This window comes from Camponotus floridanus, unplaced genomic scaffold (genome assembly GCF_003227725.1).
Source record: "Camponotus floridanus strain SB8 unplaced genomic scaffold, Cflo_v7.5 scaffold8, whole genome shotgun sequence".
Lineage (NCBI taxonomy): Eukaryota > Metazoa > Arthropoda > Insecta > Hymenoptera > Formicidae > Camponotus > Camponotus floridanus.
Window position 1 is genome coordinate 1055662 of NW_020229849.1, and position 144179 is coordinate 1199840.

The 144179-nt window shown below is 31.1% G+C and overlaps 12 protein-coding genes across 18 annotated transcripts; 3 read left to right on the forward strand and 9 right to left on the reverse strand.

Moving 5' to 3' along the window:
• Nucleotides 1–579: 579 nt before the first annotated feature.
• LOC105254010 (succinate dehydrogenase [ubiquinone] flavoprotein subunit, mitochondrial) lies at nucleotides 580–16538 on the forward strand. The gene is made up of 9 exons (XM_011262435.2): nucleotides 580–784; nucleotides 4590–5016; nucleotides 8575–8973; nucleotides 10254–10422; nucleotides 10500–10666; nucleotides 12635–12861; nucleotides 13635–13779; nucleotides 13876–14180; nucleotides 14995–16538. Exons 1-9 carry the CDS (start codon nucleotides 725–727, stop codon nucleotides 15079–15081), a joined length of 1986 nt encoding a protein of 661 aa, XP_011260737.1. The 5' UTR covers nucleotides 580–724; the 3' UTR covers nucleotides 15082–16538.
• Nucleotides 5610–7223, reverse strand: LOC112639630 (non-histone chromosomal protein 6-like). The gene is made up of 4 exons (XM_025414248.1): nucleotides 7067–7223; nucleotides 6658–6772; nucleotides 6343–6558; nucleotides 5610–5844 (listed from the first exon to the last, which is right to left on the reverse strand). Exons 1-4 carry the CDS (start codon nucleotides 7210–7212, stop codon nucleotides 5722–5724), a joined length of 600 nt encoding a protein of 199 aa, XP_025270033.1. The 5' UTR covers nucleotides 7213–7223; the 3' UTR covers nucleotides 5610–5721.
• Nucleotides 16539–20715: 4177 nt separating the features above from the next.
• Nucleotides 20716–77946, reverse strand: LOC105254009 (protein pinocchio). Its single transcript, XM_011262434.3, has 6 exons — nucleotides 77777–77946; nucleotides 77231–77412; nucleotides 27504–27576; nucleotides 24452–24583; nucleotides 22516–22645; nucleotides 20716–21312 (listed from the first exon to the last, which is right to left on the reverse strand). The coding sequence occupies exons 2-6, from the start codon at nucleotides 77370–77372 to the stop codon at nucleotides 21202–21204; spliced, it is 588 nt and encodes a 195-aa protein (XP_011260736.1). The 5' UTR covers nucleotides 77373–77412; nucleotides 77777–77946; the 3' UTR covers nucleotides 20716–21201.
• Nucleotides 77947–79349: 1403 nt separating this feature from the next.
• Nucleotides 79350–83284, reverse strand: LOC105254008 (uridine 5'-monophosphate synthase). The gene is made up of 5 exons (XM_025414298.1): nucleotides 83128–83284; nucleotides 82338–82691; nucleotides 81845–81989; nucleotides 81260–81743; nucleotides 79350–80270 (listed from the first exon to the last, which is right to left on the reverse strand). The coding sequence occupies exons 3-5, from the start codon at nucleotides 81983–81985 to the stop codon at nucleotides 79465–79467; spliced, it is 1431 nt and encodes a 476-aa protein (XP_025270083.1). The 5' UTR covers nucleotides 81986–81989; nucleotides 82338–82691; nucleotides 83128–83284; the 3' UTR covers nucleotides 79350–79464.
• A 5182-nt stretch (nucleotides 83285–88466) lies between these two features.
• On the reverse strand, nucleotides 88467–95534 carry LOC105254007. Of its 3 annotated transcripts, none has more exons than XM_011262431.3 (6): nucleotides 95075–95534; nucleotides 92282–92454; nucleotides 91501–91718; nucleotides 91057–91131; nucleotides 90527–90761; nucleotides 88467–89183 (listed from the first exon to the last, which is right to left on the reverse strand). In XM_011262431.3, exons 2-6 carry the CDS (start codon nucleotides 92439–92441, stop codon nucleotides 89068–89070), a joined length of 804 nt encoding a protein of 267 aa, XP_011260733.1. In that variant the 5' UTR covers nucleotides 92442–92454; nucleotides 95075–95534; the 3' UTR covers nucleotides 88467–89067. The 3 variants fall into 3 exon arrangements, with proteins under 3 accessions (XP_011260733.1, XP_011260734.1, XP_011260731.1); XM_011262432.3 differs by lacking the exon at nucleotides 95075–95534 and adding an exon at nucleotides 92927–93502; XM_011262429.3 differs by lacking the exon at nucleotides 95075–95534 and adding an exon at nucleotides 92947–93501.
• Nucleotides 95535–100324: 4790 nt separating this feature from the next.
• On the reverse strand, nucleotides 100325–116268 carry LOC105254006 (PWWP domain-containing protein 2A). The gene is made up of 7 exons (XM_011262428.3): nucleotides 115906–116268; nucleotides 107265–107586; nucleotides 106279–106519; nucleotides 104581–105271; nucleotides 102695–103244; nucleotides 101550–101684; nucleotides 100325–101247 (listed from the first exon to the last, which is right to left on the reverse strand). The coding sequence occupies exons 1-7, from the start codon at nucleotides 116064–116066 to the stop codon at nucleotides 101101–101103; spliced, it is 2247 nt and encodes a 748-aa protein (XP_011260730.2). The 5' UTR covers nucleotides 116067–116268; the 3' UTR covers nucleotides 100325–101100.
• An 86-nt stretch (nucleotides 116269–116354) lies between these two features.
• LOC105254005 (sideroflexin-2) lies at nucleotides 116355–122228 on the forward strand. Of its 4 annotated transcripts, none has more exons than XM_025414218.1 (11): nucleotides 116355–116575; nucleotides 116650–116864; nucleotides 116967–117187; nucleotides 119232–119420; nucleotides 119661–119831; nucleotides 120170–120368; nucleotides 120635–120760; nucleotides 120905–120971; nucleotides 121098–121197; nucleotides 121339–121386; nucleotides 121467–122228. In XM_025414218.1, exons 4-11 carry the CDS (start codon nucleotides 119266–119268, stop codon nucleotides 121579–121581), a joined length of 981 nt encoding a protein of 326 aa, XP_025270003.1. In that variant the 5' UTR covers nucleotides 116355–116575; nucleotides 116650–116864; nucleotides 116967–117187; nucleotides 119232–119265; the 3' UTR covers nucleotides 121582–122228. The 4 variants fall into 4 exon arrangements, with proteins under 4 accessions (XP_025270003.1, XP_011260727.1, XP_011260728.1 ...); XM_011262425.3 differs by having other exon boundaries at nucleotides 116356–116575; nucleotides 116967–117032; XM_011262426.3 differs by lacking the exon at nucleotides 116967–117187 and having other exon boundaries at nucleotides 116356–116575.
• A 209-nt stretch (nucleotides 122229–122437) lies between these two features.
• On the reverse strand, nucleotides 122438–126658 carry LOC105254014 (sideroflexin-2). Its single transcript, XM_025414306.1, has 6 exons — nucleotides 126573–126658; nucleotides 123883–124053; nucleotides 123590–123788; nucleotides 122985–123283; nucleotides 122679–122726; nucleotides 122438–122549 (listed from the first exon to the last, which is right to left on the reverse strand). The coding sequence occupies exons 1-6, from the start codon at nucleotides 126656–126658 to the stop codon at nucleotides 122438–122440; spliced, it is 915 nt and encodes a 304-aa protein (XP_025270091.1).
• Nucleotides 126659–127443: 785 nt separating this feature from the next.
• On the forward strand, nucleotides 127444–136432 carry LOC112639637 (anaphase-promoting complex subunit CDC26-like). The gene is made up of 2 exons (XM_025414287.1): nucleotides 127444–127487; nucleotides 136134–136432. Exons 1-2 carry the CDS (start codon nucleotides 127459–127461, stop codon nucleotides 136360–136362), a joined length of 258 nt encoding a protein of 85 aa, XP_025270072.1. The 5' UTR covers nucleotides 127444–127458; the 3' UTR covers nucleotides 136363–136432.
• Nucleotides 130166–133817, reverse strand: LOC105254004 (inhibitor of growth protein 3). Of its 2 annotated transcripts, none has more exons than XM_011262424.3 (6): nucleotides 133464–133817; nucleotides 132584–132655; nucleotides 132124–132483; nucleotides 131427–131850; nucleotides 130856–131054; nucleotides 130166–130789 (listed from the first exon to the last, which is right to left on the reverse strand). In XM_011262424.3, exons 1-6 carry the CDS (start codon nucleotides 133489–133491, stop codon nucleotides 130673–130675), a joined length of 1200 nt encoding a protein of 399 aa, XP_011260726.1. In that variant the 5' UTR covers nucleotides 133492–133817; the 3' UTR covers nucleotides 130166–130672. The 2 variants fall into 2 exon arrangements, with proteins under 2 accessions (XP_011260726.1, XP_019883895.1); XM_020028336.2 differs by lacking the exon at nucleotides 133464–133817 and adding an exon at nucleotides 133226–133390.
• A 169-nt stretch (nucleotides 136433–136601) lies between the features above and the next one.
• On the reverse strand, nucleotides 136602–138194 carry LOC105254003 (general transcription factor IIH subunit 3). The gene is made up of 6 exons (XM_011262423.2): nucleotides 138124–138194; nucleotides 137550–138046; nucleotides 137352–137474; nucleotides 137134–137269; nucleotides 136950–136986; nucleotides 136602–136744 (listed from the first exon to the last, which is right to left on the reverse strand). The coding sequence occupies exons 1-6, from the start codon at nucleotides 138131–138133 to the stop codon at nucleotides 136669–136671; spliced, it is 879 nt and encodes a 292-aa protein (XP_011260725.1). The 5' UTR covers nucleotides 138134–138194; the 3' UTR covers nucleotides 136602–136668.
• Nucleotides 138195–140615: 2421 nt separating this feature from the next.
• LOC105254002 lies at nucleotides 140616–143437 on the reverse strand. Its single transcript, XM_011262422.3, has 2 exons — nucleotides 143004–143437; nucleotides 140616–141779 (listed from the first exon to the last, which is right to left on the reverse strand). Exons 1-2 carry the CDS (start codon nucleotides 143207–143209, stop codon nucleotides 140663–140665), a joined length of 1323 nt encoding a protein of 440 aa, XP_011260724.1. The 5' UTR covers nucleotides 143210–143437; the 3' UTR covers nucleotides 140616–140662.
• Between the last annotated feature and the right edge of the window lie 742 nt (nucleotides 143438–144179).

Genomic DNA, 144179 nt, shown 5'->3' on the forward strand with positions numbered 1-144179 from the left:
CTTAATGGGACATTAGGAGAAATACATCAGCGCGGAAACATAACCGCATCTTTACATGCTTCTGCATGTATCTTTCGTACACAATATTAATTAATTATGAACGAAGTAAGTATATAAAATAAATAAAATGTTAATAATTTGATGTATAATAAATATTAAAATAAATATTAATGCATAAAGTATGAATATATTTGCAGAAAATAAAATGTAGTTACTGTGGCTGGATAATAAGTGGCTCATGTACCAATATTGAGCAGCATAAATGTTTTAGGAATTATAATGCTGCAAGAATTGCGGTTAGAATAAATTATCCGTTCATTCCGCAGATTTCAGCGGTAAAATTATAGCGAAATGGTTCAAAAAGAAACAGAATGGCTATGATTAATCGGGTTGGCTCCGCGCGTTCCGCTGAATATTTCCGCTCTATGGGACTCCGGCTTAACGGTGCCCTTTTTTATTAGCATAAGGTACTTCACTGACAGCATATTGCCGCACATGCGCGTAAAGGGAATCCCTAATCGGAGCACCGCCCGTTGGCAGCACTGCGCGCGCGCGGCTCCCGGCGTCAGTCGACGCCGAGCCGCCGAGCCGTGCGGATCGAAGTGTTAGTCAGGGGAGTCGCCGTTCGTCGCCGCCACTATACAGGGGGTTAGTCGCGTGCGTGCGGGTTTGTCAGCGGGGGCGTGCTCTTGACACACGGTAATCGCGACAGGAGCGACGCAGGATGAGCGGATTGCTGAAGCTGTCGGCGTCCTTGCTGCCGAGGGCTCTGCCGGGGACGTTGGTGAGAACCTCGCGTGCAACGATAGATCCGGACACCGTGGAACGTAGAGCTCAGAACCGAAGTAATCGTAGCTTCGTCTCGGGTCCCGAAAGTCCTTGTCACGCGATCCAAAGACCGCGAATCTCGCGAGCCAGAGGAAGGGAGGGTCCTGTCCTTCCTTCGCGCGACGAAACTCCACCAAGTTGGCTCGGTCACCTTGGTACACCTGGCCTAGAACTTCGCGTTGCCTTCTCCTAGCCTAGAAGCTAGAACCTTGGCGTTACCTCGCGCCATCTTAAAAAAAAATTCTCGTTTTCTATTATCACGGATCAGGCGGTTAAGTCCATCGTCGATGGGCTTGGCGAATTTTCTCGCTCGTTACATAATTTTTTATCCACCGTCCACGGTGGTGGATGCATCTCGCCGCGGATCAATTACGTAAGATGCGCGCGAATAAATACGCGCACCCGGAAATGCGCCGTCTTGCCGCGTGTTTCCCACCAAACACGCGGCATCCCTCGAGCCCTCCCTCTCTTCAAGAGAGAGAGAGAGAGAGAGAGAGAATGAGATTAACGATCCTGCGTGAATCTCCTGAAAGATAGAACAAATTTACCTATTTCCATATGCTCTGGCTTACAATATGTTACGTCAATGAGGGCTGCTCGCATCTAACGGTGCTCGTGACTCATTATAGTGTATTCGAGTCTAGGCATTCTTAGTGTTTTCGTCAACACTTTAACCTTGTACGCATCTGCTCGATAACTTGAAAGCAGTGGAGAGTGGTGAGGTTTTTCGACAAGTGATTATATGTAATTTGATGAGAAATTATTTACGTTGATATTAATTCTTTTTGTTCATTTGTAGCTCGAGAATTGTATATAATTTGGCGAGAAATTATTTACGTTGATATTAATTCTTTTTGTTCATTTATAGCTCGAGAATTATATATAATTTGGCGAGAAATTATTTACGTTGATATTTATTATTTTATATATATTATTTTTGTTCATTTATGGCTCAAGAATTATACAGGGTGGCCCCGAACGTTCCAGCAAGACTTTGAGATCTTATAGGAAATTTAATTCTGAAGAAAACATTTCCTATAAATATGGGTCGAAAAATTCTTCCTTAAGAAGTTATCGCTCAAAAACCTGATGAAGGAAGAGCAAAAGGTGAAAAGAAAATAAAATAAAATGAAAATGAAATTAAATAAATTTCTTGAAAAAACCGATAAAAATAAAAAATAAAAATCTTTTTCTTTTATGAAAATAAAATAATTTTTTTTTTAACTAACTTTTATTTTATTTTTATAAAAGAAAAAGATTTTTATTTTTTATTTGTATCGTTTTTTTTTTTTTTTTTTTTTTCAAAAATTTATTTAGTTTCATTTTCTTTTTATTTTATTTTCTTTTCACCTTTTGCTCTTCTTTCAGAGGTTTTTGAGCGATAACTTCTTAAGGAAGCATTTTTCCATGTTTATAGGAAATTTTTTGTTCAGAATTAAATTTCCTAAGATCTCAAAGTCTGGCTGGAACGTATGGAACCACCCTGTATATCTAAAATAAATATTTTTCATTACGGATTAAAGAAGATTAATTTTAATAATTAGAGATTTGGCTCAAGTAATCAAAAAATTAAAAAGGAAATGACATAAGAACCAACGCGCGGTAATTGGAGCGCAGAGAAGCAACAACATTTCTTTCTTTTTTCAATATTAGTTTATTAAAAAACTCATATTACAATAATAAAAAGCGAAAGATTAATTAAATTAAAAATAAAGATTAATGTGTGAAACTGATAATATAGATGTTCAGTGTTATACAAGTACAGAGATAAGCATTTCGCGAAATCTCGTGAGTGTCGCGCTTGAATTGATAACGGGATTCGTTTTTACGTTTCTCTCTATTGTTAAATATTTATAATTTTTTTATTTCTCTCGATGAAAAAACTTATGTATCAAAATGAGTATATAAAATTCACTGCGACATTTGTTTATCCAACAGTCTTGTGCGATTTTATCAGAATAGCCCATGTTATTTCGATATTTTTATCAAGATTGTGCTCGATAGCAGATCAGACACACAGTGTGAGAGCTTTATTAAAAAGATAAGAAAGTTTGCGTGTGCACATATTTAGAGTTACTTCTGTCTTACATTGGGACGTGCCTCCATCATATCGTAATTTTTAAAATAATTATTTACACGATAGATTACATGAATATTGAATTTTTCAATTTTCAAGCAATAAAACTCTTCTCTTTTAAATTCGCAATTGAATTAAAATTATGTTTAAATAAATTGGATGCAAGTTTTGTTTATATATGATTTTTTATATCCTCAAAATTTACCAAAACAAAATGTTTTCAATCGAGAAATTTATTTTTTATAATAAAATTAATATTTTTCTAATAAAATGTGTCGATTTGAATTACTTCTTTCCGAAAAAATATTTTGAAAAATATTGACATTGCTATTTTTAGATCGAACAGAATGTTCGTATCTTTGAATAAATATGTAATGTATATAATGTATATATAATGTAAATTGACCGATGATAAGAAAGGTGACAAGGAAATCTAATGTTCTTCCGTAAGTACGTTGCACGATCTAATGTTAATCCGCATTTCTATTCTATACGATACGGTTCAATATACTTATATTTTTTTTCTCAGTTGAATCAATTCTCAATTAGTCGGCAGACACTAATTCCATATTATTTATGAGAATAATCAATTGCTCGTTAAAGTGTTTCACAAGGATATTATTACAAAACTATATATTATAAACTTTCTGTGAAAAACTTGCATCTCAAATTTATTTTTCAACACATTATAAATTTCTAAAATTATTATTCCTTTATCTAATAAAATGTTTTGTTGTATCATGAGCTTTCTTATATCAAGACGTTTTATTTATTGCATTCCAAAAAGAGAAATTTCCAAGTTCTTGCACGGCAAGTTCTTTTTGCAATATTCTCATGGCATTTAAACGATATTTATGAAATAATGGCGCATAAAATGTTATCTGTAAATAATAGATCTCGTACTCGCGTTCAAGTCGCACAAATTGAATAGCATAACGATCAGTCATACATGTGTACACGCGATAGCAGCTGCGTGTGTTCGTGACTCATTATAAATAACTATCTTATATAATTTGTAAAGGAAACAATTAAAGCTTCTTCAGCAATGTTAAAGCAGGAAATCATAGAGAGTGTAAATTCCTGTATCATTTTTTTTTTATTCCATCAGAAATATTAAAACCCTAGATCTCTTGATTATTTCCTCTTCCTCACCGACATTTATGAATATTTTATTACGCATGTAAATGTATATCGAAGAAAAGGATTTTTATATTGTATAATTTTATAATGAATTAACCATAGATCTATAATTTAATAATAAATTAAATCACTATATAAGTTTATAACAAGTAAAATCACTATATATTTGAGTTTGACATAAAAGATAGGTGAATTAATTCATAAAAAAAATATTTTATCATTAGAATCCTAGATCTCTTGATTATTTCCTCTTCCTCGCCGACATTTATGAATATTTTATTAAGCATATAAATGTATATCGAAGAAAAGGATTTTTATATTATATTATTTCATAATGAATTATCCATCATATATCTAATTTAATAAATTAATCAATTAAATCCCTATACATATAATTTTATAACAAGTTAAATCACTATACAGTTTGATGTAAAAGATGAATTAATTCATAAAAAAAAATATTTTACCATCCTAAAAAAAATTTCACTCTTAGTCATAAAAATTTGTGTAAAAAATGATCTCTATCTCGACTTCCGGTTCGCAGAACAAGCTGGGATTGCCGCTACTCGGCAACCGGAAGCTGCATCACACACCGGACGGCCGAGCGGCCAAGATCTCCGACGCGATCTCTAAACAGTATCCGTTGGTGGATCACACGTATGATGCGGTGGTGGTAGGAGCCGGAGGTGCCGGTCTTCGGGCGGCCTACGGCCTGGTGGCCGAAGGCTTCAAAACCGCGGTGGTCACCAAACTGTTCCCGACAAGATCGCACACGGTAGCCGCCCAGGGCGGCATCAACGCCGCCCTGGGCAATATGGAAGCTGACAACTGGCAGTGGCACATGTACGACACTGTCAAGGGCTCGGACTGGCTGGGCGATCAGGACGCCATTCATTACATGACGCGTGAGGCCCCCAAAGCCGTCATCGAACTGGAGAACTGCGGCATGCCCTTCAGTCGAACTAACGATGGTAAGCGAAGGTGTGGATGATGATGTTCATGCGTATGTGTTTATACAGAGTGACCCCGAACGTTCCAGCCAGGCTTCGAGATCTTATAAGAAATTTAATTCTGAACAAAAAATTTCCTATAAACATGGGTCGAAAAATACTTCCTTAAGAAGTTATTGCTCAAAAACCTCTGATGAAGGAAGAGCAAAAGGTGAAAAAGAAAAAAAAAAATGAAACTAAATAAATTTCTTGAAAAAAAACGATAAAAATAAAAAATAAAAATCTTTTTCTTTTATGAAAATAAAATAAAAGTTAGTTAAAAAAAATTATTTTATTTTTATAAAAGAAAAAGATTTTTATTTTTTATTTTTCGTTTTTTTCAAGAAATTTATTTAATTTCATTTTCTTTTTATTTCATTTTCTTTTCAGAATTAAATTTCCTATAAGATCTCAAAGTCTGGCTGGAACGTTCGGGGCCATCTTGTATATGTGAAAAAGATGAATAATTTAAGGAAAGTTAAAAAGATTCTACGACACGTAATTGTAACAGAATTAATACAATAGCATAAAAAGGAATCAATTCAATATTAAAACTATCTTGATATGGTCTTAAACTTTATTCAAGTTTCGAATTAAGTACGATCAAATTTTAGGACACGTCAAACTAAACTGATTCGTGTACATATTTCTTGGCATTCTTGTTTTCTATCGTGATTTAATTTACATCTAAGAACTCAGATCTGAATTATCCTCGCTGGTCATAGTCGCGCCTGTTCCCGAGGTTGCAGTGTCTGATTCCGCGTCAGAATCGTATGTCTTGCTTCTGGAACGCTTCCTCTCATTTCTTTTCTGAAACGTAAATAACATCGAAATATTATAAGAATAGTCAAAATTTAATTTTGTATATCTCCCTTATGACGTATAAATATTAAATTTTTATTTTACATAATTTATATATTAATTTATTATTATATTTACTATTATATTTATTATATTTATTATTGTATTTATTATTATAAATATATATTAATTTATTGATGTTCGTTAAATATACTAATGTAATGATATAATTTTATATAAAAAAATGGTGATTTAATTAATTAAATTAATTAAATCAAATAAATTAATAAATACAATAATAAATATAATAAATATAATAATAAATATAATAAATATAATAGTAAATATAATAATAAATTAATATATAAATTATGTAAAGAGAATAAAAATTCAATATTTATACGTCATAAGGGAGATATACAAAATTAAACTTTACTTAATTATTTTAATTAATTAATTTAATTTAATTAATTTAATTTAACTTAATTAATTTAATTAATTGAAAACCTCTCGTTCTTTTTTTTTCTGCTCATTGTCCGACTTTTTGGAGACGTCACTGCCAGTGGGTTTATTGGTAGTTTGTTCACTCTTATTATTTTGCTGCGATTGTTTCTGCACCAGCTTAGCCGCCTCCATGTAAGGCATCTTCTCTGTGGATGACATTTGTCGCCACTTTTGTCCTCCGAGTCGAAAGAGATCTTTGCTTTTTATCTTATTATAATCCTGTAATTTGACGGTATAGTTCCTTATTGTATTATATAATTATATAATTATATAATTATCCTGCGTATTTTATTCTGTAATTTTTGCGATCATCGTTACCTGTCTAAAATCTTGCATAAAATTGAGAAAAGCGTTCGCGCTTCTCCTTTGCTTCTTCCGCAAAGGCTTGCTACGCGATCTCGATCGCGAGCGAGATGACTTTCTGTTATATTGTCTGGAAGTGGGATACAAATCGACATTTTCAAAAAAAAAAGCAATCGATTACCATGAAGGGAAAATAATAGTAATTATTTAATTATGTAGGAAAAAATAATATGAAAAGTTGGATTTTTTAAATTTAATAGCGTTGCATATTTTTTTAATATAATATAATAATGTAATATCTAAATGCAATTTTTCAGAACAGATTCTGGATATGTTTATCGTATACAATTTAAAATTTATTTTATATTTATTATTTATTTATTCTAATTTAATTATACAGATCATAGTTGTTTATGTAACTCACTCGTTTCGCGTGGATTTATAGTTGGGGGATTTTAATACCAGCTGATATTGATTATCAGAACCTCTTTCCTGCAGTTCTGCATTTTCGTCGTTTCCTATGTCTCCTGTTACTTCGTTATTTTCTTCTCTTCTATTGTCATTTTCCATGATTTCGAAAGGTGTACTTGCCCTATCGATATTTATTTATACAGTTATGCATTCTTACTTATTGGTAAGAATTTTAACAAGCAAGAATTTATCCCTGCCAACGAGAAAGTAAAACGCAAATTTTTCGAAACACTATGAAAATAACAAACTTCATCATTTGGTTGCCATGCAGTTGAAGGTTGCTGCTTCTCTTGATAATAAATAATTTTAAATTTGCATCGAACTTATCTCTATCAAAAAAATCATTTTTTTTTTAGTATATTCAGTATAATTCATATTTTTTTATTTCATGTTTTTTTTAATATCTAAAAAAATAAAGAGGGAATTTAAGGATGTTTTGTATGTACAATCCCAACAAAAAGTAGGTGAAAATCAATATTGACGAATATATCTACTTTTGGTGTAGAGACGTATTTTTTAATATTTATTGCGTTTTTACTAAAATATTCCGAATTTTGTTAATCGAAATGATTAACTTTTGGCAGAGAATTTCGCCTTGTGACAGATACATGCTAACTTCATTAAATTATATTTAATATCTTTTTAACAAGTTAATACTTGTATAATATTATTTGACCAAATATTTCCTCTGTATCTAAACTTTCGCAAATTTTTAACAAAATTCTGAATATTATTTCCATGTGTTTTTGTCATTTGAATCGACATGGTTATACATTTTTCATAAGAACACATGTTAATTCGGTGCAAATTAAAATCCTTATAACTTGTGAACGCTTTAGTGAATCGATTTAAAAATTATACTGAAGATCCTAAACATATGTAAGGACATTCTGTATAATTTTCATTAAATTCTCAATATTTTGAAAATAGGTACAAAATATCCTTAATAGCCTGCAATATTATTGTAATACGATAAAAAATTAATAAATGTGCAACGTACTATCATGTTGATAATATATATTGTATTATCATAAGAATCCTAATTCTTATTTAGTGTTGATTTTAAATATTTTAAAAATCAAGTTTCTCTGAATAAATATAAAATACGTTTATTTTCTTAGGGAGAATTTATGTATAATATTTCTACAATGTAAAATTGATTTCATGGCAAATATTATATCAAATTTACAAATTGCTTTTAGATACTTGGCTAATAATAATTATTGATTTCCTATTTAGTTTTGATATTTTATTTTTTTATATTTTTTAATGAAAATTATTTGTTGAGGTTTTGTTTTTTAGAAAAATGGTTTTGTGAGGGAAAATTATTGTAAATTATTTCTAAGGACATTTTTCATTAAATTCTCAATATTTTAAAAATAGGTAAAAAACATCCTTAAGAATTTTATCCATTGATATTAATAAAAAATAATTCTAATTTTGTCATTTTTTTTTTGTCAGGTAAGATCTATCAACGCGCGTTTGGCGGTCAATCGCTCAAGTTCGGCAAAGGTGGTCAAGCTCACCGATGTTGTTGTGTGGCCGACAGAACCGGTCATTCCTTGCTGCACACGCTCTACGGCCAGTCACTGAGCTACGACTGCAATTACTTCGTCGAATACTTTGCGCTTGACCTGCTGATGGAGGACGGCGAGTGTCGTGGAGTGATCGCGTTCAGTCTCGAGGACGGAACGTTGCATCGCTTCCGCGCCAAGAACACGGTGCTCGCCACCGGTGGCTACGGACGTGCTTATTTCTCCTGCACGTCTGCGCACACCTGCACCGGCGATGGCACTGCCATGGTCTCCAGGGCCAATCTACCCAATCAGGATCTTGAATTCGTACAATTTCACCCCACAGGTATATTAGTCATTGCATCAGAGGGTTGCACAAGATACCAAGATTAGTCTTGATATTGTCTTGTCTTGTCTTGAATTTCAAGACAAGATCAAGACAAGATTTTTAATTAATTATCAAGACTAAGACTGTCAAGATTATTAGTCTTGTCAAGATTATTGGTTCTCAAAAAAGCTAAAATATTTATATTTGTAAATGAAAAAAATATATCACTATATACGAATTTAAAAAAATTTTATTCAATAAAAACATTTATATTAATAAATTTAAAAACATTTAATATTAATACAATAACATTTTTATAAATTAGAAATCAAACTCGCAAATTTTAGACATTAAAGAGAATTTCTCCCAGGAATTGATGCATTAGTGCTTTTAAAGATTAATTTTGTAATCTGGTTTTCTATTTTTTGTCATAGTCAGAGTTCCTATTGAGAAAAGTCTTTCTATTGGCACGGACGAGGCAGTTGAACTTAAAATGTCTCGAGCCATTTTTGACAATGTGGGATAAATATGAACCTGATTTTTTTACCACTCCAAAATATTTATATATGCACATTTCCTTGGAGCCTATAAATAGTTATTAATTTCTGTTTTCCATGAAACAGTAAATGTTTTTTTATGTAAATAGACGGCATTTATATCGATTACATAGTATACAATAATTATACAATAATTATACAATAATTATACAATAATTATACAATAATTATACAATAATTATACAATAATTATACAATAATTATACAATAATTATACAATAATTATAATTAAAATATAATACAATAGTAATAATGATTTCAAATTATATTACAAAAATTATGTTAAATATTATTTAAATAATTTTTTAATATTAGATAAAAAATTGTTAATAAAATCGAGACAAGACAAGATGAGATTTTTGCTATCAATATTCACTCAAGACCAAGATAATATTTAAATATTTGAAAATTTTCAATACTAATACAATATTTTTACGAATATTGTCTTGTCTTGGGTCTTGTGCAACCCTAATCAGAATCATATTATGCTAACGTATTTTTTGAAATATTTTTATATAATGAGGCTTTGAGACAATTTGGCAGTCAAGAATAACAATAATAATGACAATAAAGAAAGAAAGAAAATATTGAAAATTTTAAAAAGTATATTGTTAATAATTTTTCACATTTTTTAAAGATCTTTAATATTCAGCGTTTTACGTACGATAAGATTGCGGATAAAATTAACCGTACTTCTTTCATCTTCAAATACGAATCAACAGAAATTATTTTTATCCTCAGGTATCTATGGCGCCGGATGTCTGATCACAGAAGGCAGCCGCGGCGAAGGCGGTTATCTAATAAATAGCGAAGGTGAAAGGTTCATGGAACGTTACGCGCCGGTAGCGAAAGATCTCGCATCGCGAGACGTAGTGTCTAGATCTATGACAATGGAAATCAGAGAGGGCAGGTGAGTCATCCGTGGTGAATTTCCATCGCATCTTCGGAAATATTCGTGATAAATGTAGTCCCTTTTTCTTCGCTTAGAGGCGTCGGACCGGAAAAGGATCATATTTACTTGCAGCTACATCACCTGCCGGCTGAACAGCTGGCCGCTCGGTTGCCGGGAATTTCGGAGACGGCGATGATATTCGCTGGTGTCGATGTGACTCGGGAACCCATCCCCGTTTTACCCACCGTTCATTACAATATGGGTATGTAAATTTTTTTTTTTTTTTTCCAGAATAAGTTTATTATGAAAAGCAAAGAGTAGTTTTAATAATTAGATCATTTTAATTATATTTTATTATTCTAATATTTTTAGAAAAAGAATTATCGGCATAGATTGCATAAATAAATATACAGGGTGGATCAATAACTCTGTCCACCTGGAATATCTCCGTTATTTTTAGAGATACAAAAATTTTGTACTTATAAAAGTTGTACGGTACCAAAAGGGCCGTAATATGCTACTAATAATTCTTTTGTAAGTGGAGGCGCTTCAGAGATTTCAAGGTCATCTCCATTTTTCTAAATGGAACCCACCTTTTTTTATTACCTATTCTTATAGCTTATCTCGAGAGCTTTCCAAAACACTATAATAATGTATTTCTTCATTGAGTACTTTTCGAGTTATGAGGCTTGAAATAATTTCTTAATTTTACATACACCATAAAATATCTAGTAAAATATTCATTTTTTTATTATCTTACCTTAATACTTTTATATACAAAGTAATGAGAGAAATCAATTGGTGTAAAGAAAAAATAGTTGTTTTTTAAAAAAAAATATGTAATTTGTAATCAACGATTTCATATTTTTTCTTAAAAACAACTTTACGTTTTCTTTTACACCAATTGATTCGTCTCATTATTTTGTACATAAAAGCATTAAAGTAAGATAATCGAAAAATGAATATTTTACTGGATATTTTATGGTTTATGTAAAATTAAGAAATGATTTCAAGCCTCATAACTCGAAAAGTACTCAATGAAGAAATACTTTATTAGAATGTTTTGGAAAGCTCTTGAGATAAGCTATAAGAATAGGTAATAAAAAAGGGGGGGTTCCATTTAGAAAAATGGAGATGACCTTGAAATCTCTGAATCTTGAAGCGCCTTCACCTATAAAAAAATTACTAGTAGCATATTACGGCTCTCTTGGTACCGTACCACTTTTATAAGTACAAAATTTTTGTATCTCTAAAAATAACGGAGATATTCCAGGTGGACAGAGTTATTGGTCCACCCTGTATATAAATGTTATATACAAGGTGTTTCATAAGTGATGGGCAATATTTCAGGAATGGATTCCTCATATTTAGAGAAGAAAAAAAAGTTAATCAACATAGGAAATGATTAGTTTTTGAGTTATTAAGATTTTTGTAATAAAAAATTTTGTCTCATTTCTCGTCTTAGAAGTCCTTTTACAGGCATTCAACAATGTTTTTCAATTGCTTGGCCCCACGCTCACCAGATTTAAACCCACTGGACTTCTTTCTATGGGGTTATGCAAAATCTTTAGTGTATTCATCTGCAGTGAAAAACGTAGACACTCTCCGCAACCGAATTGTGGCAGTTTTTCACGATACGCGCCCCGCCAGGAATTTGGGAGCGTGTTCGGGGCTCAATGACGAGCTGAGACTTGTATTGTGAGAGGAGGTGGACATATTGAACATTTTCTCTAATTATCCAAAATCTTAATAACTCAAAACTAATCATTTCCGGACCTATGTTGATTAACTTTTTTTTCTTCTCTAAGTATAAGGAATCTATTCCTGAAATTTTGCCCATCACTTATGAAACACCCTGCATATATCTGTGAAAATCAACGAATGACAAAAAAAGTTAATTTCTAACTGAACATAGAGCATGTATAATAAATCATAAATTTTCCTCTATGTTAATATACGATGACAATATACAATGACTCTAATGTTTGAAATTATCGAGAAATCTTAATATTATTTGCGATGACGCCAACATTGAAAATATCACAGTTGAGCTTCATCTTAGAAAGGAAATATTCTCAACTACAACTGTTAAATAAGAACATAAGAACATAAGAATGTTTTACAAGATTGATATAAATTATTTAATTATTTTACGTTATTTAGAACAACTTCCATAATCTCCTATAGAAAATATTAAGATTAATTTGTAACGTAATACTCAAAATTGCAGGAGGTGTACCGACAAACTACAAGGGTCAGGTGTTAACCAGGGAAAACAATGAGGATAAGGTAGTGCGCGGATTGTACGCATGTGGTGAGGCAGCTTGTGCATCTGTTCACGGCGCCAATCGACTAGGTGCTAATTCTCTGTTAGATTTAGTCGTATTCGGACGTGCTTGCGCTAAAACTATCGCCCAGGAAAATAAACCTGGCGAAACGATTGGATCTCTCAAACCTGTGAGTTGTATTATTATTTTGAATATTTTTGTTATAAGCGTTTTATATACGGGGTTTTCGAAAAGTCCGGAAACGGTCTAATATCTAAAAAATAAAGCATTTTAGAGAAAAATGTTTCAAATAAAAGTTGTTTGGTTTAAAAAGAGCTATAAAATGGTGGCAATGGTTTGACCATGAATAGTCGCTGGAAGGTCAACTTAAATTTTTTAAATGGAACACCCCGTATATTTTTGCACATTCTTATAACTTATCTCGAGAACTTTCCAAAACACTATAATTAAGTTAGTTTTCATTAAGTACTTTCCGAGTTATGAGACTTGAAATAATTTCTTAATTTTACATAAACCGTAAAATATCTTGTAAAATATTCATTTTTCGATTATCTTAACTTAATACTTTTATGCACAGAACAATGTGAGGAATCAATTGGTGTAAAAGAAAACATAAAGTTGTTTTTAAGAAAAAATATGAAATTGTTGATTACAAATTACATATTTTTTTTTAAAAACAACTATTTTTTCTTTACACCAATTGATTCCTCTCATTACTTTATACATAAAAGTGTTAAGGTAAGATAATCAAAAAATGAATATTTGACAAGATAATTTTATAACTCTCTTTAAACCAAACAACTTTTATTTGAAACATTTTTCTCTAAAATGCTTTATTTTTTAGATATTCGACCGTTTCCGAACTTTTCGAAAACCCTGTATAAGCTACATTCGATTTTTAATTGTAAGAATAGTGCATGACAAATTATATCTGGTTTTTAGAACGCGGGTGAAGAGACGGTAGCCAACTTAGATTGGGTCAGAAACGCCAACGGCTCTATATCTACTGCAGAATTGCGATTGACTATGCAGAAAACGATGCAGACGCACGCAGCGGTATTTAGAGAGGCCCAGACCTTGCAGGAAGGTAAAAAAAAACGATAATGTAATAGGCACTTGTGTTGCATATATAACTGCGTTTAATTTATCAACATTGCGTAACGTTGTTATGAAATTCTTTCAGGCTATCGAAAAATGATAGACCTCTATAAAAAACTCGACGAAGTGAAGGTCGCAGACAGGTCTCTAATATGGAATTCTGATCTGATAGAGACGTTAGAGTTGCAAAATCTCATGGTCAATGCTATGCAGACCATTGTAGGGGCAGAGAACAGAAAGGAGAGTCGCGGTGCGCATGCTCGCGAAGATTACAAGGATAGAATCGACGAATATGATTACAGTAAACCGCTCGAGAACCAACAACCGAGGCCGTTTGAACAGCATTGGAGGAAGCACACGTTATCGAAGATCAATCCGAAAACGGGAGAGGTATTTTTTTACATTTGTAGATTAAATACATAGCTATTGATATGTATTAGAAATTATTTTATAAATAATCAAACTTTTATTATTATTTTATATCGTGATACGTTCAGTTTTTTAACCAATGTTTGCTGTAGATAATTTCAAAATTATCTAGATAAAAATAAAGATAAAAATCCGTAAATTTATCTTAGATAAGATAAAGATGATTTTGCTTTTACTTAATCTAGATGAAAGATGAGATAATTATTGCGATAATCTAGATAATTATTTAGATATTTTTGTTTATTTTAGAAGACTATAAATATTTGTAAAAAAATATGACGCAGATTATAAATGGGATATTAAAATCATAAACACATTCTTTCTCTTTTCCTAAAGAATATTTAAATAATAGCAAAAAGGTATATAAATGATATGATAAATATTTATTTATTAATTTATATTTATAATATATTTATAATATATTAATAATATAATAATAATATATTTATAATATATTAATAATAATAATATAAAAAATATATTTTAGACATTTTAGATAGATTTTTAGAAGCTTGCTTTAGATTTCTGGAAAACTTTTTTGCATAATGAAAACGTCATCTTAGACAATTTTTAGATAAGATGACATATTTTTCATCTAAGATAAAGATAAAGATACTTTGTATTTTTCATCTAAGATAAAGATACTTTGTATTTCTTCATCTAGTTAAAGATAAAGATGATCCATTTCTTTATCTAGATGATTATCTAGATAATTTTATCTAGATACCAGCAAACACTGTTTATAACTTATTGTTTTATTTCATTCACATTTAAGGTGTCTCTGGACTACAGACCGGTAATTGACGTTACGCTCGATCAACAGGAATGTGCGACGGTTCCACCAGCGATTCGTTCCTATTAAACCAATTCTATAAATAGAATATTAAAATCCATCGCCTTAGAACTCTCATTGATCGCCATCAAATTTTGATTTGTGCACGATTCTCGTTGCTGTTTAAATAATAACATTTTAAAATCGAAGCAGTGCAACGAGAATCGTCAGGACGGTCTTTGTTCTACTACTACTGTGCGCAGCAAAGGTATTAATTTATTTCACACACATACACATATATACACATAAACTTTATAGTGCGCCAAAGTTGATTCTTGTCATCGCTTGCGCCGTGAGTCGCGAGCAGAATTAGTGGTCCTTGTAGGATACCGATATATTTTTTTCTTGTCTTGTATAAAAGAACTCGCTCGATCTCGCTCAGCGGAATCTGTAGCTTCAATTCAACATAAAATAATAATCGAAATCAGAGCAATTACGGTAATAGAAATCCGGATATACAAACATTTTGAGGAAATGCATTTTTTCCTCCTGTAATATAATACAACGTATCCGGTTACGCGATCTTTTTCTTCGCTTAAGTCACAGTACAATGTACTCTCGCGTGCAACATTAAGAAGAACTTCATACAGGTTGTCCCAAAAGTCCCGGACCGATCGAATATTTCATAAACTATGCACTTTAGAAAGAAATGTTTCAGACAAAAGTTGTATGGCTTGAAGGGGACCATCAGATAGTGGCAATGATTTGACCTTGGAGAGTCATTTGAAGATGACGTAAAGGTCACCTTCAATTTCTTAAATGGAACCCCCTATTTTTTATTACATATTCGTGTAGCTTATCTCGAGAGCTTTCATTGCTATCTGATGGCCCCCTTCAAGCCATACAACTTTTGTCTGAAACATTTCTTTCTAAAGTGCATAGTTTATCAAATATTCGACCGGTCCGGGGCTTTTGGGATACCCTGTATAATGTCGAAAAAAAAATTGGAAATGTCATTACAAATTGTTATATAATAAAACTTTTGTAAATTTTGATAAGGGCTTATTAAGAACGTTTAAACACTCTGTTGATAGGAGTTTCTTGAATTAATTATTCATCTTCTGTACAAATATTTATTATGTGATTATAATGAATTTTATTGATTTTCATTTATTAATAGAGTATTTTATAAATTATTGCACGCGATGGTATTTTATAATTATTATTATGTCATTTTCGATTTTAATTTTATGCTTATTGTAGCTATTTATACTTTTGGCATTACAGAGATATACAGAATTATTTGCAAGATTTATTTTTAAATGCTATTTTTTCGTATATGTATTTTTTTTTTTGCAAATTAGTGACAATTAATATTGTTGTCTGTTATGTTTTTCCATTTGGAAATTGTTTGAATCATTGAAACGTTTATAAAAGTTGTGTGCGAAAATGATTACGAGCACATATAATTCTTAAAATAATCATATGTTACCTTTTGTTGCGGCTGAATACTTAAATTACTTTAAGATAACGTCATAGAGAAGCAATATTAATGCTATATTTTTTTCTTTTTCCTTTTTTGAAATATCATGAAACCAAAAACTACAATATATTTTTCAATTATTATTCATATAAACTCAAATTCAATTATTATACATATATATTTTCAATTATTATCTTTTTTAGTATGATTATCTTTTTTTACAAAGAAATGTTGCATTTTTTCAAGATAATTGATATTTTTCTTGATTCAGATTAAAATTTATTATTTTGTTATATTAATTTGAGAATTAGATGAGGATAAGTGATAGGGAATAATAAATATTAAAATATATAATTGTGATATTTTAATTTTGCCGATTAAAGTTGTTTCTTCTATGTCGTTTTTTAACATTGTACTGATATTATTTCTAAAACCTGAGTTGTAATAGTTACATTACATAATATGTTAAAATATGCGGCATACAAATATATAAAATATTATAATCTGTATAATTATCTGTAAAAAGATAGTACGAGCATGCTGCTTGGTGGAAATGTACATAAATGCGAAAAATGTCAATAAACCGTTGATAGAATTTTTATTCAACGGAATTAAATAATATTCACTATGCAGTGAATTCAATATATATTATGAACGATTACAAGATAATACTGAACTGTGTAATAATCTTGAAAATTTGACATTTTAAGTAAAATTACCTTATCACGACATATATATATATATATATATATATATATATATATATATATATAACATATATAAAAAGCTATATTTATTATAAAAAATAAGAGGTAAAAAAAAAGAAGTTTGAAGACAACGAAACATCGATTCATTTTTAAATCTAGATTTATAAAAGGATAATTAGCAGTAAGACAGGTAAAGTGATAAGGTTTGCATTAACACAAGTCACAATAAATTTTTGTAAGTATTTATTAAACCCATACTTTTGCAGTATTCGTCATAAATAAGAAATTCACAGATTAAATAAAAACTACTACCGAAGACATTTTCTAAAGCATTTTTAAACTAAAGCTCGCTGCGGAGCTAATACTCTAGAAAAGTTTTACACATTACGGTTTAATTTAATAAATGAGGATGCATTTTGATGAGCATGTATTTGCACTCGCAATTTTATATAGGTAATAGTATATATACGCTGCTGAAGAAAGTCCGTAAATATCCTTTTGTTCTTAATCTCGCTAAAAAAAAGCGGGATTTTCGGCACGGAATTCTTATAAAACAATGATTAAAAATCCGAAAAAGTTATTGGCACAACGTAAATGCTTTCCAAAATGTAACTCGACACAAATAATCCTGCAAGTGTCAATAATGGCTTAATAGAGTAAGAATATTATAGTGGTAATTTGTAGATACAATTTTGCATATATAAACATTACTCATATTCAATAATCCTGTTTTCTTTTACAAAAGATATTTATATCTATATCGTGCTTTAAAGAATATCGCGATTAAAATATTATTGACGAAATTTTTTGATTTTGCTTCTTTCAAAAATTCTTGGCACTCGCAATATACTTTGTGTCTAGTCTACAATTAACACACATGTCCAAAAGACATCTTAAAAGACGACTTAAAGACGTCTTAAAGTCCTCTAGACGTTTTTAAGACATCTTTTGGCCTTTTTGTGCTGTCTTGGTTGAACTGTGTGAGACAATCATGCGCATTTGAGATTGAGCATCTCTACCAACGACTTGGCAAAGAGACTCTCGCCGGGAAAGCGGACGATTTAAAAGGCGAGCAAGACGTATCCTTGTCAAGAAAAAATGCATTATAAATACAATTAGCTCTTTTGAAACTTTCATAGACCCAAGGAGAGATTCGTGTCGTTTCCATCAGAATAGACAAATGAATAATAACCCAGACAGCACAAAAGGCCAAAAGATGTCTTAAAGATGTCTAAAGGATTTTAAAACATGTTTAAGTCGTCTTTTATATGTCTTTTGGACATGTGTGCTGTCTGGGAAGTTATTCGTGCATCTTTTCCTTTTAGCGTCATGTAACCAACATGCAAAAACGGTTCAAACGATGAATTCTCCTAATATGTGGAAATAATATTTCTCGAATTCTCGTAACACATCGATTCTGCCTATCGATCCTTAGGACTATGATGGTTAAATCGCGTTACATTTACACTACGTCCTCGCTAGAGAGACATAAAAAACTTTGACTAATTTTTATAATCGTATACATTCGCAAAGCTCGATTCGCCGATGATAATTGTGACAATTTATACAGGGTGGCCCCGAACGTTTCAGCCAGACTTTGAGATCTTATAGGAAATTTAATTCTGAATAAAAAATTTCCTATAAACATGGGTCGAAAAATGCTTCCTTAAGAAGTTATCGCTCAAAAATCTCTGATGAAGGAAGAGCAAAAGGTGAAAAGAAAATGAAATAAAAAGAAAATGAAACTAAATAAATTTCTTGAAAAACGTCTTTATTCATTTTCTACTATTACTAAAATATTAGTTAAAAAAAATTATTTTATTTTCATAAAAGAAAAAGATTTTTATTTTTTATTTTTATCGTTTTTTTCAGGAAATTTATTTAGTTTCATTTTCTTTTTATTTCATTTTCTTTTCTTCCTTTATAAGAAATTTTTTATTTAGAATTAAATTTCCTATAATTTCCTCATTTTCTTTTTATTTCATTTTCTTTTCTTTCTTTATAGGAAATTTTTTGTTTAGAATTAAATTTCCTAAGATCTCAAAGTCTGTGGCTGGAACGTTCGGGGTCACCCTGTATAAGCGAGAAATATCTAATAATTATTTACTTATAATATCGATACGTCGTGCTCTCGCACGAAAGGTTGTCAACAGAATCTTTCGTCGTCGGTTCGCTCGATCAATTAATTGTCGCCTAATAATTATCCTAGAATTCACGTAATGAAAACTCGCGCTCTTTCACGCGACTGAGAGAGGCCAAGTTGTAACTTTCGTTACATAAAAAAGTAAAGAAAAAGATCGATTCTCTAGATTGTCGCAGGAACGACCTAAGAAGATCTTCAAGCTATCATTAAAATCTCGTCATTAAAAATCGCAATTTTAGTCGATATAAAAAATTGGAAATGTACCTCTAATAATCAATTTACAGTGAGAAATTGGATTTTCTATAAGTATGTGAATCGATTGCTTTGTAAGTCCAGAAATTAGAGTTATTTCGGAAATAATAATAGCGAATAGAATGCAATCTGTAAGACAAAAATTGTCTTCAGATGATCATATTGCATAGAAGCTAAAATAGCACTATTGATTTCATATATATGTACTCGTACATAAATTTTCGTTTTCTAGCATATACATAAATTTAATTTATGAAAATTATGGACTCGTAGCTTCATTAAATTGATCGATTCACAATATGTTCTCTCGTTGATGCATGCGATATGAAAATTGAATTGAAAAATTCAATTTTAATAAGATTAATAAGAAATTCAATTATTTTCAGAAGCAATAATTAATTAATAGATTATGATGTAAAATCGATATTTCGAAACCAGAGATGGTTAAAACCAAGAAGTTCCGTTTGTGTAATGTCCATGTAAATTTAAAAGCTTACTCTCTTATTGTGAAGTTTGCATCTCGAACGTTATATACAAATCGTCAGATACATCGAGATTCACTCGAAAACGGAATTATTCGTGTTTCGCACAATTCATACTTAATCGTTCTCTGTCAATGCTACACGTCTCTATCAAACTGTCGCGATAAGATCTATAATTTGAAAGAATTCACAGGATCCGCTTCGTAGATGCGTCTTGTTTTCGAGCGAAAAAATTCAACACTTCTTCAACAAAATTGCAAATTAGCTGATCTTCAATTTTGCAAAAAAAGAATTTTTATTTAAAAAAATTAAATTAGTACACTGAGGAAAAAATTATCTTGAAATAAAAAAATTTTAGTTAATTCAAGAAAGCTATTTATTCGGTGGGTACTAATCACATATTTGCTTGTATTCAAAATGTCTGTTTGCTTAAGTATTTATTTACATGTAGTTAAAAAAATATAATTTTTAATTAAATATTTTTATATTTTAATTTTACAAAATTTTAAAATGCATTTTTTTATTCCCAAAAATTAAAAATTTTTTAATTTTAAAAAATAATATATTTAATTTAATAAATTATAGTATATATTTTACGAAAATAATATTTAAATATAAAAAATATATAAATGAAAACAATGTACTTAATATAATATGCATATTTCATTAAATGCTTTTGTTTAAATGAAATAAACAATTCCTTCCATTTAGAGCAAACATTTGCAGAAAACAAATTTATTTGATTCAAAAAAATTTTTCTCTCAGTGTATAAACGAACAGTTCTAATTTCTTGCAATATATCTTGCAAGTTATCTTCCGATACATTGTAGAAATCCCTCGTGGACGTGTAGCTTTGTACTCCCGACGATGATAATGACGACGTTGGTCCCCGATATCGAGGGGCTACCTGGATCCGACTTTGGATCTTCGGGGGAAGCTGCGAGAGTCCGAAATAGCTCTCCTCCTTTCTTTTCCCTTTGTCAGCAGCCCTCCACAGGAACATAACGCATATCATCCACATTCATACATTCTCTATTTCTCTTTCTCTTGAATCTCGCACACAATGATGATGGTAGGTGACGTTAGATGGATGGTGATGGATTAAGTCTTGTGCATGGTTGGCGGTACTCGGGCCGATACCGTTCACGAGGTGGCCCGTAGTTTCTCCAACGCGGGCACTAGCGACTCCTCCAAGGAAGGTCCGCAGCTCAATCCACATTCGCCGATCCATCTCGCCTTGCCACTCGCATGGGACTGTAAAATAGATACACATATCTTTGATGATTAATGCATATACAGGGTGTCCTAGACCACCCTTTTAAAATGAAAATAAATATAAATAATAGCTTTTCTCAAAAATCGCGAACAATTTTTAAATCGGGTATGCTCTATCAAATGGTGATATTTTCAACTTTTGATTCCGACCGGAAATACGCTATTCGGATCAAAAGTTGAATTTTTTTAAGAGAAATGATACTTTTTATTACAGATTCGAATTGTACGTGAAAAAATTAGAAACTTTTGTATCAAACGTTTTTTCTGAAAGTGCCTCTATCAATTGGCAAAAAAAATTACCACCGCGAGTAGAGGGACGCTCGTGTCGCATAACAAATATGGCTGTCGCAAAGAGCGATTTGACATTCAAGAAAACTATTTTAAAAATTGTTAAGAAAACGCAAATGTTGTCACTGCGTTTAGATACTTTGTACAGCTATACCAATGCTACACCTTCTTCAAGAAATATGATTGAAGGCCAGAATGTAATAAATTCTAGCTTAATTATCATGTGCGGTAAAAAGTCATAAAAAAATTTATTTATTTTCCTTGTGTCTTCACTTTTTGTTTATTCTAATACTTCTCAATGTATTATTCACTTTTATTTCATAGAAACCAGAGTTGGGTAATAAGTAGTTGATTAGTTAAAAGTTAAAAAAAAAAGTTAATAATGTTTAACTCAACTTAGTTATTTTAAAAAGAGTTAACTTTTAACTTTAACTAATTATTTTTAAAACATATAAACTTAAACTTATTAACTTTCCCCCCAAATTTATTTGATGATTCATATTATTATTTAGAGTAATCTAATTTTAAAATTACAATCTAATTTAATATAAAGTGAAATAATGCATTTCAAAATTTTAACTTTTATTTTAACTAACGTTAATTTAATCTTAACGTAACTTTTATTGAGTTAATTTTTTATTTGTATAACTTTTAACATAACTAAATTAATTTTTTAACTCATTAACTTTAACTTAATTTAGTTTAAAAAAAATATAAACTTATCCAACCCTGATAGAAACACACTGATTGCCGTATCTAAACAATATTAAATCGCCCTTTGCGACGGCCATATTTTTTAGTTTGCGTTTTGTCCACTAGTGTCGCATGGTAAATTTATATTCCCAATCTTAAAATTGACCTTGAAAGTAACTGTGATGAATCAAGGTCACTTACCATGGTGAGGTCGCGCTTCCACGCAGTATGACAACGTCCATCGCAGAGCGGGCATGGTCGTTGTAAAGAGTAACCACCGCACTCGCTGCAATCCAGGGAGACATGTTCCTCGCTCCACGACACTCCGCATCTGCGCAGAAAACAAGATAATCGTCGTGAATGCCTCGTCGAACTGCTAAATGCGAGACGCGAGACAAAAAACACGAGTCTTGCTCGCGCAAACTTGATGATTTGCATTGAAAAATTATGTCGTTGGAGGAAAATGTCCTACAAATTCTCAATAACGTTGAATTTTTATGAGATGAGAGATATGTAGATTAAGAATTTATCATAAAAAAGGATTTCCTAAAATCCAAGAGAGAGAAAGAGTATGAGAGAAAATTTCTGCTCTGAATAGAAATATCTTTTGGGAAATTAAATATTTTTCATTAATTGAATTTCGAATATTTCGTGAAAGTATTGCACGCCATCGTCATCTAGACTGCACATTCCGAATGCGGGGTATCGATTCACCGAATAACCATGTCAACCGTCACCAGATAAATTGGATACACCTATTAGCCTCGTTTTCGTGCATTCTAGACCGACAATCAAGTCTAGGAGAATTTAATGAAATTTTTCGTTCTCCAAATATTATCCATCTTTTAAACCAAAAGTTTAAAAAAATATTAAAGAGTATAACTAAGGTCCCACCGCTCATAATTAAATGGCTCCAGCTCCAAATGTAATGAAGTTAGGCATTTGTCAATAAAATCGAGTGAGCAAAGATTCATTTTTTGTGAAAGAGATTTTTTGAATCGATTTAAAATGAAACGTGATAAGTTGTTTTTTCAACATGTACTTCTTCACTACTTTGATTTAAATAAAACTGCAGCTGAAGCTCATCGATTGATTTCTGAAACAGTCACGGCTGACCGCTACCAACAACAATTATACCGATTGAATGATGAATTGATGCGAAAAAGCCCAGTAATCGACGTAAAGTCTTCTTTTGCATGATAACGTGCGACCTCATGTTGCAAGAATCGTAAAAGCAACACTATTGGAGCTCGAATGCGAAGTTCTTCCACATCAGCCTATTCTCCAGACTTGGCCCCATTGGATTATCATCTTTTCCGATTAAGTCCCGATCTACAATAGATAATTTAAGCCCCAAGCCTTAAGAAATTGACCAATCACAGTCGAATATTTTCTTCATACCTGACTGTGACTGATCAATTTTTTAAGGCTTAAGGCTTAAATTACCTATTGTAGACCTGGCCTAATGCAACACGTGCTCGCCGATACATACTTCTTCAATTACGAAGAAGTCCAAAAATGCATCGATCAATGGATCGCTTCAAAAAACAAATCGTTCTATCGTCGCCGAATCCGGACGGGATTCGATAGTCCCAATTGGTCAATTCAAAATAGGTCTCTCTGATTGGTTAATCGTTGCTGGTTACCCTAGGCATAGGTCGATATGATTGGCAGTGGGCAATCGGGACCCATCCGCAGAATCCAACTTTTGCAAAAAAGATGGGAAAAAGCCATAGAAAATGAATTATATCTTGATTAATATATTAATTCATTTTCTTATTGAAATAAATACATTTTTCAAGTAAAAAAACGGAGGGAACTTAATTATACACCTAATAGTAGATTTTAGCGCCTCTCCCTAATTTTTCGTGGAATCCACAAATACTAATTAAAATGTTTTTTTTATCTTGAGTCAAATAAAATCCAACAATATAATAGCGTCACTGCGACGAATTGAAATTATTGTACTCTGGATCGTACCGGATTCCATTGATTTGACAGTAACGTCACTCAATTACGTTACGTAATTCCTGATTAATTCTCCCACAGTCTATCGTAGGATTCCCTGCGGATGTAACTACGCTTGATTTATTTATCGCGAAGCGAACCAAGAGCAAAAATCAGCTGTGAGACTTACGTAAAGCAGGAGTTCAGCTGAGCGCGCAGTTCCTCGATCGTAAGGATCGTGTCCTGGTACTGGGGATGCGAACCTTGCAGACCGTCATCCACGCTGCCGCACAAGCTATGGCAGGATAACGAGATGTTGCTCCTGCAAATCGATAAGATCTACATGAGCAATATGTAATTAAAAATTCACATTTAATTCTAATTTAATCCTTCCAAAATTACAATTATAAATTTTTTTTATAATTTTTTAAGTCTCGCGGTTAAAATTATCGCATTATTAGTAAAAAAAATCAGTTTTCTCGTAAAATAAATCTTTTTCAATAGAAAATTTAATAATTTCCCCAGCAAACACCAACATTTATATAACTGTTAGTTGTAATTTCCCACTCAGAAATATAACTGTTACATGTTATGTAATAGTTATATAACTGTTATTTAATGTTTGCTGGATTATATTGTACAATAATTTTTGCGCAATTAACTATCCTTTTACTTCTATTTTTCTCAAGATTTATTTAACTCATAAACTCTATATTTCGATGGTAAAAAATTTCCGTTATAAAACATCGACAATCTTATCGAGGACTTTATATCTTTCGGGTAGACTATTATTTAAAAAAAAAAGTGACGCGGCATATGAGGAGCAAAGAGGAAAAGGCAAAAGTCCGACGAGTTTAGTTGTTTGCGAGACATATTTTTCAATTCCCAGAGCAATGATTTGTCAAAATAAAACGATGATATGAGAGTAAACTACCTTGAACTACGCCCGAAGAAAGAAGTTGCGCGCAGCGGATTAATTCAAACGAGCCTGCGCATATAATAATCAGGAAGGAAAACGTTTCTCTCACGTGACGACTACATGAACGCACGTGTAATAAGCCAGTATTCGACACAGTCACGTAGACACAAGAGAACAAAGGCCGAGAACGCAGCCTCATGAAAGATCGTAAATCGTAAAAGATTGTCAGCTGATGGCACTACGCCAGACAGGCCCGTAACCAGTCCATTATGTTAGAGGGGGCAAACAAAATAGGTGGGGCAATCTCAAAAACTCTTTTCCAATGCACAAAATACATTTTTTATTATTTAAATATCGATGCAATATTTCATAAGAAATACCAATAATATAAAATTACAATTAAGTAAATATTAAAATGTTAAAATAATTGTAATTTTCGAGTTGTCCCGTTATTGAAAATTCTTAGGAAACATAATAGTTTCTAAAAATGAAAGAAAAAAAATTCTTTTACTGCCTAGTGCCCTTAAATATGCAGAGTATTAGGAAACAAATAAGATAAAAATTTGCAAAAATAGGTGGGGCAATCTCAAAAACTCTTTTCCAATGCACAAAATACATTTTTTATTATTTAAATATCGATGCAATATTTCATAAGAAATACCAATAATATAAAATTACAATCAAGTAAATATTAAAATGTTAAAATAATTGTAATTTTCGAGTTGTCTCGTTATTGAAAATTCTTAGGAAACATAATAGTTTCTAAAAATGAAAGAAAAAAATTCTTTTACTGCCTAGTGCCCTTAAATATGCAGAGTATTAGGAAACAAATAAGATAAAAATTTGCAAAAATAGATGGGGCAGTCTTAAAAACTCTTTTTCAATGCACAAAATACATTTTTTATTATTTAAATATCGATGCAATATTTCATAAGAAATACCAATAATATAAAATTACAATCAAGTAAATATTAAAATGTTAAAATAATTGTAATTTTCGAGTTGTCTCGTTATTGAAAATTCTTAGGAAACATAATAGTTTCTAAAAATGAAAGAAAAAAATTCTTTTACTGCCTAGTGCCCTTAAATATGCAGAGTATTAGAAAACAAATAAGATAAAAATTTGCCAGGGGGGGGGGGAAATGAAGTCCCTAGGGGGGGGCAATGCCCCCATTTGCCCTCCCCCTGATTACGGATCTGACGCCAGATGAGCAATTATCAACTTTTGCATCACGATCATTTCTTCTTGCCAAATTAAACACAATGAGATACTGAATTAAAACAATAATAAAGAATAATATTATACCCAGCTGGGAATTGGCTGAATTTCGACTGATAATTAATTTTGTCCAATTTATTTTCATACAGATACTGATATAAAATGTGGAAATATTTAAATTATAAAATAATTAAGTAAGAAAAAAATAAATAGAATAAAATTTTCTTTACGACGTGAGAAGTTCAAATTTTATAAAAAAAGAAACGCTAGAAAAAAATTTATTTTTTTCTATTCGTGACGTTAAATATTCTCTCGAGACGACAGCATATAATGTCTTTAACGATTGATGTTTCCGTCTAGGAATGCAATGGATTACGTAGGAAGTCGAGTTATGCGTTGCGCATTTTGACGGAAACGTCGCAATCATTGACTCACACGTGCTAAACTTGTCTCTCTTTCTCTATATCTTTCTTCTCTATTGCGTTCCGCATTTAAGATTGCACCGTTTGCATTTAGCATTAATTAACCGTGGAAATTATCCATTGCAAAAACGATGATGCGATTATGTAATGTCGAAGCTTCTAGTTTTTAATCATAAGGATACGATGGCATATATTTGTCTTAATCATTGAACATCATTTTCATATTTATGTCCTCATTTCATGACAGGTAAATTTGACAAAATAATAAGTCGTTATCAATTTATTAAATCTAATTTAATTTCATTCGACTTTGATCGTATGTTTAATTTATTAAAATGTAGCTATTTTCATCTAAAATAGTTAATATTTATTTTATATGATTTTAATTCCTATACGAGATGCAAATAAAATAGCTACATTTTAAATTGAACATACGATTTAATGAAATTAAATTTAATAATTTAATAATTCAATTAAATTCAAAGAAAGAAAAAAGATCAGACAAGCAATGATCGGAATATCCCAACGCGATGATACGAGTTTCGTGTCAACATACTCGTGGTTTTCCTGCAACGGAAAAATTTCGAGGAAGGAGGAAAATCATTGAAGCGAGACAAACACGTCGGACAGATATTTGCAATTATAAGTGGCGGCTACCCGCGAAAGAATTAAATTTACTCACCCGTGGCGGGAGAGGCTCTCGGTTGTGGCTGGCTGCACGGAAGTGACCGACATGTTGCACTGATAAATGGGTACTGAAACATAAATGAGAAAAATATTTATAGTCACAGTCATTTCCAGTCGCCATTCCTGCGAAACTGGGAGCGGTAATGATTTTTTTAAATATTAAAAGAGATCTTTCCTTTGACGATAAAGAAACACACGAGATCGATATTTTCCAAGTTTCATTTAAAAATTTTTAGTAAATTAAGCGTTTTGTCCGAAAAAAAATTCCGAGCTTTTTCGTCATCTAAATGAAAATGACTGTCCTCTGGAAATTTTCAGAAGCTAATACTACTGATAACGAGTATTTCTATGTATGTGCCAGATACGATAACCAGATGTGATTACGCATGGAATTAGAAACTTTTTCAGAAAATTGTCTTAGAAAATTAGAATCGATATCATGATGACAAAGGTCAAGGTTAATATGTTCATATATACATATGATCCTTTCATATTTCAAGATACTATTCGATTTAGACTCTGAGAATATATCGTACATGTGGCTCTGTAAAAGTTTTTATCATGATTTTACATAATAGTTTTTTTCCACTCACAATAATCATTTCTTTCGACTCCACTTTATTGAGATTTAATCGCATTTAATAAAAATTTTTAGTATGTTGCGTTAGACAATTTTACGAGGGTGGTTTGAAAAGTTCGTGCAAAGGTAGAGAGATGGCGCCACTGGTGGTATCGAAGTTATTTTCAATTAGTAGCATCTCTTGGAAGAACACACATCAAGTTTCAGATCGGTCTCTCTGTATTTGGCGTTCGTTTGAATCGAGGAAGTCAAGTGGTTTCTAAAAAAAATGGATGACAGAGAATTTCGTGTGTTGATCAAACAAAATTGATGGAGTTAAGGTTCCAACTCGTTCCGCATCCCCCATATTCTTCAGATTTGGCTCCCTCGGACTACAACTTGTTCCCCAATATGAAGAAATAGCTGGCGAGAAGGAGATTTTACTTAAACGAGGAGATGATTGCGGAAACGAATGCCTATTTTGCAGAGTTGGATCAATTCTATTATTCGAAAGGGATCAACAAACTGGAGCAGCGTTGGACAAAGTGTATAAGCCTAAAAGAAGACTACGTTGAAAAATAAAAAAGGTTTAGCCCGAAAAATTAAGTAGTTTTCATTTTTGCACGGACTTTTCAAATCACCTTCGTATTTTTTATTTAATTTATTTAATTAATTATTTATTTAATTAATTTTATAGTAAAGCCGCATGTTTATATAAATATTATTGTATGCATATATGTGTGTGTGTGTGTGTTGTGTGTAACATTATAGATTGTATTACAGAGAATCAACGTGCTTATGTTTAATGATTTATTAGAATAGCCTCAACATGTGTACATCACATATGTACATATACATGTACATATACAGGGTGGCCTTTTCGTTTCATTCAATGAAAATGAAACTAAATAAATTTCTTGAAAAAAACGATAAAAATAAAAAATAAAAATCTTTTTCTTTTATGAAAATAAAATAATTTTTTTTTAACTAATATTTTAGTAATAGTACGTAATAGTAGAAAATGAATAAAGACGTTTTTCAAGAAATTTATTTAGTTTCATTTTCTTTTTATTTCATTTCCTTTTCACCTTTTGCTCTTCCCTTCATCAGAGGTTTTTGAGCGATAACTTCTTTGGTAGGGAAGCATTTTTCGACCCATGTTTATAGGAAATTTTTTGTTCAGAATTAAATTTCCTATAAGATCTCAAAGTCTGGCTGAAACGTTCGGGGCCACCCTGTGTATAACGATAACGAACGAAGGACACCGCGAGAGTGGATTTCACCGCGATCTCACCTTGGCACGAAACCCCGGCGTGCTTTTACTTTCTACGAGAAAGCATAGTCAACAAGACCAATATACATGGTCTGCATCGACGATATCGATAAAACACTCGGCTTCCGTCACAAGTTGCGCAATCGCGAGACGAAAGGACGATTTTGCATTTTTCACCTATTGTTCGTTTCATCAATTTTCCGCTTGATCGATATCTAGCAGGAAGCTTGCCTACAAAATCAACGCGCAACATACAAAAATATGTAATCCTCTCGTTTTCTCATTCTCTCCCCCTCTCTCTCACGATCCTTGTTACGTTTCTATGAAATAAGATTAATTTGCACGGTAAAGGATGGATATAAATAAATGCAAGAAACGTAGAAATAAAATGTCGATTGAAAAAACGATGAAATATAACGATGAAAAAACGATAAATATAATCAAGGAAATACTTTGATTTGAAATTAGAACCGAAGAACTGTTACAAAATCGGATCATTACAATATCGTTGATAGCCTTGCAATCGTATACAGGTAAAGAGAAAGTCAAGGATTTTCTGTGGCTGACACGTGTCAGATACGCGGATATCGCTACGAATGAAATGACTCGAACAGGAAACTAATAAACGGCGTTGATAAGGAATTCCTTCGACATTCTCCGTCTGATATACAGTAAATAAAAATAAATAACGTCGCACTGATGTGCTGGTCATAAATTATACAATTATAGAAACATCCATATAAACGTATTTCATACATTTCTACAGATGCCATCATTTCAATTAAATATGCGTAAGCAAAGAGGATCAAACATCAATGCAAGGTAAATCCATTTAAATCAATTTTTTCATCATCGAATTTTCTTATAATCCCTTATATTTTTGACTTTTTTTTAGTTAAATATGCACAATATGAAAAAAATATTCAAGAAATGAAAATTAGTAAATTTTTAAAATTTATATTTTTATAATTATTTAAATACTTATATATTAATATAAACTTATTATAAATCATTTAATAATATTAATATTATTAATATTAAAGTAAATTAATAAATCTAATATTTATTAAAAGTTAAAAGAATATTTAAAAGATTTATAATATATTAAACCTATAAATCGATATGATTAATTATTTAAAAAATTGAATAATTCAAAAATTTTATTACTTTTATTTATTTATATTTATGAAAGAGAAAATTGTCGAGTTTGTTTCACAGGAATGAATTAATCGCGTATGAAAAGGTTCGATTACTCGTGAATATTTTATACGCACTATCGATTCGCGTTTCGCAGGCCGTGTTTTAAAAGCGTACGCACAACCTAGGATCGATATCGCGCGTTGTCGCTGCCTTAGTATTACGTCGCATCGAACCGATCGATTTGCATCTGCATTTATAAACCTTCAGGGGACTATGGAATTGCGCATTGTCACATACATGTGTATGTATGCGGATTCTCGTTAACCGCGATAGCGTAGTCGCTGATAAAACCAGTCATCCCTCGCGAATTCCCGACATTCCTCGAGATGTAGTTATAGATATATCGGCTCGCAAGAATGCGAACTGAAGAGCCTCGAGATGTTTTAATAACAATGATCCAATGAAAGTGAATTGAGCGAATTGAAACCTGCCGATAACACACGGTCAGGATAATACTCCGAATTGCAAGTCGCACTGATAACGTTTATCGCGGCCACGCTCGTGCAATGTGGTACGAGAAATACACCTACGAGCGAGGTTCTCGAAATTGTACGTTATTTCGCGAAAGTGAATTTTTCTTCGGTCAATCTTGTGGATTTAACAATGCTAAGACAACATTTTCGAATGAAGCATTTGAATTTGTCATCTATCAAACACGTGTTCCATCGAAAATGGGTTTCGAATTTGATTTTAATACATTAATAATATAAATAATATACAGGGTGGCCCCGAACGTTCCAGCCAGACTTTGAGATCTTATAGGAAATTTAATTCTAAAGAAAAAATTTTCTATAAACATGGGTCGAAAAATGCTTCCTTAAGAAGTTATCGCTCAAAAACCTCTGATGAAGGAAGAGCGAAAAGAAAAGAAGAAAGAGTGAAAAGAAAATGAAATAAAAAGAAAATGAAACTAAATAAATTTCTTGAAAAACGTCTGTATTCATTTTCTACTATTACTAAAATATTAGTTAAAAAAAAAAGAAATTATTTTATTTTCATAAAAGAAAAAGATTTTTATTTTTTATTTTTATCGTTTTTTCAAGAAATTTATTTAGTTTCATTTTCTTTTTATTTCATTTTCTTTTGCTTTTCCTTCATCAGAGGTTTTTGAACGATAACTTCTTAAGGAAACATTTTTCGACCCATGTTTATAGGAAATTTTTTGTTCAGAATTAAATTTCCTATAAGATCTCAAAGTCTGGCTGGAACGTTCGGGGCCACCCTGTATAAAATACATCCCGTTTGACATTTATTCTGGCTTTAAAGTACAAGATTCCTAACTCTGATTAATCAATCAAGGCTTACTCGCATTTCATTGATCAATCTAATAATTCAAATATCCAAGACGGAGTTTATGACGTCATTAATCGTTCCCAAGAACGATCAAATTTGCTTCTCTCGAAAACGTTATTTGTTAACGTCGCATATAAAAAACATGTTGGAGATTTATCCTTACCGGAAGTGTTTTTATTTATTAACATATGTTACGTATGTTTCTTTCGAGTCACTTCGTTGCACAATTGTACATATTAACTTTTATGTGACCACGCTTTTTTTTTTATTTTACGCATCGATGATTACGCGGTAAGCAATTATTATCGTTTTCCTCGTTGAATAAAATTAACTCGCTTGATCGCAATGTCCTATAAAAAAAAAGTATAATTTCTTGGTATCTTATTTATATATCACGCACGAAGACACGAGAAAATTACACTTTGCAATTATAGAGGATTTTACGCTAATAATATATTTATTACCTGAGCACCCAAGATCTTATCTAATATACAGATGCAAAAATTATTATAATAAATATTGTATATTATGTTTGTAAATATTAACAAACATTTTTATTTCAAACTTGTTTACAACTTATTTTGAGAAATCAACCACATGATAAATTGGGAACAAAGTTCCGAAGAAAGAGGGAGAGACCAAGAACCGCTATCTTATTCCGGTATTTGATAATTTTGACAGATAATGCGTAGTCGTTGCGTATCTTGCGTATTTTTCACGAGATTATGGCACAACTATACTATACTATATGATACCGTTAAGCATGTTTGATGACAGTTAATAAATTAAATAAGCAATATGATTTCACGAGCGACATCGAGAATTTATTTGAAAATATATTAGACTTCTCAGAGTATTATTTTCGAAAATGTCAAGATTGCATAATTTATTATAATTAGAAAACAATATATTAATTACAAAAACACAAATACGATCAATTAATTTTTTCAAATTCCAAAGAGTTTGCAAATTATTTCAATGAAAGAGGAATTAAAATAAGAAAGCTATCTCCTCCTTTCTGCGAAAAAATAGTACAGTTTCTCGAATTTCCGTGAAAAGACGAGCAGATGATAAAAAAAAAACGCGAATGAAAACTGATATCGAATACGAAGAATAACAATAAACAATGAACCAAGCTCTCTTCATCATGAGAATAATGATACCCCTGTCGCAAAAATAGAATAGGCTGCAATTGTATACGCTGCAAACCAAAAATAACCAGATTATACTAACGCCACTCTCTCGATTCGTTTATACGTATCGTATACATGCAGTCTAATTCTTTTATTTGCACAAGCACTATTCTTGGAATAGATAATCCTATAACCGGATCGAGTGTTGGTACTGGATAAGATCGACAGCTTTTTTTCCTATCAACAAATAGAAATACTTCGCAAATGTTACTCGTGCGTCACAACGAATTCTGTTCTTCAAATTCGCATAATTATCGCAAATAAATTATTCAGTTAGTAGATTAGGTTAGGTTAGCTTTTTTTCCTATCAACAAATAGAAATACTTCGCAAATGTTACTCGTGCGTCACAACGAATTCTATTCTTCAAATTCGCATATTTATCGCAAATAAATTATTCAGTTAGTAGATTAGGTTAGGTTATTTAAGATGGATATCGACGATATTAGAAGGAAAGTATAAAACATTGGACAACTTGGTTGCTAAGATTTTTAACGTCGATATTTTCTAAAGATCACAACAAAAATTTACGTTTCTCTCCGCAAATTTTCTCGGGTAAATAAGCATGTAAGTCCAATATAGCGGTATGGATATAAATCATTCCGCCTATCTTCTTTACGACGACGTAGTTTGAATTATGAAGGAGATTTTTCGTGACGAAGGGTTATGCTCGCGAGATGAATGACGCCATAACTGCGACGACATGGATAACGTCAATTTCACGATGTCATGTGACGCCGTTAGTCTCGGAGATTATTTATAACACCCCTTCTTCTCGGAGAGAAGACCAGACCGTACTAGCGTATGTCGGTTTACGATAACATTTGCGAAGCTGTAATCGACGTCACTCTTTATATATATAGGATGTGCTAAAGCCATCACATACTATATTTGATAGAATTTTTTGATCGATTCGGATTTAATCACTTTAAAACAAAACAAATGTTTATTTTCAGAGAAGTGTTAGTCTCAAAATAATTAGAATTAAGAAAATAAATTATGCATATGTGTAAATATATTTCAGATTAAGAAATATATATATAATATATGTTATATAATAAATATATAAATGTTATATAAATATATAAATGTTATTTATAATATATATATATATATATATATATATATATATATATATGTTATGTAATAAATATATATATATATATATATATATATATATATACACAGGGTGTTTCATAAGTGGTGGGCAAAATTTGAAGAATGGATTCCTCATGCTTAGAGAAGAAAAAAAAATTAATCTACATAGGTCTGGAAATGATTAGTTTTTGAGTTATTAAGATTTTTAATACAAAATTTTGTCTCATTTCTCGTCTTATTGTTAGAAGTCTTTTTACAGGCATCAACAACGTTTTTCAAGTTCGGCGGCCTATGCTTACGTTAGCGCGGTGTATTATTCTTATTATTGTTTACAATTCCATACTTTTTTTATGTATACACGAACACTCTGCCGTACGTGTGTGAAAAGCGCTGAAACATTTTTCAAGTTTAGTATCATCTAATGCGTCTCACAACAACAATTGGATTAAATATCGAGATCTTTCTATGAATGATTTTCTCATCAAATTCCTCTAATTGTCCAAAATCTTAATAACTCAAAAACTAATCATTTCTGGGCCTATACTGATTAACTATTTTTTCTTCTCTAAGCATAAGGAATCCATTCCTGAAATTTTGCTCACCATTTATAAAACCCCCTGTATATATATTTATATAAATATATATATATATATATTTTTTTTTCGTTTATATAATAAATAAGAATAATAAATAAATATAATAAAAATAATAAATAAATAAATAAATGATTTTAAATCAGAAGAAAATTTCGTTGTAACGTAAGAATTAGGATAATTTTTATGAAAAATACAAGAGCTCTTAGCAATTTTAATTTGTTTCGATTAATTGCACTCGTCAAATAATTAAACATATTAATTATATTAGAAGACAGAAGTATTTTTCTGTAACCCTCAGAATAAATTACTTATTTTTAATTTTATTTTCTTTAACTCTTTCGAATAATTTGCTTCATTAAAAATATACCGCTACAGCAATATGATATGCTATTATAAGCCAACATCCGTGTTCATGTTACTTTACTAATGTCTACATTAATGACGTTGGAAGATGAGAGATCCTCCTTCAATTAACGTTAAGTGCTTCCGTGAAAAGTGCCTATTTTTCAATATTTAGTACACACGAATAATTACAAATGAATTAGCGGGAAAAAAATAGATTTCTATCTACGGATATTTCCATTTGATAAACATTTTTCAAAAAGACAACTAATTAATCGTATCTTTTCGTTAATGATTTTTAATTAAAATGTTGCAATATATATATATATATATATATATATATATATATATATTCTTAATGAAGCAAATTTTTCAAAAGAGATAAAAAAGAGATAAATGAAATTTAAAAAATAATCAATTTATTCTGAAGACTACAAAAATATTAATTAACGCGTTTAATTATTTCACGAATGCAATTGTTCGAATCGAAATTTATACACGATTACTTCGATTCTGGGTGCTAAAATTACCCAACGATAATTTTCTCCTCTTTTTAGCCTTTCGTCTTATTGTAGCTTTAAGTGATCTCGCAGTTTCATGTTGCACGATACGATTCCCTTAAAGGCGAGCTCTCTTAGCTCTAGGGTCTATTCTCTCTCGCGAACAATTAAATCCTAAGATTAGCTCGAGATACATTCGTTCTCTGACATGGCATGTGAAACCAGTCCGCGAACCGTTGGCAACCGGCCCAAGAAACTGCTACCCGTCCACACGATTTATTTTCATTCCATTTATTGTTAGATTAGACAGGAATAGAGACGAAGAAATGCAAGTGCTCGCTAACAAGTCCGATTTAAAGTAAAAAAGAAGAATTAGCGTGTTTTCTCGAAAAGATTAAATTGAAATTGAAATTTTTTTGCATGACAAATATTTTAGATTCTTTTGAATACGTCGACTATAAAGACCTTGAAATATCGGCCTTTACCCATACAGCACAAAAGCTTGCATCAACATTGCTGCAATGTTACAATATTGCTCACTGCAGTCTAATGTTGCAGAAATAATGCAGAGACATTATTTTGTAATATTATTTTGGCAATGTTGTAGCAACGTTTTAACATAGCGAAAATGTATAATACGTGTTTCTTTGCCACTAATTTAACTACATAATTCGTATTCGAATTCATCTAAAGTGGATATAAGGTCTACAAAGGACTAATGTAGTAATTATATTTCTTGTTTTGTCATCAGTTTCAATTTCTGATAAACTGACTTGATTTATTTAATATTTTGAATCCTAATGAAGGATCTAGATTATTAAACAAATAATTTGTTTAATAATCTGGATCCCTCATTGGGTTTCAGAATATTAAACAGATTTTTATCAATTGAATGGGTAAATAGGAAATAGTTCATTTATTGCACGTATTAAAATATTCTGGTGTCGAATGTATGTAAAATAATTGTATGTATATTATTGAGATAAATATTTAAGAAACATCTAATAAAAAACACTAATAGATAGTTTTTTTAAAGGCATTTTTTCCTATTTTTCTTAAACATTTTTTTTATATTTTCAAAGTGTATTTATAAAATTTAAAACGATGTCTGCATTTGTAGACATTTTAACGTTGCTGCAATCCCACGACAATGGTGCAGCAACATCTTGCAATGAATTTGCAACGTTGCAATATTGCGTTGAAATATTGCTGCAACGTGTATGCAATCTTTGTGTGCTGTATGGGATGTATATTATTGAGATAAATATTTAAGGAACATCTAATAAAAAACACTAATAGATAGTTTCTTTAAAGGCATTTTTACCTATCTTTCTCGAACATTTTTTTTATATTTTCAAAGTGTATTTATAAAATTTAAAACGGTGTCTGCATTTGTAGCAAAACGTGATTTAATATTACAAATACGTTGCACCGTAACATTGCTACAATCTTACATTGCAATATTCCTAAAAGCAAACATTTTAACGTTGCTGCAATCCCACAACACTGCAGCAACATCTTGCAATGAATTTGCAACGTTGCAATATTGCGGTGAAAGATTGCTGCAACGTGTATGCAATCTTTGTGTGCTGTATGGGATGTATATTATTGAGATAAATATTTAAGGAATATCTAATAAAAAACACTAATAGATAGTTTCTTTAAAGGCATTTTTTCCTATCTTTCTTAAACATTTTTTTTATATTTTCAAAGTGTATTTATAAAATTTAAAACGGTGTCTGCATTTGTAGCAAAACGCGATTTAATATTACAAATACATTGCACCGTAATATTGCTACAATCTTACATTGCAATATTCCTAAAAGCGAACATTTTAACGTTACTGCAATTCCATAACAATGGTACAACAACATCTTGCAACGTTGCAATATTGCGGTGAAAGATTGCTGCAACGTGTATGCAATCTTTGTGTGCTGTATGGGTAGGTGTCAAAAGATTGGGGAGAGAGAGGAAAATTTTAAAAAAATTTCTCTTTTTCCCACATGAATATCCGGATTTTCCCTCAATGTTTACAAATAAATGGCCGATGCTGGGGTTTCCATCGTCGGCAGCGAGAGGGCAGCGTGAATTGCAGTTTCCCATCGCCTTCCCGTATAGGGTGAAAATCAGGCCAACAACCCACGAGGAGTAACGCTGGAGCTTCACGAAGCGACGCGGGGGCGTATCGGGATATCGATCGACTGGGCTATTCTGGATAACACCCACATATATGTACACGTTACACGCAGACGGATGCGCGTTAGGCCGTGTCGGGGTGGAATCAGGTCGGCTGGAAGGAGTCTTCCATGCGAAAATACGAAACCAGCTTGCGGTTTTATTCGAGACCGATCGGCAAAAGGGAGGGTTCCCTCAGAGAAGCTTACAAAGTTGAAAATTAATTAATTAATGGCCAATAATAAATATTGATTGAATAGAAAATAATTAATCCGTGACATTAAAAAAAAAATCCACGTGTTGTTACGCGATGGATTGTTTTAACAAATAAAAAATTCGGTTTATAAAATCCAATAAACGTACCGTTTGCTATCTATGCATAGGTATTGCCTATCTATCGATAGGTAGAAAGCAGCCGTGCAATTACAGCAGTGCGTTGGAATGTCGCGAATCGTTAACAGGATTGAGAAATTAAAATTCCGCCTTGGGCAAGTGGCATAACGGGTTTCTCCGACGTCGCTTCTTACATCGCGACGAGAGAAGTCGACGACAAGAAGGACTGACCTCGTTGCATTCGTAGCCGATAACTGCGCCATTTGTGTTTTGAAAGTGGTATACCTACTTAAAGTTACGTTTGACGTTTGCCAGCGACGAGTCTCTTTCGATTGATCCTCGAATGAAATAGGGTCAATGCGAGCCTCTCGTGTGTGCGTTTAATGCGATAAATCCGGTTAATCCTCGTCTCGAGCATCTAGTTACACAAGATGCATCGATAACAATGTACCTCATCGCTTTAGCTCTCTTTCTCTCTCTACAGGTAATTTTTTTTTTTCGACTTAATCATCAAGATTATTCATCGTAACTTTCCAAGATTTCATTTTCATGATAGCAGTTGACGTTTGACAACACCTTTCGTTCACTTCCACTTATACGCTTTGATTTTAAAAGATTTAATCTCCCCTCTTTGTTATGCAAAAGATGTAATTTGTATTTTCGTTGTAATCGTCGAGCGGAAGTTTTCATGAGAATTTTCCACGATGCCGACAAAGCGTGCAAATGTGCTTCCGCGATGCAATCTTCCGGTCGATGGCCGCCAGTTGGGCGCCGAACGAAGAACCCGCTCGTCTCGCACGCAAGAGTATTGATTCTCTTCACAAGCTCGCGTTCGGTCGGTCGGTCGTTCGTTCGTTCGTCGCAACGACTACGAAAAGCGAAACGAAAAAAATCCCGCTCTTATCGCAACGATTAGACAAGAAATGCCACCTCTCCGGAGATTATTGTCCTTCGATTACTTAATTCTCTGCTTTGGCAAGCTTTCAATGACAAATTATATAATACAGAATTGTGTACTACAATTTCCACATGAAAGGTACATGCAATTTAATGATGCAAAATTGCGACACAGCATGAAGGAGACAACTGTTGATATTACGTTTTTAATTCGTAAAAATGTATTATTTTGTATTATCAAAAATTATTACTTTGTTGTAAATGACAACCGAGACCGTAAAAAAATAAATATTCGAAACTAAATATTATGTGCGAAAATAAAAAAATACATCTATCTTTCCTTCTTTTCCTTCCATTCGAAAATAAAAAAATACATTTACATACTATTTTTCCTTCTTTTCTTTCCATTCGTATTGAAGGATTAGCTTTCAAGCTATTAACGAAATCCCATTTCGACGACTAACAATAGAGACGTGAAAATCTTGAAATTTTTTCAAACTAAAATTGTATTATGTGCAAAAAAAATCTGTTTCTCATTCTTTTCTTTTCGTTTGTTGTTGTATCTATTGAAGGACTAACTTTTAAAGCTGATTGACACTAGACGTAAATTGCATTGCCATTTATAGGACTGGGCAAGATTTATGATGAACATTGTGTCACTCGAATTTATGTGTTATTTTAAACCCTTTTCCTGTCATGTCATTCTTTCTCGACTACAACTGACGTCTGCCACAGATGGATAAAAAGTATCGTTGTTCTTACTGCGTAATTCGATCTTGCGACACAAAAAGAGAGTTATCTTTCTCTCTCTCCCTTGTTAGCTTTCTCGGAACGAAATCGTGGTGAAAGCGTCTCTTCGAGAGTCACCACGGATGTACCGAAAGAACGAAATTACGCAGTTTCTGCTACGCAAAAATGAGACCCACACTTGTGAAAAGGAAATATTGCATATTAAAGAGAAGCTGAACAATACAAAAGGTGAATCTATTGACGACGCGCGTGTTTGTTTTAATGTTCCCGATACATATTTTTGCATACGAGATTAGCGTTTTACAACTTCTTTTTAGACACTAAAACGTTTGCAACAAAAATTTAAGAAGATTAGAATAAAAGTAAACAAATAGAGCTTACATCAGCATAATGACAAAATTAATATTCGAGGTAATAAAAATTGCAGAAACAGAAATCTAGTTCTTCTCGCGAGATCTTTGCGAAAAAATCGCTCGTAAGAGGCATTCTAATTTTGTACGGACTTTGCTCCGGGTATACATCAAAGAAAGGGACCGTGGCCAAAGGCAACGCGCGTCGGTGGTTGCCCCTAACTCAGGAATCTCGCACCCCAGGTCTCTCTCTCTCCTCCTTTTCGCTGTCGTTCCTTTTCACTCGCACTCTCACTCGCACTCACTCGACTGCAAAGAGAACTGCAATAAATAAATGTGCGACTTACTCGTCTATCTCTGTCTCTCGATCGGAGAAAAACGGAATCCCGCGCTAACAAACAGCTGTGACACTCAACGTTGTAGGCGTCGGATGTTTTGCAACTTCTCCTAATAACGGTCACAACGAACGGAAATCAGACTGGATGTATTCGTGAGTAAAACGTCGAAACAACTACACTTCGAAGCGTCACGGATCAAACTGAAGCCTCACGACCGGGCGGGGTCCTTATATCTGTGCGGTGTAGGTTGAGCCGTGGTGGGAGGTCGCCCCAGGAGTGGGGGAAACGCGACACGAATCTGCATCTGCCAATGCGGCGCAGTATGCGCTCGCTCGTGCGGCGAATTGGTCTTTGATGATGTGTAAAATTGATGCCAATTTTTGTTTATTTTCTTTTTACGAAGCATTGAAAAGAGTATTATCAAAGAATGAATTATATATCAGGATATTTTGCCATATATATTAGAAAATTCTAATTGAAGTTGAAAATTTTACATTTTCTAATGAAGCGAAAATTTTTTCAAGTTTATTTTGAAAAACATACCAAATAGATATTGGAAATTGTAGACATTCTATAAGTAAAAGAGAAAACAAACTAAGAAATTTATTAAAATATTCTTGTTGATTTCCTTTTTTCGAAGCATTTAAGAGTATTATCAAAGAATGAAGGAATTATATACCAGGATATTTTGCCATATATATTAGAAAATTCTAATTGAAGTTGAAAATTTTACATTTTCTAATGAAGCGAGAATTTCTTCAAGTTTATTTTGAAAAACATACCAAATAGATATTGGAAATTGTAGACATTCTATAAGTAAAAGAGAAAACAAATTAAGAAATTTATTAAAATATTCTTGTTTATTTCCTTTTTTCGAAGCATTTAAGAGTATTATCAAAAAAATAAAGGAATTATATACCAGGATATTTTGCCATATATATTAGAAAATTCTAATTGAAGTTGAAAATTTTACATTTTCTAATGAAGCGAGAATTTCTTCAAGTTTATTTTGAAAAACATACCAAATAGATATTGAAAATTGTAGACATTCTGTAAATAAAAGAGAAAACAAACTAAGAAATTTATTAAAAATTTCAATTTTTTTTAATGCTATAAATATTTTTAATATGACAATATGACATAACAATGAAATTGTAGTATTTCCTACATAAAAAAGGTCGGGAAAGGAAACAGATTGCGAGGAACGGGAATAGATCGCAAGAAATCCGAACGCCATTCATAGGAATGGAGCTATTGAGAGGAGAGTCGAACACGTATTATTTTTTATTCCCGCCGATGCGGATAGTGTTCTAGCTCGATGGTCTTCCACAAGTTCGTGGAACGGATATCGAGTTATCGATTTTCCGCCGAGAACGATTTTGCGTGATCGTTCTCACAGTGACTTTCTCAAAGGATGATCCAAGATCCTTCGTAGGATAAAAAAAAAAAGAAAATAAAATTGAAACACCCCCAAGCTTCTCGGAGAAATGCAAATATGTGAGAATAACGATAAGAATGGAAGGAGAAGCACTCCATCTCTTGCACCGACAACTCTCACCTTTGCAATATAGTTTGACATTTTCAAATGTTTAGAAAGCGTCGAGACGTGGCCGGGCAATAATATTGTGATAATAATATTCATGGTAAGAATATTAAATCGTCTGGTAAGCGAAAAATAGAAGGACAATTCACGAGACAGATTTATATCCATCGTTCAATATTCTTTGGCAATATTATTGCAATAATATACGCGATTACATATCATATTAAAAATTTAAAAAAGCTGCATTTATTATCAAACAAAGTAAGATTATTTGTGTTCTAAAAGCAACATAATTTAATTTTTAATATTGAATAACTTCCCTTAATTACTTTCGCTAAAATTCTTGTCAAAGAAAAATTGAAAATTAATTAACAAGCACAATATACATCAACTTCCATTTCTTTTGTAGATATATACGTAAGCCGCAAGACGAGTTTTGCGTAGTAAATTTCAACCAATTATTTACGATTATTGCGCTGACAAAAGCGCTTACAATCTTGCGAATGTCAATGCACATATCCGGGATGTTATTGGATCACAACCGAATGACGTAAAAAGCGCAGATATCAATGATCTATATCTCGCTATATGATTCGTCGGACTTTATCGAGCGTGTATTTGTTGACACAACTTACGATAATTGTCAATCTCGCAATTTGCCCCGCGTGTCAAGCACGTCAAGATGATGCACAGAAGAAAAGGACATTCTTATTTTGAAAATATATTTAGTTTTAACATGAAAATCTTGAAATGATATTATATCGCGTTAATTTAAGAAAAATATAATTGCTTGAATAATTGCTTACTTGAATGAAGCCATTTTATATAGTTCAATCGAGAAAAATATATTCTTATGATTTAAGATTTAATTTTCTCGAATGGAAAAGAAACAATGTTGGATAGAAAATAACATTTTTAAATCAAAGATTATAATTTTCTTAAAGTAGAATTAAATAATATATTCTTCAGATGGCAATTACAATATTAAAATAAGACGATAATATTGTTGAAATTTAAAAAATTTATTAAATTCTTCTACAAAGATTAGAAATTGTTGCGTATATACGAAACAATGAACGTTAGTTTAAATATATAAGTTTTGATTTGACACTTATTTTTTTTCTGTGTGCGTATACGACTGCGGCCTTAAAGCTCGAACATGCACAAAATTACTGGATGTACGTAGATATGCCTAATTACTAACGTTTTACTAAATACGAGGTCTCTTCTTCACAAATGGCACTGATATTCCCCTTCTAAAATCCAAAATATTCCATTCTAAGATAATTGCCCTCGCTTTTCCACTGACGCATCCGTCACGTGAGCTCCAGCTAATTTGCTAAGCGAGTTAATGACTACCTGAGTTAATTAACTACCGATACATCGAGTATGATGGCGTTCATGTTAAAAGGTTGAAGGAACATATCGGAAGAAAAAAAAATAGACTTTCCTCCTACGATTTATGGAATTTCTTTTCACTTTCCCCATGTTTAATAGGTTGAATGATACGCGCACGTGCGTCGAGGTCACGAGGCTTTGAACGGATGATGCGTAGGATGATATATCGTAGAAAAGGTTACAAGTCCGTATAATGTATTAAAAATATTCACTTTCCAGAATCCCGAGCTTATAAAATTTGTGGATGATTTTCAAATTTTTTAACTGATTGTAAGTGTAATAAAGAGCATCAGGGAAAAAATAGCTTCTCGTTTTAAAATTTTTATATTTCTAATGGACTTTATATATCCACTTTAAAAATCGATAATTCACAACAAAATTCTACGATAGCTTTCCTCTATGAAAAAAATATGTTTCTTCAGAGGCATAAAAGAAAGCAGTTTGATTGATGCTTTCTATCGAATTTTACTTCCTACATTCCGTTTAACTTACAAACAAGGCAAAATTAAGCAATCAATCAAACGATAATCGAATAATGTATAATCGAATCATTAGGGTTGCACGAGATACCAAGATTAGTCTTGATATTGTCCTGTCTTGTCTTGAATTTCAAGACAAGATCAAGACAAGATTTTTAATTAGTTATCAAGACGATACCAAGACTAAGACCGTCAAGATTATTAGTCAAGATTATTGGTTCTCAAAAAAACTAAAATATTTATATTTGTAAATGAAAAAAATATCACTATACATATACGAATTTAAAAAAATTTTATTCAATAAAAACATTTATATTAATAAATTTAAGAACATTTAATATTAATACATAACATTTTTATAAATTAGAATTCAAACTCGCAAATTTTAGACATTAAAGAGCATTTCACCCAGAAATTGATCTTTAAAGGCACATTAATGCTTTTAAAGATTTACTTTGTAATCTGATTCTATTTTTCGACATAGTCTTAGAGTTCCTATTGAGAAAAGTCTTTCTACTGGCACGGACGAGGCAGTTGAATTTAAAATGTCTCGAGCTATTTTTGACAATATGGGATAAATATGAACCTGATTTTTTTACCACTCCAAAATATTATTATATATTTATATCTGCACATTCCCTTCGAGCCTGTAAATAGTTATTAATTTCTGTTTTCCATGAAACAGTAAATGTTTTTTTATGTGAATAAACGGCATTTATATCGATTACATAGTAATAATTATAATTAAAATATAATACAATTATATAATATAATTAAAATATAATTACATACAATTATATAATATAATTAAAATATAATTATTATAATTGTATTAAATATAATACAATTATATAATATAATTAAAATATAATTAAAATATAATAGTAATAATTATTTCAAATTATATTACAAAAATTATGTTAAATATTATTTAAATAATTTTTTAATATTAGATAAAAAATTGTTAATAAAATCGAGACAAGACAATACAAGACGAGATTTTTGCTACCAATATTCACTCAAGATCAAGACAAAATTTAAATTTTTGAAAATTTTCAATACCAATACACTATTTTTACGAATATTGTCTTGTCTTGAGTCTTGTGCAACCCTACGAGTCATATCGATGCATGCGTTAGATAAATTCGAGATAATGCGTCTTGAGAGTAATGATAATTTTGCGATAACAATATCGCCGAAAACTGATGACTACAACATTCCTGGAATGCTTCAATACTGACTTAATTTCAATTTTGCACAGTCCATTTCAGTGGTTTGCCATAAGACTTGAGCTTTCTCCGCAGCTGTTTCATACACGTGGTGTAACTATTATTCATAGAAAGCTCATGAGTAGGCGGAGTAGAAACCACCAACACAATCTATAGGTGGCCGATGAATTGGCAGGGCACGTGTAAAGAGGGCCATTCAGCATCCCTCCGAGCTCGTGTAGACATGAGATAGATTACCACGTGCTAGTAAGCTACACGTGGAAACACGTGCTGATACTCGGGTGTTTTTTTCACGTCGCGATCTATTTGCAAACGCACGAGGCATCCTACGAGTCATCATGCTCTTATTCTTTTCCCTTTTATATATATATATATATATATATATATATATATATATAAGATACCCATGGGATGACGGTCTCTCATCTTCCCGCTGTGAACGTTAAAGCGCAAATCACTTCCCACTCCTTCATTAATCTCGACCTGTGTAAAAACATGTAGTATAGTCCTTTGGCGACGCGCACAAGGTATAATAATAATACTCCCAATCGATATTGCACTTGTCACTGGTCAGTAAGTCCGGAGCGACGTCATCGTATAAGAACATCATTGTAAAGGTTAAGTTAGGTTAGGTTAAGAACGTCAACGATTCTTTACAATTGAATAACACAGACGTGACGTAATTAATAACTGAGTGACGTCATACGCGGGATTTATATATTTATCTCAGTGATATTAATCCGAAGAAAAAAATATAATGGATTGAAAAAGTTACAAATGTAAGCTATAATTTTATGAGAACGAAACTAATTTATGTATGTTTGAAGGAAAAACATTGATCATATTCCTGGATCATAAATTTACAGATTTATAGTGCGTCAGATCAGTTGCGACACTTGTACAGATAACGTTGTCATTTTTTTCGTTGAATATAATTATTTAATATTGTCAAATAATGACTTCGTGTAACTTTTTCATAAATGTCAGTTGAAAGTTTTATCAAATTTCTTTATAAGAGTAGAACTTTTTTATTGTGTGTGAGAATATTACTTTTTTTTAATCACATTTTTATTAATGTCGCTGATAAAACACATCATAACTGTAAAAAATTATACCTTTTGACAATGATTTGTCTAATTTTTTTTTTGAAAAAATTAGTGGCTTATAAATTACAAATAAAATATATATACAGGATGTCCCAGACTTAATGAATCAGCCTATAATGATAGATTCCTGAAATCATTTGGAGACGAAAATTACATTGTAATATTTTTGTTGAACATACTATTAGTAAAATAGTATTAGAAAAAGATTATAATTTATATTAAAAATTCCAAAAATGCAATTGCAATAGCTTTCTATCCTTGGTATATCGACAATGTGGACTATATCAATTGTCTCGCCGTAAATTATAATATACAGGGTGTTAGAAAAATCTGGAAACGATCAATTATCTCCGAAAATAGTAGTCCTGTGGGAAAATATTTCAGACAAAACTTGTAAGGTTTTAAGTGACACATTACATAGTAATATTACTATGACCTTGAAGAATGATGTTAAGATCACGTGAAGGTCATCTTAAATTTCTTAAATGGAACCCCCTATTTTTAATTATACATTCTTGTAACTTACCTCGAGAGCTTTTCAAAACACTATAATAAAATATTTTTTCAAGGAGTACTTTCCGAGTTATGAGACTTGAAATCATTTCTTAATTTTACATAAACTGTAAAATATCTAGAAAAATATTCACTTTTTGATCATTTTACCTTAATACTTTTATGTACAAAATAATGAGAGGAATCAATTGGTTTAAAGAAAACACATAGTTATTTTTAAGAAAAAATATGTAATTGTTAATTGCAAATTACATATTTTTTCTTCGAAACAACTATGTGTTTTCTTTAAACCAATTGATTCCTCTCATTATTTTGTACATAAAAGTATTAAGGTAAGATGATCAAAAAGTGAATATTTTACAAGATATTTTAGGGTTTATGTAAAATTAAGAAATGATTTCAAGCCTCGTAATTCGGAAAGTACTTAATGAAAACTAATTTAATTATAGTATTTTGGAAAGCTTTCGAGATAAATTACAAGAATATGTAATAAAAAATAGGGGGTTCTGTTTAAGAAATTGTAAGTGATCTTGACGTGACCTTTAACAACACTCTTCAAGGTCATAGTAATATTACTGTTTAATGCATCACTTAAAACCCTACAACTTTTGTTTGAAACATTTTCCCACAGGACCATTATTTTCGGAGATAACTGACCGTTTCCAGACTTTTCTAACACCCTGTATAAAGCAACGTGCACCTTTATTATTGAATAATTCATTATTGCAGTTGCTACATGTGGGTCATGTATACGCACTCGCAATTAATACTCTGATTATTTTTTGCGGTTGATGATCCACGTATACCGTATAATTCCGGACGCAAAAGAGTATCCTGACGCTCGAGTTTGCGAGCGATAATTTAGCGCGTAATAAAAGCCACGCTCGTATCTGGTTCCTCGTGATCGTCTCGATCGCGATATCGCGAAGCAATAATTATTCACGCTGTTCACTGTGCTTCTCATGTGATAAGATCACGTGAAAGCCAGCGGTCTCGTGATACCAGAGATTAAAATATTTTTCATCCTGTGCTTTCGTAATGAGCGCCTGTCACGTTTTATTAACTCCCGACCTCGATCGAAGTTAACCGAGTAAATTCCCGAAAAAAAAAATGAGCTCCCGTCTTTATTCCACTTTATTCTACATTACTCGCAAAAATTTCTCAACAAAGAAATATTGATATATTTTGGACGATATTGGATATATTTAAAACAGCTTTCTTTTCCAAGATTCGTGAACCGATTATTTCATGTGAACTTAATGCAAAAAATATTTGCGTAAAATATAAAAAGAGGATATTTCTCCTCCACGTATGTTGCATACTATAATTGTTCTAAATAAAAAAACTTATTGATGTAATTTTTATCTTTAGTAATGTTTGCTGGTATCTAGATAAAATTATCTAGATAATTATCTAGATAAAGAAATGGATCATCTTTATCTTTAACTAGATGAAGAAATACAAAGTATCTTTATCTTTATCTTAGATGAAGAAATACAAAGTATCTTTATCTTTATCTTAGATGAAAAATATGTCATCTTATCTAAAAATTGTCTAAGATGACGTTTTCATTATGCAAAAAAGTTTTCCAGGCAAGCTTCTAAAAATCTATCTAAAATATCTAAAATATATTTTTTATATTATTATTATTAATATATTATAAGTATATTATTATTATATTATTAATATATTATAAATATATTATAAATATAAATTAATAAATAAATATTTATCATATCATTTATATACCTTTTTGCTATTATTTAAATATTCTTTAGGAAAAGAAAAGGAATATGTGTTCATGGTTTTAATATTCCATTTATAATCTGCGTCACATTTTTTACAAATATTTATAGTCTTCTAAAATAAACAAAAATATCTTGATAATTATCTAGATTATCGCAATAATTATCTCATCTTTCATCTAGATTAAATAAAAGTAAAATCATCTTTATCTCATCTAAGATAAATTTACGGATTTTTATCTTTATCTTTATCTAGATAATTTTAAAATTATCTACAGCAAACACTGTTAATAATACACGAACATTAATATTGCAAATAAATGCAATGCAATAAAATCCGGATTTATGCATAGTTTATTTGAATGTTTCCTAGAGAAATCTTGAAATTGACATAATATATTTTGCACAATTATAATTGCAATTATTAATATAATTGCTGTTACATGAAATTCACGTCGCAATCATTTCCTAATGTATTCTTACGTCACGAGAAATTGTTTTCAAATTCTGTTATCATAACAGAAGAGTTTATGAAAACATACATATGAGTGCAAGTGTCTTCCTCGGAGATGTGTGCTTGCGTACTCGCGAGCTCTCTTGAAAACAATAATTATGGTAATCATCGCGATGAGCTTCGAGCAACTGCGAGTCATCAAGTGATAGTGTCGCGACGCTAAGTACACCAATTTATAAGAAAGCGTGTTTAATGCGTCGAACGCACATTAGTACGTCGATTTTTAATTGTTATTGTGTCGCAAATAATTAATTGCAGCTTTGCGCGATATTTCGCTTCGATAAGCAATACGATTTAAATCGGTCGAAATTTGATCGACTGCCCGATCACTTCGATAAGCGATGCGATTTAAATCGATTAAAATTCGATTGATGAAAACAAGGTAGAATCATTTTCATTTAATTCCATCCCCTCTCTTGTTTCATGCATTTTATGCTGTATGTGTAGATATCAGAACGGCACACGTTCTTCTTTATCTCGCATTACATTTTATAGACTTATATTTGCTTTGAGATAAAAGTCGAGATGTGTACTCGCGTCGATCTTATCCATCAGTTTCAAATTTTTGATATTTTTGATATTCTTCTTCCTTGATAGATATTAAAATAGCTATATACAGGGTGTCAGGGCAATCTCTTCCCAAAAAAAGCTCTTGTAACTTACCTTGAGAGCTTTTCGAAACACTATAATAAAGTATTTTTTCATCGAATACTTTTCGAATTATGAGGCTTGAAATAATTTCTTAATTTTTACATAAATCATAAAATATCTAGTGAAATAGTCATTTATCTTACCCTATAATACATTTATCTTACCTTATAATACTTTTATGTACAAAATAATGAGAGGAATTAATTGGTGTAAAGAAAACACATAATTGTTTTGAAAAAAAATATGTAATTGTTAATTGCAAATTACATATTTTTTCTACAAAATAATCAGGATCAATGAAAGATAGGTCCAATACTGGCCCAAAAAATGAATAAGCTAAATATTAAAATATTAAAAAATTAGCATTCTATCTCGAAACATACAGTTTCATCGTCGATAAATTAAAATTTAAAGGAATATACAGGGTGGCCCGGAACGTTCCAGCCAGACTTTGATATCTTATAGGAAATTTAATTCTGAACAAAAAATTTCCTGTATATATAAAATAATACATTTCTGAAAGATCGCGACGTTGTTCTTGAACTAAATTAAATAATACAATATATAGCTCGCGTTTCGATCGTCAATGTCAGGAAGAATTTCAATTATTTATGATTAGTCGGAAAAGCTTTTGATTTCTGTTACCAATAAGCCTATTAGCGAACCCTATCCAATGAATAAAACAACCAGACACAACAAACATCAGTCATTAAAGAAATACAAATAGCTAAAAAATTGTGTTCATATTAAAATAGCTAAAAAATTGTGTTCGAATTAATTCTTTATAATTCCTCATCTTTCATGCAATAAAAATATTCGACAAAAGCGATAGGAGATATTGCAATTACAAAACTTGTAATCTTTTTTGACAAAATATTGAAAAAAAAAATATTATATCGAAAATTATAAATTATAATTTCTTTATTGGCGATGAAATAGCATTAGAAGACATTCCTAAGTGAAAATAGCCAAAATATAATTGCAATATCTCTTATCAGTGTCATCAGGATACTCAACCATCACTATGTTGTTATCTCACAATCAGATATCGTAGACAAAATGTCAAACAAACTCTCTGCCTCATACAATTCTTAAATGAAACCAGTTCGAGCCAGTCATAAAAAAGCACACGAATATCTCGTGATGGCATTATAATCAATCGGATTAGATTCAAATAATCTCGATTATAACGATTATATTTAAACGAAAAAGGGGAAAAATGATCGCACATGTTTAAAATTCGATCAAGAATGGAACTGTTAGATTTTAGAAGAAAAAAACTATTCATTTTATTTTTATATTTGATATGCAATATTTTAATAACATACGATTGCACTTTATTACGAGAAGAAATTCATCTTCCGTTGGTATAATATATAACGCTCATAAGTTACACAAAAAATTTCCATTCATTTTTTATTGATTCATGAAACTACGAAATATTAAACACAATTACGTTGTTTCGACCGATAAGAAATTTTTATCTTATATGACACCGCTTTGATAAACTTTATCGCAAACAGAAAAAATGTAAAAATAGATTTGGTCTTTTTCGTGCAGGTATATCAAATGAAAGGAAATGTCGATTTCTTGTCGTATATACCGTATAAATAAGATAAATCACAATAGAGACATCGTATATATTTTATTATTAGAAATTATCACTTAATGTTTAAATCAATATTTATTAATTAATATTTCGAATATTAAGTAATATTTCGAATATTCGAGAAATATATTTCAAAACTTATAACATTTTCTTTTAATTAATAAAAAAAAATTTCTTTTAATTAAAAAAAATATAAGACTCGAAATATAAAATTAAACAAATCAGTATTAATGGCAATACGAGTCAAATGAAAATTACAAAGAATCTTCAGATGGCCCAAAAATAGGGTCGAAACGTTCGCAAACTTTTCTTTGTAATTTATCCCATACTTATTTGATTGTATAATAAATAACTGTGTTATAAAATCGACACTTGACTCGTATTGCCATTAAAACTGATTTGTTTAATTTTCTTTTAAATTTTTACAAATTATTCTCGGTTTAAAATAATAATTGAGCTAATAATAATTGAGGTATCATATTTTCAAAATATTAATATTTTAAAAAAATAATTTTTTTTTAATATATGTGTGTATATATATATATATATATATGTATATGTATATATATATATATACACACACACACACAGGGTGTTTCTTAATAAGTGCGAAAAATTTTAGATGATTCTTTGTTGAAAATTAAAGGCGGCGGCAAAGACCGGCAGTGTCTTAGCAAGACACCGGGATTTTTCATATAAATTTTCATATACTCCTACGTATATCCTTCCCTGTAGAGTCACGCTTCTTCAAAAATTAAGGATAAAAATTAAGTTTTTATTATTTATACTTTTAGATTTTTATTATAATTTTATTTTTGTTTCAATTTTTCCAACATTTACCCTAATTTTATTTTTATTTTAAAATTTAACTGCTCGTAATTCAAACCTTCTGCTATTTAGCATACAATAACGCATTTTGATTTTTTTTTAAATTACTGATTTTATGAAAAAAATTAAACATATAAAAAATTGTCTAAGTATCAAATTTTTTAATGCATATTTTTAGATGATCTTACTCCGGCCAATTAAAAAGTTTATAAAATCTAATAAAAAATTGAATTCAAAAATTGAAGGGATTGCTAGTTTCATCCTCTTATAACAATATGGGAGGCCGGAAAAAATATTAATAAATAACCTTTTTAGTAGAAAATATCCACTTAATTTCATTTAAAATTTTTCGAACTTATTAATTAAACACCCTGTATATATTTATTTATTTCCTAGTTTTATCAAATTTATATCTCTTATATATATATATATATATATATATATATATATATATATATGTATTGCATACAATCTAAATATTAGTAAATATAAGAATATGTAAGCTTTAACAATATATCTTGAGAGAAAGCTCTGACTATGTTTTATGCGATAAACATAAACACGGATAAGTGTAAATCAGATGGATGCAGTTCAGATGAATGGATGAAGTTTGTAAGTTTTTTAATGCGTTTTCAGAATCACAAAGCCCATAATATATGCTCGTGAATCCGTTGTGTTACAGTGGGATTCTCAGGCTAAAAGACTAAAAAAAGATAAATAAGGAGGAACGAGATATAAAGGACCATCGTTTTCTGCGACTCTCTCTCTCTCTCTCTCTTTTTTTTTTCTCTCTCTCTCTCTCCGTTCTCTGCATTTTACGATGCAAGCAACAACCTCACAAATCACATGCGCGAAGAAACAAACCGAAACATCGAAAAAGTGCAGCGATCTCGATCCATGATAAAAACAGATAATAGGTACTCGTAACAAAACTATCGATCAATAAGTAATGTATACTTTCATTCCTATTCTAATATTTTAGTTTCCTATATTCCCTATGCCCCTTATTTTATTAAAAATTCGATAAAATTTTTCGATAACAAGGAAACAGAAAAAATGTAAAATAAATTTCTATGTTCCACACATACACACATACATCTATATAATATGTATATATATTATCACAATAATAGAAAAATTATTTATTTCTCAAATAAATGCTTCGAAATAATTTTTTGAAATTTTTAAAACATTTAATTCTAACATTCCATGTATCACACGGTAATCAATATAGGAGTATTTACAATGTACATAGTAAATAGTAAATGTAAAAAACTATATAAGAGACGCATTATTATAACTATCTAAAAAAATTCGAGAAAAAAGCTGAATCAAATAATTATAGATTTATATATATTAAAAAAAATTCAACATAAATCTTATAAAAATGCGTAAATAGAAACAATATCGGCGAATGTATACATTACAAGCTGGACGAGCGTACCAAGTCCGCGAGAAGTCATTTAATCTGCGTAATGCACTTGCAAGGTTGCAGTAAAATGCACATTTCTCAAACCACAAAAGCAAACACAATAAAATGTTTATATGTCGCTGTTTCCAGAAAAAACAGTTATGTCACAAATTTCTCATCATTTCTGCGGAAAGGTAAATCGATCTGTAGGAATCGCATCTTATTCGACAATAATCTGCAGATATTCATATTCTGAGAAAAAAATATTTGTATGTTTTATGTCATGTTTTTAATGAGAGACGCACATCATTATGTAATCGAAATCATAAAGTTAGAATCATCCCACACTGTAAAAAAAGTATGTAAAATTATACATATAATCAGTGTAACAATTACGTTATTTATAACGGAAATATATAAATCCATGTACTTTTACAAACATTAGTTATTTTACTCTTTATTGTGTAAATATTCGTTTATGTTTGATAAGAAATTACAAGGTTAAAAGTGTAATTTTTGGATTTTATGACTCTAATTTTAATGTTAATTTAACAGAAGGCAAGTATGTAAATAAATAACACAACATAATATGTTTAAAAATTAACACAAAAGTGTAACACTTAAACTTTATCTGGAAATAAAGTTTATGTTAAATTAACATATTTATAATGTTAAATTTAATTAAAAGAAAATGTTATTCTTGCATTTTTATGCTAAATAACAAAAGAGATATGTCGATTTAACATATGGAAACTGTTATAGAGAGAAAAATAACACAACTTATCTGTTCATTTTAACATATAACATATTTCATCAAAAATTCGTGCATTTACATATTAATTGTGTTGTTTTAACTCTTAGAAACGGAATATTAACTCAACGCAGGAATGTCAAAATAACGCAACGATAATATGTTATATTAACATAAGAATATGTTAAAAATTTAACACAAAAATTTTTACACTAGAAAATGTTAACAAAAGTACAAAATATTTTTTACCATGTACATAAACATTTCTAGAAATCTACTTTTAACATGTAAATTTATTAGTACAAGATTACTTACCATTTAAGATAATAATTTTATCTATGAAATGTAAATTTTAATGTATGTAAATATACACCTTTAATAGTCGGTTTCAATATTACCCACTATAATAGTTGTAAATTTACACAAAAATTTTTTACAGTGCGACGTAATACATGAATTTTTTTAATATATTCGATATATGAGATTTTCTTAAAATATCAAACTCTTTTTACCTTGAAACTTCAATTCTTAATATTGTAGTAAATATTATCGAAACAATATTATGTAATATTTCTAATATGATATGAAATACAATTATTGAGCAATATCCTGCAGAAATTGCAATATAATAGTGGAAGAAAGAGCAGAGATATGAAGAAGAAAAATGTCTCTAATGGGATTATATTTTCTAAGAAAACATTCCCAAAGTAAAATACTCTTCCACAAATATACCCTTCCTTAACGTATAAAAATTTTTAAAACGAAACCTGCGGACAGCATAAAGCAATACCAGCATGTAACCAACCGATCCTGTGTGAAAACAAGTTCTCGACCTCTCAAGGTCGTTTCTGCAGATTCCAAGTTCAGTTCTCGAGCCGTCAAACAGCCTTCCCGGAAAACACAAGAAGAAGTAGAGAAACAAGATCCTCGTTATTCTCCGATATATGTGCGTGACTCGCATAAAATTCCTTAAATTTCATCGAAATGAACTCTTTCTGTATGAAGTTCCTACTTGTAGGAAGAAACATTCGCAAAAATAAATTTGAGAAATTTTTCCCGCAGGAATATAGAAGATTTTTCAGATTGTAAAAATTCATTTCTAAGAGAAAATTGAATTAAAACTTTAAATTATATTCTAAATTATTAATAATAATAATAATAATTAATTTATAATAATAATTATTTATATTATTTACAATAATTATTAATAATAATTATTATTATTTAATAATTATTTCTATTTGAGACTTGGTGAAGCAGGAAGAGAATGCTCGGAGAATGCTGATGTTATTTTGCGGGGAAAACGCATATAAACCTTGCGTGCGATCCTTGGCGCTCCGCTTCCGTCGTTTTAAAGTACTTGATATATCAAGTATTTTCTGACAAGGACTTTGTATGTACGTCAATAAAAGCATTGAAGAACAATTGCTAATGTTTTACATGCCAATATAAGCCACCTTATGTATCTAGTAGAAATAAGCAGTGTTTGCTGTAGATAATTTCAAAATTATCTAGATAAAGATAAAGATAAAAATCTGTAAATTTATTTTAGATGAGATAAAGATGGTTTTGCTTTTACTTAATCTAGATGAAAGATGAGATAATTATTGCGATAATCTAAATAATTATCTAGATATTTTTGTTTATTTTAGAAGACTATAAATATTTGTAAAAAATGTGATGCAGATTATAAATAGGATATTAAAGTCACAAACACATATTCTTTCTCTTTTCCTAAAAAATATTTAAATAATAGTAAAAAGGTATATAAATGATATGATAAATATTTATTTATTTATTTATATTTATAATATATTTATAATATATTTATAATATATTAATAATATAATAATAATATATTTATAATATATTATTAATAATAATATAAAAAATATATTTTAGATAAATTTTTAGAAGCTTGCCTGGAAAACTTTTTTGCATAATGAAAACGTCATCTTAGACAATTTTTAGATAAGATGACATATATTTTTCATCTAAGATAAAGATAAAGATACTTTGTATGTCTTCATCTAGTTAAAGATAAAGATGATCCATTTCTTTATCTAGATAATTATCTAGATAATTTTATCTAGATACCAGCAAACACTGTAAATAAAAGTGAATCAAATTGAGAATCTGATGATCAACAGAGTAGATTAGAAATTTTTTCAATGAAATTTTATGTCAATTTTAGAGCCAATATTTATTGGTAACCTCAATTTTATCAAATCTAGATTTATCTTAACATAAATGCGGCATGTTAGCAAATTTTTACAAGACTCACAAGAGAAAAAATTCGAACTTGCATCTTGCATTGAGCATTCACGTTCGTTCGCGCACGGACCTTAATTCTCATCATCCGCGATAGAGGTAATAAATCTCGACCTTGAAATGCTTTTCCCGGCTAATTCGATTAAGGTATATTGGATTAATGAGCGACGAGCGATAAGTCGTACGACGCACCCTACGCATAAATGTCGATGCACTTTTCATTTGCGTTTACGGATTACGTTCTTAATGCTTTCGCGAGTGTATATTATTTCAAATGCAGAGATTTTTTCATTATACGTTCATTTTTCTTAATTTTGAAAGAATAATTCTCTTAAAGAACTCGCTTTTATTAGAATATTTTATTAATTCATTTTTAAAAAGTTATAATAAATTATAATAGTCGGCGACGAAAAATTTAATATAAGTCACAACTTTTTTACTGATATTTGTATGAATCCATAATATTGGAAGAATCCATAAAATATGTCATATATTATAAATAATATATTTATGATCGTGTTTTAAAATTAATAAATACACACGCAATAATTTTTTTAGTCACAAATTGTGTCAGTATGTTTTATCTACATAATGGCTCATAAAAATGTCATGATCATAACTGATGTTGATCCACGCGAGCTATATTTGTGAACGACGCATATAACTTCGAATTTTTTTACGCCGTAAATTATATAATTTTTCCATAAACGATAATTATACATATATATCATAGTTTTATTACAATCGACTTTAGACAGTAAATGCGAAAGTTTCGGAGCAAAAATGATCAGAATGATCGTGATTGTCAAGAAACTTCATTTAAAAACTCAAGTCTAATTTCTATTTAATTTTGATTAATTAACAGGGTTGGCAAAAAACTTGTTTTTTTTAATTTTAAACAAAAAACATTTTTTTTTGTTTAGAAACGTTTTTTAAGAACTTTTTTATTTGCTATGAGTTATATACTATTAATTATATATAATTAATTATATACTATTAATTATATATAATTAATTATATATAATTAATTATATAGTATATAATTAATTATATATAATTAATTATATACTATTAATATTATAATTTAAAATGCTAAAATGTAAAATGTAAAGTCAGTCAATATCTTCTAAGTAATCTTTATTATATGTATCGATTATTATTTGAGTAATCTTTATTATATATATTGATTGTTATTTAATATCCAAAAATAAATATTCTGCTAAAATAATATCCATGTTATCATTTTTATTTTATTATTTATCTTTTTATATCTATATGTTACATAAATATATTATATATATAGATATAAAACTAAAAACACAAAAACTTTTTTGCAATATACACATCTATTAATTTTTGTTTTTGATTTTTTTTACAATTTCTTTTCCAAATAATCATATATTTTATTTGCGATATTTTAAACGGTTCTAAACAGTAATTTAAAACAGTTTAAAACAAAAATGTTTAAAACAGTGTCCACTGTTTTGAACAAGTTTCAATCAAACAGTTTTAAACACATTGTTTAAAACATGCCAACCCTGTTAATTAATAATTTAATTTTGGAAAGTCAGAAATTACGAATGATCCCTTAAATAAATCGAATATCTCGTTTCCGGCAGTTTCATATCATTGTCGTGATTCGCGTGCGCTCGATTCGAAGTCGACGATCAAAGAAAGGACGATCCGTTTAGTAATTACATGCCACAATACAACTGGTACGAATGGCCAAAGTAAATAAATGGTCCGTACCATTGCGTGCCGCACGACCTTATATTTTATTTAACAAGGCAAGAGGGGCCAGACGGGCGAGCGTGTTATCCGGACTTGGCCTCGCTCCTTCGATCCGCTAAATTTTCCCCGAGGTATCCTCGCACCGGCTCATCGATTCGCCCGTCGATCCAGAAATTTATTACGACGCGCTTGTTTTCCCGTCAACGATGGACTTTATACAACTTTGTCAAGGAACTCGATTGAATAGTTCATTCTCGATCGGGCATCCTTGGGTCACGTACGCGAGCGTGGTCTCTCTCTTTTTGCATATTTTAGATTCATGAAGAATTTATCTAGGACGTCCCGCCAATGCCGCATTATTTATTCACGAAAAAAAAATTCGCGATAAAAATTGCACTATTGATTAATAGTGAACGCTCGCGAATTTGCATAATGATACAAGGATAGTTCTAACCGGTTTTTTTAATTATTCGATTGTTTTTTTTATTATTCTTTAAAACACACTAAGAACCAAGTAAGAAGAGATACTATGATCCTCGATTTTTAAGGATAGCAAAAGATATTGTACAAAGATACGTAATTTTGGATGATTTTAAAACTTGTCTCCGCTTCACGTGCTATACAAAATGATTTGTGATTTATATAATTATAAACGCATGTACATGTGAATCTATAAAATTATTACGTGTTGCAATCTAATAATCGAATGTTTTATGAAATATAAACTCCAGAATACGATACTTAACTTCAATGATAAACACAAAATGTGAAATATAATTATGATCTTTTCTATATCTATCAAAATCTCAAATAATTTCGTAAAATTTAATTAAATACATTAATGAAAGATGAATATATATATATATATATATATATATATATATATATACAGGGTGAGTTGTTTATCTTGAGACATCGAAATATCTCATAAAGTCTAAAAGATACAAAACTTCGTCTTAAACTTATGGATTTTGAAATATTTCAGTGCGTAGATTAAAATGGCCTACCCTGTATCTCGCTTTATTTTTTTAACAACTATCTACCCTTTAGATCAATTTATAAAAAAATCTATGTTGTACATTGCTACCTAAAGATACTTAAAAAAATCAGATAGGTGTTGAAACAGTCTGTGATATGGAAAAAAAATTGTGAAAATCTAAAATATTTTTTTTTCAATGTAATTATTATTCAACATCTATCTCAATTTTTTCATGAATGTGACTTAATAGTATCTAAAACATATATTTTTTTATAATGATCCATCGAACCATTTATGAGAAAAAAAATATTAAAAATTTACTTAATCCATTTCACTATCGTCTACCCCTTTGATCGATTTATAGAAAATATATGTTGTAGATTAATGTCAAAAATATTACAAAAGAAAAATGGTAGGTGTACCAAGCGCCTATGATGTTAAAAAAAATTTTGAAAGTTAAAATATTTTTTTTTCCAATGTTGTTATTCTCGAATTTGAATCCCAATTTTTTTTCAATGCGGCACAATTATTCCTAAATTGCATTTTTTTTCAAAATGATTCATTGAACTGTTTAGGAGAAAAAAATTAATTTCGAAAAAAGAAAAATTATTTTTTACTCTTGAGCACGTGTAATTTCGAGGCTAATATTTTAGGGAATTGTAAATTCTATCGATAATAACTTACAAAAAAAATTTCAGCCCTATACCTGCGGGGGCCGATTGGCTGTGCTTACACGGCTACGGCCTTTATATGAAAATCATAATATTACAAAAAGATCGTCCCATTCATAATTTCTTTCACTTGTTATTTGGCCGTACCTGAGCGTGCAAAATCTCAGGCCCGTTATTCCTAAGATATAATCGGTTCCCGTTTAAAAACTATTATAGCCTCAACAGCAACAACTTCTTTTATTAGGATTTTCGTTTTGAAATGTTCTAAGGAATCTATCCTTAAGAGAAAGTTCGGTGACTTTAATATATATACAGGGTGGCCCCAGAAGATCTTTGAGATCTTCAGGGTGTTCCAGCCAGAAGATCTTTGAGATCTTATAAGAAATTTAATTCTGAACAAAAAATTTTCTATAAACATGGGTCGAAAAATGCTTCCTTAAGAAATTATCGCTCGAAAACCTCTGATGAAGGAAGAACAAAAAATGAAAAGAAAATGAAATAAAAAGAAAATAAAACTAAATAAATTTCTTGAAAAACGTCTTTATTCATTTTCTACTATTACGTGCTATTACTAAAATATTAAGTTAAAATGTTAAGTTAAAAAAAATTATTTTATTTTCATAAAAGAAAAAGATTTTTATTTTTTATTTTTATCGTTTTTTTTCAAGAAATTTATTAAACTAAATAGTTTCATTTTCTTTTTATTTCATTTTCTTTTCATCTTTTGTTCTTTCTTCATCAGAGGTGTATGTTTTTGAGCGATAACTTCTTAAAGAAGCATTTTTCAACCCATGTTTATAGGAAATTTTTTGTTCAAAATTAAATTTCTTATAAAGTCTCAAAGTCTGGCTGGAACGTTCGGGGCCACCCTGTATAATTAGTTAATCAAAGTTTAATTTTTTTAATTGTCAGGATTGAAGATAGATTGAGGATAAATATATAAAATCGAATCGACTTTATAGCGCAATTTTAGAGCGACTTGTATATTAAAATTAACGAGTTTCTCTAATAGCAACAAAACGGAACTAAATGGGAGCAAATTACAGGAACCAAAATAGGATTGGAATCTTCCTACACGCGAGTATTAAAAACTGAGATATTACGAGGTCATAGGTCCTATGTGCGGTTATCGGTTCAGTGGAAAAAGTTTCCATCTTCGTACAATTTCACTGCTCGCGCATTCGGAATAGATATCGCTCGCTCTGATTCGCTTAGTTCTCATGTAATTTCATCATTCATCGGATGCAAATCACTTTTACGACGCGTGCGTTGCTGTAATAAACGCAGGAAATTTCTGTCTCGTCTGCGTGATTTATCTCGCATGCATGAAATTCAGAACCGTGTGTTGTCAAAACCAAACAATGCTATCGTATAAATTGTCAATTTGCCAGTCTGACGCTTAATTTTTTGATGCAATAATCTCTTCCGATTTCTTATTTCTCACTTTTCACACGTAAGCTAAAAACCTCTCTTTCATAAAAGAGCAAATACGATACATTATTGGGAACGATTGCACATATAAGACTGTTGTTGATATATCGTAAATTTTCTTTTTTTCTCAAATGTATTTCTTTAAATATTTTTTATTCGAAAGATATTTGTTTTTAATGCACTATTACACGTACATATACAGGGTGGCCTCGAACGTTCCAGCCAGACTTTGAGATCTTATAGAAAATTTAATTCTGAACAAAAAATTTCCTATAAACATGAGTCGAAAAATGCTTCCTTAAGAAGTTATCGCTCAAAAACCTCTGATGAAGAAAGAGCAAAAGGTGAAAAGAAAATGAAATAAAAAGAAAATGAAACTAAATAAATTCCTTGAAAAAAACGATAAAAATAAAAAATAAAAATCTTTTTCTTTCATGAAAATAAAATATTTTTTTTTTAAATAATATTTTAGTAATAGCACGTAATAGTAGAAAATGAATAAAGACGTTTTTCAGGAAATTTATTTAGTTTCACTTTCTTTTCTTTTTATTATTTTATTATATATTTTATTAATTTATTATTTTATTATTTTATTAAATTCCCTATAAGATATCAAAGTCTAGCTGGAATGTTCGGAGCCACCTTGTATATATGAAAGTAATTGTGATGAAATGATCAAGTCAATTTTAAGATTGACAGAGGCACTTTCAGAAAAATCGTTTGATAAAAAAAGTTTCTTATTTTTTCACGTACAATTCGAATCTGTAATAAAAAGTACTATGTTCCCCTAAAAAAATTCAACTTACGATTCGAATGGCGTATTTCCGGTCGGAATCAAAAGTTGAAAATATCACCATTTGATAGAGCGTACTCGATTTACTTAAAAATTGTTCGCGATTTTTGATAAAAGTCATTTATTTTCATTTTAAAAGGAGTGTACGAGTGACACCCTGTATATATAATTTTTTATAGAAAAATAGCTGCGCACACAAATCGCAAATTTTATTCTAGCATTTTCGCAATTATTAATATATATACATATTTATATTTTACACAAAACGCGCACGCTTATATCTTTATATAAACATATTAATTAAATTGAAATAAATAAATAAATAATTCATATACATTTGCACAGAACCTTGAAATATTCATATATTTATAATCACATTCATATTCTATTTATATTATATTTATATTGGCGTCTAAAGATAATTTCCTGTCGTTATTCTAATCTTCGCGACATAAAATCTTACTCGCTTGTCACCTAATAATATTTCTTATCACCTTATCATTAAGCGGGCTTGACAAAGGCGGGTCCGCATCGACGACATTACTCAATATCTATCAATTATCAATACTCATTATTATTACATGCTAAGTTATTATCGAGTAAAAAAATGCGGGAAGAAAATCGGCTTCCATAAGAACGCGACCACCTTTTGCTTATCAGATAAACAATTTTGCAGCGCGTTCACAACCACGTTTCACGCATGTGCCGTTGCGAAATTCGAGGTCGACGATGACGAGCGTGATTGTGACAGCGAGAATTGCAACAAAGAAGATTTTTTCCAAATGCACTCATTATCTGACATTTCAGCCGAGTTCAAACACCTGAGATAAACCGCTGTAAAATACTTTTTTTGCTCCAATGTAATGGTTTCAAACAGAATCTCGATATCTCGGTGACTGTGCAACTGCAGTTGCAAAGATTCGAATCTCTTATCTAGGGTTGCACAAGACTCAAGACAAAACAATATTCGTAAAAATATTGTATTGGTATTGAAAAATTTCCAAAATTTAAATCTTGACTTGGTCTTGAGTGAATATTGGTACCAAAAATCTCGTCTTGTCTCGATTTTATTAACAATTTTTTATCTAATATTAAAAAATTATTTAAATAATATTTAACATAATTTTTGTAATATAATTGAAATAATTATTATTATTGTATTATATTTTAATTATAATTATTACTATGTAATCGATATAAATGTCGTTTATTCACATAAAAAAACATTTACTGTTTCATGGAAAACAGAAATTAATAATTATTTACAGGCTACAAGGGAATGTGCAGATATAAATATTTTGGAGTGGTAAAAAAATCAGGTTCATATTTATCCCACATTGTCAAAATGGCTCGAGACATTTTAAGTTCAACTGCCTCGTCCATGCCAGTAGAAAGATTTTTCTCAATAGGAACTCTGAAACTATGTCAAAAAATAGAACCAGATTACAAAGTAAATCTTTAAAAGCACTAATGTGCCTTTAAAGATCAATTCCTGGGTGAAATGCTCTTTAATGTCTAAAACTTGCGAGTTTGATTTCTAATTTATAAAAATGTTATATTGTATTAATATTAAATGTTCTTAAATTTATTAATATAAATGTTTTTATTGAATAAAATTTTTTTAAATTCGTATATGTATAGTGATATTTTTTTCATTTACAAATATAAATATTTTAGTTTTTTTGAGAATCAATAATCTTGACAAGACTAATCCTGACAGTCTTAGTCTTGGTATTGTCTTGATAACTAATTAAAAATTTTGTCTTGATCTTGTCTTGAAATTCAAGACAAGACAAGACAATATCAAGACTAATCTTGGTATCTCGTGCAACCCTACTCTTATCGTATCGATTACGTCAATAATTGTCAATATAGTTCTTTATCAAAAAATTAAAATAAATATATTGCAAGCATACTAACGCGTGAATAAGAGAGATAAATCTCCATGTTTTCGTTGAAAGAGATGCACTGACTGCAAATTTTGTAAAAATCTTTAATAAACGAATTCACCGATAAAAAAACCTTATAAAAATAAATGTACTCATTTGCAATTCAGATACATTTATGTAACGTAACAATTTTTAGAATAAGATAACGGTTATTCGTCTGTCGAGCATTCTTGAACAAAGGTTAAAAAAATTTGCCATTCAAACAATTTTCAATAATAGCAGACTTTTTGTACAAAGTATCTGTAGTATGTTCAAAGTGCGCGAAACGGAATAATTATTCGAGCAAACTAAAAATCACCTTGCGTTGTGAGATTTATATGCAAACAGCTATTCTTAGACAAGATCGTGATGATTAGTGGCTAAATATAAGTTTAATTTATTAGCACGTTATAAAGTCAACATACAGGAACATATGGTACTGGCTATGTCATAAACATAAAAGAAAGTAAACACAATGACGTCGCCATTATTTTTTTTTTATCGCGACTTTTAAAGCATCGCGAGCCAAATTACGGTAAGAATTCAGGTGATTTCAAGTCGAAGAATCGAAGAAAAATTTCAGGATCATTTGATATCTGAGAAAATAAGTTTCTTTTTTTTTGTATGCTTATGGATGCGCGCGCGATAGAGAATCAGTGACGTAGCCGGAGAGGGGGAGGGGGGAGGGGGCTATGCAGATTCGAGTCCCCGCCAAAACTTCAAGTCAATGACAAAAAAAAGTCTCAAAAAGAGTTTTTTTTGCTAATACTTTATTTATATCAAATTTATGAAATAAAGCAACGTATAATAATAATTAATAAAATAATAGTAATATTATACGTTGCTTTATTACAAAAGCAACGTATAATAATAATTAATAAAATAATAGTAATATAATAATTTCTTTGCCTAAAGAGATGCTTATTTAAAAAAAAAATTCCAAGTTCGATCTTAATATTTGACTGTTTGTTGTTCCGTGCTTTAAGTTAGATACTTAATATTAGATTTGTTGTTCCGGGCTGTATTAAAAAATTTTGTAATTTCTAAAAATAAACAATGCAAACAAACAATTTAAAAAACAATAGTCATCAAAATACAGAAATATCTTTTAGTCCTCTCCCAAAAATATAGATCTGACTACGCCCATGATGAGAATATAAACATTACAGATCATAAACTACATTTATTAATAGCTTTAAAAATAAGTGGAATTTACATTAATTATTACCTAATTTATTTATGTTTGCAATTAAAATGTCAATCAGGAGATATCAGCAGGAATCAAGATTTGTGAAATCGAAACTTGATCATAAGTGAATAATTTTCATCAAAGTTTCCGTATAAAATAAAAAATTATTTTAATTAGAATATTAAAAAAGCGAAGACGGAGACTCTCTCGTTCTAAAGTTCACATTATTACACAATTAATCAAACTATGAAATTCATTTAAGATTCATAGTAAATCATGCTATCGATATACGATATTAAACACGAACTTTTTAAACAACAGTCTCGTACATGCAAATTAAGTTATTATTAGCAATTCTATTAAGAATATTTTCAAATGTAAAATACTCAGTTAATAAAAGATGCACGATCTTCAACACTGCTGCTAAAAATAGACCTTGTACTTTATACAATATTTGTTTTCCGTCAGTACGAGTTTTATAAACGAATCAAAATAAACCACAACAAAAACAATATTATATATTCATATTCGATTCCTCATCGGTTAATGTATGATTCAACACTTTTCCTTCTTTTAAATATCTTATATCAATATATATCACTATATCAATATATCAATATATCAATATATCAACATATCAATATATCAATATATAAATCAATCACTTATATCAATATATAAATTTTATATAAAAAAGATTCGACACTAATATATTGTATACTTTTTCTAAATTTTTACCAAATTTATGAAACATATTTTCTCGAAATTTGCAGAGTAAAAAAAAATTTATGTCAAATTTTGTATTACATATTTTATAAAGAAAATTTTGTTTTATTTTTTTAATTTCATACTATTCATATATTATATGTGCATACACACCAGAATGTTGACATTTTAGAAACAATTTTAATCAAATCAATACAATCGATATAAATTTCAATTTCAATAAAATCAATGCAAATTGAAATCTAAACGGATGAAAGACAATTATAAATACCGATTAAATTTCACAAAAGTTTATGAAAATTGGTATTAGCTTACGACGCAAAGAATCGAGCCGCTTGGGAAACGGCACATGTCAATCACGTGAATGCATTTTACTGCTCGTAAAGCGCCATTCAGGTTGTGACCCCTAATGGAGAGAAGGTTAGGTACTTGCTCACTTCCTTCGTTTAAGGAAATTGCTTATTCCCGTGCACGTATGTACATATATGTACTGAAATAAGTGTATGTGAAGTGTACATGTTTTTGTGTATTTCTATTACGTAGAGAAAGGAACCCACGCTAAAATAGGCCGCTTTAAGAAAAAATTGTTTGAAGTTTGCCGACAGAATTGCAGTCCGCGAACGATCTCTTAATAACAACTTCAAGTACTTTAAAAATCAATGCAATCTACGGTTAATATATTTATCAGTGCAATCTACGGTTAATATATTTATATATTTATTAATATTCTTAATATAATAGTCATTTTAGAAACAAAGAATACTATAAGAATACTACTATTTGTTATTGATATATACAGGGTGTCTCAAAAGTCCCGGACCGGACGAATATTTCATAAACTATGCACTTTAGAAAGAAATGTTTCAGATAAAAGTTGTATGGCTTGAAGGGGGTCATCAGATAGGTGGCAATGATTTGACTTTGGAGAGTCATTTGAAGGTGACGTAAAGGTCATCTTCAATTTCTTAAATGGAACCCCCTATTTTTTATTACATATTCGTGTAGCTTATCTCGAGAGCTTTCCAAAACATAATAAAGTATTTCTTCATTGAGTACTTTTCAAGTTATGAGGCTTGAAATCATTTCTTAATTTTATATAAACTGTAAAATATCTAGAAAAATATTCAGTTTTTGATTATCTTACCTTAATACTTTTATGTACAAAATAATGAGAGGAATCAATTGGTGTAAAGAAAGCACATAGTTGTTTCGAAGAAAAAATATGTAATTTGCAATTAACAATTACATATTTTTTCTTAATTTTTTTCCTCATTATTTTGTACATAAAAATATTAAGGTATTTTTTTCCTCATTATTTTGTACATAAAAATATTAAGGTAAGATGATCAAAAAGTGAATATTTTACAAGATATTTTACGGTTTATGTAAAATTAAGAAATGATTTCAAGTCTCATAATTCGGAAAGTACTTAATGAAAACTAATTTAATTATAGTGTTTTGGAAAGCTCTCGACGTGAGCTATCAGAATATTTAATAAAAAATAGGGAGTTCCATTTAAGAAATTGACGATGATCTTCACGTGACTTTCAAATGACTCTCCCATGTCAAATCATTGCCACTGTCTGATGGCCCCCTTCAAGCCATAATTGCCAACTTTTGTCTGAAATATTTCTTTCTAAAGTGCATAGTTTATGAAATATTCGACTTGTCCGGGACTTTTGGGACACCCTGTATATATTTGTTCAAAAAGCGTAAACGGAAAAAAACTTGTTAAAGAATTTTTTGACGTATGAGAAAAATTAGAAATTATAATGAGTAGTATACTAAGTAAGTGCAAACGTATAATAATGACAATGAATGACAAATTGTCTCTTGAAAACTTACGTTGTCGCTTTGTCGAAACAATTTACGCAGAGATCGCATAATTGAGTTTACGTAGAACTTTATTGGGAAAAAAATTTCCACCGTAGAGGGGCGCTCGCATAACAAATATGGCTGTCGCAAAGGGCGATTTGACATTTAAGAATACTGTTTTAAAAATTGTTAAGAAAACGCAAATGTTGTCACTCCGTTTAGATACTTTGTATAGCTATATCAATGCTACACCCTCTTCAAGAAATATGATTGAAGGCCAGAATGTAATAAATTCTGGCTTAATTATCATGTGCAGCTTAATTATCATGTGCGTAAAAAGTCGTGAAAAAATTTATTTATTTTCCTTGTGTCTTCATTTTTTTGTTTATTCTAATACTTCTCAATGTATTATTCACTTTTATTTCATAGAAACACACTGATTGTCGTATCTAAACAATATTAAATCGTTTATATCTAAACAATATTAAATCGCCAAATTTGTTTGCGTTTCGTCCACTAGTGTCGCATGGTAAATTTATATTCCCAATATAGGAAATCTCGAGAAGAGGTCTTTATTATTCGCCTCGTTTACATACGTAGTGAGATAAAGATGAATTGATCACATTTATTCGCGAATCATCGCGAAAGAATATCCTGGAAATATCGCAGAATAAAAAGGACAAAATGAATGGGACAAATGTGGTAAACAATTGGATCGTATGAATAAAGATGGAAGAAGGCAGAAACGATTGTAAAATCACTAAGTAACAGCATAACGCGATTGGAGCGTTAAATAAAAATTTAATAGAGCAAGAAGTAAAAGTGTGTTGATATTAATAAACGTCCCGAGAGAGCATCTTGACAGCTCGTTTTTGCCCGATATATCCAGGATCCATGTAAAATCGAGAAAGGAAGAAAGAGAAAGAAAAGAGAGAGCACTTTGCATTTTCTATGACATATATCGCACCTCTCCGGAACAAGTTATTATTATGTTAAAAAGACATCAAAGAAAGTATACTTCCTTATTTTGTATCAAAATTTTGTGATCAAAATGCTATAGAAAATTGTGTGATCAAAATACTATAAGTAAAATTACACAAATTTTTATTATTAGATATTTTTTAAAAATTATTTCTGGACATATTACTTTCATTACTCATATTTTTGGAAAAACTCTTATGAAATAAAATTTTTTAAAGAGAGAATCTCAAGCACATTTTGTTCATTTATTTTGGCGATCGTGAGACAAAAAAGACGTAATTTCAATGACGATTGTAAAATAATATCTCGGTTATTGATGACATAATGTCAGAATTGGAGAGAGTTGTTATTATTTTTGACAATAAAATCTCTGCTGTAAACTAGTGGAGTTATTACACAATTTCGTACGTAAATATCACGCCACCCACGACGATACGCATATACAAATAAAGATCCACTATCGAAAACAATTTAGATGTCGGCAATGAGATGAAAAGAAGTTTTGTTGGGGTTATCAGACCTCCCATGAGTTGCTGAATGTTTTGAAACTTATCTGTCCTCGATACTCACAAGGCAGGGATCACTATTGACATTATACAATCTCGAAATCGCGTGCTCCGTTTCAATCACATAACGAGATAGAGATGATTAAAAGAAAAATGTTATTAAAATTAAATCGGGTTATTAAAGCTTCTGCGAATTTCGTTCTCTTAATTACATATTTATATTTTTTTTTTTACTTATTTAACCGCGCAATTTTATTTTATGTTGTCGCTATAATAAAAAAAAAAAAACTTTTTTAGTACGTATTTTGCTTTATTAATTATGTATATTTTTGCTTTATTATTTATGTATATTTTTTATATACTTTTTGCTTTATTTTTATATATTTTTTTTCTTATAAAGCATATATTAATATATATTACTATATTTATACATATATCAATGAAGTAGGATACAATATTGTAAATGGCGATGACCGTCGTGGTATTCACTGTGTTGAAATGCGAACTTGACCTTGCACCTATCTAACGCCTCCGTCTCATTAAGTTGGATCAAACTGATAACTTGACGTACTCGGACAAAGCGATTCTTGGGAGATACATTAAGCTTGATTCATACTGTTGTCTCATGCTCTAAGCACGCTCGCCTCCGCGTATTTGCTAATGCAAAGTTTCTCGAATCAATGTTGTACTGGAATAGTCATCGAAAAAAAATCTCTAATACAACTTCCCAATAAACAAATACCATTTATTGATTATAATAAATTATAAAGAAATTTGAGAAAGAGATTTCGCAAATCATTGACACTTTCTGATTCAGAGAGGATAATAGTTCAGAGAGATAATAATTCACAATAAAAATTAATTTTTCGAAAACTAATTAAAAATTAATTAAAAACTAATTAAAAATTTTAAAAAACTAATTTCTCTCGATAATAATTGAGTTCGATTATAGTTTAATATATTTTATAAAAAAATTTGAACTTTGTTAAAATATATTTTCATTTTCACATTCGAGAAAATTCTTCCGATAAAAGCGAGAGTAGAAAAGTATTGTTTCGCAATCTTATATTAATACATCGCGTTTATAATATCACAAAATAATTATCATTCGTTCTTGATGCTTGCATAACGATGTTTGTGAGATCATTCAAAATTACAATCGACATCCAACAGAAACGTGAATTATTATCGACAAATACGGTCCGTTGAAAGCTTTTGATATCACGTGTTATAATGTAGGCGACAATCGTCCATGAACTAATAATAATAAGCCGGACTCACGTCAAATGTCGCGCTAACAATGCAAAGGTACATCCGCGATGATTCGAATAATTCATATTTCATATCTCACCGGCTAGTTGTTTATAAATAATAGCCATCACATATACAATTTCATAAGCACGTAAAACGTAAACGTAAAAAAATCGACCAATCACGGTCGAGTATTGGCCCCTCCAAGGGTCCAATACTCGACCGTGATTGGTCGATTTTCTTACGCTTACATTTTACATGCTTATAAAATTTTACGTGTGATGGCTATAAGCCAATCACATGCATGCAATGTTTAATATAGGTAAACAATGGAAAACCGCCATATTTTTTATCTTTATTTTTTTCGATAGATACGACTGTTGCGCATATTCGCCGCTCATCTTCGAGCATGAGACGAGTAAATAATATTACGATATCTTTGCCCGTTCTTATTTTAACGCCTTAATATTTTTTTAACGCGGTCAAAAACTCGGAATTGCGGTCTATCGTCGGATCGCTCGGGTATCGGTCGTCGTCGTCGCGAAAAAAAAAAAGATTCTGTCTAGACGCTGCACTTTGGATTATTACAGCACGTGAACGACGAGCTTGTATTGCTGTGGGATAAATTTATACCGCATCTCTCCGCGAAGTCTTTCATCAGTCACATGATCGATAACGTACGAATCGTTGACACTTAAATACGCGCACTTCCGTTTCCAGAGAGAGAGAGTAATAATTTATTTCGTAATAAAAATTAATTTTTATTATTAATTTTTATTATATATTTAGCGTTACAAGAAAAAATTTGAAGTGATATAAAAAAATAAGAATCCAATTTTACGCGCTGTCATCTTGGTTTTGAGTAAAATAAAATTATCATTAATTAATTAATCATATAATGAGATAAATAGCTGATAATTTAATGTGAGTCCCTAATTTTTAAAAGAGTTTTTTTTAAGCATAAAACGAAAACAGCTAGAATTTTGCAACGATATCATCGAAAACCGAATGCCAATATCGCGATAAAGATAAATCGCACGAAACACTTCTGAGATGCATATAGAATGATGCAGATCTGATTTATTGGCATTATCATTGGCGTCAAAATAGAAATAGAAAGAGGTTATCGCGTATATATACAAGATCTTTGACATACTCGATAACTTTCTGCAGAAAATTTCATGTGCGATTCAAGAATATCTGTTTATTCAATTCCGTTTTTGTAAATTTCTTATTCTCTTTCTCTTTTTTCTCTTACGGATGTTCAAATACATTTATTTCGCTTGAAATGCAAAAAAAAACGAAGAAACGTGCAGAACTCATTAGGCAGCTCGTAAAGCATCACATTAAAACGAGAGAGCTAACCTCGTGAACGGATTTCACGTGTATTGCCAAACTGGCGTTTGCATGAGAGAATCACGTGTGCGACGAAAACCATTCAGAATACACATGTATACGTAATTTAATCTCCCTTGAACTTGAACTTGTTCGCTTTTTATCAGGATGTTCTTTTCAGCAACTCTTTTTCTTTTTCATTAATCAGTAATTAAATGTAGCGAGAGATTGTGCTACGGCGATAAAAGCCGACACCATTAAGTAATAAAAGAATGCATTATGCAAAGAGACAAAACATACGTTACAAAAGAATGAATTTTATAACTAAAAAATCGATATAAATTAATTTTATGATTTTACGATTTTTCTTTTTCTCTCTTTTCGCATCAAAAAATTATATCAAGACGGACCGTTGGAAAAACTCATTCTTCGAGAGAAAAATTTCAATTTTTGAAAAATCAGAAATTGATGTAAAAGTTTTATTTCAAAAGATGTGCAATAAAAAATATTAGTGATTACTTTTTGTAAAAGCTTGAATTATTCTTCGAATTTAAACAATTGAAAAGCTTTTTGATCGCCATCTAACGAGTGATTATATGTAACCAAAGTGCAGTTGATATGTTAGAGAACTGTTACACGTCACGCAAATCATAAATAAAAAATTAATTTATTAATTTTAACAATTAATTTTTATCTTTTCGAAATTAAAATATTAAATCAAATATATATATAATATATAAAATATAATATTATATATATTTAATAAAAAATTTATTAATCAATAATTTTAAAATATTGTTTCTTAACAAAAACATATCAAATAAAATATATAAAAAATTATTAATTATATTATATAATGTTAATTACATTAATATGTTACTTTCTTGTACAATAACCTCGTCAATTTTGAGAAATTGTAAGAGCAAAAAACGCGATGAGAATTTACAGGAAATCAAATAATACCCTACGAAAGGAAGCGTCTGCGGTACCCTTCCTTTTCCTCTCTATCATAACAACGGTACTCTTTATCTGTACGATTAGTGAGAGACGTATATTTAACACCACCGGCGTCAGTCCCGCCACACGTCGAGTTCCCGGGAAGAAAGGCGATAGCCGCCGTGGATCCAATTTTGTCTGTAGATCGAGTTTCGTGCCCTTCGCGCGCGCGCGCGCGCGCGCATGTCTGTGTACATGCATGTTAGTATAATATAATAATAGAGTCGTGGGGTGAGACGCACAAAGATAAGGAACGTCGCGTCGTGTCTCGTACCAGTTCTTCCGAGAAATTCTTCCTGATTCATCCTCGCGAGAATGTCGCGGATTAAGAGTAGCGAGAATATGCGAAAAATAGACGGATTGAATGGAATCAACAATGGAAATTGATTCCACGAAATTGAATTTCGAGAGAAATGTAAATCTTCGTTTAAAAATACTACAGTCGAAGTTTGAGTTCTTTCCTTTTTCACGTTGAATCTTTCATAATTAATAATAATATAAATATTTTTTTTTATAATAATATAATAATATAAATATTTTTAATATTTATATTAGAATATAAATATTTTTAATATCATAGTATAATAATAATATAAATATTTTTATATAAATTGTTTTTGGATAAAATATTTTAAAAATTCGATAATTTACTTTTTTTCTTCTTTAACCCAAATTAACAAAAATCTTCATAATTTCATAAATATAAGTACTTAATTTCACAGAGATAGTTTTCTATATCGTTTTAATTTATTTACTACTAAAAATTATTATTTAATTTATTTATACATTCTGCAGCGATAACTGAATCAGATAAAAAAATCAGACATATCAGATAATAATAAAATCGAGATACTTATATATCGATGAATTTTTTCTTCATCAAAGTTCATGTATCTTTGTCTAAATAATCAAGGGACATTCTAAAATCTCTAAAAGATATTTTAAAAATATATTTTATTTATTTAAATCTTATTCTATATATTTTCAGATTTTTAAGAACCGCTCTTCGAGGATATTTCTTTGAAAAAAAAATTTGCATCTAGACATCATATCGAAACACAAAAGAAACATCTGTAAGGAAGACTTATGTAAAAATGTCGCTTCGTAAATGTAGCACTTCCATCGTCGTCATATCGTTAATTTATTCATCGCAGTCGAATGAAAATCGAAGGATGAAAGTACGAACGATTTGCATAAGCAAGTGCTGAACGATCTTTTCTTTATTCATCAGAAATGCCGAAGACCCGTGCGAACGTGCGCGAATTTTGCGACGTACATATTAAAATTTACACGCGTCGCAATGTCAAATTATGATATCGCAAGCATCGGTCACGCGTTGACCGAAATGGCATGTGTGGTGCATGGTCGCATAAATATACATATGTGTGTCTCTGTGTGTGTGTGTGTGTTTGTGTACTGCATTAATACACGTTAATGTAAACATTTCTTATCTTCGGGACTACACCGCAAAAAAATAGATGGATAGCATTGTAAAAATTTTTATTACCCTCAAAATTGAATTCTCATTTCTTTTGGATTGTATTTATATTTAGATTCCTTGCAATTCTCTATTTTGATACACAATAATGACATTTTATATAATTTATGCACGATTAGATAAGTAATCTTTGCAATTTCTTCTAGAACAAAATACAAGAATATAACTTACATTAGAATATACAGGGTGAGTCATTTTAAGTGACGGACTAAAATTTCTCGAAAACTATAGGAGATACAGAAAAATGTTTCAAACAAAAATTGTAGGGTGTGAAGGGGGACATAAGATGGTAGCATTGGTTTGACCTTGGAAAGTCATTTGAAGGTCACATAAAAGTCACCTTCAATTTCTTAAATTGAACCCACTATTTTTCATTACATATTCTTGTAGCTTATCTCGAGAGCTTTCCAAAACACTACAGACAAATGTTTTTTCATTAAATACTTTTTGAGTTATAAGGCTTCAAAGTTTGCAGTACTTCGATATAAAATGCAAAATATCTCGTAAAATATTTAGTTTTCGGTAGTCTTACCTTAATACTTTTATGCACAGGATAATGAGACAAAACTATTGGTGCAAAGAAAATGCATGATTGTTTATAACAAAAAGTGCATTGCAAATTACACATTTTTTATCATAAACAATCATACGTTTTCTTTGCACCAATAGTTTTGTCTCATTATCCTGTGCATAAAAGTATTAAGGTAAGACTACCGAAAACTAAATATTTTACGAGATATTTTGCATTTTATATCGAAGTACTGCAAACTTTGAAGCCTTATAACTCAAAAAGTATTTAATGAAAAAACATTTGTCTGTAGTGTTTTGGAAAGCTCTCGAGATAAGCTACAAGAATATGTAATGAAAAATAGTGGGTTCAATTTAAGAAATTGAAGGTGACTTTTATGTGACCTTCAAATGACTTTCCAAGGTCAAACCAATGCTACCATCTTATGTCCCCCTTCACACCCTACAATTTTTGTTTGAAACATTTTTCTGTATCTCCTATAGTTTTCGAGAAATTTTAGTCCGTCACTTAAAATGACTCACCCTGTATATAATAGATAAAAAAAAAAGAAAATATATATATAGAAAATATTTACGCATCTAAAGACGTAGAAAATATTTACGCGTCTAAAGACGTCATCTTGCTACCTGGGTAATTCCTTTCAATTTAAAAAATATATACAGAGTGTCCCAAAAGTCCCGAACCGGGACTTTTGGGACACTCTGTATATATTTTTCATAAACGAATATTTCATAAACTATGCACTTTAGAAAGAAATGTTTCAAACAAAAGTTGTATGGCTTGAAGGAGGCCACCAGATAGTGGCAATGATTTGACATGGGAGAGTCATTTAAAAGTCACGTGAAGATCACCATCAATTTCTTAAATGGAACCCCCTATTTTTTATTACATATTCGTGTAGCTTGTCTGGAGAGCTTTCCAAAACACTATAATAAAGTATTTCTTCATTGAGTACTTTTCGAGTTATGAGGCTTGAAATCATTTTTTAATTTTGCATAAACCATAAAATATCTAGTAAAATATTCATTTTTCGATTATCTTACCTTAATACTTTTATATACAAAATAATGAGAGGAATCAATTGGTGTAAAGAAAACACATAGTTGTTTTAAAAAAAAATATGTAATTGTTAATTGCAAATTACATATTTTTTTCTTAAAAACAACTATGTTTTTTCTTTACACCAATTGATTCCTCTCATTAATTTGTACATAAAAGTATTAAGGTAAGATAATCGAAAAATGAATATTTTACAAGATTTTTTACGGTTTATGTAAAATTAAAAAATGATTTCAAGCCTCATAACTCGAAAAGTACTTAATGAAGAAATATTTTATTATAGTGTTTTGGAAATCTCTCGACGTAAGCTACCAGAATATTTAATAAAAAGTAGGGGGTTCCATTTAAGAAATTGACGGTGATCTTCACATGACTTTCAAATGATTCTTCCATGTCAAATCATTGCCACTATCTCCCACTAGGCTCCCTTCAAGCCATACAACTTTTGTCTGAAACATTTCTTTCTAAAGTGCATAGTTTATGAAATATTCGACCGGTTCGGGACTTTTGGGACACTGTATACTTATATTAGAAAATTAAAAAAAACACTAACACTCAATAATTTGATTTTTTGCTAAAGAAGTATGTAATTATTCAATTATGGCAAATAAAATAAAAGAATAGAAAAGCTTGAGAATTTGAAAATCATTTTTAATTTAGAAAATTAGACGTTCAAGTTTAAAATAAATTGTTATATAAAAAAAAACTTTTTATCATTTATCTAATTTATCATAAAAACATTTTCACCACTGCGTATGTATGAAATAAATAAAAAAAAACTATCATGATGAAAGCAAAATTATATAGGAGGACCCTTTATATAATATAATACATATGTTATACATATGATATGTATAATATAATACATATTCCAATATGAAATAACGGTACTTTGGTTCGATATCCCGTAAGTACGGCACATCAATGCTTTCGGTTTAACCTTCAAACAGAGATGTCTAAAAATACAACATAAAATCGTATATTACAATTTGTATAAAAAATATGTATTATTTTCTTTAATTCTGTCATCAATTAATCTAATAAATAAAAGATAGAAATATTAATAATATTTCAATTGAAAATTATTTAAATTTTATCATTAAATTATTATTTTATTATTAAATTATCTTATTCTCTTCTACTTATCAAGAAATAGAGAAGAGAAAAAGTGATGATTTTGAATTTTTGCTTTAATACTTGAAAAAAATAATAATATGCTCACACACGCAATTTCAAGTGTCCCGTTTGATTGCGATAATTCCTTCCATTGCAAATTCTAGTGATTCGAGCAAATTTTGAAATTTCAAAATAGATAAACCAAAGCATCGTTGGCGATTAAAAAAAAGTCAAAATGTATCTACCTTTAACGTCGAATTTTTCTACGAAATACCGCGAATCATGAAGAATATTTCGTTTCACGGGAGGCGAAGGCGCAAAGTCTGGATCATCCGCGTCGAAGGACACATTTTCTTCGAATTCCGTCAGTGTTGTCGTCTCTGTCATGCTTCAATATTATGACAAAGAACACGCGTAAACAACCAGTCTGAAAGAACAAAACAAATCGCCTCGTTAAGATATCATCCATTATCACGTCGTAAAAAGCACGGACCATTACGTTACGAAACTTTATTGCAAGATTATTTATTCTAGTTATAAAACGATATGATAAATGTGTTTGTCATTTTAAAATTTATTACGTGATATTACATCTCGTGAGATTTATTCTCTCGAGTATTCAAGAAAGATGCGTTCGGACCTCGCGCCATATTGTTCGATCTCGATGGTCCTTTCGCTGCAAATTCAAGTCATTGGGCAAGTTTCAGGCTAAAATCGACGATACTATACTAAAGTCGCCTGATTATATGACGCGATCATGCCAAGAAACATCACGCGATATAATCTATTACCTGTATCAACGATAATCACGCCGACTTTCCCAGCTTATCGGTATCGTCACCGTCGCGACATTCGATATCGCGACTTTACGGAAGATTTTGAGAGCCACTACGTTGCTCCGACAATTTTTTTCCCCGATGATCCGCCCGCGACGCGAGGCGACAGCCGACTGACACCTGACGCGTGTTATCGCGCGGGAAAATCGCCGCTCGCAGATGATGCGTGGCTAACGTCAAGCTGCTTCTTCTCAGACGCGAGCCTCGATCCTGGAAGACCTATTGTTTTCATGAAAAATTAAAACTTACAAATCATTTAAAATTCATATTTCGGAAAATATAACGCTAGAAATGATATTGCCTGACGTTGGCCACGCAGATGCGTGGCTAACATCAAGCTGCTTCCTCTCGGACGCGAGCCTCGATCCTGGAAGACCTATTGTTTTCATGAAAAATTAAAACTTACAAATCATTTAAAATTCATATTTTGGAAAATATAACGCTAGAAATGATATTGTCTGACGTTGGCCACGCAGATGTGTGGCTAATGTCAAGCTGCTTCCTCTCGGACGCGAGCCTCGATTCTGGAAGACCTATTGTTTTCATGAAAAATTAAAACTTACAAATCATTTAAAATTCATATTTCAGAAAATATAACGCTAGAAATGATATTGCCTGACATTGGCCACGCAGATGACGCGTGGCTAACGTCAAGCTGCTTCCTCTCAGACACGAGCCTCGATCGTGGAAGACCTATTGTTTTCATGAAAAATTAAAACTTACAAATCATTTAAAATTCATATTTCGGAAAATATAATGCTAGAAATGAATTGCCTTTTTCGATTTACTTTTAAGAATAAAAATTTGCAGACTCTTAAAAATGGTTGGGACATGAAATTATACATTTATTATTATATACATTTATTATTATATATATTTCATAGAAAATAAACCTTCCTCGATTTATTACTTTTATAGAATGAGTTGTGCATATATATGTAAATTCATGAATTTCATGTTTCTGTATATTATTGTATATGTACATATTTATCGCAGGAAATGATATTGCCTTTTTCGATTCGATCGCCTTTTAACAATAAAAACTTTCAGAATCTTTTTTAAAAATGGTTGACATGAAATTAAACATTTATTCCTATATATTGCTATTTATTGCTATATTTCGTAGAAAAATAACACATCTTCGATTTATTACTTCTATGGAATGAGTTGTGCATGTATACAAATTTATATTTATTCTGAGGAGTAAATGGAATGCATACATAACAAATTTCACATATGTAGTAATAATTCCTTTTTCTTATTGAATAATTGTTAAAAGTTATATATAAAAGAAACAAAAGAACTATTTGATAAGTCTTATCATATATCTCTTATTCTGTATATGTATGGCACATTATATATACGACAAAATCTGTATGATAAAGATAAATGCTTAAGCACAGTATGAACTTAGCATTTTACATATTATTTTATTATATAAATCATATTTATAAAATATTTTATAAATATGACATATATTATAAGTATATAAACTATATATTTATCTCATATATTGGAGAAAAATATTTGGAAATAAATCTGTCAAACATTATTTTAAAATAAAAAACAGTTATAATTTCAAAGACTACAGATCCAGCTGTAAGAAAACATTATATAAAAATAGTTTGCGAATTGCGTTACTATCACATATCGGGTGAGTTTATTCGTTTCTCGTATGCATTCCAGAGCTGTCTTTTGTATTCTAAAGCAGCCTTTAAACAATTGGAGGCTTCGGTGATACCTCTACCGACAACAGCCAAATCGGCACCCGCATTGATAACCGTTTCCGGATTGTTATATTGTTGATCTAATCCGTCATCGCTCTTTGATAACTGGACGCCAGGCGTCAATTGAAGCAATCCGGATTGTGCAGAGAGATTAGATTGACACACAAGGCCGACTACTAGGTTAGAAGCTTCCTCTGCCATCGATACTGCGCTTTTCAAGTAATCACCGGTAGTCAAGGTACCTTTGGATGACATTTCGGCGATAAGGAAAATACCACGAGGTTCCGTGATGTTCTTCATACCTTTCTTTAGCGCATCAATGACGGACGCGCCGGATATCGGATGCACTGTGATCAAATCGGCCCATTCGGCGATTTTATATAAGCCATATCTGTATTGCAACGACACCGTGTTGCCAATATCGCCAAACTTGCGATCCTCCATCAGTAGAAACTTGTGCCGTTTTGCTAGATCTTTTAGTTGAAGAATAAAACCCTCATTAAAGTCCTCTATGATATCCACATGAGTCTTCAATACAGCAATGTGAGGTCCAGCTGTATTTGCTAACTCTAAAATCGCGTCTGTTTTTTTCAAATCGGCCGCTAGACAGAGATTGGTTTGCTTAGACTCCATTAGTTCTAGCAGCTTTGAGGCCAACGGATTTTTCGCTAATTTTGCACGTTTACAATATGGCAGCTTCAATCTGTCATTTGGTATAGTGCCTATAAGCAGAAACGACAAATATTAATGATAAATTATAAAAGTGTCCCAAAAGTTCCGGACCGGTCGAATATTTCATAAACTATGCACTTTAGAAACAAATGTTTCAGACAAAAGTTGTATGGCTTGAAGGGGACCATCAGATAGTGGCAATGATTTGACATGGGAGAGTCATTTGAAAGTCACGTGAAGATCACCGTCAATTTTTTAAATGGAACCATCTATTTTTTATTAAATATTCTGGTAGCTCACGTCGAGAGCTTTTCAAAACATTACAATTAAGTTAGTTTTCATTAAGTACTTTCCGAGTTATGAGGCTTGAAATCATTTCTTAATTTTACATAAACCATAAAATATCTAGTAAAATATTCATTTTTCGATTATCTTACCTTAATAATTTTATGTACAAAATAATGAGAGGAATCAATTGTTTCACCAATTGTAAAGAAAACACATAGATGTAAAGAAAACACATAGTTGTTTTAAAAAAAAATATGTAATTGTTAATTACAAATTACATATTTTTTTCTTAAAAAGAATTATGTTTTTTCTTTACACCAATTGATTCCTCTCATTATTTTGTACATAAAATTATTAAGGTAAGATAATCGAAAAATGAATATTTTACAAGATATTTTACGGTTTATGTAAAATTAAGAAATGATTTCAAGCCTCATAACTCGGAAAGTAAATAAGTTAATGAAAACTAACTTAATTATAGTGTTTTGGAAAGCTCTCGACATGAGCTACCAGAATATTTAATAAAAAATAGATGGTTCCATTTAAGAAATTGACGGTGATCTTCACGTGATTTTCAAATGACTCTTCCATGTCAAATCATTGCCACTATCTGATGGTCCCCTTCAAGCCATACAACTTTTGTCTGAAACATTTCTTTCTAAAGTGCATAGTTTATGAAATATTCGACCGGTCCGGGACTTTTGGGACACTCTGTATAAGTCATATGTAGTAAATCAATGCCAAAATTTACCTTGAATGGAAATGGTCGGTGCCTGATTCATTGCCAGATAATCGTCAACCTCCTTGACAACTTTTGATGTAATCTTTCCAGCCTCAAGGAGATATTGCATGAGTTGTGTGACTACATATAAACTTTTGACTTTGATTCCATGATTCTCGAGATTCTTTCTACCACCTTGTTCCCTATCAATTATCACGTATGCTTCTGTTACATTCAAATGTTCCTTCTTCAAGGCATCAATTGTTTCCAGAATACTGCTGCCGCTAGTGATGACATCCTCAATGATTACACAGTTATCACCGGACGAAAACACACCCTCAATCAGCTTCTTCGTACCATAGGATTTTGTCTCTTTTCTCTTCATTAACATCGGAATCTGGTTATCTACTGAAATTAAAGTAGCTAATGGCAGTGCCGTATATGGGACTCCGCAAATTTGGGACACTTTTGTAACGTCATCTGCAAGAGTCCACAGAGCTTTCGCCAAAGCAGACTGAGATAAAAAAGTAAATTAATATATAGCATATATATCCTGTAATATATCTTGCATGAATTTATTATGATTCCCTCTTATATTACATCATTAATATATACCATTAATTTTGGATACGAAATTATCACTCGCAGGTCGAAATATATTGGCGTTCTTAAGCCAATTTTTGTTTTAAAGTCCCCGAATTTCAGGGCCTGGACATCATATAACTCTACGGCCAACTTTTTCAACAACTCCTCCATTTTACTGTGAAAATAAAAGAGATGTATTAGAGAAAAAAAAATTACAATACATAAGATTAAACACCTGACGAAACAACCACATATTACATATTATTATATTATTTTGACTGAAAATAATTTTCAGTCAAAATCGATTGTATTTTTATTCATAAATATTTTCAAGTTGATGTGATTAGAATTTTAGCACTTCTAGCACTTTTGGTCATTTTATTGCAATAGTATTATAAACAAAGCAAATAAATATTTATGAAATTGTATTTATGTAACAAATATTTATGAAATATTTGAAAGAATATTTGTGATTTTATAAAAAAAAATATGGAAAAAAAGATAAATATTCTAAAAATCTAACCTTAATTTTGTAAGTACTGAAACACGTGGTCGTTTGATAAATTCAAGCAGTAATATCACGATCACGAGATCACGAGATCAGGGACCTGAGGGTGGATTTTTACTTGACGCTCGATACTCATTTTTAGCGTCAAAAGACATCATGTGATCAAAAAATGACGAATTGGTATCTTTATTTTTAGTCACGTGATGTTTTTTGACGCTAAAAAATGAGCGTCGAGCGTCAAGTGAAAATCCACCCTTAAGGTGCCTTTACATGGGAGCGTTTTAGCGTCGAGCGTTAAAGCGTCAAAAAGTGTGACATGCGCAGTGTGCCTAGTGATTTGTTGAAACGCTGGAGCAGTCAGTAAATCATCTAAATTGCGGAATATTATCAAATATTATCATTATTATCAATATTATCAATATTATCATTATTATCATTATTATCAAATATTATCAAATATTATCAATAAAATGTCAGTTAATTATCGTTATCATCAATGGTTATTAGAATGCAGCAGCATTATTAATCATGAATATAAGAAACAAAAAAAAGTTACGTGCACACTCCACACGTTATATCCTATACAAAGAATACATTGTAATAAATAATATTCATGTTGTATTTAGAAAACATATATTTATGCCAATTATTCCTTCTGTTTGGTTATGTTGTAATACGCTACTAATCGCGCAATTCTATAATATATATTGTATAATGATATCTATTATATCTATTATATCCATTATATTTATTATATATTATATATATTAATACATTTTCTATTAAGAATATACAATCTACTTACCTCTACCGTATTTATTAAAATTTTGTTACTAGACATTGTTTTAGCGGTTTTAGCGTCAAGATGCTGGAATCTGCCTGTTCAGAATTATGCGCAAGGGTGCTGCGCACGTGTTTTTGACGCTCGACGCTTGACGCTAAACGCTTCCATCTAAAGACGCCTTTAAGCGACCTTTTCATTGATGCTAAAAAGTAGCATTGGTTGAACAAAGAAGTAAATAGTTGCTTCTTTGTTCAATCAATGGTTGACGCTACTTTTTAGCGTCAATGAAATTGCACCTTTATTCTTGAAATCGTGCGAAAAATTATCGTATGCGAAAGTAATGTTGTGCGATCTTTGATTGGTGTATACTCTTAGATCTAAAAATATATTTATTCACACGACAAGTGCATAACACAAAATATGTTTGTACTACACTAATAAAAATTGCTGATTAGCAATCAGCTGATCGTTACGTTAAAGAGATGAATTCGAACATTTTGTTATAGGATAGCACAATATTGAATTGACCAATCGGGAAAGAAAATAAAGGGAGAAAAATATTTCTTTTTTTTGATTGGTCAATTAAACGTTACTTCACAAGTAGGATTTCGGAACTCACCCATACTGCTCATACTACTACGCATGCGCTCAAATGTCATGAATTGAGTTCAAGTTCAAAATTGCTGACGCTTCAAAGATGATTTGAAATTTTCGTCGACTTGAGTGGTCGGTCAAGTTTCACTGCTTATAAAGCAGTATGTATTCTAAGTAATGCGAATCATAAGAATAAAGTATTGCTAAATCTGAAATAATACGTGATTGATAATACGTCAGAGATTCTTGCGACAAAGATACTTGTAAACCCCCAAAGAACACATTGTAGTCAAAATGACGTCATAATTACATCACAATAGAAGAAATCAAAATGATGATTTTTGGTTACAAAATTTGACGATTTGTTGACGATTATTAATATACGCTATAAATGGATTATTTCTCATTTATCTCCACCTAATTTCAAATAATCTGTTTAATATCTTGAATTCCAACAAGGAATCCAGATTATTAAATAAATTATTTTTAATTTGGTTTATTAGAAATTAAACTGATAAATAGTGATGCCAGGAACAGGAAGAGAATATTACCCATATGTACACAAGTAGAGAGCTGTTAGTTAGGTAGTTCTCTTTCTGGCATTATTGCTCACAAAAGGAAAAAAAATATACTATAGATCTTATCTAATGTTTAGCAGCACTTTATCTATATCCTTTATATACATTCATGACGAAAAATTGAATACGAGTTTAGTTAAATTTGGTACGACGTGTAGCGGCAAATGTAGAAACTCACTGTATAAATGTATATAAAAGTAAGATGATAATAAAAAGGCTATTAAATTATAAAAAATGATCCATTGACGACATCGAATTGACACAAAGCCATATACATTAATAATAATTTTCAGAACTTTTACGCATACTAAACTTAATTACTATACTGCTATATTAAATTTGCAAGACAAACGCAAAGTCATTTTTCCGTCACGAGCAGTATATGTTACTGAGGTCAAATTATCGTCACATGACTATTTCGAGTCAAAATAAAGTCATTTTGACTTTTTCTTGACCTCAGTGTGTTCCTTGAGTTTTTGTCGATGACAATTTCAAGATATGTAATAATGTTATATATCAACGTATATTAAATTGATGTAAGGAAAAATAGGAAACGCAGTGCAAGATTTACACAATGTACTATTACGTTTACAGTAACACAAATATATTTCATTTTTATTCGAAAACAACAAACACATCCAAAGATCGCGGCGCAGATTTTACGCGGCCGCAAAACGCATACCATGCAAGTGTCTATATGGTGTACATTTGTGTGTCAGACAATACACACACTCGCCTAAGTATGTTAATATTATTAATAATCGCGATACTGATTTATGTTCGCAAAAACGAGCAGCGAAATATACATATAAAAAGTTTAAGTAAATTTCGGAAACAAATAAGAGTTAAATAATAAATAATATTATTATGATTATATATATATATATATATATATATATATATATATATATTCGTTTTGTTGTACATAGTTTCGGACATGTTACAGTCTTCTTTTTTTTATTTCCATATTTTACCTTCTAGATAAAGTTCGCAGGTGTTTATCATGTTGTGTATTACGTCGTTGCTTTCTACTCTCTATCTCGCTGTTGGTGCTTGCGCACAAATCCGTATGTTATTAATAATTGCGAAGACAAATGAAAAGTCAATGGATGATAGTCAATATGCAATTAATAATGATCTTTTTAATTAATTATCATGATACGGTGAAGTCCTATTCAATCTATTATTAGGAGATCTTACACAAAGGACCTCGTGATTTTACGTAATACAGGACTACGTTTTACAATAAGCTGTGCGTCCACCTGAGAATATTCTTTTTGTTTTTTTTTTAATTTGAAATCCGCAATGACAAGATCTGTCGATACACGCGCACAGCCTTGAAATTTCGCAAAATCTCGATAAAAAGATGTTCGCTTTGCCGTTAAGTATATGATTCATTGCCTTCGATGGGTACCTGCTTTTATAGGCCGTTACATCGTGGCAAGATATCTTGCGGCATTTGGCTATTGAAAACATTTGCTAACATCCTATCTTTATTAAGACTTCGATCCTACTATGGACGCTTCCTATCATGGATCGTTGGTTTTCTACATAATTGGTACCATCAATTTTCCGTCATAGATTCTCGAACAAATATAATTTGTACCACTTACAGATCCTTAATACATCATTATCGAGAATCCTTGGTACTATCAGAAGATGTTCGGTATAATGTTCTCGTTACTGTTTAAACATCCGTTCAAAAGAAGAGAGAGAGAGAAAGAGAGAGAGACAAAGTTTGTAATTTAAACTACTTTAAAACATAAAATCATACCTATGATCCACTTAATTTACTTAAAATTAAAAGTTCACCTTAGGATATATTCAGAATGGGAGTATCCCCTCTGATCACGTTGCGATTGACCACAGCCAATTACATCGACCTGTGCCTAGGGTAACCAGCAACGATTAACGAATCAGAGAGTCCTATTTTGAATTGGCCAATAGGCGACGTGGTCAATCGAGTACCCTTCATTCAGAATAGACTCTACAAATTTCGAACGTATAGTTTATTTTTGTTTTCGAAATGCATTACATATCCTCGATATCGCCAACATTTTACATGTGTAGAATGTTATGTTACATTCGGCTAGATTAAATAAGTCTCTCTACTGTCTTTCTTTTTTTTTTTTATCAGTTTATATTTCGTTTTCACGTCCTCGCCGCGAACGCTTTCTCAGACTAACGCTTAAGATCTCTAAGTACAAGTATAATTAATTTCAATATAATTAATTTCAATTCTCTCAATGGCCAAGTCAATTGGACTCTAATTTGATATATAATAATTTTCTATAGGTACTCCACTTTTTTCCCAAAGTTCGTATAAACCCTGCTAAAATTTCGCCGATTATTTTCATCGGCGGGTGGCCGCGACCGAAGTGAGACATATATATTTATAAGATACTTTTGCATAGAGAAAAATCCGCCCCCTCCTTTTTATAATCTTTATAATACAATTACTCTTAATCTTTATAATACAATTATATCAATGAGTTTGAAGTTGTCCTAACGATTGATTTATATGATTTTTTATACATGGATGAGTATATGAATACGTATGAATTTTAATAATAATGCTTCAATATTGTTATATTTCTGATAAATATAATTCTACTGCGTTCGGTTGGCCACCCATTACTACTATCACTTAAACTTATCCAAAAATGGTATCAAATATTTTTCAACAAATGTATAAGAGAAACTGACGGGTTCAAGAGTTTATTTTTTAATACATGTGTGATAAATTAAAAATAAATTTAATGTGTAAAACTAAAAAATCCTTTCAAGGAGTTTAGTGCAAATCGAAATTTAAATTTTTTCTTTTTTTATAACGACCTTGTAAATAATAAATTAAATTTTAATAAATAAAATTTTACATTTTTAATATAAAAATATAGTTACAGTTGTATCAATTAATATGTTAATTAATTTAATATTTAATTCTAAGCTAATTGACGTCCAAAATGCAGCAATTTAATAATCTTATTTAATTTTCACAAAGTAGAATCTAAAATATCTATTTTATATAATTTCGTAATAAGTTTTTTTCTAATTAGATTTAGAAAGAACACGTCAGATTCTGTTTACATTGTTTACAAAAAACATCGTACAAAGAGAAAAACAAACAAGAATACTTCTGATTCGTTGAAAATTCATTGACGACGGTTTCTATCGTTAAAAGAAATATTACTTTCAATATCGGAAGTAAATCGTTATCGATAAATCTATCCACTGCCTTGTCTCATAAAAAAGATCTTACTACTATCTAATTGTCTATTTATCTAATTTGAGGAATTGTTTAATTGAGGCCTGTACATTTGGCGCATCGTCAGCGTTAAAATTATTTCTCCATTAATTATTAGTTTTCGATAGTGTGCAATTATTATTATTTTTAAATCGTCTTTAAAAGTGAGTTTTAGTAGCGGAAAAATGTTTGTGCATTCTGCATTCATAATTTCCTCGCAATATAATATATAAAAAAACAAACTTTTACATATATAATTAATCGAGAAAAATATTTTTGCTACCTTAACAACAATCAAGAAACATTAATTAATATTCAGTAATATAGAAAAGATTCAAGTAAATATGAAATATTTTTAAAACAGCTACACAAAATAGACATTTAAATTGCACGAATAATTACAGATATGTGCATTAACAATAACTATCTTATTAACAACAGATTTCGATACTATCATGTTCATAATAGGTAATAATTTAATAATTATGCATCGCGTGCTTTATAACGATTGTTACATAACGATATATTGCTCTTTGAGACAAAGATATAATTGCAAATTCCGAATTATACATAAATTTAAAGCTTGAAAACCCAATAGATATATTAAATATTCATCTAATTCTCTCAGCTGACGATTTAGCGGAGATAATAATTCTTTGCTATTCTTTGTTATTATTGAATAATAATTATGTAATAGTGCAATTCTTAAAATCTTTTACAAGCTAGCGTATGTAAGATACGTTCCGCAACATCTTTAGATTCTTTAATTTGACGTATCTTTAAAAAACTAAAGTTTAAATATTTTCTGGATATTTGCGAGCATTTAATAATTAATGTTAATCACTCGTACATTGTCTGCGAATAAATAAAATAAATAAAAGATATATTATTTAATCATTAGATAAAAAAATAGTGAAAAAAATGTGTCGATGTTATATTTTGATTGCTTATAAAATGATTATAAAAAATAGGCCTATTGATAAAAGATATGATCGTAATTGTGAATTACACTTATTGCAAGATTAATTAATACGCCTACATACGCACAGATTTCGATACATGTATACAATCAGATCAATCGAAATTATTTAAATAAATTAAAAATTGAAAATATTTATATATATCCCATTCTGTGAGAAATAATTTTATAGTTGATTGAAAAGGAAATTCGATAAACTGTTGAATTTCCAAATTTCATACATTCCAACGATATTATTAATTGTGATTGAAAATCTTGTTCCAAAGCATTATTACTCGCTTTCAGATCTTATCATATCAATCTCAAACGTATCATTCCCCAACCTGATCAAATATGAAATCTTGACGATTCTTCGTACTTCTTGTTCAGTAATCTTCTTAATTCACAAATCTTTTTCTTCTCTTTTTCTTCGTCAGAATCATAAATTGCGTTTCCACAAACGACATTTTCTCCGACTCGTCAGCAGTCGCTGTTCTTGAAGAACAGTCGGCAAAATTGAAAATTGATATCCTTCTAGATATCGACTCTGGCAAGAAACCACTCAAATCAAGCTCCAATGGCGAAATTTATTCATTCGACATAAGTTGTACGCTATCATCGGCCGATCGATGGAGTCGTCGAACTTCCGACAAGGAACGAATCGGCGTTGGATGTAGTAACGAGAAGGGATGAGAATGTCGATCTGGAATAAAAAAACAAGTATTTTAAATTTAAAGAGAAATATCATATTTGCACGGTAAAAAAACATTTTGTATTTCTGTTAAAATTTTCTCGTGTAAAAATTTTTGTGTTAAATTTTTAACATATTCTTATGTTAATGTAACATATTATCATTGCGTTATTTTGACATTTCTGTATTGAGTTAATATTCACCGTTTCTAAGAGTTGAAACAACACAATTAGTATGTAAATGCACAAATTTTTGATGAAATATGTTATATGTTAAAATGAACAGATAAGTTGTGTTATTTTTCTCTCTATAACAGTTTCGAAATGTTAAATCGATATATCTCTTCTGTTATTTATCATAAAAATGTAAGAATAACATTTCCTTTTAATTAAATTTAACATTATAAATATGTTAATTTAACATAAACTTTATTTCCAGATAAAGTTTAAGTGTCACACTTTTGTGTTAATTTTTAAACATATTACTTGTGTTATTTATCTACATACTTGTCTTCTGTTAAATTAACATTAAAATTAGAGTGGATAAATTGGGACATGTGAAATATGTTAAATTTAACACAAAATTTTTTACTGTGTGATGATTATGCATATTTCATATATTTATGTTTTAAATTATTGTAAAAAAAATGTGTGTGTGTGTGTAATCACATATAAATATCATCTATAATGCAATCATAATGCAATTAAATTACATATAAATCATAATGCAATTAAATTATGTATAAATCATAATGCAATTGTAATTGCAAATGTAATTATTATTATAATCATATTTATGAATAAAATTGAATAAATACGATAGATTACGTCCTTGAACCTACTTTATCGATTCGATGGAATCAATAGAATAGCGAATTATTACAATATTTCCGACCGAGAAGCCTTAATTCATTCGGGTTAAAAATAAGAAGAGACAACGTGTATGCGCGAGAAAGAGAAAGAGATATTGCGCGTGTCCATAAGTGCAATGCCAAGGTCGGATGTAAACGTCGTGAATGGATCGATTTACCGAAGCTCCGATCTATATATCCATTTCCACGCGTCGGCGTAATTTTACTTAGATACGCGGAGAGTTCCTCGTCGATTCGATTAAACAATTTCGTTCTCTCACACATGCGCACTTACATATATACATATACACTCATTATGTATCTTCTTGAATAATTCATAATTATTATTGATTCAAAGAGAGAGAAAACAAACACTCTAGTTGGTAATCCGTAGGCACTGCTGGCGTTTCATTGATTTTTTAATTAATTTCCAGTTAGCTTTTCAATTTATAGAGAAGACATATTGTGTTGTATGTCCTAAGCATCTTTTTGTTGGAATCCTCACCTCTGATATCGGTCAATGGCTCACTCCTGGAGAGCTCGTGCTCGTTATTACGGTGTGAGGGTGTCTTTAATGGACTTTTAGCTTGTGGTACCGCGTCGTTCTTGAATGGAGTAATGTTCTGATCCTGATGGGGGAACTGAAAGGCCGTGGAATTGGGCCACGAAGCCGGAGGTGGGCTGCGTACTAGGTGCTCGTGTACCTGCGCTAGTGTAAGAGGATCCGCATCGCCTAATTCCTGAAAGTACGAATATTTTATGATTTGAAGGCTATGATCAACTATCCCAGACAGCACAAAAAGCCCAAAAGATGTCTTAAAGATGTCTTTAAGTCGTCTTTTAGATGTCTTTTGGACATGTGTGCTGTCTGGGATATTTCGCTCTCGATTAAATTTTTTTATAATATATAAAATTGTTTAGAGTATTAGGATTTGATGATAGAAAAAGAGAAAGAATATATCGTATATTATCTGGTCTAGAAATAAATTTCTAACATTTTATCGTATCTCCAAAAATTCGAATTTCAAGTCTTACCTGCGACATCAGAATTGCATCGTCAGACTCGGATTCCTCAATCGATTCCACAAGGCTCTCTCGACTTGCTAGTACCTGCATAATTAGAGAAAATTTGCACAAGTGAGTCAATATGTATATTGGAGAAGTAAAATGTACGCATATATTAAACATAGAGAATATAAGAAATGGGAAAGCGTTTATTATACTTTATTATAATACTTTATTATTTTTTTATAACCAGAAGTTAACAAATTAAAAGTTACAAATATTAAACTAAAAATTAATTTTCTTTACGCGTGATATTAAATTTTAAAGTTGAAAGGGAATCTGAATTGAAAAAAAATCTCTCTTTCTTACACAAAGATATCCGCTTTTTAAAGTATTCGAGAATTATTCGAAATATTTTCGCGACTAAAAGATCGCGAAATCTGATAAGATAATGTAATAATAATCGGGTCAGACCTGTAGGAAAGGATTGTCCTGACGACTCAGTCTGAGCGCCTCCATGTCCTGATCGATGTTACGTGTTCTACCGGGTGTCAGGGTCAGAATTGAGTGCGAGGGTGACGGCTGACAGGAGACGACAACGTCCACCGCTGTCACACTCAAGGTCGACGGAATTCGAGACATCGTGTTGTCATTTTCCGAGCCGCTCCGACGGCAAGCGGTGGTAATAATTGCTGCAAGCAATATCGCTCGTGTTATCGATTATGGTCTATGCTTTTATTACAAACCATTATGATGTTTATAAAATATAATTCTTAATCTTCATATATATATAATGTTTTTGTAATTAAATATATGAAATCAACAATATTAAATTTTATTATTGAGTGTTATTTATTATAATTGAGTATCTATCTTAATTTAATTAAATTTAAAAAATATAGGATGAAATAAAATCATCGAGATTTAAAATAATTGACGGCATTTATTATTGTCTTTTGACTGTTTAGATAAATAAATATTGCCATTTAACAGCATCCAATACATTTTGCTTTCTCACATTAATAATTCCATATTAATTACTAAATCAATCATATAAAATTAATGAAGGCGGATTTTTACATTTTTCAACAAACCTGGTTGTCTAAACAAGATGCACTTAATTAAATTTCTGAATTCGAATTAATGAAATTAATTAATAAATGATAATAATTTAAAGAATAGCAGCATGTTATTGGGAATTTTTAGTCATCTTCTTTTTTTTAAATAAAAGAATAATAAAAGAATGATATCTTACCAGGAGTTTCCACCCTAGGCGCGCGTTCCATCTCTTCGTCCTCGTTAATCTTCATTCCTACTGTCAGCTTTCTCGATTTGAAGAGATTTGTGAGGAAAGCTACACCTTTACGCTTCATCCGATCATACCTGTGCGCGCTCTCGGACGACACGTGTATCATAATTTGTCTAAAACTAAGATATAGCGCAATTTACGATTTTGCATAACTTACATAATGAAAAATATAACATTATATAATCCTAGACGACACATGTAATATAACATTATATATTCCTAGATGACACATGTGTGTCATAATTTCTCCGTAATTACAATATATATATAGCGTAAGATATAATTATTGTCTCATAATGCTATACATATACCCATTGTGCAAAAAATTTCTAATAAAAAACTTGTTTATTTAATATTAAAAGGAAATTTTTCGAGACCAATGTTATTTTAATAGAGACATTATTATAATAGCATTATGATTAATTATAGGTCACAGGAAAAAAGCGAAAAATTATAGAGCTTCAGGATTTCAGAAATTAATTTTTATATTGTCCATAACGACAAAACATTATTTACAATGACAATGCAAATATAATAATATCGTAATATATATAACAATTTTATAATTGAAGGATATATGTAAATTCGAACCGGTAGGTATGCTGACTTACGCCACTTTCGCTTTCAATCCTTCAATCGTCGCTGTTAATAATCTCCATGACGATAAGACATCGCTCTAGAATTTTTATCGGGAAGAAAAGCTCGCTCTTATATTCATCAGAAACTGATGAGATAGCGATAATGAACGGGGCTATATCGCGGGACACGTCACTGGTATATAAAACTTGGAGGAATTACAATCGTTGTCAGATTTCTGATAACTAACGTCGGATTCGCAACCCGAAGAGCAGCATACTGCCAACTGCAGTTGCGGAAGGGTGTGCACCTACTCTCCTGTGCAGAAACTCGCGCAGCTGCAGCTGCCAGTGAATGAACGGAGCTTGCGCGCAAAAGGGGTGGGTAAGAAAGGGAAGGTGGCAGAAAAGACGAGAGGAGATCCTCAAAGAGCAAAGTGGTATTTTTCTTTTTTTTTTATTCGATGAGCACCTTCATGACCCATATATCTCTACTTGATTTATGTGAGATGACCAATATTCGAGAAGAAAAGAAAAATAAAAAAAACAAGAAACCTAACCAAATCACATAAATTTCAAGTTTTTAGCCAAAAGTGTAAAAAAAGTTATATTCTTCGATTTCGATTTTTTGAATAAATATTAATCGTAAAATTTTGAATTAATAATTAATTAGACATATGTTCTCTTTTAGATATCGGGAAATCAGTAAATCATCTGTTATATAAGTAGACGATTTTATAAAATATATTTTTCTTTTTTTTTATTCGATGAGCACCTTCATGACCCATATATCTCTACTTGATTTATGTGAGATGACCAATTCGAGAAGAAAAGAAAAATAAAAAAACAAGAAACCTAACCAAATTACATAAATTTCAAGATTTTTAGCCAAAAGTGTAAAAAAGTTATATTCTTCGATTTTGATTTTTCGAATAAATATTAATTGTAAAATTTGAATTAATAATTAATTATACATATGTTCTCTTTTAGACATCCGGAAATCATTAAATCTGTTATATAAGACGATTTTATAAAATATATGAGTGGTTACAAATATATAAATATCAGAAAGACGATACTAAATTTTAACTATTGACTAAAAAATGTCTAAAATACTCTTTTTCATGTAACATTAATAAAAGATAAAGATAAATATGTGATGCGTTCTCCTTAAGTAAATAAAATGCAAAAGTTAACACACCAAATTTAGTAAAATTAATTTTTTTCAAGATTTTAAAACAACTCGTTGTATATAGGGTGATTCAAAGAAATGAGTACTTTTCCAGGATTGCGCCACGTCGTGCTTATTCGATCGATTGCACAAGACTCCGTTATACAAGGTGGCAGCAGCACACGTGCCATTGGTACCACATATAGTATTACGCGCGTGACCAGTATATAAATTAATAGAAATTAAATAAATAATAAAATATATGTATAATTGTCTATGTAAATAGGACAGTATAACATATAATTAGTGACGTGCAACATGCTGATTATTCCTCTACCTCTTTCTTAGAAAAATCTTAATAAAACTTGAATAAACCTTCCTCTTTGAAACAAAAGTTCAAAGACACGTATAATTGTCACAATTATATCACCGATATTAAACATCATTTTTCTAATTTTCACACAGACAAACCCGCGAATTATAATATAAAAAATATGACAATTTTTCTCTATTCCATCAAAGTTTTAGTTAAAATAAATCAAATACACACAAACACACACAATCAAATTTTTGATAAAATAAAGTGTCCTTATGTGGAACCAATCACAGCACAATTTATTACTTATTTATTTTTGCTTGTTTGACTGAACAGCACTTTCAACGATAATTTTAATCAAAAGGTGCATTAAATTTTCACTAAAAAGACATTGATTTTAAATTCTTCCAAGAAATCTCCAATGACTGAGACAACATGTGGTCGACTAATATATATAATCAAAGCTCACAATTAAAGCTTAGTAAGCCAGAAATAATTCAAAAAATTATTTACGCCATTCAAATAATCGATAGTCGAGTTCAATTTCGATGCGTAAACACTATAATACACTGTACATATAACCGTCCAAATACTTATAGTAATATTTTGGCGAGAAAGGAAAGCAAGGTTCTCTCGATCAGCGCTAAAATATGTCTTTGAATTTGTCGGCGAATTACCTGGAAGTTCGTGCACCTGCCGGCGGTGCATCTTCGTTTCCGCGACGCGGAACGAGCGCGTGTCGCGATACGTCGCGACGCCAACACAACACAAGGGTGCGGTGAACGCGAGAGAGGGTCTCGAAGACCGGCACGCCGGTCCTATGCTGGAAAATCAAAGGAAGCAGTCTCTTATCAGTGATACGTGTGCGCGCGCATTCACATTCGCGGGGAAGCACCCCCTCTAAACGAATCTAAAACTCATCAATTTGGGTGGATGTATAGGGTGTCTAGAAAATCGAGGGTTTCTTCGTGAAAACATAATAGTTTTTTTCCCATATGAACAGACATTAATTAATACGTTGTCGTGGATCATCAATATATTCTCGTGAATGAATTTGTTAGAATAGGGTGTATATAGAGTATATTCAGGGTGTCTCAAAAATCCCAGACAAGTCGAATATTTCACAAACTATGCACTTTAGAAAGAAATGTTTCAGACAAAAGTTGTATGGCTTGAAGGGAGCTATCAAATGGCAATGATTTGACATGGGAGAGTCATTTGAAAGTCACGTGAAGATCACCGTCAATTTCTTGAATGGAACCATCTATTTTTTATTAAATATTCTGGTAGCTCACGTCGAGAGCTTTCCAAAACATTATAATTAAATTAGTTTTCATTAAGTACTTTCCGAGTTATGAGGCTTGAAATCATTTCTCAATTTTACATAAACCGTAAAATATCTTGTGAAATATTCATTTTTCGATTATTTTACCTTAATAATTTTATATACAAAATAATAAGAGGGATCAATTGGTGTAAAGAAAAATCATAGTTGTTTTTAAGAAAGAAATATGTAATTTGCAATTAATTACATATTTTTTTTTTAAAAACAACTATGTGTTTTCTTTACACCAATTGATTCCTCTCATTATTTTGTACATAAAATTATTAAGGTAAGATAATCGAAAAATGAATATTTTACTAGATATTTTATGGTTTATGCAAAATTAAGAAATGATTTCAAGCCTCATAATCGAGAAGTACTCAATGAAGAAATACTTTGTTATAGTGTTGGAAAGCTCTCGAGATAAGTTACACGAATATGTAATAAAAAATAGGGGGTTCCATTTAAAAAATTGATCTTCACGTGACTTTCAAATGACTCTCCCATGTCAAATCATTGCCATTATCTGATGGACCCTTCAAGCCATACAACTTTTGTCTGTAACATTTCTTTCTAAAGTGCATAGTTTATGAAATATTCGACTGGTCCGGGACTTTTGGGACACTCTGTATATATAGGTTATGCAGGGTGTATCTGAAATGATGCACTAAACTTTAGGAGCGTATTCTAGACATCAAAATAAGACTTTTTTCCCCTATAAACATGCGTCGCAAATGAACCCTCCTCCGAGCTAGAGGCCCCTAAAGTTTGGAGAAAAAATTAAAAATTGGCTGTCTTTCAGAAAAAAAAGGTTTTGACGTTACCTATCACCCTCTCTTGAGAGATAATAAATAAATTTGCGTTGCGAGTGTTTAGTCAATTTTACAAATTTTCGAATTTTAACTCGGAGGGGGAATTCATTTACGGACCTATGTTCATAAGAAAAAAGAGTATTATTTTGACTTCTAGAATACGCTCTTAAAGTTTAGTGCATTATTTTAGATACACCCTGTATATATTTATGACAAAATGATGATTAAATTGAGTCTAAATGTGGGTCATTCGGAAGAGGTGAGTTGAAAAATATAAAACAAGTTTGAGGTAGATATGCCGATTTATTCAAAAGATTCGTTCACCTGGAAATTTCGCCAAATTAATTACGATATTATTTTATAGTAAATTAATATTTAATTGCAATACCTAAATCGACGCGTTAATTACAGCGCGCAAAAATAATATTCATACAGCAAGATTGATTCGCCATAAATATTATTTATTTTCCCCCGCAAATAATTATTCAAATATTTTTCAATAAATAAATAAATAAAATTCTCTCTCTAAAGAGATTTCAAATATCTTTTATTTTTATAAAATATTTTTTCGTTATACCTAAAATACAAAATCAAAATAAATACAATATATTATATTTTACTTATAGTAATAATTTATGTGTTTAAAACAATATATAAATATTCACCAATAAAATTTTATGTCTAGAGAAAAATACATTTTACGGCGAAACAATAGCGTACGAATATCTTTTTTGCTACATGTAAATACTTATTAGACAAGAAGAAATTAAACAGGCAAATCGATGCAAATTAAAACGGCGCCTTCCTCATAAGTACGAATAACAAAACTTTCTAATAAACAAATTTGAAGAAAATAAAAAATGCACAAAACTTTTTTTCGTAACGAATTAGTCATTTACATTTTTAATTTTTTTAATGAGGCGGAAAAAATGCGCTAATAATCGACGATACGATTTATCCTCATATACTTACAGCAAGCAATCAGCAATACTCGAGCCCCGCAACAATAATAAGGAATAATAATCATAATAATCATCATTAATAATAATAATGATAATAATAATGATCATAATAGTAATCATTTTTGTTAACGATATGTTAGCCTAATCTGTATAAACACAGCGACATCGAAACATCGTTTATATTATGTGTAGAAATTAATTCATATTTATGTATATAACGTACATATATATAATATATATAAAACATTTTGCAAAAAAAATCACAGTTACTTAAAACACCCTACTTTCCACTCTTTTCCCTTTCAACCTATCTCTTTTTTTCTCACGCTTTTTCTCTCTCATTCCGTCTTTCTCTCATGCATACATTTTTTACTCGCACCGGTTTATAGTCCACGTGTCGGGAATAATTGCCCATGTTTAATTATCAAATTAATAATTAAACAAAAAGTATGAACCGCAATCGATATTTTGTAGGATTCTTTACATTTATTTTTTTGTAAAATGCAGATTTATTTCGCGATTAATCGAATATTTTCCTAAATCTCAATCTAGTAAAATTAAAAAATTAGTAATATTCTAATAATTTGTAGCATTCGATTTAGAAAATTAAAAAGTTATTCCATTTCTAATCCAAATTTGCAATCACTTTATAATTTCTTACGGTCAATTTCATGAAAATTAATTTCGAATAAAATTTTTCAAAAAAAAAAGATCTTTCCATACAGGACATGTACATCTCCAACATATTGCGAAATGGAAATTAATCGATAATTTGTCATTTAGACAAAGTAATATTTTTATGGAAGAAAATCGCGTCGAGGCAGTGGCACAACATCGATGTAACAATAATCAGGATTTTTTAAGTACTATTTGCGGTTTTCCAATATCTTTTTCAGGATTGAAATAAACATCCAATCTAATTATTATCTTTTTTTTCTTTGATAAATCGCGAATGCTCAGTGTAACTATGGCATTTTTTATAGGTTGCAATAATTAATGTTAATAAATTGCATTTCTTCCTTTTCAATTAATGTTGCTGAATTAAAAGCTTAGCAAATTTTTATCGTTTTGATAACTCATAAACGTGATTTTCTGTTTAGAATTCTGTTTATTAATTTTTTAAGACTATGAAAAAACTCATACAACATTTAAATTTTTTAATTTTCAGTTTGAGGCTACAAATTCTTTATATTACCGCATAAGTTTCTTTTAAAAAATTCTGCTTCTGTTGTCAATTAATGCTTTTAGGAATCGAAATTTACCTATGGCTGTTGTACAAAGTTGCTTTACAATTGTCGTTGCTCAAAGATCAAACGATCGATTGTTTAATTACACGGCAGTGTTGGCACGAAGCGTAAACATTGGCTGTCTTTGTCTCGGAGAGGAATAAAAATTTACATTTAAATACAATCCCAAGCATACGCAGCGTTTCTTGTCCAGTTAAATCTGCGGATCGAATCACTATGAGATGGCCGTCGAAAATAATTAATGACAATTACTGATATTCATTTATCTAATCCTTCAAACATGAGTCGCTTCTTCTTTCTCAAAAAAGCCCCAAAGTCGCTACATAGATAAAAATTAAAAATGTATATACATATAAGTACTTTTTTCTTAATTTTTATGTATACATATTAAATCTGAAAAATATACTGCATATAATCATGTGCAGCCTGAGATAGTGGATATCTCAGATAATTGCTAAATTTTTAGTAATAATTTGATCATTAATTTTTTGGATAGTATAGCGAATCACATCGGCCGAGATATTTGATAGATTAATCAACGAAGGAAATTACGAACCTCACAGTGAATACTTATGATTAGTCTAGAGATATCTAGATAGTAAGACTTTTACGCTATCGTCCGCTTGGTAAGCCGAGGACAGAAAAGCCAGTGACGATGGCAGTAAATGTTCGCTACTTGATTCGCCGAGAGCTAGTCGACCGCACAAACATTTCAAGATAAACATATCCAAGATAAATAATAATTTATATTTAAATATGATTTTACCGCAGACACCACAGAAATATGTTACAATATTATTAAAATATTAAAATTAAATATTACAATTCTATGAGATAGAATCTACACATCTAAAAAACATTTTGTATTTCTATTAAAATTTTCTCGTGTAAAAATTTTTGTGTTAAATTTTTAACATACTCTTACGTTAATGTAACATATTATCATTGCGTTATTTTAACATTTCTGCATTGAGTTAATATTCACCGTTTCTAAGAGTTGAAACAACACAATTAGTATGTAAATGCATGAATTTTTTATGAAATACGAGTATGTTAAAATGAACAGATAAGTTGTGTTATTTTTCTCTCTATAACAGTTTCGATATGTTAAATCGATATATCTCTTCTGTTATTTATCATAAAAATGTAAGAATAATATTTCCTTTTAATTAAATTTAACATTATAAATATGTTAATTTAACATAAACTTTATTTCTAGATAAAGTTTAAGTGTCACACTTTTGTGTTAATTTTTAAACATATTACTTGTGTTATGTATTTACATACTTGCCTTCTATTAAATTAACATTAAAATTAGAATGGATAAATTGGGACATGTGAAATATGTTAAATTTAACACAAAATTTTTTACTGTAGGTTATTATGTTCGATATTTCAAGGTTTACAAATATAAAAATATATATGTATATATATATATATATATATATATATATAATATATTTAAATATATATATATATATTTTTTTAAATAATACTTTTAAATATATATATATATATATTTAAAAGTATATATATATATATATATATATATATATATATATACTTTTAAAAAATTCAAAGATATTGCCATTTCTATAACTTCAGAATTCCCAAAATAATCTGCGAATCTTGAATAGCATGTCAACGACTTAAAAAAATATCTATTTGTTAACAATATAATTAAAGTTGTGATTTATGAAACGAAAAATCGAATTAACTAAAAAAGATAGTTCATCGGATAATTAAATTACCGATTACGACTAGCTCTAAGCGATTGATTGCGAGACAAATGGCTGACAGAACATCGATCAGTAACTATTTCATTAGCGCTAAAGGGTATGTACAAAATTTTATATGTTACACAATTCCGATCCGTCGTTGCAAGCGCTCACGGAAAGTCATCGTTGATCTGTACATGTGACGTCAAAGCGTTATCTCAGCGGATTTCAGTCATTACTGTGATCAACAATAACAACTATTACGATAAAAAAATACACGATAAGATCGAGTATAAAAATAGTCTAATCAAAGATCTGTAGTTTAGACACTTTAAATTTCATACATTTTAAAACAAATGATTCAGGATCTGAGAATCGTCAGTTGAATTAAAAATTCGATAAACTTTAATGCAAACGTTTAAATTCTACCAATTGAACCCTCAACATTTTATGAAAATATTTGCAATTAATACGCAAAATTTGAAAAAGACAGAAATGTAAAATCGATGAAAAATGTTATACAAAGGTTCAGAAAATTATTTCCCGTTTATATTTCAGTCAGTAGTTTCTTGCCGCGAGCGCTTCAATTATCACGCCGACGGATGCTCGGCAGTAAGGAATGGTTGTCAGAAAACTTCCCTTAGGAGAGGACGTTGACCTCACGGGGCGAGCCGCAAACGTTCAACACGCTGCTAGTTGAGTTAGGCGTGATTTGACTCCGAGCCTCATTCTGAGCCTGCCGTATCGCCTCCTTGTACGGCCCACGCTTCTTCTTGTTATACCGCATCTAAACAAACCAAATTTATTATGAACTATTATTTATATAATATACTTATTTTATTTATATTTATTATATATAATATACTTATTTTATTTATATTTATTTATATTTATTATTAACTATTATTTATATAATATATTTATATATTATAATTTACTATTAACTATTATTGACAAGTTCTCAAAAGTCGACACGTATTTTTCTGTCGTCATAAAATTAATTTCAAAATTTAATTTTTTCGTATGCCTTGAAATTTATTTTTTATATTTATATTTTTGCTATTACATATATTATTCAAAAGGGCATACTTTAAAGGCTTCCAGAAAGGGATTCAGTTGATCGCAGGACATTAGCGAACTCGTTGATGATCCGTACCAAGCCACATGAGCTTGAGGACCCGAAGAGGTACCGTCTTCCTTGCAGGACACTGTGATACTTAGGACCTGCGTGTTCCAAATATGATGATAGTTATTATGATGGAACTAGGATAAATTCTCAAGATTGTGATTTTTCTAAAGGCAGAAACCCGTACGAAAAAAAGAATAATTATTCCAAAATTTCAGCGTATCCTAAAGAACACATTGTAGTCAAAATGACGTCATAATTACATCACAATAGAAGAAATCAAAATGACGATTTTTGGTTACAAAATTTGACGATTATTAATATACGCTATAAATGGATTATTTCTCATTTATATCCACCTAATTTCAAATAATCTGTTTAATATTTTGAATCCAATAAGAAATCCAGATTATTAAATAAATTATTTTTAATTTGGTTTATTAGAAATTAAACTGATAAATAGTGATGCCAGGAACAGGAAGAGAATATTACCCATACGCACACAAGCAGAGAGCTGCTAGGTAGTTCTCTGATTGTGTGCATATGAGCATCGTCCTCTTTCTGGCACTATTGCTCACAAAAACAAAAAAAATATACTATAGATCTTACCTAATGTTTAGCAGCACTTTATCTATATCCTTTATATACATTCATGACGAAAAATTGAATACGAGTTTAGTTAAGTTTGGTACGCCGCGTAGCGGCAAATGTAGAAACTCATTGTATAAATGTATATAAAAGTAAGATGATAATAAAAAGGCTATTAAATTATAAAAAATGATCCATTGACGACATCGAAGTGACATAAAGCCATATACATTAATAATAATTTTCAGAACTTTCACGCATACTAAACTTAATACTATACTACTATATTAAATTTGCAAGACAAACGCAAAGTCATTTTTCCGTCACGAGCAGTATATGTTACTGAGGTTAAATTTTCGTCACACTGACTATTTCGAATCAAAATAAAGTCATTTTGACTTTTTCTTGATTTTAGTGTGTTCCTTGGGATCTTTGTGTGAAGAATTATATTGGTGTAATGTCGAATTAAAGATTTATTAATCGCAAAGAGAATCGCTCCTTTGGAGTACTCTGTACGTACCTTGCCGGGCCACCAGGGAAAACCATGGATTTTACCCCAGACAACGTCGCCCACGTCCATTCGCTTGCCATTAGCCGTGAGACAATGTGCCACAGGGGTAGCGGCTAAGCGCATGACCAGAGGATGTGACTGATGCGGTGGGAAATCTGGCGCGGTCTCTACTTCCGGCTCGTGCTCGCTCAGCTCGTCGCTACTACCACCGGAGCTCTTGCAACCGGACGATGCGTTGCTCACGGGGTAATCGCAGCGCGCATACGCGTTCGTGTTGAGCCTCTTCAAGGATATCGACAGTTTTTGCTTCAGGCACTGCTCCTTGATAGCTCTATACGATTCACCGCTGCCCGGCAAAACATTCCAGTTTTGCTGGTGCTGCTGATGTTGCTCCTGCTCCGTTTGTTCCTGTTCCGCGGAGTCCGGACAAGGTTGCTCAGACTCCGGTTGTTCCTGTTGTGATTGATTTTTGTGTTTCCGGCCCTCCTTATGCTTCTTTTTATGTTTCACTTTGTGTTTCCGACGGTGATACGAGAGTGGATCGTACGTGGGATTATATCTGAATGAATATATAATGTGACATGTCATTTTACTTCTTTCTTTGTTAAAAATCTTTAACACATGCACATACAGAGTGTCCCGGACCGGTCGAATATTTCATAAACTATGCACTTTAGAATATCTAGTAAAATATTGATTATTACCTTAATACTTTTATGTACAAAATAATGAGAGGAATCAATTAGTGTAAAGAAAACACATAGTTATTTAAAAAAAAAAATATGTAATTGTTAATTGCAAATTACATATTTTTTTCTTAAAAAACAACTATGTTTTTTCTTTACACCAATTGATTTCTCTCATTATTTTGTACATAAAATTATTAAGGTAAAATAATCGAAAAATGAATATTTTACAAGATATTTTATGGTTTATGTAAAATTAAAAAATGATTTCAAGCCTCATAACTCGAAAAGTACTCAATGAAGAAATACTTCATTATAGTGTTTTGGAAAGTTCTCGAGATAAGCTACACGAATATGTAATAAAAAGTAGGGGGTTCTATTTAAGAAATTGAAGGTGATCTTTACGTCACCTTCAAATGACTCTCCAAGGTCAAATCGTTGCCACTATCTGATGGCTCCCTTCAAGCCATATAACTTTTGTCTGAAACATTTTTTTCTAAAGTGCATAGTTTATGAAATATTCGACCGGTCTGGGACTTTTGGGACACTCTGTATACAGGGTGGCCCCGAAGCCAGACTTTAAGATCTTATAAGAAATTTAATTCTGAACAAAAAATCTCCGATAAACATGAGTCGAAAAATGTTTCCTTAAGAAGTTATCGCTCAAAAACCTCTGATGAAGGAAGAGCAAAAGGTGAAAAGAAAATGAAACTAAATAAATTTCTTGAAAAACGTCTTTATTCATTTTCTACTATTACGTGCTATTACTAAAATATTAGTTTAAAAAAAATTATTTTATTTTCATAAAAGAAAAAGATTTTTATTTTTTATTTTTATCGTTTTTTTTTCAAGAAATTTATTTAGTTTCATTTTCTTTTTACCTCATTTTCTTTTCACCTTTTGCTCTTCCTTCATCAGTGGTTTTTAAGCGATAACTTCTTAAGGAAGCATTTTTCGACCCATATTTATCGGAAATTTTTTATTCAGAATTAAATTTCCTATAAGATCTCAAAGTCTGGTTGGAACGTTCGGGGCCACCCTGTATATTCAATAATTATTATATAAATTAATGTAGTAATATAATCACAATAAATTATTACAAATAACTGACTTATATAATTATATAAATTATAATATTAAATTAGAGATTTTTGGATTAATGTGTTTATTAATTTTCGTGTACGATGTCACTTGACGTCGAGCACTTACCTTGGCGATCCGTTGCAAGGCGATCTCGCTGGTGACACTCCGCCCAACATCTTTCTCCTAGCTTCCTTTTTCGCCTTCTTTAAAGCCCGTTTCGCCGCCTTTGCGCTGGCGTCCTTTACCACACCACCCTGCTTCTGAGGATCCACTTGCTCTTGCCCATCCTCCTCGCCCTCGTAATCGTTGCCGAAGGACCTGGCCAATTCCAAGGGATCTCTCTCATGTTGGGTATCATCAGCGTCATCGGTCTCCTGCTCGTAAGCGTCAGGATCTTGAGGTTTCGCGGGTATCTTGAGTACAGTCCCTTCACCTTGCGCGCCAAAAGAGATCTTGATTACCGGCGTGGTTCTGGCGATCCTCGTGGGATCCTCGAACACAGATTCGTCCCAGAGGTCTTCCATCGAACCCACCGAGCGTTTTTTTCTCGGCACTCTGCCAGTTCTCAGTCTCATCGTCGAATCCGCGGCTGCAAAGGTTTTCTTTTCCTCCTCCTCAGGAACTTTTGCGCTTTCTACCGACGAACTACTTAGCCTTCTCGGCGTAGCGCAATAGGCCATTGAAGGATTGTTGTCACAGTCGGCGGACGATTCTACCCGCTCGTGCGATGACGTTAATACATTCCTTAAAGATGTTTCTTCCTCGTTGCCAACAGGCCAATGCGTAGATTGCGCGCTCGCTGCAACCTTCATCTTGTCTGAAACAATCGTATGTAGTCTAAGTATGTTAGATCTTTTCTTGACGGCGTACTCGAATTTAGATTATTTAAATATCATTTTAGATTTTGAGACGTGTATATTTAATAATATAAATAAAAAACAAGAAAAATTACAAAACATTTAATTTTATTTTTAAATAAATTAGAATATATACAGGGTATCCCAGACCACTCGTACACCCCTTTTAAAATAAAAATAAATGGCTTTTAATTTCAAAAACCGCGAACAATTTTTAAGTAAATCGAGTACGCTCTATCAAATGGTGATATTTTCAACTTTTGATTCCGACCGGAAATACGCGATCCGGATCGGAAGTTGAATTTTTTTAGGGAAACATGGTATTTTTTTATTATAGATTCGAATTGTACGTGAAAAAATAATAAACTTTTGTATCAAACGTTTTTTCTAAAAGTGCCTCTGTCAATATATATATATATATATATATATATATATATATATATATATTTATATAATTTGATATTAATAATTTACATAAAACTAAATTCTCATATGTTCATTTTTGTTTTTTCATATATATATTAAACGATACATTTAGCAAATTTTATGTTATCGAAACATATTTGCTAACAATATTGTAATAAGTTTATTATTCTCAAGCTTCGAACTTCGTTCTTATATAACTGATTTTAATAATTGCTAGACATAATTTAGTATAATTTATGCTCTTTAGTTTCTCATGTTTAATATGTAGCAATTGACAACACATGATCAAAGTCTAGAAAATTAATAAATCACAAGAATATAAATTATTTACTGAAGAAAAGAAGTTGATTAAAATATCTCACAACTATTAATATTTCCACACAAGGTTGACTTGCAAAACAAGAATCAAAGTCTAAATCGCTTATATTCATAAATTTCATTCGAGCTGTGCTTTTAAATTTTCCAACACTAATATCCTAACGTTAATTCGTAACGTTCTTTTCATTGAAAGCATAGCAAATATATGTGAAAAATAAAGTACCAGATAATTGATTGGAGCTTTGTATCACGTTACTGATCTCATTAGGCTGCAGTCTCGATAATTTCGGAATTAACGACGCCCCCAGCTTCGAAGAATCAGCACCAATCGAGGTTGTCATCTTCGTCGTCGCTTGATTGGAGATCGAATTTTCCGTCTGACATTCCGATAACAGCGTTCGCTGTGTTTTTTGCGGTTGTTGACCACAACGTCGGTCACTTCTTCTCGTCGATCCCGGAACCAGCTGGTAGAATCGGTAAAAAAAGTTCTTTACTTTCGTGCATTATACAAGTTGATTTAGATCGCAGATCTAACATATAGCAATTTCGTTAAAATTTTGATAAGATTGATAGGTTTAACGTTACCAAAAAAAATCGATCGCTTATCAAAATCTAAGATTCTTATCAGAAGATCCTAGATTTATTGATCTGCGTTATTGCATTTAACGATATGAAAAGTTATATGAATTTCAAGTTTTTAAAAAGATAAAAACAGCCAAGTTCAAGCTTTTTCAATTTCCTTATATTACATACAGGGTGTCCCAGTTATCTTCCGTCATCTTTCAAAGACAGATTCCTGGGATCATCTGAAGACGATTTTTCCTCAATGAAAATGTCGAGGCACTAATAATTTTCGAATTATAAGTGATTGGAAATAAGGGGTTTAGGTTAGGTTAATCGTAAACTAAACTTTGTAGAAATTAGGTTAGGTTAGTCGTAAACTAAGCTTTGTAGAAATAAAATATTAACAAAACCACATTCTTCGATTAATTTTAAATAGAGTTTACTTTAGTTGAGTTTTAATTTAAGACTTAATTGCAAAGATATACATGATGACAAAAATCATGCAAAAAATGATGGCCTTCGTTGACATTTTCGCTGAGGAAAAATCGTCTTCAAATGATCCCAGGAATCTGTCTTTGAAAAATGGACGGAAGATAACTGGGACACCCTGTATACACGTTATATCTCAAGCAACATTCGTAATACCTGCTGCGATTGTTGCTGCGCTTCTTCATGCTTTCGCTTCCTGCTCACGTCGACATTCTCGCTGTTTTCATTACATATCGATCGGCATTTGCTACAGAGCACCTGACGAGGCCTCAGTCTCACCGTAGGTCTTGCATTCTTGTATCTAGCGGGCGGATTGATGCTCTTGCGAAGGTCAACCTTGGTGACAACGGCGGTCGACGACGCTGACGATGCGCTCTTCCGTTCCTGGAAGTAGCTGAAGCGCGCAGCGATCGTCGCCAGCTTGTCGCCATCGGGGTCCGGTACTGGTTCCGGGGGTTGAACACCGCAGGGAAGGCCTCTGCGGAAACATAATAATTCGTAACGAATTATTTTAACGCTTCCATATTGAAATAATGCTAGAAAATGTGTATCATGATACCTTATTTACTTTGTATCTTCGAATATTTGAACTTTGACAATTTGAACTTTATACAATGAATAATGAATGTATCCTCTTATTTATACAGGAATTTTTGTTGAAATTACAATACCTGATTTAATTGAGTCGGTGATGATGAATTCGCTTGAAACAAATCAAATGACAAAAAAATTGAAAATAATTGTTTGTCCTTTTATAAAGAATATCTGTTATATTTTTCGATTTTTTTTATATAAAATTCCGCTTCGGTAATTTCTCTGACTTTTTCGTTTTTTACATTCGGGAAGATTTTGCAAATAGTCTACATAAACTTTTATCGTTAAGAGCCCGTAACCAGCCCGTTATGTTAGAGGGGGCAAATAAAATTCTAGGTGGGGCAGTCTCAAAAACTCTTTTCCAATGCACAAAATACATTATTTTTTATTATTTAAATATCGATGCAATATTTCATAAGAAAAACCAGTGATATAAAATTACAATCAAGTAAATGTTAAAATGTTAAAATAATTGTAATTTTCGAGTTGTCTCGTCATTGAAAATTCTTAGGAAACATAATAGTTTCTAAAAATGAAAGAAAAAAAATTCTTTTATTGCCCTTAAATATGCATAGCATTAGGAAACAAATAAGATAAAAATTTGCCAGGGGGGGGGGGGGCAAATGAAATCCCTAGGGAGGGGAGGGCAATGCCCCAATTTGCCCTCTCTGATTACGGGCCTGATTAAGAGTAACAAGTGATTTGTTTCCTCACAAAGTTTTACGCAGATATGTTCTAAGTCCGATTTTTTTACGCCTTCTAAATATTTTCCCGAGACTTTAGGATTAATTTTCTTAAGTCCATAGTGGTAAAGAGAGTTAGATCATCAGCGTTAAAGCCTTCGGGTGGAAACTGAGAATCGCAAAATGAGAATGGCTAGGTAAAAAATTGGGCAACGTTTTCGGGTATGCTTCGTCGGCTTCTCGTGCACCGACAACACGGCCATGTCATGGTATTGATTCGAGAGGAGCGTACAATGAGCGACAGCCTCTGGACGGTATATCCATTAATATTTTCTGGGTTTCGATACGAGACCCTTGAAATTCCGAGTCAGTCCAAGCGAGGGAAGAAAAATTGCCGGGGGGGAAAATATCGGGAATCGACAAATTCGCTACGACGAAAATGATTATGATGAAACTGATAAATTCGAACAGTCCCTCCCCTTCCCCGGTGGTCGAATTTCTAATAAATTTGCGCAACAACACGCTCCTATACAAATTTGTGTGAAAATCCCAAGAGAACCGCTTCAATTCTTCTTCTCCACTCATTTTACCTAACCTAACCTAACTTGAATCGTAACGTTTGAGATTTCAGCATTTGCTTAAGCTTTAAATTTCAATAAACTTAAAGGGACTTTTAAATAGCCGGAAGCTTTTATTTAATAAAACATCGAATGTTGTTAATCTTCAAGTTGACGGAGTCAAGTTAATTTCAGTTATAATTTATTTTTCTGACGTCAATTATCTCGTTAAAAACAACTGTAACAACTGGCTCATTTCTTAAGTTAATAAAGCAGGCGGTTAATGTAGACTACAGTGTACGTGGTATACGTGGCTGTTTCTCTGCTTTGTGTCCACGCACACATTCGCAGTTTCGACCCGCAAATGGTGGCGTTCTCAGAGACGTCGACGATATTCCCTTTGTTCCTGACGAACACGAGACCACTATATTGGAGGTTCTCAACCTTGGATCGTACGTGAGCTGCACAGCTGGGACGTGTTTTGGCTCGACGTCGGAAAGATCAATAAATTCCGTTCCGCAGTCTAATAAATTCATGTCCTTGGACTGTCACCTACTAATTAAGTTATCGATTTCAAGTCAATCTTTGCTAAATGTGGACATAATAGAGCGTTTAATAAAAATTCTACGACAACGATCTACTCTCTTGACAATTTGACAAAGAAAAATCTTATTAAAATAAATTAATATATATGTAATTTCTATGTATCTATTAAATAGTATAAATACCATTTGTGTTTATCAAAGCCAAAAATGACAATTTTTCAGAAATTGATCTTGTTACTAATATTCTTCTTGGAAAGGACAAGGCAAAATTAATTTTTTCTTTTGCTCAGAAAATAATTTTACTAGTTGATAAGTGTGTAAGTATTACGCCAATACCTTCTATAAATTTCTTTTAAAATTGATTTTAGTATCAATGATTTTTCTGGAATGAAATATGGAATATGTAGTGGAAAAAGCGATATGGGAACCTCTGTCGCACCATACCGTCGTGCACAACGTGACACAAGCCAGGCCTGGCTGGTCGGTGGCCCCGACTAACATTCAGGGCCGTAAGCAAGAATCCCACCTACTTATTTTTCCGATATTTCGTTCAGTCAAAATTTGATAGCATATATTATAAAATACAAAAGTAAATGCAAGATTAAGTGTGCAATAAATAAGAAACACAATCCGATATTGTCATATCAAATATTACTCATCAGGAAGCAGAATGACATTAATGTCATTGTTACACAACAATAGTCATGAGGGTTGGCATGTTTTAAACAATGTGTTTAAAACTGTTTAATTAAAACTTGTTTAACAGTGGACACTGTTTTAAACATTTTTGTTTTAAACTGTTTTAAACTACTGTTTAGAACCGTTTAAAATATCGCAAATAAAATATATGATTATTTGGAAAAGAAATTGTAAAAAAAATCAAAAACAAAGAAAAATTAATAGATGTGTATGTTGCAAAAAAGTTGTTGTTTTAGTGTTTTTAGTTTTTTATCTATATTTATGTAACATATAGATATAAAAATATAAATAATAAAATAAAAATGATAAGGTGGATATTATTTTAGCAGAATATTTATTTTTAGATATTAAATAACAATCAATAAAGATTACTTAGAAGATATTGACTGACTTTACATTTTACATTTTAGCATTTTAAATTAATAATACATAACTTATAGCAGGTCAGTAGTTCAAAAAAGTTCTTTTTTTAGAATGAAGAATTGAGATTTTTTATTTTTCTTTTATTTATAATTTATGTTGAGAGTTAAGCATGAGGTTACTTAATAAGAATAAGGTTACTTAATAAGAATAAGGTTACTTAATAAGAATAAGAAAGGAACTAAAGTATTATATATTAAATATTATTAAGTAGAACTTTTTTTTAGAACTACTGACCTGCTATGAGTTATGTATTAATTTAAAATGCTAAAATATAAAATGTAAAGTCAATATCTTCTAAATAATCTTTATTGATTGTTATTTAATATCTAAAAATAAATATTCTGCTAAAATAATACCCATCTTATCATTTTTATTTTATTATTTATATTTTTAATAGCGTTTTCAATTTTGGCAACGTTATTTACAGTTTAACGCTAGCGAAAAATGTAAATATTTACACAGATCAAAGCTATTAAGTGTTTTTTGCTTGTTTAAAACATGCTCTTTTTGTTTAAAACATGTTCTTTTTTTCCTTTACTTAAAAACACAAATAAAACAAAAAACATTGTTCTAAACAAAAAAACAATGTTTTTTTGTTTAAAATTTATAAAAACAAGTTTTTCGCCATCCTTGATAGTCACAAAGGAACGATGTCTTTTCAATAATTATAATGATATTCCAAATTCAGATATATTACTGATCGGCCCTTAAACAGTCCCTTCGCTTCTGCTTAAGGCCAGTCTTGGTTGTGCAATTGCGACACGAGACTGCCATTAGTTGGCTTGCCCAAGAAAACCTAGAGCGCAGGGGTAAGAAAACAGGCAACAGCTGTTCAGTTGTAGCGAGAAGCCCAGCTCTCTGGACTCACGGGGCACATATCCCCGGCTGCAATGTACGCTGAGAAAAAAGACAACTGCATGGAGAGACGAATAAAACTAGCGATTGCATGAACAAAATTGCCACCTGGACGAACGGGACACGTTTAAATAAAAGACGCTCGGACAGAAACCGCGATACAACTTTTTCTCGAAGGCGGAATATCAGAATTATATTCATTTTCGAAGTCGAATTAAACAAATTGGATAATTGCACGGAATTGTGTAAAGGTGAATTGAGCGGGCAAATTCAATTTGACACATTCGGTTAATTACGATACTCAATAAGTTCGATTTGTAATTAATAATATAACAAATTTTCACGCATAATTAATAATAAATAATTATACAAATATATTACGCATAAATATTTGGATGCTTTAGAGTGGCAAACTTTGATAATCAAATCCAATTAATTAATTATTCGATAAACTCGGTTTATAATACTTGACTGAATGCAGTTTATAATATTTCATACACCGTCTCGGCTATACATAAAACTAATCTTTCAAAACTTTGCGAATTAACTCACGTTAAACGCTGTTCAACTAGTGCAACGACTACTTAGTTGATTTCTCAATAATCGAAATGACTACTCGTATCAACGAGAAATTACCAGGGATACAACGCCAATGGCTATAACGCCAAGGCGGCGTTTACTATGCGAGACCATGACTCACCACGGCAAAGACTTTTTAACGTGTACTGGGTGACACGAAACTTTCCTTGTTTTTTACTCCAACAATATTTCTCAATTAGCCCGAGTCCATCTCGCCTTAATATAAATCCTATTAAATAAGAAAAATCATTACGCATTATTAATTTAACCGATCTAACGTCGTCTATTAATTTCAAATCAACTTCATCGTGGATGAAAAACGGGGATTAAATTTCACCTGCAATTTGTATGCGTGAAGGAGATCGTGATTCGATCGAAAGAGAAAGCCTGCGGTTTTCGCGAGACACCTTGTATGTATAAAATATACGCATATATTCGTAAGCGAGGAGGAAAAATAACCGGGAGGTGCATCTTATGTTCGCGACAAACGAGCCGCGCGAAGTTGGAGGAAACTCTCGCAAATTTGTCACGCCCATGTGCGTCAACTGGCGCCAGTCAACAGCCCGAGGGGATGTACTTCCTATTAAAAATTATTTCAACAGATAAGTTATCGAAATTATCGCGCAGCTTTCGGCGCGCGCTCGGGCCTGTTTACATCTCGGAGGAAGCGACATATATTTCGTGCCGAGTTTGCATAAGTCCCTGACACTATCGTGGAAGCGACGGCCGTCGGATGACGACGTCGGGTTCTCCGAGGGCAACTTAATCCTCGGATTCCAGTAATTGAATATCTCGACCCCCCCCCCCCCACAGTGTCATCCCTGATATTTCGGAATCTCGCGAAGCTTATCATCCAAATTTTAGATTCGCGATATCTGAATGATTTTGAGCGCGAACGAAGCGATAAACGCTGGTATATCGAAAATCACTTATAAGATCGTCTTTTAAGAGATCTCCTCAACCAGAAATAATTAACATCCTTGTATGTTGTACTTCATTTTTTCATTATTCCCAAATACTATGATTATACAATTCATCTACGATAACAAAAAAGATTACCCAAAAAATTATCGCATCTATTTTCTACAGAAAAATATACAGGATGTCCCAGTTATCTTTCGTTATCTTTCAAAGACAGATACCTGGGTTCATCTGAAGACGATTTTTCCTCAAAATTTCGAGGCACTAATAATTTTCGAATTATAAGTGATTGGAAATAAAGGGTTTTTCGTAAACTAAGCTTTGTAGAAATAAAATATTAACAAAATCACATTCTTTGATTAATTTTCAATAAAGTTTACTTTAGTTGAGTTTTAATTTAAAATTTAATTGCAAAGATATATGATGACAAAAATCGGGAACATGCAAAAAAAGATGGCCTTCATTGACATTTTCGATGAGGAAAAATCGTCTTCAAATGATCCCAGGAATTTGTCTTTGAAAGATGACGGAAAATAATTGGGACACCCTGTATATATATATTTTTTTAAATTACAGAATGACATACAAACCAAAAAGATTTATTTAAGGATGTTTTGAACCTATTTTCAAAATATTGAAAATTTAATAAAACTTGTACAGAATGTCCTTACATATGTTTAAAATCTTCAGTACAATTTTTAAATCGATTCACTAAAGCGTTCCCAAGTTGTAAGGATTTTAATTTGCATCGAATTAACATGTGTTTTTATGGAAAACGAATAACCACGTTGATTCAGATGACAAAAACACATGAAAATAATATTCATGAATATAATATAGAATTTGTTTAAAATTTGCGAAAGTTTAGATACAGAGGAAATATTTGGTCAAATAATATTATACAAGTACTAACTGGTTAAAAAGATATTAAATATAATTCAATGAAGTTAGCCATGTATCTGTCACAAGGCGAAATTCTCTGCCAGAAGTTAATAATTTCGATTAACAAAATTCGGAATATTTCAGTAAAAACGCAATAAATATTAAACAATACATCTCTGCACTGTAGCTAAGATCAAATTGTAATATTCTACACAATTTCTTACTCAAAATACACCAAAAATGAATATATTCGTCAATATTGATTTTCAGCTACTTTTTACTGGGATTGTACATATAAAACATCCTTTAAAAAAATATATATGTATATATTTTTTTTAATTAAATCATTTTGATTAAGCAATTTATGTATCATTCTATAAATGAAGTAACAAACAATAAGCAATAAGAAGAAAGACTGTGGCGCAGGATGTTAGCACGTAAAGCAAAATAAAAAATAATAATAAATTGTCTAAGTTAATGACATAATATATTAATGTTACGTAAATGACATAATATATTAATAATTAATTAGATGTAAAAGTACAAGTAGTATGTCTAAAAACATTAATTTAAGTGAAAAAAATACCTACATACATTACGATCTTTTCAATGTTTCGAAATATTGTTAAATGAAATAAGTTGATCAAAAATTCAAAATTCTTGAATTCTGAGAATCAAACATTGCTGACAGACACTTTCTATAAGCTGCCTAATTTTACATACGATTATGTAACGATTCTTTTTAGAACTTATGCTGTGAGATTAGAATCATTAATTATTTCGAATTTTGCAATTTTTCAAGTTTTATAACATTAGATATAAAGATCTATACATTTTATGACATCTCCTTAAATTTTAACAATTATAAGAGAGTTTAATATTTCAAATTATATAATATTAAACCGAATAATATGTGTAAATCTCGTTCCGTTAAATTTTTTATCTATCTGTTATATATTCAATCTTGACATGTGATAACTCTCGACTTCTGAAAGCTTCAAATATTCTTAAATTCAATAATTAAGAGAGAAAAATTATATAACAATGCAATCTATAGAAGAGATTATAGATAAAATTCTATGGATCCCCGAGTCTCTGAATATTCAAAATTGAAAGTTGTATATCCTTGATTCCTTACACATTCTAAATTTAGAGAGTATCACTGTATTAAAGTCAAGAAAGATCATTCATTTTGAAAAATGACAATGATATTTATATTTGGAAAACAATTAGCTCCTTTTGATCGGAATACGATTACAACTGTCGATGAAGCAATATCTAACTTTGAATCATGAATCAATATCTAGCTTTGAAGATCTGTCCTTGACTCCGTGTATTCTAGAATACAGAGATGCCTACAATGAAATCGAGGAAAATAACGACCCACACAAGCAAGATAATGCACAAGAAGACGTAAAAGAGCCTAGTCATTAATATCCGTTTCGTCGAACAATTGTCACTTTGGCATACGATATTGGCGAAAGAGACTCGGAAAAATTCAAAAAAACTGTGTCCACAGGAATCCTTAGTTCTCTATTTACATATATTACAACATTTCACTACCTGAAACAATCAACAAGTTGACTCGGCCGTCAAGTTTTCCCTTAAACATTCCATTATGCATTCGTCATTCTGTTTCCCAAATAGCTATCGAAGCACCTTCCAACACAATTAACGCGTATTGTCCTCAGGTTCAAGAACAAAAATCGTCTAGGAACCCGCGAGATCCGATAGATCCAATCATTAATATCAATCCAGCACTATCTAGAATCTATCATCACTCCTTTGCAAAGTCTGATCCTGAGGATCGTCAGATCGATGAATCACCTCCAACTTCTCTCTCTTCGAAGCCGTCGGGAACCTTGGGCTCTGTAAATCGCCCAAGAACCCTTTTCCCCTTAACCGGTGGCCAATCGAGTCGGGCATTATTTCGACAATAGAAATTCCGACAATGATTCTCACTAAACAAAAGGGGATAATAAAAAGAAGAAAAAAAAAGAAAGACTGATGGATCCACGAGTTCCTTCTCTCATTCGCTCCTTCCCTTCCTCGATCTTACCTCTTGGCGGCGTCGAGGAGCACACCCTGGAAGCACTTGGCGCCATGGACGAAGGACACCACGAGGATGTCGGGCAGCGCGGATTCGACGGTCACGAGGATCTTTTCGCCCGTGGCGAGCGCGAGGTGCGCGGATGGGGCCTCCGTCGCTGCGGCCGCCATCTTGCCTCGAATTTAGAGTTATTGCGAGCGAGCGTGCGAGCAAGCTGGTGGTGTGCGGTATGGTATGGGCTTCGCGCTCTTCGCTCCGCTCCTGTCCGCTCCGCTCCGACCGAGCCGACCGAGAGGAGCGATCGGCTCGTCTCGTGTCGTCGTCTCTCGCCGCCCCTCTGCGTCGCGACGCACCGCCCCTTTCTCTCTTTCTCTCTCTCTATCGTTTGCTCGCTCGTTCCTAGTCAGCCGAAGCCGGATGACGTGAGGAACACGACGGCAACGGCTGTGTGTGGAAACCACATGAGGCGGACAGTAAGGCTGTAGGGTCAGGGGGGCGGGAGGAAGTAAGGGCATTGAGAGATAGAGGAGTATACAGCCTGGCAGCACAGCTGGCCGCTCCGTCAGCTCCAGTGCGCTTGCGCGCGCTGGAGGCGGGTCATCGCACCAGGTCCGTACTGCTCCGTGAAGGTCCCCGGACGAGCCCCGTCCCCGGGATCCTCGCCTTCATCGCGGCACAGGTCGCAGGCAATGTTACCAATCAATTTCAGATTTCCCGAAAATTTGCAGTAATTAAAATATGACGTTATTTCAGGATGATGATGTCAAGTTGGGGCACGTCGACGCTGATGAAAACAACGTTACAATGATGTGAACGCGGTTTAGCGCGACCACTCCATTGAAGGATACGCTCGCCGAGGGTGTGCGTGTGGTGACAGTAGCGTAACAAGGAGCCTTCTGCTGTTCCTCCTCGGTTCTCGTCGACGTCGACTTCGAGAAGCGGCCGAGCGCGGCTCCAGAGGTCTCACGGTGAGTGACGGATTTATGCTTTAATAAAGCGTTGCGTAAGCGATGCAAGTGCGACGAAGATAAATCGCTTGCACCGATAAATTCCCCATGTCTATGTTGTAGCCGGACGTATATTTAATGTAAAAAGCAATCGGTCGGACCACCGTGGTTGCCGGTGCAACGATAAAGGTAACATGCTCATCGGAAAAATTGGGTCGCCCTTCGCGGCCGCGGTTTCTTCGAGATGGGGTCGATATCAGTTGGAAAAATACAAAGTGACGTGAGACAGGAGTGTTGACACAATGCGTGTATGTCCTGTGAAAATTGTGTGCCCTGAGCGTGTGGTACGTCCACGTCTGTTAAGCCATGTTCACACGTTTTTGTTAATGACTGGAAATGATAAAGAGTCGTTCACACTGGATAGATAAGGTGGATAGAAGGAGAAAACCCCGGAGAAAGTAACTCTTGCAAAAAAAAAAATAAATTTATACTAGCATGCAATATCAAGTTAAGGCTGATTTAATTACATTAAATGGCAATATAAGTGCGAAGGGAACCAATTTTATTTAACCAATCATTTCGAGTTTACATATTATGTTTCATTTTGATTAATTGAATTAATGAAATTTCAATCCATTTTTTAATATTTTTGTTTAATTTTCTTATTTACTTTTTGTTATTTTTTTATTTAATTTAATTAATTTGATTAATTTCTTTTATTTTTTGTTTTAGATTTTTATTTGTTGTTTACTTTTGTTTTTCTATTTTTTCTTTATTTTTTTATTATTTAATTTATTAATTGCTTTTTTATTTTGTAATTATTTAAATGTATGTACTTTTTGTTGGCAGCAGACGGGAGTATTCTTTTTTTTTTTGAAAAAACATTTTTTATTTTAATTAAATAAATTAACTATTGGAAAACGCGTGTCGGGTCCCTTGACGCATGTGACACTCATGCGTCAATCTCGACCTGCACTCGGCTGATTAGCGCTGACACACGTGAATGGCACAACTCTGATAATATTCAATATTGTTTACCAATTCCGTCATGACTTTACGAATGATCTCATGTCATTGCGACTTTCGTGGAATGTATCTTTATCTTATTTCGCGCGTGACATGATTGCTCATTACATTCCCTCACGATCAGATTTTCGATCATTATTTTTGCCTTTCTACAAGAGATGTTTGAATCTGCAAAACTTAAACTGTTAAATTGCGTCGGGGAATCATTCTAATCTCATTATAGTTATCTAAATATCAGGGCTCGTATCTTGCTGCAGCTGATAATTAAACGCAGATCCGCGCAAGCTTCCGAGATTTTATACTCGCATCTGTAGTTTCAATCTAAAAGAATTGATATAAAATCTGATTTTTGTCAAAAAGTTTGTTGAAATTTGATCAAAACACCACGTACTTTAATATTTTGTGCCGTTAAAAAAATATCTTCCAACAAAGTGATTTAAAAAAACTCTTGATATATAAAATAAATTAAATAAAATACAAATGAAAAAGAAAAATCTCTCCCTGTGTATCCGTACTTCAAAAACAAATTCAAATATCTCCAGATTGTAACTTGAAAATTAATAATTTCAAAATTATTGACGTACGAGGAAAAATTTAAAAAAAAGAATACATGTACAAGTTGTGTTACAAGTCATTTTAAAATTCCAACGAAACTAGTATATAAACAAACTAATAATACTAATTTCGTATATTAAAATAATTTCACGGTTAATTGTTCTCCTTAAAAAAAAATTTACATTTAACTACATACGTCGGTTTCCTTTGTTTCATTAATTGTTAATTGTGTTGTTCATTCTACTCGTGGAAAATATCATATAATATTATATTTTAATGATAATGAGCAAAAATCCTTTCATATGTACATTAAAACTGCTACGCATTATATTCATATGCAGCTCGTGCAACAAAACTATAAATATATCCTCACTTTTGTCAGACTTCTTGTAATATTATACTGAAGGTACAGTTTACGCAAAAGTTTACGAATGTGTCCATCATTTGGTTGAAGATCAAATACGTATATACGTCTCTTCCTGAAATATTATTCTCGCGTTTTTTTAGATATCCTGCTTATTCTTTATATCGCGTGTATGTGTGTGTGTGTATACACACGAATAAATAACTAAATATATATGAGTAAATAAATATAAGTAAATATCAGATAAATATTAAAAAAAAGATATTACAAATATTTTAAAAAATAATTAAAAGAAAGATATTAAAAAATAATTAAATAATTAGTTTAAGACAGTACTTTGAAAAAAAATCGAAAAAAAATTTTTTCCCCAATTTTTGAAGTTGATTTTCGAAGATTATAGCAATGTCTTTTTCTTCCACTTACGAATTACGATTTTTGATTAGATTTGTGCCGAAAAAAATCTCTTGATTATTCACGATGGCGAACGAAAGATTGGATCTGGACAAGCCCTTGTGGGATCTCAACAATTTCGTGGGAAGATGGAAATACTTTGCGTGGATGACCGACTTCCGTACTTGCATCGAACCCGAATCAGAATTACTAGCTGCTAAAAAGTTGTGCGAACAATACAGGTGATAGTAAAAATATATCAATTTAGAGAGAGAAGTTTTTATTTTTATAGAATTTTGATATTCATTGATCAATCAAGAAAATATTTAGTAACAGTATTTAATATTTCTATAATGTAAAAAATTTATTAAATTAAAATTTATTATCAAGAAATAAGATGCGGCAATATAGTAAAATTTATTGTTATTGCACGATGTTTCATATTCTCTAATCATTTGGAAATTGTTGTATGTACCTTACAGGCTTGGCAAGGAGCCAGCCGATACGACGAGAGAGCAAGTCATTTATGCGAAGAAGCTGTACGAGTCAGCCTTTCATCCCGACACCGGCGAACTGCAAAATGTCTTCGGTAGAATGTCTTTCCAAGTGCCAGGAGGAATGGCTATCACCGGCGCTATGCTCCAATTTTATAGGTTTTATAGAATAGCAGAATACTTCGAAATATTTTGCTGTAATCAATATTGAAAATTTTTCTTTCTAATCATATTGATATCTCGAAAATTTTACAATAGTTGTGAAAGAAAAAGAATATAAGTTATTTAGTTTAAATGTTTTAAGTGTCAATCACTTACTTTTAATTGTTATATTTTTAAATTTAATATGTTAATGAACAGTATATTTTTATTAAATTATGTAATATTTTACTTCTTGTTTCTTTTTTTTGCATGATTTGCAACAAATGTTACACATTCTTTTTGAACGTAAGATTGAATTGCTTGATTTAATTTAACAAGGTTGATTTAATTTTTAGAACAACGCAAGCGGTGGTTTTTTGGCAATGGGTCAACCAATCTTTTAACGCTCTCGTTAATTACACCAACAGAAATGCTAATAGTCCTATAACCACCTATCAGCTAGGTGCAGCTTACGTTAGTGCCACTGCCGCGGCGATGATAACCGCGATAGGATGTAAATCATATTGGCAGAAACGTGCAAGTCCTTTGATGGCTGTAAGTTTTGCGCGCGCGAAGGCAATTTAAAAATTATATAGAATATCTTAAATTTTGTATCAATGACAAATAATCCTTTTTGGCATGATTTAAAATAATTGATTTTAATTTGCTGAGAAAATTGGAAAGTTGATACGATTGGGAATTTTTATTTTTCGAGAAAGAGAGAGAGAAAGATGCCTTATATATAATAATTAAAATAAAACTTTTTAAAACTCGTCCTAGATTGCTCTGAATTAGACACACAAGAATTAAAAAATTTTCAGAGGTACGTTCCGTTCGCAGCAGTGGCGGCTGCTAATTGCGCTAACATCCCTCTAATGAGGCAGAACGAAATCAAAAGTGGTGTGGATCTCATTGACGAAGATGGTAGAAAACTTGCGAAATCAAAGGTGAAAGATCTTGAGTCCATCTCTTCTCGCATTAAGTTTCTACTTATAAAAATCATTATGCTTTATACTTCATACTTCAAACATATTAGAATTTTGCAATAAACAATTTATGATAAATAGTTTATAATTAATAAATAATTTTAGCTAGCAGCCGTGAAAGGCATTAGTCAAGTCGTTATTTCAAGAATCATCATGTGCGCACCCGGCATGCGTACGTAATAAATATAAATCAATACTATTTCGATAAACAAATTGCTTATTAAAATATTCTACGAATTGGTCTCCAGCCTTATTAAAATAGTACATGCAAATAATTAAAATAATAATTAATTTTTAGTCATCCTGCCACCCATAATGGAAAGATTGGAGAAATATGCGTGGATGCAAAAAATTAAACCTCTGCACGGGCCTATACAAATTTTGATGTGCGGAGTTTCGTGAGTATTTTTATTTAATATTCTTAATCTTTTTATTCTTCATCTCTTCCATTTGTATTATCATATGTTATTATTAAATTACTATGTTAATCTTCATTTTATCTTTATCTTTTTATGAATTTTATCTGTCTGACTTTTTAGACTAACGTTTATGGTGCCAACGGCATGTGCATTGTTTCCGCAAAATTGGTAAATATTTTTACATGTCCAATATCTCTAATTATTTCTCTTCTTATTTTATTTTTATCTCATTCGATGGCGTTTCACAGTTCCATCAAGACGTCAACTCTGCAGCGCTGGGAGCCAGAAAACTATGAGTTGCTGAAGAAAAATTGCGAAGCTGGTGAAATACCGAGGTATTTGTATTTTAACAAGGGATTATAATGTTATGAAAAATGTTAAAAACTGTATCTTAAATAAGTTGTTATGCCATCCTTTGTAAGTGTCATTGTTCCAATTGACGCACTCGTCAAACATTTCTGCTGGATCAGAAACGCGCATATAATTAATAGATTATTAACAATTAGAGTCTATCCTTTCGTCAATTCTTTCATGTGATTTGAAATATTGCATTTTGAATACAATGTCCCGCACTGAGATTAATAATAATATTAGGATTTAGACACAAAATATAATACTGATAAAAAAAAATTCCGTCGACACGTTGAAATATCATACAATAAATAGTCGAGAATCATAATAAATATGATAAATATAAAAAGGATGCAACGTTGACAATAGACAGATTTAGTGCTTTATCGAAATGTCACACATAGTCGCAATTATAAATCTTGGCAATAATTTTATTTTAATAAGCGCTCAATGATTTCTCTCAGGCATCTTAATGTTAATTTAAAAGTTCCCTATGTTTTTAACCCTATGTTATAAACATTACTTTCTGTGCAGAATAATTTTAAGCACTAAGATATTACTTAATATTATTGTTAATAGTATTATCTGCCTTGCATTTTCAACTGTCAAAAGTAAAAATGCTGCCATATCTAATGATACGATAAAAAATTTGCTACGTATGTAATTAATAAAAAAATACAATAATATAGAAAAAGATATTTAAAATGTCAATAAACATTGTTAAATAATCAAATAGCAATTATTTTGTTCTTACCTAATTTTATTCACTTCAACGAATTGTCATTTTAAAAATTCCATTTTCATTTTCCTAAAAGAGTCTAATGATATATAAAAGAAAATTTATGAATTTTACTTTTATTTATATTAATTATAATCCTTTGTTATAATAAACAAAATCCGTATATTTGCGCTGGCCCATTTTCTCTCGAAATATTTCGTATTCTTCCGGATATATTTTTAACAATTCTGGTTTCATTGAGCTCGATAGAAAAAGTTAACATATAATATATTAATTCCTTATTAAAATTATTCTAATATAAATTACAATATATTTAATTTTTTTATATTAATTTTTCATTTAGAAATATTGAAAATTAACTTAAGCTTACTTTTTCTGCGGGAAGATCGCAAGCGCCGAAGGAATCATGATCAGCAGACTGTCAATGAAAAAGACAATATGTTGACATCTTTTTAATATTTGTTTTTTTTTAAATACTGTTTTAGTTTTATTATCGACATTGCAACTCAAAGTATCACACGATGCAACAGTATCAACACTGTTGCATACCAGTTTGCACAAGGTTTAACACGATTGCATACAAATCGATGTCGCGCAACATATGTCAGCAAAGGTACCGTCATGTTTGCGTAAATTTACGCGACGCAACATAAATATACACTATAATAAAGCTTACCTGAGAGCGCATAAGCCGATTTCGACAGGGAAAGCGATCCACGGACGAAGCTGGTAGAAACAGTATGGTTGCATTCGTTGCGTGATAATTGGGATCATCAACATTCCTGGCGCGGCCATTATTATCCTGGTGAAAATGCATTCGGAGATACCCTTGACGGCAGCCACTTGCGACTTCATGATGCACACTTCGTTTTCGTTCTTGATAAATATAGGGATACCCTGCATGATTTCTCGTTGTCTCATAATGGGAAGATTCACTATATTGCCTGCAGCCACCGCGCAGAACGGAACAAATCTCTACAAAAAAAAAACGAAGATAATTTCTTCAATTAATTATCATCAATTTTTTACATTTTTAAATTATAATTGATATCTCTTTAAGACTGTCGAGATTTAAGATAAAAAAATTCAATTATTTGAAAGAGTAATAGTTTGAAAAATTTAAACGAAAGTCTTAATGTTTCTAAATTTATGAGGTTTATGTTAACAGTCTGTAGCTGTTCTTTTTGAATGATAAAACATTCCTTTTAATGATAAGTTTTTTGCGTGTTTTTTTTTATCTAAATAGGGGCAAAAAGACTGGCTTAAAATGCACGAATTAACTGCAAAGAGGGTTCCTCTGCCAGAGTACAGCTTCCTGAATCCCAAAGCGGCCGCGCAACTCGCTGCAGTCGCGAGTATGAATGCCTGGATCACATTGGTATCTTGCGGATCCTCATTCATCGCATTTCGATTAGTGTAATTGACAAACGCATTGAAACCTTGATTAACCAATTGACACGCTATCACACCATAAGCGGATCTGATCAAAGTGCGCGCATAAAAATAGGTTGAATTGAAAAAATTATTTATATGTGCGGAGAGATGATTATTTATTATGCGGAAAATCAAATCACTTGTAGAAAGTCAACATAGCGGCGGTGAGAGCGACTGAACTTGGTAGCTGAAAGGACATTCTACCTATCACATGCATAAATTCGCCGTTATCGGGATGAAAGGCGCTATCCCTGAGTTTTTTCGCATAGATTATGTCCTCTCTTCGCAGATCCTCTGGCTCCTTGTTGATTCTAAATATTAATTAAAAATACAATTACTATTAATTAAAATAACCCACTGTTTATAGGAGTTTTATTATAGGATTATTATACAGGGTGTCCCCAAAGTCCCGGACCGGTCGAATATTTCATAAACTATGCACTTTAGAAAGAAATGTTTCAGACAAAAGTTGTATGGCTTGAAGGGGGCCATCAGATAGTGGCAATAATTTGACCTTGGAGAGTCATTTGAAGGTGACATAAAGGTCACCTTCAATTTCTTAAACGGAACCCCCTACTTTTTATTACATATTCGTGTATAGCTTATCTCGAGAACTTTCCAAAACACTATAATAAAGTATTTCTTCATTGAGTACTTTTCGAGTTATGAGGCTTGAAATCATTTCTTAATTTTGCATAAACCATAAAATATCTAATAAAATATTCATTTTTCGATTATCTTACCTTAATACTTTTATGTACAAAATAATAAAAAAAAACACATAGTTGTATTAAAAAAAAATATGTAATCTAATTGCAAATTACATATTTTTTTCTTAAAAACAACTATGTTTTTTCTTTACACCAATTGATTCCTCTCATTATTTTGTACATAAAATTATTATGGTAAGATAATCGAAAAATGAATATTTTACAAGATATTTTACGGTTTATGTAAAATTAAGAAATGATTTCAAGCCTCATAATTCGGAAAGTACTTAATGAAAACTAACTTAATTATAGTGTTTTGGAAAGCTCTCGACGTGAGCTACCAGAATATTTAATAAAAATAGGGAGTTCCATTTAAGAAATTTTGACGGTGATCTTCACGTGACTTTCAAATGACTCTTTCATGTTAAATCATTGCCACTATCTGATGGCCCTCTTCAAGCCATATAACTTTTGTCTGAAACATTTCTTTCTAAAGTGCATAGTTTATGAAATATTCGACCGGTCCGGGACTTTTGGACACCTTGTATAAAAATAACATCTGTTTATATACAATGGATAAATAATTAGCAAGTATTATCTTTTATCCTTTTTTTTTGTTATTTAATATTTCCATAAAATTAATTCAAAACATGAAAAACTGCATTATTGTAATTCACTTATAATCCTCGCAGAGTTTCTTTGCCTCCCACAATTTGCTTGTCGGTACAAATATCGTGCGACAATCAGTGATAAAGGCGTAATGCATCCATCTTCCGAAATACGTATCTTGACTCCAGAGTGGTTTATCGACATCAATTCTATCTTCAGGTTCAGTTTTAAGATCGCTATTCTTTCTCTTCATTATTTGTTGCGGGACTGATTGCGTCCCTCCCATTCCAAGTACTTATATGAGCTATTATAATATAAATCTAAAAATGACTGCTACACACAATAAATGCAGAAAACTTTGCGGGAGACTATAAATGAATTTTTAAGAGAATTATTTTGTTTTGAAACTGACTTTATGTGTTAGACAAAATAAAATGAAACAAGATTAAAGAAAAAAAGTGTGTCACATAATTTGGATAAAATTTTCGACATTTTTTTCTTCATAAAAACGCACTAACATTTACTTGATTTACATTAACATAATAACACTTTTCTGTCACAATAGCATTTGACAGTACATACATCGTGAAATCAAAACTTGGATATAGATAATTTGCAATGTTGTGAATATGCTCACAGAATTTTCGTTGCTTCGATAATGAATTCGCGATATCTTTAAATCATATAACGTGAAGGCTGCTATACAGCTCAGAAGTAGATCGAATGGTATTTAAGGATGTATTGGATTTAAAGATATATTACAATCAATGAGATCGTCGTGAATTTTTAATTTAACATTCTTAATAACATTCTAAATCGTCATGAATTATTTCAAATTTTTTAACTTGCTCCTTTAAATTATTAATTTTTGAATTTTGCGATAACATAGGACATTTTTAACATAGGATCTTATGTAAACGTTCAAGAGACAGGTAATAAATTATTCACAAACTATAAAAAAACAATGATAAAAATTTCATTTTGTAATATTATATTCATACATGTAAAAATGTCCACAAAGTTTTAAAACGATTTACTTGCTCGTTTTGAAATTATTATTAAAAAATAACTGTGATTATCGGTTTGACGGAATATTGATAAAACGTGGCAACATTTTCTTGGAAATTAAGACCTATTTATATTAAAGAATACTTTGAAGTATGATTTTGTGATTTTTAAAAAATTTTTGATCAATTAGAATTCGTATTCTGCCCAACTTTAATTTTTTGGTACTTTGGATTAACTTTTGAGACAGACAGTCCAAATACATCCTTAAATCAATCGATACAAATGGATTTTAAATTGGTATTTTTATGCACAGAAAATAAAATTTGGACCATTTGTCAATAATCTAGCGAATCTCTAATGAGAGAATAAAAATTAGGAAAGATTAACGTGAAATAAATTTGAATTACTGTGAATGACAAAATAATGCCTAATTAATGAAAATAAATAATTATTTTCATTTCTCTTTACACGTTTCGTTTTATTTATATGCCAATTCTGCTTACGAAATTGTAATATATCTTAGAATTCTGTCTGTATGCACATGTAGCTTTGAAAGGACTTTATTATGTCGTGAATATCCGATTTTCATGTTCGTTATCCTGAAGGTAAATATAAACATAAACATACGGTACATAAGTAACAGGTGATAGATCTAATAATCGATCTTGACATTTGAGATAGATTGCTAAATAAAAAGATAGTGAATATAAGAAAAAACGTTTCAAAAGGAGAAAACCTCCAACCGATCGAAGTGAGTGAATCTTGAATTTATTTTTTCATACACGAGATGACATTTTGGAGCGGATACTGCATCTAGCAAATTAATTAAGAGAAGTTTTGATAGCAACCTTTGTCTCCATATTATATAGTTCATTTTATTTATATATTATAACATTATTTTATAGCATTATTTTCGAAATCGAAATATCTTCGCAGAATACGTTTATATAACGGTTTTGATGTTCAAATTTTGCGTCCGCGTATATTCCACAAAGATAACATAAACATTTGCAGATAATCGTTTTGAAACTTTCGGTTAGCGATAAATTTCGTCAATTGCTCAGAAACGTTGACGTGAAACATTTGATTTGTCCTCCAGGATTTTTCTAATATTTAAAGTTTAAGTCGCAGATTGTAATAATTCTCGATATCTATTGTTAACGATACGAACATAAAATGTATTATACATATATTTTATTACTCTGCATGTGGTTCCTATTCTTCTTGTTCATATTTTCTATGACTGATGACAACAATGGGACTGAAAAGCGAAAACTAAAAAATTTAGCTTGTCTGTTGACATATTGCTTAATTTATTTTCATTTTCTGATATTGTTACTCTTTATACCCTAAGTTACATAAAGATTAACACAATTGGAGACATTTCAAATGGACTTGAAGATTTCTAATCAATCGCGGTGAGTGAATATTAAATTTATATTTTCACAGAGAAATTTGGATGTATATTTATCGCGTCTAGTCAATTCTTATCTCAGAAGAAAATAAATTAAAATGAGAATAATTGGATAAATACGAAATGTACTTTTACGTACTTTAAATGTATTTAAATTGTATTTTTAAATACGAATTACTTTTTATATTGACCCAAAAAGCACAGTTAATTAATAGAAAGAAATATGATTATTTGTCTCGATAACATCTCTTTCTTCTTTCTAATTATAATTAACCATATTTCTTTCTATTAATTAATGTTTATGTTAATATGAAAAGTAATTCCTACTTAAAAGTACAATTTAAAATATATTTAAAATATGTAAAAGTACAATTTCTATTTACTTAATTATTCTTATTTTATTTTATTATATATATATATATATATATATATATATATATATATTATTATAGTATGCTGTTTTCAAAATCAGTATTCGTTATATATATAGTGTTTGTAATTTCCATTGTGTCATACGTTTAAAAATTTCGCGTTCGATATTCCAAAAAGGTAATGTAAATGTAAACATTTAATTAATCGAAACGTTGCAAAACTTTATCGCCAATTCCTGAATAACATTAACGCGGGTCATGTCTAAAAATAAGACTCTTCGAAATTTGTTTGACTAAAACACGTCGTTTACGATTAATTAAATTAAATTTCGGATCGTGTGTGCCATTAACAGTTTTGATATTTTAACGCGATTATTTTTTTGTTATAACTTAAAACAATAAATATCTTGCGATTCTGATAATAAAATGTGGCGCGTGTGTCATTTCTTGTTGATAATTAATTTCATAATTATCAGTATATTGGTTGCATATTATTACCCAGATGAGGATTCTATCATTGTATTGCTGATATGGCATTTCTTAGTAATATTGGAACGTCTTCTTCAACGTCATTTTCAACGTATCCATATGTTGCCATTTGGAGTTATAAAATATAATAATGAAACACAATACAAAGAAGAGATTCAGGCAATTTCTAGGTTCTAAGCGACCAGTGAGTGATTGATATTTTCTTGTATAAAATAAAAGCTTGAGCGCATATTAATTGACTCGCATCTTTGAATTTGTAATGGACAAGATGAGAAATTAAGATAGAAAGTGATATAAATTTTAATCGTACGAAAATGTTTAATAAAAAAAGATATCGTTCACTTCAACAGCAGTATTTTTTTCTCTGTACATATTTTATTTATTACAGCTATTCTGCCTTATACAGGGTATCTCATTTTAATGTCCCACCCCAAATAACTTTATTTTTAATTTTAGAAAAAGATGTTTCAGACAAAAATGGTATGGTTTCTAGGGGGACATAAGATGGATAGCCATTAGTTTGACCTTGAAGAGTCACATGAAGGTGCAATTAACAATTCCATATTTTTTCTTAAAAACAACTGTATGTTTTCTTTACACCAATTGATTTCTCTTATTATTTTGTATAAAAGTATCAAGGTAAGATAATCGAAAAATGAATATTTTACAAGATATTTTATGGTTTATATAACATTAAGAAATGATTTCAAGCCTCAGAACTCGAAAAGTACTTGATGAAAAAATGTTTATTTATAGTGTTTTGGAAAGCTCTCGAGATAAGCTACAAGAATATGAAAAAATATATAGGGATAATATATCCATTTAAGAAATTCAAAATGACTTTCATGTAACCTTCATGTGACTCTTTAAGGTCAAACTAATGGCACCATCTTATGTCCCCCTAGAAACCATACAACTTTTGTCTGAAACATCTTTTTCTAAAATTAAAAATAAGAATGTTATTTGGGGACATTAAAATGGGACACCCTGTATAAGCAACAATTTCGCTTACAAAATTGATATTTTCGGAGAATTCTTCATATCGAATCTTTTGGAAGAGCATTATTGTTATATTAATTCGGATTTTATTATTTGATTATTGTCTTAATATCTCAAACATAGCGTTAGTGTAAATATAAAAGGCGAAGAGATGACCGTTTCGTAATGTCATGAAGTTATTATCGGCGAGATATAGGTTTGCCCATAAGAGAAGATTGATGAGATAGGTCACGTTCATTCGCCAACATTTCCCGCAGTTTACACAATCGCAATAATGAATTATACTTATGACATATGCTAACAATTTTAACATCATTGTACTTATTAATTTTTAATAACTTGAAATCAATGAGCGATTGATACTGTACAATGGACTTGAGTTTTATCAATATTTTCTTATTCGTAAAATAATAAAGTTTGGAACGTGTGTTGATTGTATTTAATGAATTTGTAATGGAAGGATAAGTTAGGAGAGATCATGGTCGAAATGATTTCGAAATATACTTAATACAAAAGACAACTGATTAATTGGAAGAAACATCACTCATTTTGGCAATAATATTCGTTTCTGCATAATTCATTTTATTCATACACCGAGTCGCTACAATTCTGCTTTTGCATTCGTTTCAATTAGTATTTGCAGAACTTTCTTATATAGAATGGCTTTGAAAGAAAAATCGCAGACGAATACAAAATTCATTTTTCTTTCATCGAGAAAATAAATTCTTCACTTATTAAATATTAGATATTATTGCTTGACCTTTTAATATCAAATTAAATCTTTTTTAAACTAAATTTCACAATTTTACAATTACTTAAAAATAAATTTATTTATTTATAACCTAATTTGCCAGGAAACTTTCGCTATTCGATAATTAAGTAAGAATTTAAATTCTTGACGAGATTAATCAATTTTAAACTTGTCGAAAGAATATATTATAACGATTCTCTATTTTCAAAATCTTGTATTCATCTTGTCTCGCTTTCTTTATTGCTCCGAAGTAAATGGCAGAAAGCGAAAACACACAAAAAATATTTAAAAAAATTTTTTAATTCAAAAAACATCTTCATTAAATGTTTATATTTCGATATATAACCATTCTATAACATTGTCGTTTCGATGTATATTCAATCGATCAGAAAAAAAAGAGTCCGAAAGTCGAAAGATGACTCGAATTCGGAACAACATATTGAAAAAGTCATACTTAATAAGAGCTTCTAATAAAGACTTCCTAACTAAATCAATACAAGACGGACAGTGTCTAAGAGGTAGTAGCAGCGATGCTTTCTCAACATGATCAACGTTCTTCCACTTTTTCTTTCTATTTAATCAGTTCTTCCGCCCGCCGCGTCTCTTCATCGAAGATGTGCACTGGGGACAGTACCATTTACCCTTTGGTGGTGCACTGATGCCCACGCAAGCGTAATGGAACCATTCGAAGGGACACTAATAACAAAATTATCGTTATAAAGTTTATCCGTTTTAATATTCGAAAATATCGACAAAACTTACGTCTGAATTGTCGCAAGCGACCATATCACCATATGACACTTGATTACATATGCAATAGCGTGGCTCGTTAGGATCGCATGTCCATTCCGGATTGTCTGGATCCACTACTTGCATAGTTGTAGTTACTACCGGTGGCGATACAGGCTGTTGAACCGTGGCTGCGATCACGCTTGAACTCGGTACAGTGGCAGTCACTTTCCTATAATTCAAGATATAAGGCAATGTATTTTTTAAAAAGTATAAAACATTTTTTTATCAAGTATAATAAAAGTATTACTAATTTAATAATTTAATTAATAAATATTAATAATTTAAGATTTATTTATGTGAAATCCAATGTGATATCCAATTGAATAATTTTAAAACATCTTGGAAGAAAGATAAGATGAAATCATTCTAAAAAAAAAAATCTATTATAAAATACATAAAATATCTTAAACATTTTTACAACAAAAGATTTCCAATCCACCAATTTCTCTTTTTCTCTACTAGAGACATCCAGAATATAACTAAAATTTTCATAAAAATAATCAATGAACAGAGTTTACTTTCTTTTATATATTCTATTTACTTTTTATGCTTCTTTGTGGTCTCTTGAATTGCTGCGATAGCAGTTTGCGCTGCGCCGGCCAATTCCCTGCTAAATTCCGCGGCGTGTACACCACCAGTATTAATGGCCTCGTAGCTGGCCTTCAAACTGGCTGACCGTCGGCCTTGTTGCATCGACTGCGTGGCTGCAATCGCTTGCGACGCGGCCGCCGCGATTGCATTACCACCTGCCCCGATGTGACCGAGATTGTAACATACCGAGCCTACGGAATTGGCGATAGTCGCTGGCGCCGGCGCAACATTGTTCGTTGCGATAATAGGTCCGGAATTCGCAGACGCTGGCCGCGATTCTGGCAGACTCGTTGTCGCCGGCAGTTTTTCAATCGCCAGTCTCTTTTCGACAGATGTGGAAGACGCGTTGGAGTCTCGCCGTTTTTCTGAACGAGCTGAAATTCAAAATAAAACTTGATAATTATTCTTGCACAGAAATATTATTATCGATCATATTTTATTCCACTTGTATAATAGATTTGCTCTAATCAATGAATTTTATAGATTATTTTGAAATTCTGCATGCAAAGAGTTAGAGTTTTAATTGAACACAATATACTACATTTAGGAAGTATAATCTTTAGAAAATAAATCTTTAAAAATGGAGAGTAGTAGTTGATATGAAATATGACATATAGTAGTTGAACAAAAATTGATAAGAGACTTACAATGGCTATGATTATCTCGTGTTCTGCTTGATGTAAAATTGTAACGATTTTCTTTTTGGCTACTATTTGTAGGAGGTTGATCTAGTTCCAAAGATCTCTTCTCCAAGATTTCGGTAATGCCCTTATTATCCGCTTCCAGTTCCATCTTAAATTTGTGCAGTTCCTGATCGAGTCTCCTTAGATACCTGTCTACCAAGTCGTACATTTGATTAGCTAAATGCACTTTTTCATCGGCATCCTCTAAGGTCTTGTAGTATTCTCTTCTAATAGCCTCATATTCCGCCTCTTTTTCACTGGGTTTCATCTTTTTCGCATTGCAAAACAATGTCTTTACTTTCTTCTCCAGACTATCCATGGAATCTGAAAATATTAAATGGATTTGTTATCATTGATTTATATTACTATCATTACTGTTTATATTACTATCATTACTGTCTTTATTACATCAAAGAACACATACTTTGCACACCTAGATCCATTTCTCTCATTTCGGTAAATCGATCCCTCAACTCTTGTGGAAGATGCTCGATCACTGAAATACATATGACAACATTAAAAAAAAAATGTTAACTTATTTCAAGTTTGCTTCTGAAATAGCTATTTATGCTTCATTTGTAATATTTGATTTATGAAATAATTTAACAAACAAATTTTAAAATTAGTGCTTTTGCAACTTAATATTAATTTTTCTCATATTTATTAACAAATTTTATAAACAAGTAAATATTCATTGCAAAATTAATAAATATAGTAAATACTTATAACGACTCTAGAGAAAAGGCAAAAAATTTTCAAATCAACTTTTAATTTTAAAGATACGATATTCTAGCGAAATTCGATATTCGCCAGCAGAATTTGGAAATAAAAAAAAAATCCACTCATATGTATATTTATTAAATGAATATTTTTATATGATTGTTTTTTTATATATAATAAATAACGGTGTAACAATATCGACACTAGACTCATATTGCCATTTGTACCAATTTATGTATTTAATTTTTATATTCGTGAGTCTGACATTTTTAATAATTAAAAAAAAAAATGATCTCCATCACACAAGACAATAATTATCTACATCGATCGACAAATGTCGTCTAACCTCTCGATGGGACATCGCGTCGGGAAGCGAACGCGCAAATTTCCCATCATTTTACAATAATAATTCGCGAATTCAGCTCGAGTAGAGATGCAAAAGGAGACGCGGCTCGAGACGTAAACAAAAATGGCTGCGTTCGTCGATTTCGATTCGAGACTGTTTGAAGGTTAAGAGAGCTCTCCGCGAGAGGAAGAGGTTAGAATCCCGTTGGCGAGTCGAGCGCGACGCTCATCGTACGCACTTTCGACATAATCCTCGAGGTAGAGCATCTTCCCGCGTCGCCGGTCGTCCAGGATCAGTATACTCGACTAGTACTTGCCGCCCGTTGCCGGGAAATCGTGCAATTTCGCGTGAATTCTCCGGGGAAAGAACCGCCCGACCGAAAGCGTGCCCGCGCGTGTCCAACCCCTCCGCCTCCGCATATTTCGAGGCGCTTTTAACGCTCCCGACGCCTGTAGAGGTAAGGCCTGTCGGAGAGGGGTTTTCGAAAATGCGCGATTGGCATAATAACAAAGTTGCGAAGCACGATCCCTTTAGGATGATGCGGCTCGATTTTGGATTATTTGAGGCATTGTCATTTCGCCATGTTACACGTGGACAGGGATGTAACTTAAAGGGCCCGGTGCCCGATCTCAAACGATTATTAGTGCGTTCGAAAATATGTTTGGTCGGTGTTGGGATAAAAGATAAAGGGTGTTTACGACAATTAATCGGATCTCTGATTGGACTGAGCAGTGGTACTCAGCGATAGACTTCCTAAATTTCCCTAGACTAATCCGGATCAATGATGTGTCTCTAAAGTAATCGAATTAGATTAACAGTCATCGAAAGAAATTGCGGTCGAGCTGATCGAAAAAATTGTGAAAAACATCATAAGATATTATAAAAGATACTTTATTATTCTTTTAATTAATATATCTTTATTTATCAAATATATATTAATAAATAAATGTATTTTACTGGAATAAGATGTTTTCTATCAAATAAGTTGTTAATCTAATTCGATTACCTCAGAGACACATCATTGATCCGGATTAATCTAGGGAAATTTAAAAAGTATCGCTGAGTACCACTTCTCAGTCCGATCAAAGATCCGATTAATTGTCGTAAACACCCAAAGTTGGCAGTATTGAAAACTCCCAGTGCTGCGTTTCGTTTCTCCCACTGGGATCATTAGGATTGTATTGTACCGTATGTACAACAATATATGAAAGTGTTGCAATTACACTAATTATTATTATAGAACAATATATTTTACTCGAAAACATCATTTTTGAATCTTCGAGTTCTTCTTCAGATAGTGATGATAATAATGAAGAATTACAAAATATTTTATTCGAAAATAGAGGTAATAACAATAGAGATGAAAGAAAAATGGTACCAAAAATAACAGATTATCTGGAAAATGTTGTTACCAGATATACAAATATTGAATTTAAATCACATTTTAGATAAATTATATTACTTTATTATAATTATAGCATTATTAATATAAAACACATGTTCGTATTAATAATAATATATGTGATGTTATTAAACATATTATTATAAAATATATTTAACTACTTATTTACCTCTTTTATGCCCGATTTCATCAACAGCGTTTAACTTTTTAATCTTAGTTTAACTCACTCTTTATCTCCTTTTAACTCTTCCTTTAGAAAGAGACAAAGAGTGAATTGAACTAAGATTAAAGTTAAACGCGGTTGGTGAAATCGGGCATTAATATCTCAAGTAGCAAATTTTTTTGATCCTAGTGATCCCAGTGGGAGAAACGAAACGCAGCACTGGGAGTTTTCAATACTGCCAACTTTATCTTTTTTCCCAACACCAACCAAACATATTTTCGAACGCACTATATTACAGGGTGTCACTTAATTGGCGCCCACCATTTATATAGCGATATTCCTCGTGGAAAACTAAGTCGAAAAGTCCTGAATCATTTTTTTCTATAATGCTTAATAAAGCGGTAATTATTGAGTATAAATAGTGGGTGCTAAATAAATGACACCCTGTATATTTTCGATAGATTTCGTTCGATCGGAGAGAAGGAACTTTTAAGATTGCACATTTAATTTTAGAATCTAGAATGTTTCTGTGCTCTTAGTGTATTTATAAATTTTAAATATCGAGAGATCGGAGGAAATAAAATTATTCCGTCTCCTATCCTGTACAATTATTTTCTTTTTGTCTTTCAGTAAGGCCCGATTTCACCAACGCGAGTTAATCTAATCGGTCGGTTCAAATTTCAAAGTTGCCAACTGCCGAACATAAAACTGATCTTTATTAACCTATTTTCTTGACATCTGTGAAGAATCGTATATTGCCAAGTGTATATAATAATAGCAAAGTATGTATTCGAAAAGTTTGTCATTTAAAACGTCAAAATAATTAATACGTGGTTTAAATATACGTTCTTTTCTTTCATTATTTCTTTCAAGATTATCATCATCGTATTCACCGAAGTCTAAGAAATCCATAACGTTGTTAATATTCTCTTAATTATTAATTATATCAAATATATTATTCATATATATTATTCATTTTATCATTCAATATTATTATATGATAATTCAACCTTATTCCCACTTTCACGGTTATAATGCTTGTATATGACACGCAACAAGAATAGGTCAAGAACGACTTAACAACGTTCGTTTTTGAAGCCTTGCTATTGGCAATTCTGGTGACAAATTTAATCGACCGATTAAATTAACTCGCGTTGATGAAATTGGGCCTAAGTTCACTAAAAATCAATCATTCTCTTTTAATTGCCAAAGAGCATGCAATCTATTTTAGAAGTCGCGTTCGCGTCAATTGATTATCTTTTTCTCTTTCAATTAATTTGTAAGAAATTTACTATTTGCATAAAACAAAGTCACTTGTCTTCTCTTCTCTTTTTTTTTTGCAGTATAATGATTCGACGAAGTCCGACACGGATAGAGATGCGTTTGGACGATTTGCAGGAATACGAGGAAATAAGAAAAGCACATGAAGCCAAGAAGGACCCTGAAAAGAAATCGTCATCTTCTATGACTCCTCCTATATGGGGAGGCAAAGTTCCTCAGAGTGAAATTCAGGAACGCATTGGTTACATACCGCAACAGCACCCACCTACACATAATCGAGCCACAACATAACAATGCACGACGTCAACTAATCTAATATAATATAAATCAGATAAACAGAGAGGCAATAAAATTATGTTAATTGACATAATTTTGATTATAGATTATAAAAACTCGTTAATTGATTAAGTTTATGATTAATCATTTAATGTAATTTATAATTTATATAATTTTTCTTTGGTTATAATTATAAATTGTAATTCATAAATCACAATTTATAATTATAATATATGAAATTATAATATATGAATCTGTTTTTATATTATGACTTTTTTTTATATTTATGTGAAATATAATTATGTAATGAAATATGTAACATTAATGAACAATATCTATAGTCTTTTTCTTTTTTTTTATCTTCATTGGCATAGGTCCTGGCATCTTGAATACCGTGCTTAAAAAAAAAGAAGAAATTACAATGTAATACATAATTATATATCAAATGTAATTAACATAATTAATACATAATATATTATGTATTAATTGTTAATTAATATAATTAATACATATTATGTAAAGTACATATCATAAATATTTATTATTTTCGAAAGTAATTATATATAATATAGTGTAGATTATAATATTACAAAAATACTTACTGACAAGTTGTACATATTGGACTATATTTGCAAAAAACTGTAAAATAATAATATTTCAATTACATTATCTTAATACAAATAAATTGAATATTGTTATCGACATTATTGCTTAAATTCAAATTAATAATTCAATATATTGATTAAAATATTTGTGATTATTTGATATAACTATGGCAGTACTTACTTGACAGACATATAGAACAAACATATCCAATATCAATGAGATCTTGATGACAGAAGCATGCCGCTCTATAGTTTACCTTTACTGGTGGTGGCAAGACTAATTTTGATCTAACACTGGGATCTGGCAGGAAAACCCACTAATTCATAAAAGAAAAAATCATAGCATGTATACTTTTACTTAAGTTGATAATAGTACAGAATTAAGTATAGATGATTTACCAACAAATATTGTAGCAATCCAGCAAGCTGTGGCACTTGTAGATAATTGCCACCAGTAATTTCACAGCCTTGTTGCAAGAGTGTCAATTCTTGATCCAGACTGCACACATCTAGAATGACATTCTAAAAACATCCAGATGAATCTTTTTCGTTATAAATCTGATTATACTAATAAAAGTCTAATAGAAAAACAAATACCATTCTCTGTGCTGTGAAGAATATGTTCATATAGTTCATATATTGCATGGCAGAATCATTGCTGGCAGTAATCACCAACATTCTAGAATGCAATTTCTGATTAGCAAACTTTTCTCGCTCCAATCGAGCAATATAACATAACGCCATACTGAGGGCACCTGAGATGAGACTTTCCGTGTTTAATGGAGTATTCATTGAAATTTCATTGATAACTTGTTGCAATTGCTGACGCACTGTGCGCTCTACCATAGTAAATTTTTCATACTGGCCATCTATCTGTCTTATTTCTGCCATATTCTCACATGGATAGAGAAATTTGGCACTATGACCATGGCATGCCATAATCGCTAATTCATTATTAGACGACTGCATGAGATGAGCATTGGCAAAAACGACTGTAGAATCCAAACATTGTGACAATATCTTTGTCTCTTGTTTCACTATACGTTGTACAGGATTGATGTCTAATACAATCACCAGTAAACTTGTATCTATTTCTGAAGATTTAAATACATAAATATATAATCAAAATTTTAAAATAATAATATAATTTTATATAAAAATATTAATATACCAGCCGTCATTTTGCTAAAATTGTTAAATAGCTTTTAATTTTAAATAATTTATTTTAAAAGAAATTTTTGTAAATATCTTGTTTATTCCGATGAAAGTTTTTCTTTTTCTTCTTATATCAGAATTAAATATTAGAAATATAAATTAGAGAGAAGATTGGGGCATAATATAAGTATGTACATAATAGCGTCAATCAATTGCCGGCACCTTTTTTGTGGTTATATCACTGAATTATTACAGTACATAGAGTAGCAACTCTTCCGATTTTGTGTTGGCCAAAAACGGAGTACGCATGCGCAAAATAAATAAGTTGGTCAGTAACACCATCTTCTATTTCGCTTACTCTTTCGTATTTATTCTGTTCTCTCTTTCTCTCTTTAGCTCATGACATTGGGCGTTTTCCAGCTAGCGACACAGAGGACACAAGGGCCGGTATTTATAGTCCGATCTTAAGGTGCGGCCTCATTGACGCTAAAAAGTAGCGTCAACCATTGGTTGAACAAGGAGGTAAGTATAGTTGCTTCATTGTTCAACCAATGGTTGACGCTACTTTTTAGCGTCAATGAGGCCGCATCTTTATATTTAAGATCGTCTTAAAGGCTATAGCACACACTTTCCATAAGCATAACAATAAGGTTTCGACCAATCACGTTGCTCAATTTGGTTACGGACGGCCAAATTGAGCAACGCGATTGGTCGAAACCTTACTGTCATGCTTATGGAAAGTGTGTGCTATAGCCTTAAGTCTGCTTAGAGGTTGACTTAAGACCTCATTCAACCAATCAAATAGCTGCATAGCATTTCAAGCTCGAACTTAAGACGATCTCAAATATAAGATCAGACTATGAATACCGGTCAAGGTTTGTTCGCGTCGCATGCCCCAACATCCTCCTACTCACTTCAATAGGGGATTACCCGATTAGACACAGTACGATTAAACACAGCCAATCATATCGACCGATGCCTAGGGTAACCAGCACGATCAAGCACGATTAGCCAATCAAAGTCAGTTGTGTCCAATTGTACTGTGTCTAATCGGAGGTGTCTCCTTCAATACGCTTCAATACGTTCGCGTCAACGGAACTAATATGGCGACTAGGTGTTCGCGTCGCGATAGAACATACTCTAAAGGTGCGGCCTCATTGACGCTAAAAAGTAGCGTCAACCATTGGTTGAACAAGGAGGTAAGTATAGTTGCTTCATTGTTCAACCAATGGTTGACGCTACTTTTTAGCGTCAATGAGGCCGCATCTTAAGACCGGTATTCATAGTCCGATCTTATATTTAAGATTGTCTTAAGTCTGGTCCGAGGTTGACTTAAGACCTCATTCAACCAATCAAATAGCTGCGTAGCATTTCAAGCTCGAACTTAAGACGATCTCAAATATAAGATCGGACTATGAATACCGGCCTATGAATACCGGCCTAAGGAGCAATTAGGAGCATGCTCCATGTGCCTCACCTTCAATGGTGGTGCAGTTGGAGCAAATGTTGGCGCATGCGTAATATATAAAATATAAATTAATGGATAAATTCTTTAAACGAAAATGCATAACAAATCCTCTATCTGTATATATTGGCACTGTATGTTCAACATAGTCGGTTATGCATGTTCTAGGTATTCGTCGGACGAAACCTTCATTTCAATAATTGCGTTAACAGCAATATCTGCAAATAAATTATATAAAATTCAATAAAAATGCACAAACTAAAAAAAAGGGGAATTTAAAATTCCACTTTTTTTTAGTTTGTGCATTTTTATTGAATTTTATATAATTAAAAAACCAATCTTTAGAAATTATATTAACACAAGATTAGAACGCTACATCTTCTTATACTCACTTTCTATTTCGTCATCGATTTTCATTTTCATTTTCAAAATTATTAATATCCAAGGGTAATAGATTTTGTTCTACAAATTCATCATTAATATTATCAATTATAATATTATTAATTATAATATTGAAATCAGTAAAAGCACCAAGATGTTATCAGTAATGCGATTGATTGGAAGCAAAAAAAGAAGGGAAAGTGAGAGCGTCCCGTTTGACCACAGCCAATTATATCGACGTGTGCCTAATGTAACCAGCAACAATTAACCAATCAGAGAGTGCTATTTTGAATTGGCCAATTGGCGACGTGATTAACCGGATCCCACCCAGGGAAAGTGCCTCAAGTCCGTATCACCAAACGTTGGTGCACGAACTCATCTGCTCTAACTGCCATCTTACTTGTGATCTCATCCAAGTGCTCTCTGGAGCACATTGGAGCATGTAACGCGAACAAACTTTAAATTACATTTCATAAATTCTCTGATAGAAATAATTTTACGACTTTTCTCGCATCGCTTCTGAATTGTTCGTAAAAAGTTGTAGTTGTCATAAAATTTTTTTTGGCATAAAAAAGAAAATTATTTTCACAAGATTGATATTAAAGAAGTTGTAGTTTTCTTTCATTAAATATTTATATTATATACATTATATAATACAAATTAGCTATGTACATACATTAATAAGTTCATTGTAAAATAATTGCAATAATCAAGATTGTACTCCCGGAATTCGATATAAAAACTCTCCATCATCATCATAATAACAATCGTTGATTCGATATGTCATTCCAGGTTTATAGAGATTTTCTGATATCTTTATTGGCTTAGCATAGTCACATTCTGCATCTATTTTTTTACTCCATATTTTAATACTTGTATCTACCAAATTATCTGCTATGACAATATTATTATCTGTATTTTTAGAAATTTCAGAAACACTCTGGTCAGATTTCTGTACAATTTCTAATGAACCTTTTTCCGTATTAATTATTGCATCATTGGATGCAGTTTTTATTTCTTCACTAGCATCCATTTGTTTCCTGTATAAGTTCAATAGCGTGATACCTTCTTTTGGGGATTTTTTGTGTATATCCTCCAGTTTTGTCTTTACAAATTCATCGAATGTAAATAGCTTCTCGCTATTATTTTTCTTATTAAATATATCATGTTTCTTTGATTCTGTATCTGAGTTTAATGTAAGATGCTGTTCTTCCTTTAACATAAATTTCTTGGGATTTTTAACATCAATAGAATTATTTTCAGTCTTGTTATCTGCGATCAATAAATTCTGATTTTCATTAGAATGAATAAATGCATCTTTCATTTTGTGTGAATTATTCTCTTGTAATAATTTTTCATTATTTTGTTTTTCACTTGCATAAGATTGTATAATATTAGAAAACAATTGACTCTTTGGTTTCCCAAATTTTGGTTTAGGAACAACAAACTGTTTTGCCAATAATTCCCTGTCTGTCAAAATAATCTTTCTGTTCTTAAATTTTTTCAAATGTTCATTGAATCTGGGGCTTACTGGAAGTTTTCCAGTATGGAATTTCTTCCAATTTTCAATTGCTACATCATCATATTGCATGATTCTCTCGACTGATTTTGGCATCCAATTAGCATGCACAATCTTTCGTATTGTCTCTGGTAAAGCAGGAAAACTCTCACTAAGCTTTTCCACTGTCCATTCTTCAGGATTGGATTTGTATAATTTACAAATTAATTGCCTTTCTGCAAATGTGAGAAAACGTGGTTCATTTTCTATAAAATACTTCTGATTGACAATCTGTTGTTTTAAATGTTCTTTATTCTTCCTCATTTCTCTAAACAAAAATATTATATTTATTCTGTCACACATATATAACAAATTGTTCTTATAATCTTTAATATAGAAAATCTTTAGTATAGAAAATCATATCTCTAATATAGAAAATATTATTGAATTTTCTGAATTTATAAATATTCAGAAACTAGTGGTAAGATGTAATAAATTATAGTGAATTATAAAATCATTTACAAATTATTGCAAAAGACCCCATACATTTTATATGAAAAAAGTTGAAATATGTTGTAGTTTAGGTGGTGGTGAAAAATTTCCTGAAGCAAAAAAGTCTAAAAATCAAAAATATAAGAGACAATGATTTGAAGTGGGTGGTATTAAAGTTGAAAAAAAAATCTGTTTTTGAATACATAGATTAAATTAATATATAAATGTTTGAAAAAAATATTTATATATAACATGTGTCACTTTTACAATATTTAATGATTCTAAACTCTTTTTGTTATGCATGTCTATTACGCAGAAATCAGGTACAGCACGCGTGTACACATATATGGACACACACACGTATGTATGTATATATAACAAAAAAGATTTAGAATTATTAAATATTGTAGAAGTGATATACATTATAAATAAATATTTTTTTTCAGACATTTATATATTAAATCTATATATTCAAAAACAGACGTTTTCTAAACTTCAATATTACCTACTTCAAATCATTGTATCTTTTGTATTTTTGATTTGGACTTTTTGTCTTAGGAAACTTTTGATCAGCACCACCTAAATTACAACTTATTTTAATTTCAGCCAATTTGACCAAAGCCATTTTTTTCATACAAGATATATAGGGTCTTTTCTACAACTTTTTATATTTTTGAGTAATGTGAAAAATTGTAAAAGTTATAAATTATTATAAAAATTACAGTTATTCACAATAAAATATAATTGTAGGAAATTTCCTATAAAATTATAAATATGGTTCAAATTGTGTTGTTTGTAGATTAAAACTGTTACATCATAAAAAATTATAGTTTGCATAATTTACATGTAAAAAGTTATTAAATTATTTCAATTAGAATTAATATTGAATAATTATATTTTTTATGCAAATTTCAAATAAAAAGTTAGAATAAATTAAATTTAAATGCAAGTACACACATATTTCTATATGAGAAATATAATTCTATATAAAAAATATATTGTAGCATTATGGTACACATTGAGTGCAACATATACATACAATTTTTTTAGGTTTATATACCTTTCGTGTATTTTATGGCTTTCACCGACATTCATAAAATCTGCTTCGAATTCACTTAAATCTTCATTATCGAAATTTTCGATATCAACATTCTGTTCATCCTGTTTTATTAATTGCATTCTTGAACGAATACCGGCGAGTGGTTTGAAATATTTTTTGCTAAACATTCTACGCAATATAATCGTCATTATTTTACTTTCATTCATTGTGAAATTTTACGTAGTTTCTCCTTAAGATTTTTCACGTGCTTTTTTACAATAGTAAACAACTTTTGCAATAACTCAGCTTACACCATGGCTTCAATCCATTGAATAAAGAATATCAGGAAGGAGCATGTAGCGATAGATCGCGGGAACATTGGGTTAGTCTATGACGTCATGAACGTCATAAATGACGTCATCACATATCTGGCGGTATATTTCAAACACACTAAAAATGCATCAAACAAAAAATATGAAAGTAATATGAATAAATACTTTACTAAACATGACTATTGTTAGATATAAAATACAATAAAATTAACCTACAAGTTGTAATACTTTTATTTTGACTCTATTATTTTAAATAGAATATATTATATACCACTTACGTATGAAATGTTTCTATGCATCCTTTTGTTTTAGAAAATCCACATAAGCAACAACTGACCATTTTTTATTTTTTTTCTTTAATTCTCACTCTATTCAATTTTTACAGTTCTTACACAGTTCTTACACAGTTCTTACACATGGAACGTCTATTGAATTCAATGGTAACGTCACAGTATATACTACAATGACGTCATAAATTCGATTCTATCGATATTTGGTTCACTTTCATTACGTCACATCCGTCGCACGACAAACAAAGGATTTTCGGTCATATGCTCCTTCCTGGTATTCTTTATTCAATGCTTCAATCGGTCGACAGGAGACATTGTGGAGACCTCTCGTGGAGACCTAGGAACTACCAATTCGTAAATCCACTATTTTGGCCAAAATATAGAGAGAATCATGTTAAAATTATGATATTCGTAATCAGTAGGATCATCTGCAGTGCGACCGAGCGAGTTTTTGAATAAAATATAATAAATTTGCTGAAACGCGCGCCTAGTAACGGGTCAGGTGCAGTTAGATACGAATCTCGCAAATTTTATTTATTTATAAATTTTTAAGAGCCAAAATGCAAAATCTGGCT

Coding starts and splice junctions, on each gene's coding strand:
- LOC105254010 (XM_011262435.2), top strand. CDS start 725: ATGAGCGGATTGCTGAAGCTGTCGGCGTCCTTGCTGCCGAGGGCTCTG. Junction 10,423..10,499: donor ATGGAAATCAGAGAGGGCAG/GTGAGTCATCCG, acceptor TTCTTCGCTTAG/AGGCGTCGGACCGGAAAAGG. Junction 10,667..12,634: donor CACCGTTCATTACAATATGG/GTATGTAAATTT, acceptor TCAAAATTGCAG/GAGGTGTACCGACAAACTAC.
- LOC112639630 (XM_025414248.1), bottom strand. CDS start 7,212: ATGGAAAATGACAATAGAAGAGAAGAAAATAACGAAGTAACAGGAGAC. Junction 6,773..7,066: donor TATAAATCCACGCGAAACGA/GTGAGTTACATA, acceptor TCCCACTTCCAG/ACAATATAACAGAAAGTCAT. Junction 5,845..6,342: donor AGAAAAAAAAAGAACGAGAG/GTTTTCAATTAA, acceptor TTTACGTTTCAG/AAAAGAAATGAGAGGAAGCG.
- LOC105254009 (XM_011262434.3), bottom strand. CDS start 77,372: ATGACAGAGACGACAACACTGACGGAATTCGAAGAAAATGTGTCCTTC. Junction 27,577..77,230: donor AGAAAAATTCGACGTTAAAG/GTAGATACATTT, acceptor TTTATGTTTCAG/TACCCATTTATCAGTGCAAC. Junction 21,313..22,515: donor GGAAGCGCGACCTCACCATG/GTAAGTGACCTT, acceptor TCTATTTTACAG/TCCCATGCGAGTGGCAAGGC.
- LOC105254008 (XM_025414298.1), bottom strand. CDS start 81,985: ATGGAGGAGTTGTTGAAAAAGTTGGCCGTAGAGTTATATGATGTCCAG. Junction 81,744..81,844: donor TTTCGTATCCAAAATTAATG/GTATATATTAAT, acceptor TTTTTATCTCAG/TCTGCTTTGGCGAAAGCTCT. Junction 80,271..81,259: donor ACCGACCATTTCCATTCAAG/GTAAATTTTGGC, acceptor TTCTGCTTATAG/GCACTATACCAAATGACAGA.
- LOC105254007 (XM_011262431.3), bottom strand. CDS start 92,441: ATGATACACGTGTCGTCCGAGAGCGCGCACAGGTATGATCGGATGAAG. Junction 91,719..92,281: donor GCCTAGGGTGGAAACTCCTG/GTAAGATATCAT, acceptor TATTGCTTGCAG/CAATTATTACCACCGCTTGC. Junction 90,762..91,056: donor ATGCAATTCTGATGTCGCAG/GTAAGACTTGAA, acceptor TCGTACTTTCAG/GAATTAGGCGATGCGGATCC.
- LOC105254006 (XM_011262428.3), bottom strand. CDS start 116,066: ATGGCGGCCGCAGCGACGGAGGCCCCATCCGCGCACCTCGCGCTCGCC. Junction 103,245..104,580: donor CCTTGCAACGGATCGCCAAG/GTAAGTGCTCGA, acceptor ATATTCATTCAG/ATATAATCCCACGTACGATC. Junction 101,248..101,549: donor CCTTTCTGGAAGCCTTTAAA/GTATGCCCTTTT, acceptor TGGTTTGTTTAG/ATGCGGTATAACAAGAAGAA.
- LOC105254005 (XM_025414218.1), top strand. CDS start 119,266: ATGGCGAACGAAAGATTGGATCTGGACAAGCCCTTGTGGGATCTCAAC. Junction 121,198..121,338: donor ATTTTGATGTGCGGAGTTTC/GTGAGTATTTTT, acceptor CTGACTTTTTAG/ACTAACGTTTATGGTGCCAA. Junction 121,387..121,466: donor GCATTGTTTCCGCAAAATTG/GTAAATATTTTT, acceptor GGCGTTTCACAG/TTCCATCAAGACGTCAACTC.
- LOC105254014 (XM_025414306.1), bottom strand. CDS start 126,658: ATGAAAATCGGATATTCACGACATAATAAAGTCCTTTCAAAGCTACAT. Junction 124,054..126,572: donor CTAAGATATATTACAATTTC/GTAAGCAGAATT, acceptor ATTAATATTTAG/AATCAACAAGGAGCCAGAGG. Junction 123,284..123,589: donor GCAGAGGAACCCTCTTTGCA/GTTAATTCGTGC, acceptor TTTTTTTTGTAG/AGATTTGTTCCGTTCTGCGC.
- LOC112639637 (XM_025414287.1), top strand. CDS start 127,459: ATGGACTTGAAGATTTCTAATCAATCGCG. Junction 127,488..136,133: donor AAGATTTCTAATCAATCGCG/GTGAGTGAATAT, acceptor TTTTTTTTGCAG/TATAATGATTCGACGAAGTC.
- LOC105254004 (XM_011262424.3), bottom strand. CDS start 133,491: ATGCTCTACCTCGAGGATTATGTCGAAA. Junction 132,656..133,463: donor CCTCGAGGATTATGTCGAAA/GTGCGTACGATG, acceptor TATGTATTTCAG/TGATCGAGCATCTTCCACAA. Junction 132,484..132,583: donor AATGGATCTAGGTGTGCAAA/GTATGTGTTCTT, acceptor TAATATTTTCAG/ATTCCATGGATAGTCTGGAG.
- LOC105254003 (XM_011262423.2), bottom strand. Junction 137,270..137,351: donor GATTGCTACAATATTTGTTG/GTAAATCATCTA, acceptor TTTATGAATTAG/TGGGTTTTCCTGCCAGATCC. Junction 136,745..136,949: donor CCAATATGTACAACTTGTCA/GTAAGTATTTTT, acceptor TTTTTTTTTAAG/CACGGTATTCAAGATGCCAG.
- LOC105254002 (XM_011262422.3), bottom strand. CDS start 143,209: ATGAATGAAAGTAAAATAATGACGATTATATTGCGTAGAATGTTTAGC. Junction 141,780..143,003: donor AGCCATAAAATACACGAAAG/GTATATAAACCT, acceptor ATTTTTGTTTAG/AGAAATGAGGAAGAATAAAG.